The following is a 144,179-nucleotide window of genomic DNA, read 5'->3' on the forward strand; positions in this document are numbered from 1 at the left end:
TTCTCCAGACGTTAAGATATGTGCTACCCGATTTTATATTTTTGTTTAAATGAGACCGAAATCCATTAAGGTTATGGTATTACAAAAAACAACCTGAGAGTGCCATCTCTGTTACTGAAGAGGTTACTATATTTTTAGCTGTTTTCCTTGTGTGAAAATACTCTGAATTACAGCTCATAGACGCTAGAAACAGGAAACTATTTTTATTAAAATAAGAGAGCTGTGAAACTGTATATATTGAAGAAGATAAAAAATGTGGCCTAATCTAAGGTAAAAATAGTCAAATTGCTCTTTTTATACTACTGCTCAGTTAGAATGAAATATGTCTGTATTGCAGCATGGAGTGTTGCAAGATCAAACCAACCATGCTTTGACATCCACACAGTGCCATGGTACGGGAAGTAGTTTTTACAAATTTTCCTTGGGTGTAACACCGTGCTGATACAACTGCTTTGTTTCCATTTCCCAGAACCAGCTCTACTGAAACTCTCTTGAAGTCTCTGGACTGCACACACTTCTGCCATGTCTGCAGCTGAGACTACATGACCAGAGGTGGTCTGGCGGTGACTGCTGAAGTCTGAAGATAACCGTGAAAGCCTGACACACCATTTTTAGATCAGTTGTTTCCCTCCTTTAAAAACTGGGAAGTCTTAAATGATAGATAAAAGTCCATGCTTTTTCCAAGATTTTTCCAAGTAAATTTGGTTGAAATTTAAAGCAGAAGTCCAGAAAAAAAAAAAAAAAAGGTAAACCATTAACTGTTTAATGCTTTTTGTTGCTATTTCTTGGCAAGCCAGACACATGCACTATATTGTACACTTTAATATTCGGGGAAAAGAACCTCAAACAAAAAAGTTACTGTGTACTCTTCTTTAACGGGTCAGTGCTGCCAGACAGGAGTTTATACATACAGTCATTGCCCTTGCAAGTTGTTTGAGCTGAGCTGCCGACAGAGCCCATCCTCTTCTGTTGCAGAAGAGAGAAGGTGGTTCTGTGAAGGAACCTGTACAGCTTGTCTGGCTGGCTTTGGTGGCATGGTGCGACTGCAAAGGAAACCATTTTTGGAAGTACATGAGCCAGCTACTGCCCAAATATCTGGAAGCCTAAACATGTTGTATGTCAGCATGCCCATTACTGCAATCTAAAGCACAGGGCAAACCCTATCCACCCCAACTGAGTCCCTACACCTGATTGCAAAGGTAGGTTTGACTACTGCAGAGATGCCAGCAATATGGGCTATCATCTAAATTTGGCTTTGAGTTTTAATTAAAGGCTGCTTTTCTAAGTGCTTTATACTAAACAAAGTCTTATATTGTCATAAGTCATAAATGTTAAAGCAGACGTGATCTGAAATTTTTGTTCCCATTTTTTGTTCAAAAGTACAATGAGAAATAGCATTTGAGATTGAGATGAAGCTGAAAATGGTGTGAACTGAAGGATGATGAATAGCATATCTGTTTATTGTCTAGGAATAGTTGGTATCAATAACATTTTTTTGTTTTAATTCCAGTAATACAGTAGTGATGTAAACATTGTTCCACATCTGTGGCACCAAGATACTCTACCGTACTTCTGTATATCAAAAGAATTAATGGAGAAACATGTTTGTCTCCAAGTTTTATAAGAGGAAGAGCAGAAGTGAAGTGACTTGGGCATGGCCATATTACATTAGGCCAGACTCAGGATTATTATCTGAGTTTTCAAGTACAAGAGCTGTATAGACACCAGGACAATCTTTTTTTCACAAACCAAATATCGGTGCAATGCTAAAGAACACGAGAGATATCACAGTAACAGTTTTTCCTCTGTTGCTTGAGCACTTGGTATTGAAAAGACAGCAATAATGAAAATCCACAATCCATCACAGGAATGGAATGTTTTCTGAAAAAAATGTAGCTTAACTGGAGTGTGTCAGTATCCCCTCGAGTCAATATAAAACTTCAGTAAAGAAAGACCAAGAAATGTTCAGCAGTTGCACAAGAAGAAAAAGTCCCATTGCTGTGTCTCAACAGCAATCTCAGAAACTCTCCAGTACTGATGATTCTGCCCAAAAGTCAGGTGATGAGTGATAAGAGTAAAGCTGGCTGAGCGAGCAGAGGAGATGGCAGTGTATTAGCAATACAAGAAGTCCAACAAGCACAAAGTCGGATTAAGAGGAAATGCTGAGGCATGCACAAAGAGCAATTCCAAAGTCCCATTAGCAATTAGAAGATCTGGCAAAGCTCCTTACTTCAGCAGGGTGGAAACACAGCCATGCTAGATGTCTGCATAGGGTCCTCTATGTTTTGGTGTTTTCAAAGGCTTAAATTCTGCTACATTTAATTATATTTTATACACATGAACTTTTGGATCCATTTGTTTGAATAATGTGCTGGCATAGATGACAGCCTTTCTTTTTAACGGGAGATGGCATCAGGGTTGTGTTGTTCTGCAAAATGATGGTAATGCAAATAGACTATTCCTCTCCTTTCTTAGTGAAATTTGTTCTTTTAATCAGAGTACAGCGCTGAAAGATGAAGCACGATGTAAAGGTATAGAAGAGACATGAAGTCTGTTTCTATCTCTGTCACAATCTTTCTGCACCACCCAGGGAAGTTTCATATTTAAATTCCCAACAACAAAATATCATGTAATTTATGGTCCTCTTTTCTGTTTCCAGAACTGTAGCAGGGTATCTCAAGATCTGAAGTTAAATTTGTACTTTAAAAACACTCAGGGATTCAGTTTTGCCTGTCTCATTTTACCCATTTGAAAATGGGAGATGTTACCTTTCCAAAGGCAATAACCCATAAAATGCTTAAACATTAAGGAACAGAAATGACAAGTAACAAAATACAATGACTTTTTTTCTAATGTACATGCTTCTATACAATTAATACCGCTGGTGTTCTGTATACCAAATGCAGACTGGTAGATTTCTTCCTTATATTGATTGTTAATTATTATTATCTGGAAAAAAAAAAAAAAGTGTGTCGATGTAAAGATAATTCAAAGATCCCAGCTATGAAAAAGTCTAATTGCTGTCTTGTTAACATTCCCCAGAATTAACATCTCTAAAGTCTATTACTGTATAAGGTAGTAAAGACAGTCTTAACTCTGCCTTATTTAGGATCATGAAAAATGCAATGTAAAAATTCCTGAGTCTCATCCAATGGCTACTTCTCTACAGTCAAATTATTCCCCTTTCAGAGTCTATTTAGGCCTTTTTTCTAGAAAGGGATTTAAACAGGAGCACTTGCAAAACAACACAGGAAAACTTAGTCAACTATATTTAATGAAAAAGGACTTGTTTGTACATCGGAATGAAACACCTGGAACCTAAAATGGGAATTATATGATATATGATATTTAAACACTCTACATATCATAATGATGCCTTCAGCAGTTTTCCTTAGCTAACGTTTCTGTCAAGATGGTCCAATTTTGCTAATCTTTATACTTTCAAGGTACGAGTTTGCAGAAATAATAGTTAACTCTCAACTGGAAAGACTGTGTGTAGCTTTGGTTATGACTTGAACTTGATTTGTTAAGTATGTTACAACTCTGGAGCCTTATAAGTAAGAATAAGAATGGAGGAAGTCTAGAAAATATGTCTGACATCATACCATTTACAAAAGTTTATTTACAATATTTACCAAAATACTGGCTGGTTTTGCTTAGATATTTTAAATATCAAAAGATGTTTAAAATGTACCATGCACTCAAAATAACAATAAGAAAAAAAAAGTGCAGTTCTGCTAATTTAACTTAATTTCAATACTTGTCAGCATAGTTATTTCACAGCTTCTTTGATTTCACATTCTGTTTCATATGAATTTGTCAGGTGAATGTAGTTCTTTTGGCTACCACTTGTGCTGGTTATTAAATTAGCACATACTGTTTCACATGCAGTTTTTCTCAGTGCCAGTACATGTCTTCAATTTTGTGTTTGAGAGTTTTTAACAATGTTGCCAGAGCGCTATATAAAATATTTAATCACTGAAAGTATCAAAATAAAATCAATTCTCCGTTGGGTTGTTATTAACATTAGTGTTCCTGAGCTAAAAGGAGATGCTATGGCACATATTTTCACAGTGAGCTAGATGGCATTTTAATCTTGCAGTCACACTGAGTATAATTGGAGACAGGTGGCTAAAGCTCCACATTCTACTTCAAAAATGTAATGTTCTTTCCATTCAGATAAGCCTAATAAAGTCTTAAATTCATCCTGTTACATTTTGCCAGCTGAACTTTGCAAAACGGAAGGCAACACACAGTGTAAAGCCTGTGCATTCATTTAGCTAAGTCCACATGGATTTCAGGTAGTTTAGGATTATACAATGCACTCTTACGGTATTGTGTGCCATAGATTTTAAGGCAGAAAACACCACAGTGGCCATCTATTCTGATCGGCAGCTTTTCAATGGCCACAGAATTTCAGGCAATCACTTTGCAGTGGAGAGATGACTACTGCATCTTGCAGATGGAAAGCTGATTCTGGGGAGGATGCTATTTTGCTCAGAGACTTTTGGCTTATATTTTATAAAGTGGACAATTAAAAATTAAGCATGTGTAAGACTATGCATAAAAGGAATATGGAACTTCACATCTCAAGGAATTTAAACACCAGTAAGAGTACTATTTTAGACTTATTACTGTATAGCCAAAATCTCCATGGTTTTGCACTGATTTGTCAGATGCAATGTTTTGCATCTAACGCTGCTCACTGGCAGACAGCATGAATTACTGATCTGATTCAAGAACGTAATTTTTTATGTCCTTAACTAAAAAATGCCTTAAGATCAGGCATCTGGTTGAAGAATGCTTCCTGTCCTGTGCAGCAGCATCAAGGAATATTTTCAGGCAACATTTGTCAGTTTTTGGATTCTGTAACTGGAATTTTTTGAAATGACTTAACAAGGGAGACCATGTCCTGTATATTATTGTTAGACTAATGCCATCTGTTTCTCATAGAAGCAATCACAGAGGTATAAAACCAGACTCAAAGAATTTAAACCTCAAACGTGAAAAAATTATTTGCATTTTAAATTCCGGCATATTCGTTTTCAAAGACCTGCTTTCAATAATCCAGCTTCCTGGACCAGACGTGTCTAGTAACTAGGCATTTATTTACCCAAGTCCACTGAGACCTCTTCTAGAAAGACATTGTAGAAAATGTTAGCAAATTCTCATGTGATTAAGCTGGCTGCAAAATGCACTGCAGAGATCTAATTTTAAAGCAACATATACTGCTCCCAACTTTTGTATAATAAACTATAATTTAAATCACTTATTCTGAAGATAAAGAGACAGGTCAAATTCCCTCTTCAGCCTTGAAGGCATTCAAACCAACAATACTTCTGTCACAGGCAACAATCCTAACCTAAAGCCTAGCATTTGGGTCAGGTAAGGACACTGGCAGAACCATTTAGACAGGATTATAGCCCAAACCGTACGAACAAGGTCTGCAACAAGGTGGAAGGTGTGCTTGGAGTCTCCCATTCTGGCTTCAGAAGGTCTGCAGTATGGGTAGGGGGTAAGGCTGTATTCAGGAACAGTTGGTTAGCTCACAGTTGTCCTCTTGCAATCCGAGTGTCCCACTGTGCAGCAACACTTTTTTGTTTTTTTTTTTTTTTTCCTGTGTCACACATATGAGTAATTCTTTTTGCTGTACAACCGACCATTTTTAGAGGGAGGGAGACAGGATAACCCTCTCTGGTTTTTCATTCCAGAATGACTTAGGTAGGGAAGCCTACCTTTTAAAATAAGCAGAGCGGTGTATTTCAGTTTTCTTAATGCTAATGAAGGTATCGCACTCCCCATTTTTTCTTTTTAAGCAAATGTTTTTTGAAGTAATTAGTGTACCTTCAAATAAGATAGCCAACACTTCTTAAAACAGCAAGGACTTTCTAGTCCTTATGCCTCCTTATTATGAGGAGAGAACAGTTTTCAGTTTTGTCGCCATTTAGGCCAAATCCACCACTGGGGACCCGAGGGACCCCAGACAGGACCGACAAATGCTCCCCTCTACCCCTCTACAAAGAGAGAGGCAGAGGAGGAAAAAGAGACTTACGAGTTTAGAAGAAACTAAACTACTTTAATGAAATATTAATAATAAAATAAAAAGAAATAATGAAAAATATATACAAAACCATATCAAGCTCCCGAGATGACAATCACGTCACCGGCTGGCACTGGGGCAGTCCCAGGCTGGACTCAGTGACAGACGGGAACTGGATTCCAGATCTGGAGTCAGGATTGGGATCACAGGCAGACGAACAGAGTCCTCCTCAGACGTCAGCCATTGAAGGAAGAGCCCCTGACCCTTTGACCCCTCAGCTTTTATACTGAGCATGAGGCAGGTGGGATGGAATCCCCCGTTGGTCAGTTTAGGGTCACCTGTCCTGTCCGCTCCTCCCCGCAGGTGGGACCCCACTATGCTTTTCCGCTTCCGACCCTCCAACGTGGCAAATAACAAAGTTGGTTGGCCTTGGCTGTTATGACAATAAGTGTAAGCAGGAGCCTCTCTGCACACCATGCCTGGGCATCAGCTATAAACATTGGTCTGATCGCTCTGAGAGAGTGAACACTGTCTGCACAATATGCAGTTAATGTCAGTAGTTAGAAGAGGCCCAGCTAAGAAGCGAAGTTACTGAACAAAATTGGTTCTGTTTTACCTCAAACCAGGACAAGTTTCTCACCAGTTCCCAGGGTTTTTTAATGGTTGGAATATCTTGGACAGCATTTTTGAGGCACTTCAGCCTTTGTGAACAGGGAGCCTGTGGCCACATCTGTGTAACACCAAACATACTGCTGAGTTGCTAGCAGAGTCCATAACCCAACTGTGGCCTGTCTAAACTCATGTAGCTTCCAGACAATGCTTTTTCACAGCTCAGGAGTGAGGAGGGACCAAGGAGTATCCAAAAAAGGCAGATTGGAAGCAGTCATCCTGTTTTGATAAGGAGGGAGTAAGCACAGCTGCCTGAATGCAAGCTGCGCTGTGCCAGTTAGACAAAGGGATAGAGGTGCTCCCTGCCCTATTTTCTTGCTCTAGAAATGTAGATGGGTGCCTACTTCTGGGCAACAGATTTTTTTCAAGGTGGCCAAGATCCAGAATTCTGGGTGTGTAATTTGAATTAGTCTATGTGTTTTGGTACATCCAGCACAAGTTCAGCCCAGTGAATAGGTAGGTTCCACGAACGAGGATGAGCTTGTGTTGTGCCTGTAAGGCCTTGTGCCTTCGCACATTATGCTGTTGACCAAAATCCTTGCTCAAGTCCTTTTATGCTGAGAAATGGTGATTAGCACCAATTATCTGAAATAGGTGGATTCATGTATTGATTAACGCACTGCTCAGTGTATCTTTAATGGAAGCCTGTTTCAGCAAATTGACTAAAGCAACCTTTGTAAGCTTCCTAAGGATTTACAATGAAAAAACAAACAAACAAACAAAAACCAATTAGTTTTAACTCGCACTGGAAACTCTTTTATCTAAAAACTCAAATACTGGCAGCAAGTAATCTATGCAGTAAACCCCACATAGATAGTTCCTTACTAAATTTGTTTGAAGGTTGTTTGTGTGTATGCAATTTATCAGTCCCATCAGGACTCAACACATTCAGAAGACATGCACACAAATAATTTCTAAGACATATGATTTTTGTCTTCAGAGAGGTCAAAACCAAGCTTAAGTAGCTGCTAATGTGTTTTTAATGAAAAATACCTAATATATATATTTTCTTTTTTGACTTGGAAATCAAAGAGAACAATTAAAACTTGCTTTGATATGGGAAAACTCACATTTTATCTCCTAGACAAACTAAACATGATCTTGGCAGTCTTCAGAGCTCTAGAATAAACAGAGAAGCAATTTGTAGCTAATCTTCCAGCCATCAAGTACTTCACACAGAGTTAGAAGGTCTGCCCACATATTTCTGTACTACCTATGGGGTGGGCACTGGTTCTTGCACTTGGCAAAATCCAGCAGACAATGAGATGGGTCACAGAGTTGAGGAAGACTCTTAAGATTTCTTTTAGAAAAGGAACTCTGCTCCCACTGATTTCTATTGTTTAATTTAGACAGCATATTTTGACTTTACCATTTCGAACTAAAGTTTGCATCACTGAGATATATAAATACTATATTTTATATAAAAAATAAATCAAGATGTCATTTTTCATCTCAAAAAACCAGACATGGGTTTCAAAGCTAAACAAGAGATGAAAATTTACTTTTGTTTTCTTGTCAAATGTAGAAATAAACATATTTCGTCAAAATACATTCCTATTTTAAATTTGACAGGACTGTACTTTGAATAAAGATTTGCTGCACCAAATAAATGCTCATTCAGATCTCAGCATCTAGCTCAGTTAAATTCTCAGATCTAGTTGAAATTGTAGTGGTATTAAACCACTACATTGATTGGTAACAGCCAACATGGCTTCACTAAAGGCAAATAGTGTCTGACACATTTCGTGGCCATCTACAACGGCATTACAAAGTTGGTGGATAAGGGACAGGCAATTGACGTAATCTACCTGGCCTTGTGTCAAAAGCATTTGACACTGTCCCACACGACATCCTTGTCTCTAAATTTGTGAGATGTATTTGATGGATGGACCACTCAGTGGGTAAGGAATTGGCTGTATGGCCGCACTCAAAGAGCTGTGGTCAGTGGCTTGATATCCAAGTGACGACCAGTGATGAGTGGCATTCCTCAGGGGTTAGTAATGGGACCAGCGCTGTTTAACATCTTTGTTGGTGACATGAACAGAGGGATTTAGTGCACCATCAGCAAGTTTGCCAATGCCGCCAAGCTGTGTGGTGCAGTCAACATGCTGTAGGGAAGGGATGCCATCCAGAGGGACTGGGACAGGCTTGAGAGGGGGGCCTGTGCAAACCTCATATAGTTCACAAAGGACAAGTGCAAGGTCCTGCACTGTGTCGGGGCAATCCTATGCACAAATACAGGCTGGGTGGAGAATGGATTGAGAGCAGCCCTGAGGAGAAGGACCTGGGGGTGCTGATTGACGAGAATCTCAACATGAGCCAGCAATGTGCGCTCGCAGCCCAGAAAGCCAACTGTATCCTGGGCTGCATCAAAAGAAACATGGCCAGCAGGTCAAGGGAGGTGATTCTGCTCCTCCACTCTGCTCTGACGAGATCCACCTAGAGCACTGTGTCCATCTCTGGGGGCCTCAACATAAGAAGGACAGGGACATAATATCTATAGAATCATAAAACTGCTGAGGTTGGAAGGGACCTTTAAGACCATCAAGTTCAACCATTAACCTACCCTGACAAAACCACTTCTAAACCATGTCCCTAAGTACCACATCTACCCTTTTCTTAAACACCTCCAGGGATGGTGAATCCACCACCTCCCTGGGCAGCCTATTCCAATGTTTAATAACCCTTTCAGTTAAAAATTTTTTCCTGATATCTAATCTAAACCTCACCTGGCATAACTTGAACCCATTTCCTCTTGTCCTATCACTTGTCACCAGGGAGAAGAGGTCAGTCCCCACCTCTCGACAACCTCCTTTCAGGTAGTTGTAGAGAGTGATAAGGTCTCCCCTCAGCCTCCTCTTCTCCAGGCTAAACAACCCCAGTTCCCTCAGTCACAAACCCATGCTGACTGGGCCTGACCACCCTGTTCTCCTGCATGTGCCGTGTAATGACACTGAGGATGATCTGTTCCGTGACCTTCCCAGGTACTGAGGGCAGACTGACAGGCCTATAGTTCCCTGTATCTTCCTTCCAGCCCTTCTTGTGGATAGGTGTCACATTTGCCAACCCCCAGTCAGCTGGGACCTCCCCGGTTAGCCAGGACTGCTCATAAATGATGCAAAGTGGCCTGGTGAGCACTTCCACCAGCTCCCTCAGTACCCTCGGGTGGATCCCGTCCAGCCCCATATATTTGTGTACCTCCAGGTGCTGAAGCAGGTCCCTCTCCATTTTCCTTTGGATTACAGGGGCTTCATTCTGCTCCCCATCCCTGTCTTCTAGCTCAGAGGTCTGGGTACTCAGGGAACAACTGGTCCTACTGCTGAAGACTGAGGCAAAGACGGCATTAAGTACCTCAGCCTTTTCCTCATCCTTGGTCTCTATGTTACCAGCCCCGTCTGTTAGGGGACAGAGATTATCCTTGGTCCTCTTTTTATTGCTAATATATTTATAGAAACTTTTTTTGTTGTCCTTGACAACAGAAGCCCGGTTTAGTTCTAGCTGGGCTTTGGCCCTCCTAACTTTTTCCCTACATAGCCTCACTACCTCTTTGTAGTCCTCACGAGTGGCCTGCCCTTCCTTCCAAAGGCCATAAATCCACTTTTTCTCCCGAAGTTACAACCCTAGCTCCCTGTTCAGCCAGGCTCATCTTTTTCCCCAACGGCTTGTCTTTCAGCACACGGAGACAGCCTGCTCCTGTGCCTTTAAGACTTCCTTCTTGAAAAACATCCAGGCTTCCTGGACTCCTTTGGCCTTCAGGACTGCCTCCCACGGGACTTTGTCAACCAGGCTCCTGCAAAGCCCAAGGTCTGCCCTCCAGAAGTCCAAGGTAGCAGTTCTGCTCTCCTTGCTTCTCCCAGAATTGAAAACTCTATCATTTCATGATCACTGTTCCCAAGACAGCCTCCAACCGTCACATCCCTCACATGACCTTTCCTGTTTACAAACAGCAGGTCCAGCAGGGCACCTTCCCTAGTCAGCTCCCTCACCAGCTGCATCAGGAAGTTATCCCCAGTACACTCCAGGAACCTTCTAGACTGTTCCCTCCCTGCTGTATTGTATTCCCAGCAGATATCCAGCAAGTTGAAGTCCCCCACAAGGACAAGAGCTCGCAATCTTGAGACTTCTCTCAGCCGTTTGTAGAATATTTCATCTGCCTCCTCATCCTGGTTGGGCAGTCTATAACAGACTCCTACTATGATGTCTGCCTTGTTGGCCTTCCCCCTGATTCTTACCCGTAAACACTCAACCCCAACCTGCTGGAACAGGTCCAGAGGAGGGTGACAAAGATGATCAGAGGGCTGGAGCACCTCTCCTGTGAAGACAGGCTGAGAGAGTTGGGGTTGTGCAGCCTGAAGAGTTCTGGGGAGACCTTATAGCTCCTTTATAAGGTCCCTTCCAACCTAAAACAGCCTATGACTCTATGATTCTATGAAACTGCCACCTACCTTTGATTACATCAATCAAAAAACACAACCAAGTCACTATGTCCCATTAAGTTTATAGAAAGTCAATTTTTCTTCATCTTTTCTATTTTATACCCCTAAAGTCAAGAAGGACATATTCTTTCATTTTGGAGAAATAGAAATAAAGGGAATGTTTCCAGCTCAAATCTTATGTTTAACTTAGGAAAAATTCTTTCACAGCACAGGTGCACAACAGCAAATACAGTGAAAATACCCTCCTTGTTCTTAACTTTATTGAGTTATATTCCAAATTTCTAAACACTGATGTTGTCTTCAATCTAGCTATTCATGTCAGAATATAAATCCAAAACAAAATCCTTTTGTGAACCTAGGTCCTAAATTCCTATTCTCCCCTTAGGATGTACATAAATTCCCACTTATAAAATGCATGCTTAATCTTGACCACTGTCCTTATAATGACCTTAGTAGTTTCCATTTAAGGTTCTTAAGAAATTCAATTATCACTGATTCACGTGTTCAAATTTTGTAGTGCTATAGGATGCATAGGATGCAACAGTTTTAGTACCCCAACACCTGACATTAGGAAAATAAGGTATGGAGAAGATATTATAGGATTGGCTAACAGAACTCAGAGCTAGTGATTTTCAGTTATGGGTTTTAAATCATACGTGAGTTCTTATTCAGTAAGCTTCAAGATCCAGTTCAGTTTTGACAAATAAACCATTACCTCAAATATATTTTCTGATCCTAACAGACTTTATAACAGGCTATGTGAACAATCTTTTCTCCACAAATATTCCTGACATCCATGCTATCCACATGAGACACTTTGGCTAACACTGTTAGGAATGATGCCATCTAAAGAGGCTTTATTATGGTTATACTTATTAGAAATTTGCAGTCAGTGATGCTATCTTAAAAGGCTTAATTCATTAGAATTTCGCAAAACTAGCTCTTCTCCAATTACTAACAATTTAGATTTTTTATTATTATTTTTCATCCAAACGTCTCCCCCATCAAGGTCAAAGCCTTTGCAGAGTCATACTGTTTAGCCAGTGCTCCAGAGCTGTCACTAGATGACTGCTTGGATAAGTCCCTTAGTCCAAAAGGAACCATAGCAAATTTTTTACCCCTGAGATTTTCCCATAAGTGCAAATAATGCTGTTCTGATGCTAACATTGCTTAGACATTAATAGCTTCTACACAAAATATTTTAATCTTTAATGCTGAAAGACAACAAATAAACAGAACATTACACTGTGCACAACGTTGTTACACATTCCTGCAAATTTCTTCATAATTGCTGATTATTTTCATGGTGCTACATAATTGTACTTCCGAACATAACTTTCACTTAAAAGTCTGAAAGCCTCAATTCTGCAACAGCTTCAGAATGTGCCACCTCTTCAGTAATTCCCTGCTCGCGCCCACTTGTGATATTATAGCACCTGTGCCTGTTACAGAAACTGTTCAAGAGGGAACAGCAATAGCAGAGAGATGGTTTCATTTTACTATCTGGAAAAAAAGTAGGGAGTTATGCAGCCCATTAAGTTTCTTCAGGACACCAGTGAGTATTCTGTCCTCATTTTGGGGACAGCTATGCTGACTACAAGGGTAGCAGTGGTAATTATTAACAATGTACTTTAATTTGGAGAGGCTTAGAAAGAAAAGTAGAAAGAAGAAAGATTAAAATAAGAAAGAATTATTTTATGATCTGTCAAAATTTTAACTTTCTACATTCTGACTATCTTCAGCCAGAAGTAGCATTGTCTCAGCTAAATGTTGGGATGAAACTCCAGGATCACTTATTCATTTGTTAGGAGGAGATGCTAGGAAAAGTAGTTATCTTAGACAAAAATCTAGGGATCCAAAATAAAGAATACAGGGTTTTTTCAGTCCTTTGATTTATAGTAAAGCTACCTTCTTTGCCAAGTACCAAAATTCCTGATATCAGAATATTTATCTATCTAATGGATATGAATAACAATTTACATAATATTACTTAAAAAGATCGCATTTGGGGCCTTTCAGGAAAGGAAAACCTCAACCGTTTCCTATGGAACTGCCAAAATCTCCAGTTTCTCTATTGAAATTCCTAAACAGTCCTACAGTACTAGTAATAGAAATTGAGCTTAATATGAAAATAAACATCCAGAGCTAAGGGACTGGGAGCAGTTAGCTGTGATTCCTTGGAGGAGGTAGATTAAGTTTAAAGGTCTATAAAAGACAATACACATTATTACCAACTTTTTCTATATTCAAAATTTCCGAGAAAGTCTGTCTGACCCATGCATTACATTGATACAGAATAATTGTACTGACAAAGATAGAGCCCTCAGTGAATGTAATCAAATTATCTAAAAAAAGGTGGAGTTGCACCTGGCCCTTCAGTCATGACATACACTGGAACTTGTGATGATCTTGTATCACAGGAGGAACATCCCTCCCTCCACACTGGGCAAAGAATTGAACAAAAATTGAAAGTTAAAGCTCTAAATTAATTATTAAAATGTCCAATAATAGAATTATTTGGGGTATGTCTCCTGCAATGGAAGTTCAAAACTCACATTGGGTACTACTTTTGGTAGTACTAAATTATTTTAGTTAAATGCATGGTCAGACAGCCAATTGATGTCAAAGGGTTCACAGACTGTTTAGGCTGAGTTCTCAAAAACTGGGAAATTTACACAAAACTCAAGAAAAATCATAGCCTGTGCTATATACAAGCTATACATTTAGTGTAATAATCTGCCCAGAAAGCCTTTTTCTTTAGGACGTCAGCAATTCTCTTCAGGATGCAACAAATGCAGAAAATAATGCTAGAAAGAGAAATACATTTTGAATATCAAAGAAAGTTAAAGCTCCAGTCAAGGAAACTCAAAGAAAGTAAATTGATCAGAACTTGTTCTACAATGTCTGAGCAAAGTACAACTTACCCTAAATCACCCCAAAATAATTTCATAATGGTAAGAAGCAATTTTGATGTGATTTCAATACAATCTGTACTCCCTAGGCATTTAGTTGTAGTTTTCTCTAATTAAAGCAATGTGTTTTCTTAATCGTATTTTATATAACTATTTTAAAAAGTGTAGCTCTTGCATGGTGATACAGCTTATACATTTGGTGTAAATGTATATAGCCTATGCTAACAAAAAGTTCAAGTGTTAAAACAAAATTTAATTAGTAAAATCTAAAGCCAAGTGAAAAAAAAAATACTGCCTCATTACTGAAAATACTAATAATGTCTATGTAATAATATAATTTACTTCCAAAAAACATAATTCAGCCATATCCACTGCTGTGTTTGAGTTGCATTTTTATATATGAGTAATATATATAAAGGAGTACAGCTAAAAGAAGACACTAACAACAATTAAATCAGATTTTTATTGCCTACATTTATAGACATTTACAGAGATTCCCGCACTGAGTTTTTCGTTTGCACAATTGGAAAAACCTGTCTCAAGTTGAAGAATCATCACCAGAAATTTTAAATCAAATTGGAAAAAATACAGATCACCAGCACCCACTCATTCAGGAATTGTCACTGAAATAGTAACTCCTGTATGAGACAGTTTGCTTGTCAGCCACCCTGGGACCCCCAACCCTGCCACGGCCCAGGATACCATGTCAGCTCCCCAGGGCTCTCACCACCGTGCCCACAGCCATTATCATAGAATCATAGAAACATAGAATGGTTTAGGTTGGAAGTGACCTTGAAAATCATGTAGTTCCAACTACTCTGCCATAGGCAGGGACACCTCCCACAAAACCAGGTTACTCAAAGACCAGCCTGGCCTTAAACACCTCCAGGGACGGAACTTCCACAACTTCTCTGGGCAACCTGTTCCAGTGCCTCACCACACTGATAGTAAAAAAATTATTCCTAATATCTAGTTGAAATCTACCCTCTTCCAGTTTAAAACTCTTACCCCTCATCCTATCACTACATTCCCTGACAAAAAGTCCCTCCCTATCTTTCCTGTAAGCCTCCTTTAGGTACTGGAAGGGCATTACAATGTCTCCCCAGAATTCTTCTGCACAGCCCCAACTCCCTCAACCTGTCTTCATAGGAGAGGTGCTCCAGCTCTCACATCATCTTTGTGGCCCTCCTCTGGACCTGCTCCAACAGGACCATGTCCTTCTTATTTTGAGGTCTCCAGAGCTGTATGCAGTACTCCAGGTGGGGTCTCAACAGAGTGGAGTAGAGGGGCAGAATCACCTCCCTTGACCTGCCAGTCACACTTCTTCTGATGCAGCCCAGGATGCAGTTGGCCTTCTGGGCTGCAAGTGGACATTGCTGGCTTATGTTGAGCTTCTCGTCAATAAGCACCCCCAGGTCCTTCTCCTCAGGGCTGCTCTCAATCCATTTTCTGCCCAGCCTGTATTTGTGCATGGGATTGCCCCGACCCAGATGTAGGACCTTGCACTTGGCCTTGTTGAACTTCATGAGGTTTGCATAGGTCCACCTCTGCAGCCTGTCCAGGTCCCTCTGGATGGCATCCCTTCCCTCTAGCGTGTATACTGCTCCACACAGCTTGGTGTGGTCAGCAAACTTACTGAGAGTGCACTAAATTCCACTGTCCATGTCACCAACAAACAGGACACTGTGTCACCAAGACACCGTGTCAGCTCCCCAGGGCCATCAGTCCCTTCCCCAGCGATGCTGCAGCAGGGCTGGTCTCCAGCTCCCCACAGGCCTGCCCTGCCTGGCCATAGGCCCCATGGAGCCAGGCCCACCTGTGGGCCCATGTCCCAGCCCAGCCTCAGCCGGTCCCCAGGGAGGTGCTCAATGCCTGGGGCCGGGGCTGCCACCAGTGTCCTGCTCCTGGCTCGTGGTGGGATAGGCCCTGGCTGCTAGGCCCTGCTGCCCTGGGGAGCCCCTCATGGCTCCTGGCCCTGGTGAGCCACTCACCCATGGCGTACGCCAATGGCTGTGACTTTCAGCATGATCGCTACTGCGCACAGCATAGACACGGCCTTTAACAGAGGGAAGGGCTACAGCAGCTTCACTTGGGGGTTGCAATATCAAAAAAATACCTCATTATCTTCCCTCTCTGCCCCCCTGCCCCAATTTTGTGCCTACTACTGTTTGCACAGCTGCTGTGCCAAGCGCAGCACCAGTACAGTCTTGTTGACGTGTGTTCAATCTGCTCTTAACGCGTTGCTCTTTTTTAACATAGACTGAGCTCCCGAGCACGATTGCATCACCCTGTCCCAGCAGATCTGCACATGGAAGTCAGAACAGCCTGTTCCAAAGAATGAGAAATATTGAAATCCTGTGTCTCTCGTCACCTGGTGCTGATGCATTCAAATAAAGAAGTTCCTAAGGACAGCTGTGAAAAGGTCTGGGTTTAAAAGATTGACAGACATTGATGCAATAGGTCGAGATGGTAGCCCAGAGTCAATCCCTCCTTAAAAAATAAGACACGATTTTAGAAAATACCTTTTAGCAACTTAAGATGCCATCCTGCCAGCTGTGGCCAGGTATGCATTTATTTCTTTGTGAATCTATATGCATTTTTTAAGATAAAATGCATCTCTTCAGACATCTTCCAAGCATAAAGCAGAAAAATCTGAAAAGCACTGTTGGTCAAAAGTGTTAGGAATATCATGGAGCATTAGCAAACTCAGATTAGTGAAAATTTAAATCTGCTGATGGAATAAAATGCAGTCTGACTAATGATAGAAATAAGAAGAAAGAACATGTGCAATTGTCACTAAATGGTTAGCTCAAATATAGTCTTCATGCAAATGAAATGACATTTGTTCCCACAGACCCATCTGATACCAGCAGAAATCAGATAGTGAAAATGTTCATGGCAGTTTTCTTCACTCATTTGAGCAGAACACAGCAGCTGTGTTATCAAATTTATCATCTGACAACCTATGATATGTTCAGATTTCTGAAGCAAGTGTGCACCTCTCCATTAAATTAAATTAAATTAAATTAAATGTTTTCTTGATCATAACTTCATGAAGATAGCAATTAGAGGTCAGTGGGTGAGATAATTAAAGGTGGTTTTGGTTGCCACATTTATATTTGAGGGAAGGAAGTAGTCTTACAAATCTAGCAACACAGGATATAGTTTTGGACTTCAATTTAATGAAAGAAACAACCTTTAGCTTTACATGCCTCTTGAGTACAAAGTAGATAGTAACTGATTAATTTTCATTTATACAGCTTTGGTTAGCTGCAGAAAACTGCATAGTGCAAGACTACCAATTATATTTATAGTGACACAATGGGGCAGAGGTTAGAGGTAGCTACTCCTCTAAAGAGTAAACTCATAGGGTTGCAAATATGCTGCCATCAGAATTTGCAAACTCCAGCCTTCCCCTGCTAATTGCTGTTGCCCTCTCCTCCTCCTCACTGCCCTTTTTGCCTCCTGTTGCTACCTCTGCTGACCCGAGAGCTGAACTGTTTGTATCAGCATTTCTTTAAGTGCTTCAGTCAGAAAAGGCTTAAAAAATAAACAGATCTTTGCTAGCTCAGCTTATTTTGACTGCAGCAGTGTAGGAACCATTCATAGGATCAGGAGGAGATGAATTCTGCAGGGTCTGGATGAAGGCAGTAATTTGTAAATCTGCTAGGACTAATTGGGGGTCTCCTCTTGGCAGGCACTCTCATGGACTGGCTCCTCTCACCCTGAAGTCTCTTGTATGAAGCTCTGTTCAGACACACAATAGCTTTTATTTCCCTCCTTCCCCCTATTTTATTTTTGCCCCCAAAACACACAGAAAAAAGTATTTGTTCATTGCAGATTAACTGTGTGAAAACATGCAACGTCCATCAACTCTGCTTTGGTAAATCAGGTTTATTTTCTATAAATAATGTGGACATTTCCATAACTAAATCCTGGATAATACGATAAAACTGTCACTAAGTATAATGCTTAGTGTCTCTTACATGAGAGTTCATGTTAGCAATATACTCCATCCTAAAATCCATAGGAGAGAGAGTCTTAATTTTTACTAAAGAATTACATGATTTTAAGAATACACAAGATTTATTTTTCTTCTACATCATTATAGTAGATGCTACAGAATTATCAAGAAGGAATTAGTACAACAATATGCTAGGCACCATTATAGATCAGGGGTGGACCTGCTGGGAAGTAGTTCTGAGGAGAAGGATCTGGGGGTCCTGGTAGACAGTAGATTATCCATGACCCAACAATGTGCCCTTGTCACCAGAAAGGCCAATGGAATCCTGGGCTGCATATGGAAGAGTGTGGCCAGTAGGTCGAGGGAGGTCATCCTCCCCCTCTACTCTGCACTGGTGAGGCCACAACTGGAATACTGTGTCCAGTTCTGGGCTCTCCAGTTCATGAGAGACAGGGAACTGCTGGAGAGAGTCCAGCATAGGGCAACTAAGATGACTGAGGGTTTAGAGCATCTCCCTTATGAGGAAAGGCTGGGACGCCTGGAGAAGAGAAAGCTGAGGGGACACCTTATAATGGCGTACAAGTATCTAAAGAGTGGGTTGAAGGAGGATGGAGCCAGGCTCTTTTCAGCGTTTCCCAGTGACAGGGCGCGGGGCAATGGGCACAAGTTGGAACATAGGAAGTTCCGTTCAAATACACGGAAAAACTTCTTTACAGTGAGGGTGACAGAGCACTGGCACAGGCTGCCCAGGGAGGTTGTGAAGTCCCCTTCTCTGGAGATTTTCAAGACCCGCCTGGATGAAGTCCTGAGTAATGTGCTCTAGGCAATCCTGCTTTAGCAGGGGAGTTGGACTAGATGATCTCTAGAGGTCCCTTCCAACTCTGAAAATTCCATGATTCCATGATATCCAGCCACTTGTTTACTAAAAATTATTAACTTGAGTGATGTGAGTCTTAAGGGTTTCATAGGGCTGCAAGAGAAAAAAAGGTACAGTTATAGAATCATAGAATTACAGAATGATAGAATAGTTTGGGTTAGAAGGGACATTTAACGGTCATCTAGTCCACCCCCCCTGCAATAAGCAGGGAAATCTTCCACTAGATCAGGTTCCTCAGACCCCCATCCAACCTGACCTTGAATGTTTCCAGGCACGGTGCATCTACCACCTCTCTGAGCAACCTGTTCCAGTGTTTCACCATCCTAATAATAAAAAATTTCTTCCTTCTATCTAGTCTAAATCTACCCTCTTTTGGTTTAAAGCCATTACTTCTTGTCCTATCACAACGAGCCCTACTAAAAAGTTTATCCCCATCTTTTGTAAAAGCCCCCTTTAAGTATTGAAAGGATGCTATAAGGTCTCCCCAGAGCCTTCTCTTCTCCAGGCTGAACAACCCCAACTTTCTCAGCCTGTCCTCATAGGTGAGGTGCATCAGCCCTCTGAGCATTTTTGTGGCTCTCCACTGGACCCACTCCAACAGGACCATGTCCTTCCTGTGCTGAGGGCTCCAGAGCTGGATGCAGTACTCCAGGTGGGGTCCCACCAGAGCAGAGTAGAGGGGCAGAATCACCTCCCTCGACCTGCTGGCCACATGGACTTACAGAAAGGCACTTAATTGCACTTATGGAAGTGCAGTTTTTATTTTTTTCACATAAATCAAATGGGAGTGATTTAATCCCTGCCACCTTTTAAATTGTCTGGCTTGGGGGAAACTACACACGATTCAAACAAAAAAATAGGAGAAACATGAACCATGCTAACAGACTTTATGTAATGCAGGCAAAGGGAGAAGCAGGAAAGAAACAGAAAGCACAAAGACAAAGATTTTAGAACTCTTAATTTTTCTTTTCTTTCTTTAATAATATGTGCTATATATAGGATTGAAAAGGAAAACATGGAAGAAAGGAGTTGGTGGAGGAGGATTTCTTACATGGTTGATTGATAGAAGCATCTTTCAGTGTAATCCTCTCACTCTGATCATGCTGGAGATAAAGGTATCCTGAACTCATTCTGTTCTGTAAATAATTTCCACACCGCTTTCAGTCTTTCCGTAAAGTGCACCTAATCTAGAAAAAAATAGTCTTAGACACGCTGGACTTAATTTGATGAACTTGAGCATGTATTCAGGCCTCTGACTCAAACCACGTCTTTCAATGATTTCCTGATTAGGGATATTACCTAGATGGAGCCCTGGTGAGCCTTTCTCTTTCTCAATCATGCATTTGTAGCAGTTGTATGCTGTCCTTATTTCCCCAAGTGGTGCATCAGTACGTCCCTTTGGGCTGTTATGCTGTTGGAAAGCACTCGTGTCTACCTAAGGACCTTCTGCATTAACAAGGTATCAAAGGGAAGCACATAGGAACAAACAGGGTTATTTATGCATGATGTTTTGCAGGGGGTTGTAGGGAGGATAATTATCTATCCAAACTAAGGCTCTATAATGTGGACATCTTCAGTCCGCTGAGAGAGCAAAGATTATTTTCTCAGGGTCAGGAATCACCTTTTAAAGAGGACTTCCTCGCATGTGGTCATTAGTACTATGGTGTCTCAAGTTATGTGGTATGGCTCCAGGTATGAGTTGCCTCTCACCTAACTTCAGACATCTGCTAGATTAAAGGAATCACCATCAGAAAGGTCTGTTTCTTTCCACTGACTTTAAAAGTAAATCTGTTTGGACTTTAATATGCAATAGCAGATGTTTATTTTTTATTTGAATCTTTATTGATTTTTATGGGTTAATTAGTGATTTGAGGACTGCAAATGGTAACTAAAATTGAGTTAAACAGTGTATTGAGTTTGCATGGCAAGGTTTTGGTAATGTGGGAGCTACAATGGTAGCTTCTGTGAGAAGTTGCTAGAAACGTCCCCTGTGTCCAATAGAGCCAATGCCAGCCGGCTCCAAGACGGACCTGTCGCTGACCAAGACCGAGCTCATCAGCGGCGGTGGTAGTGCTTCTGGAATAACATTGTTAAGAAGGGCAAAAAAATCCTGCACAACTGCAGCCAGAGAGAGGTGTGAAAATATGTGAGAGCAACAGCTCTGCAGACACCCAGGTCAGTGAAGAAGGAGGGGGAGGAGATGCTAGAGGCGCTGGAGCAGAGATTCCCCTGCAGCCCATGCTGAAGACCATGGTGAGGCAGGCTGTCCCCCTGCAGCCCATGGAGGATGATGCTGGAGCAGATATCCACCTGCAGCCCATGGAGGACCCCATGCCAAAGCAGGTGGATATGCCTGAAGGAGACTGTGACCCCATGGGAGGCCCACGCTGGAGCAGGTTTTCTGGCAGAACTTATGACCCTGTGGGGGACCCAGGCTGGAGCAGTCTGTTCCTGAAGGAGTGCACCCTGTGGAAGGGTGGAGAAGTTCGTGAAGAACTGCAGCCCATGAGAAGGACCCACATTGGAGAAGTTTGTGGAGGACTCTCTCCCACGGGAGGGACCCTATGCTGGAGCAGAGGAAGAGTGTGAGGAGTCCTCCCGCTGAGAAGGAAAGAGCCACAGAGACAATGAGTGATGAACCGACCACAACCCCCATTCCCCGTCCCCCTGTGCCACTCAGGGGGAGGAGGGAGAGAAAATCGGAAAGAAGGGAGGGGTGAGGGGAAGATGTTGCAAGATTTGGTTTTATTTCTCATTATCCTACTCTGATTTGATTGGCAATAAATTAAATTATGTTACCCCAAGTCGAGTCTGTTTGCCAGTGACAATAATTGGTGAGTGATCTCCCTGTCCTTATCTCGACCCACAAGTCTTTTGTTATATTTTCTCTCCCCGTGCTGTTGAGGAGGGGAGGGACAGAGCGGCTTGGTGGGTACCTGGCATCCAACCAGCTCAACCCACCACAAACTGAAAAAAATAAGCCAGTAATGCTGGACCACTGATTTGCATGATTTATCAGTCAGAACTCTCTCCTTTAACCTTTTCTCTCAAATACGCATAGGCATTTTACTTTAAAAAAAGCCAACAACAACAAAATGGGGGTCCTGCTTTCAAGTGTAGCAGCTGATGGGGCGGGGGAAGAGAAGGGAGATAGACATTTTACGTTGTTCCATTTTCCTCTCTATTTACAGCACTCTCAAATTGAAATGATTAATCTTAAAATTTTCAAAATTTTTATTTTTCCAAAGGCAAAATGGAACATTATAATGTACATTTAGGATAAATGAATCAAATAGCCTGCAGACCTACTGTGGACCTTTTAAGTGATTAGTTTTGCTGGAGTTCAAAACACTGAATTTCATTTTATTGAAATGCTAATGAAATTTTGATTACAATATAAAATATCATTTTTCCCTCTAAAACATTATTAATGCCATATCAGAGATTAATGTTGCAACTAGGATGCTTCATTTTTCATTAATCTACCAGTTCACTGCTGAATTTACTTATAAATCTCCCCCTTCATCCAGTTTATACCTCATTGCTCCACTGAGTTTAAATTCTATCTAAAATTTTATGACAGCAGAAGTATATTACTGCAATTAAAATATCAATAAAATGACCCATAGTGTGATTTTCACTATCGTTTATACTGTGCTGGCGAGATACAAGGATTAAAGTGAGCATGGGCCCTTTTATGATTTAGCTGTGCAGAGGGAGAATCCAGCCACAGTGTTTGAACAGAAAGATTTGATAACATTAATCAACACAACTAGAGCAAAAGCAAAATGGATACTGAATCCCATTAATCATGAAATTAATTTTCAGTAGTACAGTACCCTTTTTTCCCCTTTCCTGTCACTGGTAGGCCACGTACTGAGGATTGGTTTTGTTGCCGTTTCTGTAACAACTCTTGTTCTGCAGTCACCATCATAGCATCTGAGTTCCAGCCAGTAGTTCTTGAAGCAACCTAACTACCATTTGCCACATATTTTTTCTCTTATATTCTCTCTAGGCGGAAGAAATGTAGCTGGCAGTGTACTTTGTTCAAGAAAACTGAACTTTTCAGCAGAGGAGGATGATATTCTTTCCTGTGCTCAGTGCTTTATTCTGCTGCAGATTGCAGCTTTCAGAATTATTGCCTGCTATAAATCCTACCTTAGAGTTGGCAACGTCAGTACAGGATGACAAAGATTTTAGCTGTCTTGCATATCCTCAGAGTGGACTTGGGAAAAACACTTTACATTTTGTTAGATCTGTTGCAGTGTTTGCTTGCCTCTAGAAAGATCTGAATTCTCACTTTCCCTGCCTCTTCCTGTAGTGAAAACTGTTTGAAAACCCAGGTGATCTATGTGGGAGATGAGGAGAAGGACTGTTTAAGAGCCAAGAGTTGGTTACCAAGATTCTAGCATGTCAACACCATGATTCACCAAACTCCTTGACTCCTTGTTCTGTGGGTGAAGTGTCTTTTCAGAGCTATCGGTACTTGATTGTTCCCCACTCCACCTTCTGATCAACAGCTAATTTGAGATATGCGTGCACACAACTAAATATCCTGATGAGTTCAATCTGTTCTAGATTTAATAAAGCTTACTATAATGTCAGTAAAACATGGGTAGTGAAATACAGGGCGTATTTTTATACAATGCAAAGCATTTTTGCAACATGTAGTGTATCCACAGTGTGTGTCAGATTCTGAATTTAATGTTTGCCTACAAGTAATAATGAACAGGTTAACATTACCCTGTTATTACTCAATTTGAAGTCAGTAGATAACTGTCTGTGGGATTCATTGGGAATGTAAAAGATATTTAATGGAGTGATATTCTTCTTCTGTATTCCAAGTCAGAAAATTGAAAGGTTTATCCTAGTTTTAGTTTTTAATAGTAAAGAGTTAAGAGCATATGTTTTCCAATTGCATTAAGTCTAATATTCTACCTTTTAAATTTCTTGTAGAAAGGGCTCTTAATCTACCCCTGGTAATTTACAATTCATGATAATTCAAAATTCTAACAGGATTCATGGTTTAGAAACAGAAAGAGTAATTTTTAATTAACTTTAACCTAATTTATTTTTTGTTCAAAGCTTTTTCTTTGTAACAATCAATAAATGGTCCCATCGATGCACCAAATTCGCCTTTCACGAACTTTCAAGTTTCTGATTTAAGTTTATGCAAAAGTGTTGAAACTCCCACTAATCTGAGAGAATAACAAGTCATTTTGCTGCTCACGACTGTAGGAAATTATTTAAGTTGCTATTATCTGAGAGAGAGCATATTGCCAAGGTTAAATGCTGGGGCATGGAGTTATTGCAGAGAGCATTACCAACTTGCTTTTTAAATATAAATCTTTCACCTGGACAGGGCGAATTACTGTGCCGCTTTTAATTCTTATTTATTTCAAAATACCTTGAATGCATGTAAGCATTCTGTGGTATTTTTCCTTCATCTTTCCTTTCTATTCTTTATTCTTAGGTGCTTGTGCTGTGCTGTGTTTTCAATCATGACTTATTCTTGCTTCCAGAAAACTTTTATTCAGCAACTATTCATTTCGTAGGACTGCTTGGATAGCTGAAACCGGTCACATAGATGTTTGTGTTGGCAGCCCAAATAACCAAGGTCCCTAATATCATGATGGACCTGCTTTATACTTCCAACATAGCACACCTTGCCATTGCTTTGTGCTCCAGGTGCAGGGATTAGGGGCCGGAGGTAATTGCGACCCTACTTGCACTCCCACACTCCATCAACCTTTACGGTCTCTCTATTCCATGACTGTATTCAGACAACAAACCTATAGTCTATCACTAGCATTTCCTGCACATAAACGACATTCCTGATTCTATATAATCCACGTATTACTTTCCCTTCCACCAAACCTTGCTCAGTCCTGTCCCAAAGCATTATCGTAAGGACAAGTAATGTGAACTACTGAGGTTGTCACTGCGCTAATTTGATCCTAGAGAATATGTAACTGTGTCTTTTGAATTAGCCTTTATAATTTTCATATACTAATAGCTACACCAGTTTTGAAACCAGAGAAGAAAACTACAGATAACAACAAATTAGGAAAGAAAGCAGACAAATGGAAAAATTGGGCTGTGTTATTTGAGGTTTAATGTCATGATTTTAAAGAATTTGAAAATCTTAATTTCATGAAGCAGGGAAATGATAATGAACAAATGTGAGGGAGTGTTGAAGTTTGAGAAAAAAAAAATCTGGTAGATGTTTAATAACCCATCCTAAAATCTACTTACTCAGAGTGATCAACAGTGATAGTTTTGCAGGAGATGCATTAAAACTCAGGGTAAAATGTAGAGCAAATGACTTCTGAATAGAAAACCAGAAAATAAGTAACATTTGGCCTTTACTTTTGAGTGATGAAATAGAAGACATTCACACCAAACTCAGCAGCTCCTCCCAAACAACAGAAATGCATGCAAGTAGCTAAGCAGATCAAAGGAACAGAATTGCTTTACATGGGTCCTGGGTCCTTCTAACCTGCCAAGTATGTACACTACAAAGCTATACGGAGTTCTTCTCTCAGTTAAGCACAAGTAGTAGACTGTCAGCAGCGCATCACTTTCTGACATATTGCTGTTACTGTTTTTAATTGATAGATATCTGTCAATAAGTTAGTTCCAAGAGCACTTTCCACAATGTCTCTAGCAAGAGTTAGTTTTCTGTCAACAATGTAACTGCAGAAATGGCACACGTTTGTTAATTCTGTCAGCACTGCACATGTCGGGAATATCTGAAACATATGATCCCATCTGGTCCCTCCAGTTAAGCAGGAATACTTCAATGAGAGAATTTTGTAAAGAATTTAGAGCCTTCAATACAGTGGTGAGAGCTGCTTAGAAGATATTTTTTTGAAGTCAGTAACAGATGTGCAATGAAATAACAGGGTTTACTCTGCTTGGTCAATCTGTGCACAAAAGATCCCTCGGCAATCTTCTTTCAGAGATGCAATGATGGAGACACCCCCACTTTTTTTATCATCACACTCTTTGCAGCATGAAAAAGCACCATGATTTTAAAACTAAAATGGAGAGCCATCACGAGAAATATCCTCAGAGGCACAAGTTCTGTCACACAGGCTTCATCTCAGGTCCTTCACAGCTTGTGCTATTCATCTAAGTAACCAACACTTGGTCACATCCTGGGAGGCGGTTAGAACCAGGAGTCTATCTTCTCATTGCTTCAATGCCTGTTGATTGCTAACATCCTTGGCAATAAAATGCACCGATTTGCTAAGCTTTTAATCATGCTCTTCTCAGAAACAGAAAGGAATAATACTTTCAGTTTGAGGTGAGCTAGCCTTCAGTTGTTACATCTTCCCTGCCTATAACTGCTTAGAATTTCTTTGCTAGGTAGGTTTAAATGTTGTACCTAAGACCGAGATGTTGGAGCTGAGGCTACACAACACCTTGCGGAAGCAGACTAATAATATATGGGATTTAGTCATGTGTTGTAATCATATGGTTATATATATTGTTCCAGGGTCCCTCTCATCTCAGTGTGATAGAAGGGAGGCTGCTGCGGGTCTGTGTTCTCTATGTGCCAGCAGCGAGGTTGAGCATGTATTCCAGCTGGTGCATGTATACACATGCACGTGCACACACACACACGCATACATGGCCAAACACATAGAGCAGCTGAGAGAGAGGTCAGCGCCTTTATCAGCACCCACATAAACACCCACAGCACTCAGACAGACATGAACATCACAGATGGCCTCATCCCTTTCCTCGTCCCAGGGTGGTTGGGATTGGAGTCAGGATATATGCACGCCCTCATTCTTGATTCACAAACACACAGCTGAGGGTTCCTTGAATACTGACACAAATATAAATCCATGGCCCATTCCCACACACAGACTGAGTCTTTGGGTGTTTCCCTATATGGATCTCTTCCTACTCTCCAGCTGGTCCAACTTGAAGTTCATGAGCAGTTTGCACACACAGGCTAAGGGAGGGACCCACATAGAAAATAGTTAAAATGGATTTAACAAGAATTTACGACAGGCTGGTGTAATCAACCACCAGGTTTGCCAGGCTTTTGCCTACTTGCCTTTTTTATTCTCTTTTTTCTTCCTAACCTGACTTGATACCTCCCTTCCCCTACTTTTGATCCTTCCCCTAAATGTTTTGCACATTCCCACAGTTCTCTGAAGACACCCCATAATGTTATGACATCTTCAAATTTTCTCTGCTCCACCTCAAAATTCTCTTCTGCCTGCATCCCAAAGTAAGTCCTGTAGACGTCTAGAAAATAATCCCCCTTACTTTATATTGTGTTTCAGGAAGAGAACTTCTTTCTTGAGCCATCTTGGCAGGTGGGACAAGGGACAATGATCTAATCATTTTACTTCAGTAATCTTAGGTGTAGCTGACTTGGTGTGTTCCATATTCATCGATCAGATTACTCGCTGGGTACCTTGGCCTGTCATAGTTCCTTGGATATTTGCTGAGTCTTCGTTTTCATTGTGATTAACTTTTTAATCACATAATCTAATAAAAACAAGTAGTCTCATCTGTCATCATGCAAATATCATTAAATATACAATATATATATTGTATTCTTACAAGGAATTAAAATAAACTGTTATCAACATGAGGAGTGTTCCATTTACTGTTTTTCATGCATAATTTTCCAAGCACTCTCTGTCTTAAAATGTTGAAGACATTTTGAAAATCTTGTCCATGTAAAAGTCTTTGTCAATGTAGAAAGATATTCTGATGATCACTATTTCTATTCCTGGTCTCTTCAAAATCTTCAGAAATAGCAGCTACAAAATTCATGCATTTTATGTTTTGAGTTTAATTTATATTAGTTTTATTTATCAATACAATCTCCTATAAGAATTAGTTCTTTTTATAATCACAATACACATAAAATGCAGCTATGTCTGTAAAATACATATATCTTCTCTGCATCAAAGAAGATAGAATGATAGAATGAAAAGGAATTGCTTCCCCCCTCAAAAAATAAAAGAATTGTTCTGCCTCTTCCAAATTTTTCATAAGCCTGCTGAAATACAATACAAATACAAGGCTGTGACTGCACAAGTTCAACCTGTAAAGGGTGGAATAATGTATGAATTTAGAAAGTCAAACAGATGATAGCAGCACAAATGACTGCCATATATCAAAACACTTGTCTCATGACTACTGTACATCATCTTGAAGCTCTCCTTCTTTTACACACTAATTATGCAATAACAGCAAACTTTGGTTAGGATGGAAAGGCAATCTTATTTTATCTTGCAAGCCTGACAAATCAGTCAACTTGTTTTTAAGAGAGTGTCTTAATTCAAAAATCCTTCAGCACATGTTTTTTTAATTTATGCAGTGCTTCAGGATTCAGAGACTGAAAAAAGACTGCAGTGCAATCCCTTGTGAATAACTGATATGCTCACATGCATTTAGGTCAATGAAAGCTCTGTAGAATTTATGTTGGCATAAACAAAGTTGACTAAATTTAGCTGAATCATCACTTCATTAGGTATTCCTTCTTATTCCTACATCAGATAGGAATGAACACAGGCATTTTAAAATTGATTTCTTTCTTTTGATAGACACATCTTTTGAATTTCATGCGTAATATTTTTGTCTGATACAAGTGTTCTGGTTTCCACTGGATAGGTACAGTCTTTAGAGGCTTAGGAGAAAAAAAGCTATAGCAACATTTTTCTTAAAAAGAAAAGATTTCACCTACATGGTCATATCTAAGTGATGTCCTTTATGCTTATGTTCAGCATCAGACTTCGAGAGCAGAATTCAGTTCAAAATTAAAATGTCTAAATTTAGTTCTGTATGTATAGGTACATGTAGGTATAGCCACAAACCTAAATCCTCATGGAGTCAATGAATATATAATTACTACAATCACTGTAACTTGGAACTCTGCTAGAAGTTGACCCTAATATAAATACACCTCGGGTTTTGATTCAATTGCTCACCTATAGGCACTTAATTCTATATAACATGCTCTAGAACAACCAAGACATCCTTGTAAGGCTGGTGGATCTAGTACAGGACACTCGTATCCAATCTGGTCTGGTCAAACTGCATCCATTTATTTTTGGTATCTTGGATTGTATGTAGATAATGGAATTCAGTATAGTTAGGGATCACCATCAAATCTACTGTTTGTGAACATAGATTTACAAAGCTATCTTGAGTTTTTCAGCTGCCATTTTAGACTCCTGTATCTATAGAATCACAGAATCATAGAATGGTTTAGGTTGGAAAGGACCTTGAAGATCACAGAGTTCCAACCCCCCTGCCATAAGCAGAGACACCTCCCACTACACCAAGTTGCCCAAGGCCACGTCCAGCCTGGCCTTGAACACCTCCAGGCAAGGGGCCTCAACAACCTTTCTGGGCAACTTGTTCCAGTGACTTACCACCCTTAAAGTGAAAAACTTCTTCCTAATGTTCAATCTGAACCTGCCCTCTTCCAGTTTAAAGCCATTCCCCCTCGTCCTATCGCTACATGCCCTAGTAAAAAGTCCTTCCCCAGCTCTCCTGTAGGCCCCCTTGAGGTACTGGAAGGCCGCAATAAGATCTCCCCAGCGCCTTCTCTTCTCCAGGCTGAACAGCCCCAACTCTTTCAGCCTCTCCTCATAGGAGAGGTGCTCCAGCCCTCACATCATCCTCCTGGCTCACCTCTGGACACGCTCCAGCAGGTCCATGTCCTTCTTCTGTTGGGGATTCCCAAGCTGGATGCAGTACTCCAGGTGGGGTCTCACGAGAGTGGAGTAGAGGGGCAGAATCACCTCCCTTGACCTGCTGGCTACACTTCTTTTGATGCAGCCCAGGATACGGTTGTCCTTCTGGGCTGCGATCACACATTGCTAGCTCATGTTGAGCTTCTTGTCAATCAGCACCCCCAGGTTCTTTTCCTGAGGGCTGCTCTCCAGCCATTCTCCGCCGAGCCTGTATTTGTGCTTGGGTTTGCCCCGACCCAGGTGTAAGACCGTGCACTTGGCCTTGTTGAACTGCATGAGGTTGGCTTGGGCCCACCTCTCCAGCCTGTCCAGGTCCCTCTGGATGGCATCCCTCCCCTCCAGCGTGTCTACCTCACCAAAGAGCTTGGTATCATTGGCAAATTTGCTGAGGGGGCACTCGACCCCACTGTCCATGTCACTGACAAAGACGTTGAACAGTACAGACCCCAGTACCAACCCCTGAGGAACACCACTCGTCACTGCTCTCCACTTGGACATCCAGCCATTGACCACAACTCTTTGAGTGTGACTGTCCAGCCAGTTCTTTATCCACCAAGTGGTCCATTTGTCGAATCCATGTCTCTTTAATTTAGAGACCAGGATATCGTGTGGGACAGTGTCAAATGCTTTGCAGAACTCCAAGTAGATGACATCAGTTGACCTTCCCTTGTTCACTGCCACTGTAACCCCTTTGTAGAAGGCCACAAAATTTGTCAGGCATGAAGGGAGGGACAAGAGAGTTTGAGTGAGTAGCAGTGCCATGCCTCCTCCTCATGCAATGTATATTTGCAAAGAAAGAGGAGTGTCTGAAGAAGGACGTATAGGATGGCTGAAAAGTGAGATGGGGAAGTGCACGCATCTTCCCTCTTTGCATCTGATACTAGTATTTTCCAAGGCTTTCTGGGCACCATTTCACCTGGCTTTTTTGACTCCTCCTTCCCATCAGTCCCTTGGCATGTATCGTGCCTCAAAGCAAAGCATCACCGCTTTACACTGCCAGAGCAAGGCATCATCATGGTGAGGACCCAGGCACAAGTCTGGGCCTTCTGGTCGCTCAACAGCTGAGCACAGGGCCAATGGGAAGGTAGAGGAGAGAAAAAGCATAGCAAGATTGTTGAAATATTGACTAGTGGCCTCCTGTGATGGGCAATAAAGTAGAGATTTTCCTTCCCAGATCAGGGGAAAGAGTAACATTCTGGGTTCTTTCCTTGTCATAGCTTAGATTCATAAAATCTTTTTCAGCTACCATCAATTCCAGAAGCAGCAGAAGGTCTCCAGTTTCCCAACATAACATTAGATAGAAGTCATGTAAACACCTTGCTTTTGATGGTGTACATCACCTACCTCTTCAAAATTATAAACATCAATATTTTTTTGCTCATATCTGCTGACCGACACAGTGCAGAAAGGTTCTTAGAACATTCATGGCTAAGAGACTCCACACGCATGACTGGAGTGAAGGTGACATATTTTGTCCAATATATCCAATGATTAAAATACTCATCAAGAATGCCAGAGATACTGCTTCATTCATGTCTTGAGCCTACTGGGATTTAAACCCCCATCACACATTTCTGAGAGATCACTAACCAATGCTTTCTCTTGCAGCACTAAAGAAGATAATTAAAACCTAGCGCTTACCTTGTTAAATGTCTCCTGAACCCTGTTGAGATGGTTTCGTACTCCCAGTGCTGGATTTGTGGGCTCTGTTCTTAGATGCTTCTCCCCTTACAGATTCTGTAAATTAGTGAGGTTTTGCAGTAGCCATTATTACACAGTATAAATCTCTTTTCTTGTATCTGCCCCAAGTTTTCTTTTGTAGATGGACCAGTCACATAGTTTCATTTGGTTTAGTATTCCTACGTCACAGAAATTAAACACTGGAGAAGCCATTTAGCATCATTTTCCCTCCCCAGATCAGTGCAACATTATTCCCTATTGAGCTCTTCACAGTATGTTTCCAGCTATAAACTGTTCTTTCTTTTGTTATACTTGTAAAATCAATTCATTCTGATATGCCTAACTAGCCTGCTATGAAAATTATTCTGAATAGTATTTACATATCTAGAACTGAAGAATTAAAGATAAACAACTTTTCTAATTTAAATTCTCCTGTTAGGAAAAAAAAAATCCTAAGGAAACTTCTAATGAACTGCATATACTTGTTTGCACATCTTGGAAGTATGCCTGTGATTTTATATAAAGGCTGCACAGAAATTTGAATAGATGAGGTTTTCCTAAGAGTATTAGCTTCTTTCCAAAATGAAACTAGTTTTTAATTCTTCACAGATCAATGATTGATGTAGTTTAAGTTTTATTCTGTAATCCTTTTAGCCTTTTTTCCCCTCTTGCAGCCCAATGTTGGTAGAATTATACTGAAAAAATTATGAATGAACAGTTTCTGTATTCAGAAGCAGTTTCTCAAGCCAAAAAGTTTTTTATCTATGGCATAATGTAGAAAAGAGAGAAAGAGCTTAAATCACTCTGTGCATGAATGATATATTGGTGACCTTTGTAATATACTAATGGTTACACATTTATTAAACTACGACTAAATTACCAAAATACATCTCAAACAAATCTGTAGGGGGTTAGTGTTACATGCGAAGTTTTTCTAATTTTCTTTAATCAGCATGCAAGAAATAAATAAATTGCTCCATTTGAAAAAATATATTCAATGACTTGTAAAACTCATTCTGGAAGAGAGCATGTTGACTGATAGGAGGGAAGGAACACATTGGTTATCTATTTTTTACAATCTTCACTGTTACAGTTCTTCTTAAAATTCAGAAGGGAAGAGAATAATGTCTTTGACTGTTACTGTCACAAATGTACGTAAAAAGAGAATCAAGGGTTCCACATGGCTCCTGACTTGTCATAAGTATATATTGCAATTACAGATATATTTGTAAAGGCACAGAGAGATTGAAAAGATTCCTCTTAGAAGCTTAGCACTTGAGTTATGACAGGTGGAATACTCCAAAGACGAGAGCTCCTTTAGATCCATACAGTTTCAATATGAAGGGCTGGACTGATATCTAAAAAAAACCCAAGAGCTAGCTTGATCCAGCTTCCCCTGAAATATGTCAGAATGCCCAGTATACATTACATCTTAATTGTGGTTGGGTTTGGCTTTGCTAAGGAAAAACAAATATAGACAAGCCATAGACAAAAAAGAAAAAATTAAAAAGTTAGCGCTACGAAATGAAGAGATCATGTTGAGATCCATTTGGCATCATGAGTACTCTACCATCATTATGGTATTCAGTTGTCTGAACATAAGCATTCAGTAGAATTTAATCTCCTAGAGTCCTGAAAGGATTGTCCCAGGCCCCTCCAAGCCTTTCCTAGTCTGACAGAAGTGATGCACATGGCATTAGATGCCTATTTTTACACAAATTAAATCAGCCCCCAAGGGTGAGATTAGTTTAATTTACCTCTGGGCATTTAAACTTTAGATAACCAGTCTGACCTGGTAAATCAGACAGTAATCGGTAGAGAAACAGGAAACAGGTGGGAGACTCATACCATATGAAGATACATATTTGAGAAGGGTGGGAAGAATTCCCTTCCTCTCTGCAGAGACTATTGAGGGAACTCGAATCATAGAATCATAGAATCATGGAATAACAGGTTGGAAGGGACCTCAAAATCCCTAAATTAGACAAATTTTAGATAGGTAAATTTAGGTGAGATCAATCTCTCCCCGAGAGACTGATACAACAGTGTTCTAATCTACTCTAATCTAATCTGTTATAATCTAATCTATTCCAATCAAATATTCATATTCTTTGGTCTAGTGGTTAGGATTTGGCACTCTCACCACCACAGCCTGGGTTCAATTCCTGGTCAGGGAAAGAGTCCTTTGCAGAAACCAGTGTGTGGGTCATGAGGAACGTGCATTACAGCTATTTCTCATAACTGAAGTCCCATTTTACCAACATTTACAATTTATACTACATGCTTAAACCAGCTTTATATCCAACATTCTCATTAACTACTATCCCCTGTCCCTTAACAAATGGATGTTAATCTCCCATTCCATGGGCTTCCACCGCTCCCCTAACTGTTTATAAGAACAACCTATGACTTGGGACCCGTCTGTAAAGGTGGGTGTTCAGCACAGGAGAAGCAGCATGTTCAAATGCTGCGTGCCAACACCAGCTTTGTTTGGGTCATAGTTGCACTTGCACGATTCCTTGTGAAGCTCACTTTGCATCATCAGGTCATTCCTGCTACGTTACTTCCTACAACATACAACTCACATCACAGATTATTTTTGCCCCAAGGTTAAATCTCCTTGAGGCACACACTGGATCTCCCTATCCTTCTGCATTGCCCATCAAGTACATCCAGGTCCTTGAGCAAAGACAATCCCATGAATGTGTTTGACTTTTCTCAAAGGAGGAGCAATCCACACTACCTTCCTCAGCCACTTCCGCATGTGCGCTTGCCATGATTGTGGCTGGGATAGATTCAGTTTTCTTCATAGTAGCTAGTATGGGGCTATGTTCTGGATTTGTGCTGAAAACAGTGTTGATAATACAGGGATGTTTGAGTTACTGCTGAGCAGTGCTTACACAGAGTCAAGGCCTTTTTTGCTCCTCACACTGCCTCACCAGCGAGTAGGCTGGGGGTGCACAAGAAACTGGGAGGGGACACAGCTGGAACAACTAAGAGATATTCCGTACTACATGCTGTCATGCTCAGAAATAAAAGCTGAAGGGGAGACATTCGGAGTTATGGCATTTGTCTTTCCAAGTAATGATTACGCATGATGGATCCCTGCTTTCCTGGAGATGTCTGAGCACCTGCCTGCTTATGAGAAGCAGTGAATGAATTCCATGTTTTGTTTTGCTTGTTCAGGTGGCTTTTGCTTTACCTGTTAAACTGCTTTTATCTCAGCCCATGAGTTTTCTTACTTTTACCCTTCTGATTCTCTCCCCAATCTGACACGGGGGAAACATGCAAGCAGCTGTATGGGGCTGAGCTGTGTACTGGGACTAAACCGTGATGGCACTACGGGGACTGTATCTCCTCCCATGGTGTGTAGGGGTTTTGTTTGGGTAGAACCACCATAGTTAGCAGATCCTCTGGTGTCAACCAACCAAGTGGCTTCTGCTAAATTTATATCCCAGAGCTTCCATGCCCCATTGCCCAATGCTTCCAACATAGTCTTAACTGTCCATTATATCTCTCAGTTTTTCCAGAGGATTGTGGGTGAAAGGGGATGTGATATACCAGACAATGCCATGTTTCTTGGCCCAGGATGTTATAAGGTTATTTTGGAAATGAGTCCCATTGTCTGACTCAATTCTTTCTGGGGGACCACATCACCACAAATTTGCGTTTCAAGGCCTAAGATGGTGTTTCAGGCAATGGCATGATTTATAGGATATGTTTCTAGCCACATGGTAGTTGCTTCCACCATGTTGAGTGTGTAGCGCTTGCTTGGCATGTGGTTAGACACTGGACAGTGGTCCAACATAGTCAATTTGCCAGGCCTCACCATATCAAAAACCTAGCCACCACCCTCTGTTACAGGGAGACTTTATTCATGTGGCTCACTTGATTGCGGCAGTTTTCATATTCATGGGTGACTTGTGTATTGGTGTCCATGGTCAGGTCCACCCCTTGATCACAAGCCTATCTGTATGTTACATCCCTCTCTAGATGCCCTGATGTTTTGTGGGCCCATAGAGCTACAAATAGCTCGGTCTTATGCTCCCAGTCCAGGTCCACATAAGCCACTTCAATTTTGACAGCTTTGGCTACCTGATCATTGTTTTGATGTTCTTCAGCAGTGTGGTTTTTGAGCATGTGAGCATCTACATGATGTACCTTTAGCGGTACATCATGATACATCATGATACATCATGACATTTAACGACAAACCAATATTCTAATGAACTGTTAGATGTACTGCCTATTTTTCATATCGCCCTACTTTTCTTGGTCTTTTTACTTGGTTTGTGAAATTACTGTTTGGAAGACAAACTGATCTTTCTCTCTTTATAGTTTTTATGCTTTATGACTGCTTTCTAGATGGCTTGCAGGCAAGAACCATTTACAATAAACGAATTAAATGTCAGTTTTCACGCTTCAGCTGTTCCTATTCACATTCTGCAGTGAACTATGTCAAGATGAAACCTTGAGCAGGACATAGCCTTAGGTTCTGAGATTAGGGCTTGAACTGTGCCATGACATTGTGAAGGCTGTCTATACAGAGGTGGGCCTCACCTTTCATATTTTTGTTTTGTTCCTGAATCCTGAGGCATAGGATGATTTTCCAAAAATATCATCTCATCCAACATTCTTCTGCTTTTATGAGGTAATCACCCATACTCTTTCATCTTTGCTAAAGAGTTACTGTCATAATTTAATTTGTCTTTATCATAATTTGTTCATGCTTTATCCTGGAATCCTTGGTGGCTTATTTGTGACTGGAATAAACAGGACCAGCTCCCTTTTCATCACTCAGTTCATTGACCAGCAAATTTTATTGGTCAAAATTTTTTGGCCAACACTAGGTAACGTAAGCATCTAGTCTTGCTATTTTTTTGTGCAATTCATGGTGTTGGATGGAGTTACATATTTTTACTTCTGTACTTATTGTCATATTTTAAAAACTTAAGATTTAAACAAAAAAATGTCTATTTTCTATTGTTTTCTTCATTCATGATGTTATTCCATTTCTGCAGTTCTATCACGGCATGATGTTAGAGATAATCTATGTAATTAAATTGACCTGAACAAAGCCTTTTGAGCTAGTAGCTTGTTAACTTTTTTCAGTTATATCAGATATTGTCATTCATACAATCTAATACCTCTTTCTGCAAACTTTTCTTTCTTAAACACCACGGCTACAAACAAATTGTTCAGCATCTGTTTTGGTTTAAGTTTTCTAATATATATGATATTTGGGGGTTGATTTTTTTTTTTTTTCTAGGATCTTTTTAATTTGAAACCTTTCATGGTTGTTCATTTGAGATAACTAGTCTTTCTTTTTAGGGTTTTGTCTATATATTGCATAAAAGAACAGAGGGAGTAGCTACACTGTCCACAAATCTTTGAGCTTTCCATTGTCACTCCAAATTCCATAGTTTCTCCGCTTCTGTGAGTCAATCTCAAGCCAGTCTCAACAGTAAGAATAGCACTTAACATTACTACTGTCTTCTGTTGCTATTTTAAGCCACCATACAAATGATTTGGAAAACTTTTGCATATCATCCATGTAATAACAAATATAACGTGAACATTCTGCTGTCTTCTATATAATTAAAAAATTCTGTATTTTCTTCTGTAGTTCTCCATTATCCTTCCATAAAGTGCTCTGGTGAGGAGCATCAAAACATCAAAATGAGTACAGTTAATGATGACTAGCAATTTATTCTCAACGTTTCTAAAGGATTCAAACTACATAATCTTCCTCCTCTGAAATATCATACTTTAAATTTTCATTTCTTGTTTTGTACAATTTCTTCCACTGTAGACAATAGTCTGTCTAAGAATTCTTTGATACTGTCAATAAAGTTGTACTGTGACAGTGATTGCAGTCTGACAAGTATTTTTTCTTCAGCAGTTAGACAATTAAAGCCACTGTAGTTATTGCTTTCTCTTCTTTTAAAGCACTCTTTCAGAAATGACGTAAACATTCATATTTTAGTCACCTTTAAAAGTTTGTTACACTTTATTAATAGCAGGTTAATTCAGCTTCTTAGTAGCATTTGCAGTTTTCTTTGTAGTGCATAATTCTTTGCAGATCAAAAGATTTGGGGAGCAATGCAATATCTATAAAGATAATCCTGATCTATTCAGAATGTCTTGAAAATTACCCATTTTATGCTTTAATCATTAATGTAAGCATATTCTTATATTCCTTTTGATGGTAGTGATCACTCACTTTGTCACCAATGAAGGTTTTAATGTTTCTGGTACTTTAATATTAACTTTTTAGGCTGCATCTTCTGATTCATTAATTTGGTGACTCCATTGCACCTCAGTCTTATAACTGTGTTTTCTACAATGAGCTTGAGACATTCCATTTTTTGTCTCCTTCATTATTTTTCACATATCTGAATTATGTTTTCCAGAAATCTTATATTAATGGTTGGACCTTAAGGGTCTTTTCCAACCTAAATGTTTCTATGGTTAGATGATTCTATATTTTGTAAGTTTTCAAACTTTTTCCCTCTGTTTAATATTTGTCTAATGAATAGATAAGGTTAAATTTCTTCTTCTTTTCTTGCTAATATCATATTACGATATTCTTTCCTGGAGCACATGATCTTGTTATTATGTCTGCTATTAAAAATGGCCACTGTATGTCACTCATTTCACGTAACTATACATCTTTGGATTGTCATGTCCATCTTCTCCAGTCTCAGCGTGCTCACTCTTCTTTGCTGCCTTTCCCCTGGACTGAGTCTTGCACATTTTTATGAGCACATTTGCGAGAGCCTTCAGTCCCTACAAGAATGGTTACCCTATTTTTATGAAATAAAATAATTATAAAACCTTCATTGTGTAGAGGAGTTAATTATTGCATTTTATGGTATCTACTTATTACCCAAAGCTTATTTGTATGCATTATGTTTGCAAGAAATCAAATATGCTGACTAGGCCTTTTCTCTCATACAACAAAGAAAGCATATAAAATGTTTTTTACAAGCAGCAGTCTATTTTAACTTACTATCTAGAAATTGTTGGGGTTTTGTTTTTTTTTTTAACACTTGGATGTAAAATTTGAAACTACCTAGAGCTTTGTTCCAAGTTTTCCACACTATGATAATAGTGTAATATTTGTGTAATAAGAGCTTACACAGTTCATACAGGAACCACAAAACATTTCATTAAAATAGAATATCAGAAGGTAAACCAGCTGTTAAGAGATGGCCCTGGAGGTGACCCCAAAAAGCAGAATACTGAAAAAGATCAAGGCAATGATGAAACTATGCGGTTCACTAGTCAAGACATTTCACCAACAGCTTGCAAGCCTAATAAAATGCATATGGTGTTACACGGTCAGGTGTAAATTTATCATAGTTCACCTGACATGGCTTTTTTGAGCCACTGTGTGGAACCAAAATATTCAAACCCTGCATATAAACTACATCACAGTAGAAACTTATCCTGAGATCAAATTTATTTCAGCATGTTGTGATTCGGAGATTGTGACTATTTAGAATATTGAAATAATGCAAAAATTTAAGTTTCTGTCTAAGGTTTACATATTTACTCTGATTCCTTTACCATAATACTCCAAATACCTCAATGGTGCATAAAACATCCCTTTTTTTCTGATAAAGATATGTCTTGCCATCTTAAATAGTTTATTGAAGGTCCTGAAAAAGTATGTTGTGCCTCAAATTGAAAGCGTTGCACTTTTCCCAAGTCCTTATACTGTGATTAGATGCCTATCTGAGGTGTAACATTCAGCCAACGTGCCACTGGTGTCATAAGAAATACCAAGGCATTTTCCGTCTGTGCTCCTTTCAACAATAAACACTGAATCAAGAACAGGCCAGTGACAAAGGAGTTTTACGGACCTTCTGCTTGCTCTGAAGGGCAAAATGTGGCATATAAGAGGACAGATCATTGCCTCTATGTTGCACTGGTGTTCTCTGGGAACAATCAGCTATTTTTTTTCCTTACAGTTACCTCTTTCTTCATGCCTATGTGCGTATGGCAAAATACTCAATAGGTAAAGATAGAAGTAGGCATAAGAATTTCTACTAAGAACCACACAAATTTTATGGTTTGCACGTGTCTGTCCCTAGTTTTAGCAAAGAATTTAGGCATATGTGGAATTTTAAGAATTAGCTTGAACATCACTAGAAATTAAGGATATGTGACTAATGCTCAACATGTCCTGAAGTACATTACTATCTGAAGTGGACTGTAAAATCAGTCTTTACGTCTCTGATGTTTTAATTTTCTTATTGAAGAGTAAAAAGGGAAATAGTTGAAAAAGGAAAAAGACAACATTTTGTTAGAGCAATGCTATAGGTTTTCCATGTATAACTTTCCTCTTGGTTTTTTTTTTCAAAATAGTTCGAGTTATATTTTATATGATGCAATGTTATTTCCAAAGAGATTATTATAGCATTAAGTTTAGATTTTCCTCAGATTTTCTAAATGTAGCTCAAAGGGCTTCAAATGACAAACTCAAGGAATATATCTAATAAATGTCTCTAATTGGACGTATCTTAATTTCTCTCCCCTCCCCCTGCCCTGAGTCAGTTTTTTGCTCCTTAAAGGAAAATTAATTTGTGAGTACAAAAAGTATCTAAGTGGGAGAAGGAATTTGTGAAATGTTGCATCTTTGGTACTCTGCTGGGAGCTATGTGTACTGCCCAGTGCAGGTACCAGATCAAGTATTTAAGTTAACCAGAGGACACTTGTGATCTGTTTGACAATATTTAAGCTGTAATCATGTCTTTTAGAATAAAAAACAATGATTGATCAATGATAAACAATCTGTTGGAGTGTTGGAGTTTGTCCAGAGAAGGGCTACAAAGCTGGTGAGGGTTCTGGAGGACAAGTCTTATGAGGAACGACTGAGGGAACTGGGGTTGTTTAGCCTGGAGAAGAGAAGGCTGAGGGGAGACCTTACCATGCTCTACAACTACCTGAAAGGAGGCTGTAGAGAGGTGGGGGCTGACCTCTTCTCCCTGGTGACAAGCGATAGGATGAGAGGAAATGGATTCAAGTTATGTCAGACAAGGTTTAGATTAGATATTAGGAAAAATTTTTTCACTGAAAGTGTTATTAAACATTGGAATAGGCTGCCCAGGGAGGTGGTGGATTCACCATCCCTGGAGGTGTTTAAAAACAGGGTAGATATGGTACCTGGGGACATGGTTTTGAAGTGGTTTTGTCAGCTTAGGTTAATGGCTGGACTTGATGATCTTAAGGGTCCCTTCCAACCTCAGCAATTCTAGGATTCTGTGATTCTATGTTGGTGGCATGAAACTAGGGTCCATCTGGGTATTACTCAGTAAACACAGATCAGTGTACAGTATTTTCCTATTGTGGAATGTCTGAGATCTTTTGCCTTTTATAGAGAATCCTTTGCTGGCTCCCTTTACATAGGTGTGGTGGGTTGACTTTGGCTGGACACCAGGTGCCCATCAAGTTGCTCTATCACTCCCCTCAGCAGGACAGGGGGAGGAGTCATAAGATGGATAACAACCTCATGGGCCAAGATAAAGGCAGTTTAATAAAACAAAAGCAAAGGTGGTGTGCAGAAACAAAGGAAAACAAAAGATTTTATTATCTATTTCCCATTAGCAGGTGATGTCCAGCCACTTCCCGGGAAGCAGGCCTTCAGTACACGTAGGGTTGCTCTGGAGGACAAACGTTGCAATAACAAATGCCCCCCCTTCCTCCTCCTTTCTCTTTTAGCTTTTATTGCTGAGCAGACATCATGTAGTATGGAATATCCCTTTGGTCAGGTGGGGTCAGCTGTCCTGGCTATGTCCCCTCCCAAGATCTTGCCCACCCCTAGACTACTGGTGAGGGAGGAATGTTGGAAAGACAGCCTTGGTGCTGTGTGAGCGCTGTGCAGCAGCAGCCGAAACACTGGTGTGTTGCCAACACCTTTCTAGCTGCCAGCCCACAGCACAGCACTGTGAGGGCTGCTGTGGGGAAAATTAACTCCACCTCCGCCAGATCCAATACCATAGGGCTGGGTGCTTATTTCAACCAGTTGTTGTCTCCTTTCTCATGTATTTGGTACCATATTACATAAAAAAAAAAATTGTGCTTGTAGCACTTTTTCATAAACTAACAGGTTTCTCTGTTATATCTCTTCAACTAAGTGGAAGTCTTGTCCTTTATACAAAACCTTATTCAAGGTATAAACAACTCTAAACTGTTGCAATATATATCTTTGTCAGGTCTCCTTTTCAGATGTCTTCTGTTTTATTGTCTTATCTGTTAACTGGCTGACTGGAAGGTCCCAAAGAGTGGTGCTCAATGGATTTAAATCCAGCTGGCGGCTGGTCACAAGTGGTGTGCCTCAGGGCTCAGTGTTGGGACCATTTCTGTTCAACGTCTTTATTGATGATCTCGATAAGGACATAGGGTGTATCATCAGCAAGTTTGCAGATGACACCAAGTTAAGCAGGAGTGTTGATTCCCAGGAGGATAGGGAAGCTCTACAGAGAGACTTAGATAGATTGGATCATTGGGCCAACATCAATGGCATGAGTTTCAACAAGGGCAAGTGCCAGGTCCTGCACTTTTGCCACAATAACCCATGCAGCGCTACAGGCTTGGGGAGGTGTGGCTGGAAAGCTGCCTGGCAGAAAGAGACCTGCGGGTTCTAATTGACAAGCGGCTGAATATGAGCCGGCAGTGTGCCCAGGTGGCCAAGAAAGCCAACGGCATCCTGGCTTGTATTAGAAATAGTGTGGCCAGCAGAAGTAGGGAGGTGATTGTGCCCCTGTACTCAGCACTGGTGAGGCCACACCTCGAGTATTGTGTCCAGTTTTGGGCACCTCAATACAAGAGAGATATCGAGGTGCTGGAGCGAGTGCAGAGGAGGGCAATGAAGCTGGTGAAGGCCTAGCAAACAAATCATATGAAGAGCGGTTGAAGGAGCTGGGACTGTTTAGTTTGAGGAGGAGGAAGCTGAGGGAAGACCTCATCACCCTCTACAACTATTTGAAAGGACACTGTAGAGAGGTTGGTGCTGGTCTCTTCTCACAGCTAATTAATGACAGAACAAGAGGGAATGGCTTCAAGCTCCAACAGGGTAGGTTTAGACTGAATATTAGGAAAGTATTTTTCACAGAAAGAGTGGTCAGGCATTGGAATAGACTGCCCAGGGAGGTGGTTGAGTCACCATCCCTGGATGTGAGGGACGTTTAGCTGTGGTGTTGGGGGATATGGTGTAGGGGAGAACTTTGTAGCGTAGGGTAGATGGTTGGACTCGATGATCCCAAGGGTCTCTTCCAACCTAGACAATTCTGTGATTCTATGATTCTATGATTTATCTCAATAGTTTCTGTATATTTCTGTGTTCATGTACCCGAGTGTTAGAGAATTCCACAAGTGGGTAGCTAGATCCAAATAAATGGATTCAAATAAATCAAAATAATTACAAATTCTCATTACTTCACAATTCTTGATATAAAAAGAAGCGCTAATAATATTTGTAAATATTAAAATTTCACAACTATATTTTCAATAAAAAATATCTTGATTAAAAACATTTGTAGGCTTCTGGAGTAAAATATGTGATAAAGAAAATGTTAGTCACCTTATCATTGTAAATCTAAAGAAAAGAAACACTTATTAATATTTTTTTTGATAAAATAATTTTACTAAATATGTTACAGTAGCCTTATGTTACACAATGATAGTATATCTAATTCCAGCTTCCTCAGGCAGTACACAGACCAAATGCAGAAACATAATACTACAAGATGACATTTTAAGAGATTTCAAGTATGCCATACAGCTTAGACAAATAAGTTCTCTGGAAAAGTAAGATTTTTCCAAGTTGCTATAAATCAAATAGTCAAACTAGGAAAAAAAAATACAGTTACTATATAAGTTTCCAAAGAAAAATAATTCTGTTACTTTATTAATGTTATTTATAGAATTATACTGTATGAAAAATAACTTTTTTACTATCTTGAAACTTGAAATGAAATATTAATTTTATCTGAAATAGATGTTGGTTTTTTTTTTTTCCTGGAAGATGTACAGAAAAGTACTCATCTGAATTCTTCACAAGTAAAATAAACTCTCAATAAATCAAAAACATTTTTTATTTGTAAGAGAAGCTGAATTTAGCCTGCAATATTCATACTAGAAGCCAAAAGCAATGTTTTCCAATTTATCTTTAACCAAAATTTGGTCTAAAAGCCTATAATATTGAGCTAAGTTGTATAGTTATCTGCCATCATTTGAAAAATTGTTTTAATGTATGCAGATATTGGAAATGTGGTTAATTTATTTAATAAAAGAATAAAAATGCCTTTTTTTAAAAAAAATGTTCCTAGTCATAACTTTCAGTACATATTTCATCACAGTCAATTTTTTAATAACGTCAGAATAAAAGATGACTGCCCTGTGGTCTTGCACTGATAATAAAATCAAGTTGCAAAGTGTGAGTTTTCTAACTCAGCAAAACTAATCTAAGATGAACTGACTAGTGTAATATGAATCAAAACTTAATAAGATTTCATCTCTTCTCAGATTTGACAAATGAAACGTGGCTCAAATTTCTCCATCTTTTCAAGCAGTTTGAGACATACATTTGAATTTTTTCTCCCAGAGATGGGGAATCTAAATTTGGACTTAATTCCACACTCTTTCCTCAGGTAAAAATCTTATTGTTTGACTCATTTGTACCAAGCTTTTAGCATAAATTTACTGAGGCTGATAATTAACTGGAAGTAGATCAGCTGTAAGAGCACTATAAGCCTCTATAGTACTTTGAAAGCTTTGCAATTAGTAGACATTAATTCCCTTGTATGTATGTAAAACTTTATCCAAAGCTTTATCAAATGTACTATAAAAGTTCACTGAAAATTGAGGAACACTCACAAAAAGGTCCAAATGAACAAGTGTACATTGAACATTAGATATGTGAATAGTGCTGTTGAAGGCAGGGGAGATTATTCTCATTCTTAAAACAAGTACATGCTTGAAGAACTGGCATTTACATTTCTTTAATCTTCTCTAGGACTTTGAACAACAAATAATATGAGGTCCTTCTGAAATAAGGCAATGAAGGAATGAACCTGGAGAAACATGCAGATGTACATCAGAACTCAGTAAAGCGTAAGTCATACCTTGCCCAATATACGGAGTAATTCACTGGAATGCAAGATTCTTCCTGAAAGAGACTGAGAACAGCTTTTCAGAGGGGCTCTGCAGCCAGTAAGTGACATCAATCTTTATGTCAGACTTGTTCAGCCAAACTGATCTAATGACATACACAGAAGCAACACCAGAGAACAAGCGGGAGTTCATCCATTCACTGCGTCTTCAGCCCTGACAGTTCATCGCCGTCTGCTGGAGTTGCACTTTTGTGCCGTTATTATTTCTCCATAACAAATGACATGCTGTACATGTACCACAATAGATTTAGCACAACTGCTCCTGCGCCTTTCTGTTGAGATGCCTTTCTTGACAGTACATATTTGTGACAAATGGCACTTGGTGTCTTAGGATGTACTTATAGAGCAAGATAAACTTTTTATTTCTTGAAACAAATGTGCTGTAAATAACATGCACACAAGCAACATCCCAAGTGATTTCCAAGCAAAAGGAGCTTTGCAATACCCTTTAATTAAACAAACAAACAAAAATAATCTTTTAGTTCAGGTATTTTCACAACCTTTGTTATTTGCCTGGAATATGAGTAAACTTATATTACCTGCTGTAGAGTGGGAGGAGAGAAAGAATAAGGCGGCAGCTATAACCAATTACCAGAAACTTCTTCAGATTACTCCTTGCATCTGTTTGTGCAATTCTGCATGTGCTTGGCCTTTTTAGGTGAATATATGTTCTTACAGGTGTCACTACCGTGTGTTTCCAATAACGAGGTACAGGCCCATGATGCCTCAAGTACTCAAATTTATGCTCAAGAAATCAAGAGGCTGAAGCAAACCAAGACTCTTGTCAGTTGGCAAAAAAGCAAAGGCAACTCTAGGGAGCACAGCAGCTCAATAATTGATACCACTGGGGAGAAACCAGTATCTGCTAAGATCACCTACGTCCTTCATAGCTGAGTGTAACTGAATGGGAACAGAAAAAAGAGCTGGCAAAATCCCAAGGACACTTGGCAATATTGGATTTGCCTTTTATGAAGAGCATGCACATGGGTGATCAGCAGAACCAGCAGGAGTCTCAGTAATTAAGAAGAGATGGTGATAATGACCTGAGAAGTAGCATTTATTCATGACATAATAGGTGCTTGTACTCTTGGAAAACAACACTATCTGTTTAAACCAGGCTGTTTTCCAATAAAATCTATAGCATTAATATGCAGTATCACTGACATCTCCGTGATTGACTGAAACAGAAAGGACCAGGATCTGAATCAGAACCAGAAGTTTTTTTATTTTTTAAAAAATACACATAAAATACATACACTATATATGTACACATGCACATATATAATATATATTTACTTATTTGCATTGTTTCCTCCATTTTTTTCTTGTTTCCCAGAACAGTCAGATGTTCTCTCAGTACAGTAAAAGGCCTGTTTAATAGTCTAATTCTCCAGGGGAATACCAAAATAAGGTGATATATTACTTGTAAATTTGCCAATTTTAACCAGAAACTGCAAGAGAGTAATAAATGTTTCATGTTTGTGAATTTGTCTTTTGCCACCTCTAGTCTAGCAGAGGAAGACAGGAAAGAAATCAGAGATGGAAAAGAAGCACCACAATTATGATCTCTTTTCCATATGGAGAATTAACTTAATGCCCTCCCCACCCCCAGCACACACACATCATTAATATAACTACATTGTCTCCCTGGTACTGCACAATTTCATAATCTTATTTGGACAAAGTAGAAATTCCCACATCATTCTGAGACAAGTAAAATGCAAATGAAGGCTTTGTTAATCATCAGAGATCAGACGTAGAAGACCATATGCCTATACAAACCCGCATAAAATCACGCTGGATAGAAAGAGCAGGATTGCCAAAGGGATATCAAGATAAATGTTACTTAGAAATCACAAGAGAACAAACGATCAGCCGAAATACACATTCATCTGAACCAGTCACAGGGGACTCTACTGCCTCAAAATGATGGATTAGTTTGAGCTGCTCAGATACCAAGGTGTGATATGAAATGGCAAGCCCCTGACCGTATGCTTGGGCGTGCAAGGAATGGTGACGGGATGCTTTCTCATTTTAACTCATGCTGCCAGTCCTATTGCTTTTGTGTGGAAAGATCAGAGAAGGTGGCACAGGAAAACTGAAGCAGGAGGGGCGGTCATGGCTCCATCACTGCCCATGAAGCTGACCTCTACGACATCCATGTCGAGCTTTGCTGTTATTCACCCGATGCTCATACTGCGGAAATGTGAGTCTGAGGACTCCTGCCTCCTGTACTCAACTTAATCATCTCTTTTTCCCTGCGCTCTATAGCTGCAATATGGGAGGTGAGTGCATGTGTGTGTGTGTGTGTAGATTTAAAGCCTGTACTTTTTTGGCGATACATAGTCATATCTTTTTGTTTGTTGCTAAATAACGTCACAGATTGGGTCTTGTATCTCCTCACGTGGTCAGAAGCAATCAGTATACTGGTGTCAGTTGCCCTAGAATATACAGCATTGCTTCCTCTCCTGCCCCGCTCGTAGGAATATGCATTGCTCTCAAACCTACCAAAGACATAAGCAATTGCACGGTCTTTGGAGACCTGCACTTAAAGCGTTTTCAGAGGAATTTCAGGCCTCTGAAAGAAGAGTTGTCAGCATTGATTTTCCCCATAGCAAAAGGTGTGAACATACAGCTCCCTTAATGCTGCATTTGTTCAGTACTTTTGGCAGTTCGCTGCAGTGTTAGTCAGAGTGATGCATAATGTTGCTAGAGGGAACCAAAGTTTCCACAGAAATGATGAATTTTTAGCGAAGGAAGCTTAAGGTTTTGAAATGCAATTTAACATTAGCTACCGGTTTCTGCTGACCCCTTGTACTCTCTTGGAAAAGAAATAAAGCTCACAGAAATACTGCTTGTACTACAGGGAACAGTAGTCCCCTGAAACAGGGAGCTAGCCTTGACTCTCAGCGCTCCTATTTTTCTTTCTCTCTTAAGCCAATCACCAAAGAAATTATTCCCCTGTCACTTTCAGAGTCATGTATTTCACATCACTTGAAGTTTGCAGTCATAAGTGAAAAAATAAAAGAACAAACTATAGAAAAGGAAGAGGGCAGAGAGCTCTGAAGCAATTTATTCTCTCAAACTAACAAGATAGCACAGAATTTTTTTAAGGCAATTACAGAAGAGCATATTGGTTTGTAGTTCTATGAAAGAGGAATGAGTAAGGCCCCTTTTTCAATTTTCACGTGTTTTAGGTATGGATAGAAGGGTTTTACTTGTTCAGATCTTGAGGCATGGAACTGGTTTTCCTCTACTTGTGTCTGGCTGTTTCCCACCTTTCATCTCCCACCTTCCTTCTGCTAGCTTTTCACTGCAACCTAACACAAAGAATATGACAGCTGTGACAGAAAAAAATTGCTGGTAGAGCCGCATGAAAATTAAACAGTGACCAGATGTCATGCCCACTGCTCAGTCTTTCCAGTTTGTTCTGGTAATGTCTTTCGTTTTGCTTTATTAAGTGAGACAAGGTTGTAAAATCTTCTTAGGGAAAGGGTAAATAACATATCTGACTGGAAATGGATAGTCGGAAAGGGCTCTAAACACCAAAAAGAGCTGCTCTGTTCTTTTCTTCTGAAGAATCTGAGGAAGAAAATAAAAATGTCAAAAATAGCTATGCGGCAGACGTGTGTTTCTACAGACAACCTCATAGACCAGTATTTTTGAAAAGGACACTATACAGTTTTTAAAATTTTACATATTATATATAAGTACACAAACATACATATAATTATTTATTTACAGTGCCAAAATAATGTTTGGCAATACAATTACATTACTCTGGATGCCTTCACTTCTAATTGTCTAGATCAGATTACAAATAGGTGCCAGATGCTCCAAGTTCTAGTTGTGGTTGGGCAAATGATGGACTACCATTATCTTTCTATAGATAAACAGAATTCTTCTTTTGCAGTTCTAATCTATACTTTCCAATTATGTTTAGTCATATCCTTCCTAAATAAGTATTTGTTTTTGTTGACTTCCTTAACGAAACAAGTCTCGCATGAACAATGTGCCCACCAGGCAAATGGGATGAGGCGCAAGACAAAGCCTGTTGGGCTACTGAGTCATGATGTGAAGAACCACAGACATAAAGACAGGCTTTATCAGTTGTAAGCTAGCCGCAGTTAAATGCCTCAGAATATTTATGTTAAAATAAAGGAACAGATCACAGAACCACAGCGAAGAGGCCATGGTAGATAATCATTAAACTTCAGTGTGAAACAAAGGCCAAGGTATAATGTAAAATAAACAGCTAGTTTACGTATGCTGGTAAATAATGATATGTTATTTCAGGATTGCCTCTGCTACCAAAAGTGAAATATAGTTCCTCCTTGGAAGTGTTGATAATATCCTAGTCGGCACTGGTGTTAATGATGTAAGGAATCCTAGCCAGGCAGCACTGACATCAGTCAATTTCAGCATGCCGGGATCTGTGTTCATTGAAACAAGACTAACTATTAATCATTGCTACGCCTGTGCTTCTGTACATTTTATAATTCACTGAAATGAAGTAGCATATGGTGGATGATATTTTCCAATTACTTTAGTTAAACAGTGTAAAACAAATGTAAGAGATGGTGCTTCCTGTTGTTGGGCAAAACGCATCCTCATTTACAGACAATCTGGAAAGAAACAAATCCTAGGACAGATGTTCTAATAGAATTGATTTAAAAACTCTGTGGCTTAAGATAGCCTGTTCCGCATCCTCTGATAACAGGCTATTATTTGCCTATGGTCCCAAGACTGCATCCTCATAGAGAGATATTTTCCTACCCTCAACTTGTTCGGGTTGTCTCCTTAGTTATTGCACCATTGATTAGGAATGAATTCTTGTTCTGCATCACAAATATTCTCCAACTACTAAGAACTAACTTGTATACCTGCATAATTATTTCAGAATCTTTAGTGCTTTAAGCAGTATTTCTACACTTGTTGCCAGCTGGTGTCAGCAACAGACAGGCTCTTTGATCAGTTACACCTGTACCTGCAATATTTTTCCTCCTTCGCTTTGCCACATTCATGTCTCTGCTTTTGGTTTCCAAGTCTTACAAGTAAGACAAGGAAAAGAAGGTCATTCACATTTTACAAGCCATGCAAACAATTTGTTTGCATTCACCTCGTAGCCTCTCTTTTTTTTTTTCCAGCTGACAGCATCATCCTGAGGAATGTTGTCAGGTGCAGTGAACCACGTCTAAAAAGCCAGCAAGAACGTATGAAATAAAAGAAGGAAGAGAGACAGAGAAAATTGCTGAAGAGAAAAGTAAGGGTTGTCTTCTTCCTCCTCTTTTTCTGAAAATTCTGGACATCAAAGAAAGTAAGTGCCAGAAATTTAAAATTATTAATTGTATGTGAGCTTGATAGTTCCAAAATACAGTGGAAGTGCATGCCTAGAACTTGGCCACTACCAAAATTGAACTTGAATCCTTGTTTCAGAGACTTGTTGTAAATATGGTCTGTTATTAGTATAATGCTACTGTTATGTACGTAGCATGTTATTATGATGTGTTATTATCCTTGTGTGCAGGGCCTGATAAGGCTTTCCATATGCAGAACTTTCTTGGATTGCAGCATCAATTTTGCGTGTTGCAAACTTCCAGTGCAGAAACAGAACTGTACAAGCTGGGGAGGAAGTAGATGTAGTAGAAGATATGCAGATATAGTACAGTCCCTCGAACTGTCTGTGCTAATTAACTCCCCCTACGGGGCTTACAGTGTGGCATTATGCAGCTCAGACCTTAGTCTTAGGAATTGCATTTGCAAATGGGTATAAGAGAAGCTGTTCACTTTGAAGGGAGGAAAGGAGATTTCACCCCTTGTGAGAGATATTGAAAAACTTAAAGGTATTAAACTGTCTGATATAGCCACCAATCAAATTTTAACTATTGAACAACAAGAAGACCTAAATTACACTTCTTAAAGCTGTGCTTTACCTTGTGTGTACATTTATGAAAGGAAAGCAAAGCTTTCCAAATATCTTTCTTACCTACTGCAATATATTTGCTAAGGTATAACGGGTTTTGTCTGGCTCTTTTTTTTTAAACAATTTAAAAACTAGGTGTCAGTGAGGTTTATGAAGTCCACTTCCAAACCTATTTAGTGGACATTTTTACTCAAAGTGTCAATCTATTGTGATTGATGATACTGAGGTGAGATAAAAAATGAAAAAAAAAAAAAAAAGACAATAGATAAAGACATATGCAATAAAACAGAAGTGAACTTTACATTTCTATGCCCAAAGTTGTATACCATGACCTTTTTTAAAAATGTGAATTCCTAAACTTGGATGCATGTGAACTCTCACAGCATCCCACTGTTAAAGTTGGAAACTCACTTTTCATACCTACTTTTACATGTAGCCACGCTCAAAGTCACCCAGCTCTGTAGCAAGGCAGCAAACCAACTGAGATGGACAAATCAGGCAGTGGGATGCCTTTGTCTGCTGAAGGGTCTGTGCTGGACAAGTACTAACGTTCACTGCAGCACAGACACTTCAGCATCATCCACTTTTATCAGAACAATTTGCTTTATGAGCAGAGCTAGTGGTGCCTGACGGCCTATATAAGCGTGGGAACTGTGTCCTATGTACCTTATACTCCTCACTGCCCTAACCCAAACTGCTCTGTAATTCTAATGACAAACTCCTTCCTGTAATTTTTCCACAAAATATACCTGTCTTCCCCTTATCTGCTGCCTACTTTCTCTGGCTTACTGCCTGCTGTTACTTGACATATGCTGTAGCTACTTTGGAACGACAGGGTCCTGACTGATGGGTCAGGTTCTGCCAGTCTTAGTAGCAATTTTTTAAACAAAGACATTAACAAAACTGATTTCCATGCAACCTACAACTTAATAAGGTGTGGATTACTACCCTTTTGTCAACTATGCCAAAAACAGTTTCAAAAATTACTGTAAAAATTTGATGGGTGGGCAGACAGATGGATGACTTGGGCAGACAATGACCCAGGTTGAAGGCCCCTTTTCACAGAGGGTAAGTATTCATCCGGAAGCAAATTTTTTGGAATGCGATCTGGGGCTACAGGCTAGTTAATCTCAAACTGATTCCTGGGAAGATGATGGAGCAGATATACAAGGGACTAGGAGGTGATTGGCAGCATGGATATATGAAAGGGAAATCATGCTTAAGCAAACTGATAGCCCTCTATGACGAAATGACTGTCTTGGTGGAGGAGGGGTACGAAGTAGATGTTTTATCTCGACTGTATTAAGACTTTTGGCATTGTTTCCCATAGCATCCTCACAGACAAACTGATGAAGTGCTGAAGAGGCAAATGGACAGTGAGGTAGACTGAACTGCTGGACCCAAAGGGTTGTGATCAACAGCATAAAGTCCAGCTAGAGTCTAGTCACTAGTGGCACACCTGAGGGATCAATATTAGAACCAGGATTTAACATCTTCATCACTTGGAGAGTGGGACAGAATGTAGGTCAGCAATTTTGCAAACAATACAAAACTTGGAGGAGTTGTTGATACACAAGAGGGTTTTGCTGCCATTCAGAGGGACCTTGACAGGCTGGAGAATTAGACGAACTGGAATCTCGTGAAATAAAGGGAAGTGCAAAATCCTGCACCTAGGAAGGAATAACCCCAGGCACTGGGACGGGCTGGAGGCCAACCAGTTGGAAAGCACCTTTACAGAAAAGGATTTGGGGATTGTGATTGACAAGTTGGTGACTAAGAGCCAGCAGTGTGATCTCGTGACAAAGGTCAACAGCAGAAGAGTGTCATTAGCCAGCAAAGGGAGGTTACCGTTGCGGTACTCAGCTTGGGGAGTCGTTTAAATCCTTCTTTTGAACTGGCTTGTAGCCTGAGGCTGCATCTATACAAGTGAGCTGAGCAGTGCTGGGACCCATTCCCTGGGCCAGCTGGCATAGAGGTGCTAGATCCATGCTACTAAAATCTTTTAGCCTCCAAAACAAGATATGCTGCATGCAGAATTTCTATTAAGGATGGTTCCTGGCCCATCATAGCCCAGAGTCTCTCCAGAGACCATTTGGGAAAGTGTGATTTGCCCAGGGACAATGCTGTGCCAGGGACTGCTGTAATAATTAAACGGTCAAGATGGTTTGCACTGTTTAGTTTATGGATACAGTAGTGGAACAGATGTAGTCTCAAAACAAAATTTATCTTCTGTAATTTAAAGGCCAAGCCTAAACTGACCACATGAGCCTCCTTTAACCTAAACAGGGCAGTGGTAGATTAATCTCATTTATGTGATATCCTGTTCTCACCACTGACTGTGGTGCAATTCAGGGTGATTTAGGGTGACTATCTGAGATCAGAAAACTAGTTGTAATTTGTTAATCAGGGAAGAGTTACATGCTGAGGGGCAGACTGTTGAAAAATATTCAGGTGTCAAAGATGTGACGGATGCTTTGTGTGGGTTCTGAAAGCAGACAGATCCTTAACTTCTACTCAGTCTTTTACAACCATTGCTTAGTAACAGCTTGTAGTGAATTTTATCCAGGGCTGAATATGAATCAGAAGTAAAAATATATCACAGATCACCATTAATCAGTCTTTCTTTGAGAAACTGCACAGCTAGAAAATAATGGGTCTTCAATCAAATTCAGTTAATCGCAAGCCCAGAACCTAAGTTATGTGAATGAGTCTGTTAGTCTTGAATAAGCAGTGCCAGAAAAGGGTATTTATTACATTGGTCTGCCTCCCAGTGAAATTGTGTCCATGAATAATGATTGCCTAAATAAACAGGGGGATTTATGATTGACAGGAGGGTAATTTCAGTTTTCTTGCTGAAAAAAGAACCAAAAACAATAACAAATTAATCTTTGCATGTCACATGTTCCTTTTGTTAAGCAGAAAGGATGATCCCTCAAAATATGAGCATGTCTTATTTACAAATAACTTCCTGTAAAGGCAGCTTGTCCACAGGTGCGGAGGGCTGATCCTATTTTGGTGGGAAATGGTTTTAGAATGTTTCCAGGCACCTCATGGCAAGTCAATAAGTGTGATGATATAGGTAACTATATAGACACAAATAATTCAATTTCTGTTTTAAATCCTTTGGAAAACATTATTATTTCCGGGAGCAGATATAGGCTCTCAGGCCAAGAATTATCTGACAAATAACAGAATTGTTACTGATAGCCAAACTCACTCACAGATGTGAAAGATTTGTCATGTGTGCATTCTTTCCTTTAAACTGTGGTTGCTATCTGATACCAATTCTCTTTTTCTGCCAGGATATCATGTTTGAAAAAATGACTAATTAGTAAAGACTTTTGCAGCTTGTCAGGAAGAGAACTTGGAATAAATTCTTGTCTAGAGTAATTAATTGAAATTGGGAGTGATACCATATGTAAATGCGATTTTCCCCTATTAATTAGAAGCCTTAATTACTTTGATCAGAGACCCTATTATACAACTTCTGGGAAGCAATGGAAGCAGGAAAAAAAATAGAAAGTTCTTGAAAAGACCAGTTATTCGAGTACCAAAAACTTTTCTTTTTTTTTCATGGTGGACCTTATAGTGTTGCATAAAAGCTTTACTAGATTCAGATCTGAACTCCAATGGATGTTTATTTTGTGCCTGAACCCTACCGAACCCAAAATAAATTGTTCAATGTATATTAAGGTTGTTTTGTTATTTCCCATAACAAGAGCAGCACATCAAAGCATCTTAGAACTTATGTGGGCTGGCAAAGAGAACAGTCCAGCAGAGGAGCCAGGGTGACAGGGTCTCGTGATTTGTGTTTGGTTCCTGCCAGCCAAAGTTTTCCCGTGAAATCTTACGTTAGCTATTTAATATTTCTGTATTTCAGTTTGCCTCCTGTGTAGAAGGAAAACTACACCTTTCTCTCTTCTGTTCGTCTGACTTGTCAAGTTAGAATAAAGTGACAAGTACAACACGCTCGCACAGAAGCTTGTACACTGGGTCACGGCAATCTTGTCTGGAGAAGAAGGGCAGGGCAGAGGGCTCTCTGTACAGCATCGCGTGCAAATGGCCAACAGGGAGGGAAGCTAAACAGACAATTACTTCATTAACTGTGCTAATGACATCTTAGTGAAGACTTAAATCACCTTAATTTTTGTATGTACAGTTGTGCAACCCATGTAAAATCCTAGCATAGGTTAGCTATATGTTTATACAAGATAACAGCCTTCCTAAAGCTGTAATTACCTAAATCCATCTTTAGATGCATCTGTGTGGTGAATATTATTTATTAAAACTGGAGGAAGGTATCTGCGTTCTATTTAAAAAAAAAACAACCAAACAAAAAAATTTCTGCTCTTTTGTATTGTCTTTCACAATACTAGAAGCAGTGGCATATATTTATTTCAAATGAGTTCTTGTTCTCTTCTGCTGCTACTATAATATCTGTTACCCATACCATTGATCACTTTAAAAAAAAATAAAAATCTGTGCTTCTCTTTTGTCCATCTTGCAAAGGTCTGTAGTCCAGGTCTGCATTTTAATGAGGTGATCTACAGACACTTTAAAGTTTGCTGAATGCAGTCAGCAATAATGAAAAAGTTTTAATAGTCCCCTACAGCAGCACAGGTGTTTAAACTCTATGGAATTAAATATTTCCTAGTACTATGACATTGGACCAGACTTCAACCTGTTGTTTTTCTACTGTGATAACAGCAGTCGGGTTTCTATTTCCTCTTATTCGAAGGTAGTCCAGAGGCTTACATACATTTGCTAAAGCATATAAACAAGATATTTTTTTCTTAATTTGCCTGTCAAGTGGCAAATGCATGATCATGCTGTGAAGAAGAAAAGATAAATACTCTGCATTTTATTTCTGAGTAAAATTGAATAGCAGGATCAAAAACTATTGGTGTCTACACCAAATAGGAGTAAAATCATAGATTAGTTTGGGTTGGAAGGGACGTTTAAAGGTCATCTAGTCCAAGTCCCCATGCAATGAGCAGTGACATCTTCCACTAGATCAGGTTGCTCAGAGCCCCGTCCAACCTGACCTGGAATGTCTCCAGGGATAGGGCATCTACCACCTCTCTGGGCAACCTGTGCCAGTGTCTCACCACCATCACAGTAAAAGATTTCTTCCTTCTATCATTATCTAAATCTACCCTTTTTTACTTTAAAGCTATTACCCCTTGTCTTATCGCAACAGACCTGGCTAAAAACTGTGTCCCCATCTTTTGTGTAAGCCCCCTTTAAGTACAGAAAAGCCGCAGTAAGGTCTCCCCAGAGCCTTCTCTTCTCCAGGCTGAATAACCTGCCTTATATTAATGTCTTAAAATGTCTTAAAGATGTAAAGTTTGGGACTTTTTTCACATCTGCATACAGTGTGTTATATTATACATGATCAGACAGAACAAAACAACTGTCACTGCCAAACACCAGCTGTGTACCATATTCTTGAATTTCATCAAACATCCTTCAGTCATTAATTCTGTAATGTTTTGATTGTACTTCTAAACTACTAGATAGCAAATATATGTCTAGGTTAAGATGAGAAAATTAGATCATATTTAACCAATAGAAGATTGATCTCATAATTAGAGTTTGAGACCTTGAACAATTTTTTTGCCTTTCATTGTCTTGATTGTCCATTAGTTGGAAGGGATCCTGAAATAGGTACCAAAACAGAGGAGCTTACATTTAAAAAATTCAATTTTCTCTTTCAGTAAGTGGTCTGCAACTTTTTCTAGCTTGCTACCAAGTACTTGGGAAGAAATGTGCTACCAGCAACATCCGACCTTTCTCTGCCTAAGCATATTCCAGCTTTACCAGCAACAGCTTCCTTTGACCTCTGGTCGTGTTGGTGGATCTTGCAGAGAACATATTGCCTATAAACTATATCAAGAACCATTGACAGATGAGCAGAACACAAAATCACATTTAACACAATGCCCTTTACAAACGAGTGCAAAATCCCTCTTTTATTATACATTAAACAAAAAGCACTAAGGAAATCACAGGGGTTTTCTTTAAACATCAAGTTAATGATGAGTAAAATTCAAGCATTCTCTTGGTGGAGCCTGGGAGAGGGGAAGGTGAAAGTATTGAAAGCAAAACTCGAGTGGTTGTAATTAATGTCAAGAGTTGATTCCTTATTGCTATGTAGTCTGCCTGCTTAGAGTTTCCTTCAAATGTTTTACAATATATGCATCTTTTCCCCTAGATTTTTGTTTTCTTTGAAGTCAGTGCAGATTTTATTATTTGCACTTAGTGTGGATGCAATGATTCACCACAATGTGCATTTCTCCTGGTCCGTCTTCTGTTTACAGCTTCAATTCAAATATGTCTCTGAACAGTGTTGTCCTGGTTTGAGCGACACAGGATTAATTTCTCTTTCAGTAATTTTACTTTTCAGTAAGGTCTCTTCTAATGCTTGAGAAAACTGCATTTGTAGAAGACCCCAGTGCCTGAATTTGTGAAAATATTCAGTTTATCACCAGCTGTGGTACGCAGGTTTCAAGGTCTCAGTATTTTTGAGTTATCCCGTTGCAGGGAGGAGGAGGAGCAAGACCCAGGCACTTGACCCAAGCTGGCCAACAGGATTATGTCATACCATGAACGTCACATTCAATAGACATTAGAAAGTCTGCTGAGGAATTTTTCTCTTCCATGACAGCTGCAACCGTGAAAACTTCTTGACCTGTTGCTGGACCCCTGAGTGCTTCCCTTCCTCCCAAAGCCATAGCGCTCACAGTGACCAATATTTGCTGCCCACTGCTGGGAGTGCACAGCTTCCTACGATAGAATGGGCTCAGTATAATCCTCATTAATTTTATATGGGTATGGGGATCAATATTGGTTCTTTAGTATTATTAATATTAATTACTTAGTATTATTCTGTTAAATCCGTTTATATTTCAACCTTCAGATTTCCTTGTTTTTTTCCTGATTCCCCTTTGCGGGTTGGGAGGGGTCATTGGGTGACAGAATAATTGTCTAAATGACAATAAATTGTTGTGGGTTCTTCAAAGCATAACAAGTGTTTAAATGCTTTTAACTATGCTTATGTTAGTTGTACCTTACCACATGCTAAGTATTTTCCTGAAGGGGAAAACGTGTTGAACTGGGGGCCATAAAATAGACTGGAAATTGCTGTTGAATTAAATCATATAATCATTTAAGTTGGAAAGGACCCTTAAGATCATTGAGTCCAACCGTTAAGTCCAACTGCCAAGTCCACTACTAAACTATATCCCTAAGCACTACTTCTACACGTCTTTTAAATATGACCAGGGATGGTGACCCCAGGACTTCCCTGGGCAGCCTGTTCCAATGTTTGAAACCCTTTCAGTGAAGAAATTTTTCCTAATATCCATCCTAAACCTGCATTGGTGCAACTTGAGGCTATTTCCTCTTGTTCTATCACTTGTTACTTGGGAGAAGAGACTGATCCCCACCTTGCTACAACCCCCTTTCAGGTAGTTGTAGGGAGTGATAAGGTCTCCCTTCAGCCTCCATTTCTCCAGGCTAAACAACCCCAGTTCCTTCAGCTGCTCCTCATAAGACTTGTGCTGTAGATCCTTCATCAGCTTCATTGCTTTTCTTTAGACATGCTCCAAGAACCTCAATGTCTTTCCTGTAGTGAGGGGCCCATTAACAGGGAATATTGCCAACATTTTAAATACAGCCTGTGTTTCCCTTGCTAAAAAAATGTATCTATTCTGAAGTTTATGCAAAATACCAGATTTAATAGTTAAAATTTTTTTATCTTTTTATTTTTTTTATACACTGCAGATAAAGATGTTGCTGTACATGGCAGACTGCAGCTACAGAGGAATTTTAAGCAGGCCAAATCTCATTACATGTTTGCAGTTCAGCTGGATGACCAAGCCAAGGCCTCTCAGTGATTGTAAAAATGCCATGGGACATGTAAGGCTTAAAGTAGCCAAGACCTTAATTTTGCAGTTCTTCCAAAGTAGATGCTGTCCTTCTGCTGCAGTAGCTGCCACTTTTGGGATGACAGCACATTTCCATTTAACACTGGTAATTAACAACCACTGGCTCAAAGGGAACAACAGCATCCATTAAAGGAATACTAGCAAATAGTTTATTAGTGGAGGAACCCCAACACTACTCACACTCAGATCAGTCAGCCTGAAAGGTGAAAAGAAGCATAACTAAGCCCCTTGGAGTATTTCAAGTTATTTGATCAATACACTTTCAAGTTTTATTTAATGTCTGACAGCCATGTAGCTAATAAAAAAAATCTGTCATACCCCGTGCACACAAACAATTAATTTAATTTTTGGATCATTCCAAAAGAATAATTTTCTGGCCCGAATGCAGGCCAATATTTCATAACAGCCTCTTATTCCACTTGTAATTATGTAAAGATGGTGCAATACATATGATCACCTCTGAGGATTATTTCATCCTCTGCTTCTTATCCTGCAAGAGGCTTCATCTGACACCCTCAGTTAGTCAGGCCTCGACGCACATAAAATTAAACAATCAGAGTAGTGTGTTGCAGGATTTACAACAAACTCCAATGATGTGATTCTCAAAACCCAGGTCTAGTCTGTTAGCAACCTCATTTTTCACCATTAGGGATACTGCAAATCCAGTCCAGCAACAATATGGCATCACTGGCGTGAGTTTGTGAATTCTGCAATTATAGTTGTGCATGTGTGTGTATAAATATATACATAAACTACAAATAATTTTTTATATACATGTTTATACGTATTAATAGTTTGTATGTATATTTATAACTTTCATCCATATACATAAAAACAGTTCCATGTCTTTATATCCAAATATGTTTGAAGTTTAGGTACTACTTTTTAACTTTAACCAGTGTGTAAGCATTGCAAATCAACAAGCACCCCTGTATTCAAATTTGGCCATGCAAGAAATCTCATTGATTCAGATCACGTTTGCCTTTCCTGGATTTTAATGGCTGTCAGCAGTTTAATTTCATCAGCAGTCTGTGAACATTGTTTATCAGATTTGAAACATAATATAGAATATTGCCATGTCTGTTACGCAACTGGACAGCTTGACTTTGCTTTATACCAAGCTGAAAAGATCCAGTCATCAAGTCTTATTTCCCAGCTACTGAAAAACCCTCCTTTTACTGTCTTTGCCACTTTGTCCAACTCATTGCCTTTCATAAGGTCTTAGAAAACTCTATCTGCATCCCAATAGGACTATAAAGATACGAAAAGATAGCTTGCAAGGATAAAAATTTCAGGACAAGACCTTAATTTATCATTTCTTTATAGGTTTTTTTTTTTTAGTTTGTAAATTGCTTTTTTCTGTTAATAGCACATGAATAAGAGGGGAATGTCAACATCAGAACATATTAACAAAAACAGGCAATCGAATTAGCTTCTTGATTTTTAATATGGGTTATAATAATTAAGAAAAACGCAAAGTTATGAAAACCAGAACATTTCTCCATTTAGATGTTTCTGCGTTCATACCCAGTGGCAAAGGGTAAACCTGACGCATTTCTGATTTTGTCTGGAGATCTATACCTAAAAAGTATGGGGTCACTTGAATTTTTGGGGGAGGCCGTCAGCATGTGTAATCTGTAGAACAAATGTCCACATGTATCTCCAGAGTCCTCAGGGCTTCTGCTTTTTTTCCTGTGGGTATATGGGGACAGAGATGGGTGTTACACCTGAGGGAATCCTCCCACCAAGCAGTTTGTCAGGTACAATCTTCTGTGGAAAATCAACAGAAACATTGCACTAGGAAATAAAGGCTGAAGCAGGACAGCTTAATTACCTTTGGCAAAACATGCAAAGATGCCCTAGAATGATTTTGCTACTGCTGATGCTTTTGACATTTCAGTTTTGTAAAAGAAAGAGGAAAAGTTTTCTTGACACAAGTAGATTAAGGTATGGGCATACAAATGCTGGAAGGCACATTCCTTCCTTAGAGAAAAACTGTGGTGCTTAAGAGAAGAAAGATTGGTTTAGAGAGTTTGGGTCTTTTTCTAGAAATGTTTTTAGTTTTGTAAAACAAGGTCACTTGCAAGGTTGTGTTGCACCTCTAACAGAGCCCTGGTAAGACTCAGTAAGGAAGCAGTAAGTAAATAAATAAGCTGAACTAAAATTGAATCATAGAATCATAGACTGGTTTGGGTGCGAAGTGACCTCTAAAGGTCATCTAGTCCAAGCCCCCAATACGGGATATAAGTATTCAGTGCTCTAGTTACTTAAACAAATATAGACTGGGAAATTTCAAATAAATAAATACATAAAGTAAATAATATAAGATATAAAAGATATATAAGAAGGAGATATGCCTGCTGCGTCCCCTGAGGTAGTGTTATTGATACCAGGACATCCACTTTGCCAGGCTGTGTTATGCATGGAGACAATTAAGAAGTCGCTAACCAGTTTTGTCTATTGTCATGTGTTGTACCTGTTTAATGCACGTATTTTATGTCTCACATTCTGAGAAGCCTGAGACTTCTATGACAAATTCTCCAGTGTTGGTCAGAGATGTACCTACCAATGTATTTAGTCCCATTCAGTCTGAATCTGACTTCATAATAAGTATTATGAAGTTATTCATAGCCTACATACTTCATTCTTATTCACCAGTCATTTTATTGCCAGATCTGAAATTACACTTCCAAATCCTATGACTGGCCTTATCAGTTATAGGTATGTGATACAAAATAATATGTTCAATTCGGTTGGCTTTAACAGCAGGAAATAATTATTAATTTAGTACATTAATCGTAGTCCCTCTTATATCTGCTACATTTTTACTGAAGATGAACCATAGACCTTACCTGTGTGTGCATCTTTGCTGAGATTATAAATTGTACTTTTCCCAATCTGGCAACAACCACAAGAGGCTTATTACATTTCTCTCAGGTTGGCTATTCAATTTACTTTGGCACAGCATCACATTTTTGATTTAAATACAAATGTCAGAACATTGCACTTTTTCAAAACACAAAACCTTTAACGAAGGAAGAAAAAAAAATTATATCTGTTTTATAGGCAGTAAAACCCAACTGAAAGATCTTGTTGTTTTTGTCATCCAGTATAACACTCACCAATTGTACTTTCAGGTATTAAAAGTTTGTAGGATATGTAATAAGTTATTGGGATAGTTACAAGCAGTGTGTTAACAAAGCTATTGTCTTCTACGGGCTTCTACAGTATCAGAAAAGCGTTCTCACTGATTCCCATTTTGTGTTTGAATACATCCTTAGTTCTGTACATACACCTGCAAAATTTTTATATTGTTTCTTTGCATTTACTGCTCATATATCTGTGTACAGAAACAAAAACCCACAAAGCAAAAAGATTCATTTATTTCTGTCCATTCCGAGTCTAAAAGAATTGTATAATCTATGTGTTAACACCAGAGTCAAAGATAACCGAATCCAGTGGGATTTTTTTTCTGCTGATTTTAGTACACTTTAGTCCTATCACATATATGTATCTTTGGATGAAATAAGTTGGCATCTGGGAGTACTTATTTTTCTCCACTGACTATAGAGGAAGCTTAAATAGCCGGTGTAGATTTATACGGCTAACCTTTAGATGTACAAATTACGACAGATAAACCCATTTTCTCCTGGATGCTTTCTTGGTCTGCTGTTTACAACTTTGTGTAGTTTATATAAAGCTAGTGAAAGGTTTAGACTTAAATGGAAATTTTGGACATCTCATTCTGAACCCAGACAGGCAAAGCAATGTTTAGCTCAGCTTAGGGATCATGTTGTACGTGCATTTGCCTGTTTGTTCCTTCACTAGGTGTGCTGAGTTTGGCTGGAATGGAGTCAATTTTCCCAGTAAATCTGTTGCCCTGTGGGCCAAGTTATTCCACACGTGCCACAGGAGTAGGTGTCTCAGGTAAGATTTAGTGAAAAAGGTCAGGGCAAAGAAGGAGCCCTCAAAAAATCCCAGCTGTTTGTGCAGAGTCTCTGGTGTGAACTCATTCCTACACAGACATCAGACAATCCACACAGGTCCTTGAAGAGGTGCTTTCTGAATGCCTCAGATGTTGGAAACTTCAGTGGTAAGCTCACAATTCAACAGCAATCAACTGAGGCACGCATCAAACAGACACGGATTTCTTTGCTCCAGCCACCAACATGGAACCACTTGTTTTGATGATGCCAGGGATATGTAGTTTCTTCAGCTCTGCTATATGAACCATAGGGGATTTTTCCATATGGGGAAGAACATGTTGGTCTTGGCAATTTTCATCATGTTAGATGTCAATTTTCTTTGGGAAAATATATATATGCATGGTCTGCTTCTGTTGTGAAACACAATCACAAAACCTACTTGATGTCACAGAAATCTTATAGATGCCCTAAAAACTTGCCAAACTTTCCTGATAGTTACAGTTTGGTTTAAATGTTGTCAGACACAGATCATTGTTACACTTAACAAAACTGGTGTGCTTTTCACACAGCTGATCTTTTCACCTTTCAAAGAATGATTATATTTTTTAGATTTAAAAACACTTTTTTGTACTTTTAAGTTCCACTTGGCAAGTTAAAATAGTATTTTTAACTGATTATAACAGATACTTGACATAAAAAACAGTTCTTTGTAATGTTAATTTTGTAATATCATTTAAATTGACCTGTTGATATTGATGCTTTGGGAATCAGTTTGCATATTGTCAAACATCACAAATAGTGATAACTTTATATGGAAGTCATTTCTGGATGCATTCATGTATTGTGTTGCTTTATCATTTGTTTCAAAATCTTTATCATATATAATAGTCTTAAACCCTGAGTACAGACGTTTAAGAAGAGAAGTTGACAGTTTGATTATTGTACTGGGCCTGGCTAGGATACAGTTAATTTTCTTCATAGCAGCTCATATGGTGTAGTGTTTTAGATTTTTGACCAGAACAGTACCAATAGCACAGTAATGTTTTAGCTTTTGCCGAACAGTGTTTGCACAGTATCAAATCTTTCTTTGTTTCTCGCTCTGCCCCCCGCAAGTGAATAGTCCGGGGGTTGCACAGTAGCCTGGGAGGAGGCATAACTGGGCAGATGACTCAAACTAATAAAAGGGATATTCCTTACCGTATCACATCATGATCAGCAATAAAATGGACAAGAAGGGGGTCTGGAGGGTTAAACATCTTTTGGTCAGGAACTGGCTGCACATCAGTAGGAGATGGTGAGTGATTGCCTTTGCATCACTTGTTTTGTTTTCTTCTCTCTTATTCCACTTATCCGTCACTTACAAAACTCTTTTTTTCCATGTTGACCCCTAAGCTTTCTTGGTTTTGTTCTTCCTTTTCTCTTCCTCTGTTCCATTGGGGCTGGTGAGGGCAAGTGAGAGAGTGGGGTTAAACCATAATATACTCTCGAACCATCAGTACTATCAACAAAAAGATCACTAAGTATACCAAACATTTGTAAAGACACATGCTTTCAAATAACTCTAAACATTATGTTCATTTTCACTAATTAGAGGTCAGATCTCTTCATAATATACTTACTTATTTGTTCAATCTGATATTGATGTTTCTTGAATGTTGCATAAGCTGAATGGCATTTCTGTGCTGCTTGCAATAATGTGACATTGTGAAAGTTAGCGGGAATCTTATTAAAGATGCAAAAATATGCATTTTTTTCCTGAATGTAATACAGACCAGTTTATGCATAGATTATTTTTAAATATGGGAAAAAATATGATTTCATGAAGAGATCTCTTGCTGTTCAGGATAAATTAAATTTCAGTAAAATTCTCATTTCTTGAATATATTTCACATGCTTCCTATTTGCGTGTTCTTATCTACTGCTTTGAGAGATTAGTTTTTGAATAAATTTGTCCCTCAATAAAATCTGAGATCACATGGAGGAAAACCAGGAGAGTAAGAAATAACTGTTTATTTTTCCAAAGTACTGATGAAACACGAGGTAATTAACCAATTACTTGGGAAAATGTGAAACTGTGGACTTAATCTTCTGGCTATGCATAGGTCTTGCCAGAACAGGGTACATCCTTTACAGCTGTCTTGACAGAGTCATGATAATGGCTTTGTCATTCTTTGTTTAGAGCAGAACGTTGAACACAGGTCTTGCACTCACTGGGGCATTGACAAAACACAAAATATTGTGAGTGGAGGTCAAAAGAGGGTAACTTTTCAGACCCCACTAGTTGCATATTTACCAAAGTTATATCATTTTACTCTTCATTTAATTCCTGAGTTGGGTTGGCAACGCCTGCCTCCCTCTCTGAGAAATCTTATCTTTTGTAGTTAATAGTTTCCACTCTCTGCTTGCATATCGACATGAAAGTGGAGGATTTTATTGTTTTCCAAGACATCTAGGAATTGAAGAAAACACTTAATTTGGTGAGACGTGGCATTAATTATGTTGAACCAAGGTTTGAGTCAATTAATCTATCTGCTAAAAAGCTTCCTTTATAGTCAATGAAGGGGGAAAAATAAATGAAAGACTCTACAGGAAGAATCCTCCCATACTGAGAAAGGTCTGTCCAACAGGTAAGATGAACAGCCCTCCGGGGGTGCCTCATTACCTCCATTGACAACGCAAAGATCTGTCATGGCTTGCTTAAACTAGATGATAACTTTTAGACACTTGACTTTCAGTGAGGTGAAGATCTTGGAGCTTCTGCCTCTCTCAGGCAGCTGACTGGTTGATTAAGTACTTAATTATCTTTGAAGTTCTGCTTCTTGGGTCTTGGAGTTTCTACAGATAAAATGTTTCTGGAAAAAATTGTTTTCCAGTACCGCATAAAGGCAGTAGTGTTTTCCACCAATTTACAAACTTATTAGCATTCATGAATAAACAAGTTTTCACTCTGCTTTCCTTGTCTACGAACTGCTTATGACTTGGAATTGTTGAGTTAAAAACTAAATGAACCGTATACACCTTATGGCTTGATGTGTATGCATAAACATTATATATGTTAGTAGAAACAGAAATCACATTACCCCAGGCAGCTGATTCTAAACCCAGAGTATTTTGTGACTTATTCCAAGAGAACCCTTCAAGCTTTGCCTGATGGCAGATACTGGGGCTTTTTTGGATGGATCAAAAATCTACTGTGGAGAATCAAGGTCCTAATATGGGATATTATGCATTCTGTTTGGAGCATGAGACAAAGAAGATACAGTTGATATCTACCTGGCTTTCTCTACAGCTTTGTACTTTTTGATATTATCAAGACCATGTTCATTTTTACAACCTGCATGGTTTGTATGTATTGATAAAGCACAGTTTCTGTGATGATATAATATGGTCTTTTTCAAGAAAGAGGCAGACAGGCAACGTTAATGTTTCCCTAAAATTACATATCCCACAGCTTCTGTAATTCAGCATGCATCAGAACTGCATGTCTAATGGCATATCTCTGTCCCAAACACTGAAGAAGATTCTCCTTTTCTGGCAATAGTGTATAATTAGAAGTGTCCATGTTCCTAGAAAAGATTTTTACAATCAGCTTTCTTTCTGGCAGAAGCCAATGGGCAAAATGAGTGAACAGAGTACAGTAGACTATTTCAGTTGGAAGGGACCGACAACTATCTTCTAGTCCAACTGCCTGACCAATTCAGGGCTCACCAGAAGTTAAAGCATGTTGTTAAGGGCCTTTTCCAAATACCTCTGAATCACTGACAGGCTTGGGGCATTGACCACCTCTCTAGGAAGCCTGTTCAGTGTTTGACCACCCTCTTGGTAAAGTAATGCTTCCTAACGTCCAGTCTAAACCTCACCTGGTGCAGCTTTGAACTGTTCCCACATGTCCTATCACTGAATACCCAAGAGAAGAGATCAGCACCTCCCTCTGCATTTCTCTCCTCAGGAAGTTGGAGAAAGCAGTGTGGTCACCCCTCAGCCTCCTTTTCTCCAAACTAGACAAGCCCACAGTCCTTAGCTGCTCTTCATGGGACACTCCTTCCAGCCCTTCCACCAGCTTTGTTGCCCTCCTCTGGACACATTCAAGGACCTTCACATCCTTCTTAAGTTCTGGGGCACAGGACTGCACACAGTACTCAAGGTGAGGCCACACCAATGCTGAATACAGCAGAATAATCAACTCTCTTCACCAGCTGGTTATGCTGTGTTTGATGGACACCAGGATGCATCTGCAGACCTCCCCAAACTCCCAAGACCTTTGGTAGATTATTGAGAGCCCTGCTGTAACTTCTGCTAGCTACTTCAGTACTCTGGGATGAATCCCATCAGGCTGCTTGGAGTTAGGGAATTTTAACTTATACAACCGGTCCCTCACAATTCCAGCATCAACAAATGAAAAATCACTGTTCCAATAGTCATGGTCCTCCAACTCAAAGGACTGAGCAGCCGATTAGTATTATTAGTATTATTAAACTGGGGTAAAAAAGCATTGAATGCTTTAAGGACAGCCTGGAAACATATCTTAAAGCTTTATCTTAAAGATCTCTTAGATCAGCCAGGACGGGCAATGGGGAAGTTAAAGAATAATAAAAGAGAATCAGCTTCCTCGTTTTATTCACCGTACAGATGTATGCTACATTTTTTTAACATGAATTTGTATTTATAAGGTTTTTATTTGTCTAATGGATTCGAAGAAGGTATTTATTATAAGGTATTTATAAACTGAATCTAAAAGTATGAACATTGTTTTTAAATGTTGAACTCCTCTGTGCCTCATCAGGAAACCAATGACTATCTTGCAAGGTGCTCAAGAAAGATAAAAATCCTTGAAAAGCATTACATCTAGGAAGTAGAATTAGTACATATTTTTTCCATTTATATAAAGAACAAGTACAATTATATAAAGAACAAGTATTAAAACCCTGTCATAATAATAACTGCAAGGGAGACAATGCTCTAGCATTCACATTTGTAGCAGATTCTGACATTGATTATAGATTACTTAGGCATTACCCTTGCATTACATCCTGCAGCTTATGTTGCCATGTTAACACAGAAAAAAGTAATTACTAGACTTCTGAAACACTTTCCAAAATATATTATCTTAAAATGAGAATTGTTTGCCGAATACTAATGTTTCTTTTTCTGCCTGAGAAGCTGCAGTTTTAGAAGTTTTCTTCATTTAAAAGGCAACATATTTTCATTTAATTTGCCTCCTCTAATCCATTGCTGTCAGAGATTAATTTTTGACTGATTCCTCACACTCACACGTGAGTTATCATGGGACAGAGCTTCCGCAGCAAGTAAAGAACATTTTATGTAGACCTTTTTAATTAAAACAGAACTGTTAATCGGGTATACCAAGTTTGGGAAGTTTTGTGACTATAATAGAAACGATAGGGAGAAATTTATTTCAGCTCATGGGTTTGGAGGTTATAACCATCTTCGTCGGTAGATGATGCAAATCCCCCTGTATTAAAACCAGCAAGGACTTGTTGAATGATTCTTTTTTCCTTTAATACCATACAAGTCCAGCTATAACTACAGGTATTCAAGTACTTGGAGAAGGGAATACAGTTAGGGAATAGTTGTCTGAAAATATAAGAGAAAGCAAAAAGAAAAAAAAAAAAAAGGAAAGATCACTTTCAGATAATTTGCTAACACTTTTTTTTATTTAGATAATTTTGTCTGCAGCAATACAACATAGTTGTTCTAGGGGAAATACCAGGTGCGTAGGAGGAGGGACAGGCCACTGACATTATTTCACAATTGTGTGTAGAGAGACTTAGGTTCTTCAAGCATTCACTATTTGGCTTTTATTAGTTTTATACTTTGGCTACACTCTCCCTCTCCTGCCAGGGGCGTCCAGGCTCTGAATGAGCTGTTTGCGTTCTGCTGTCCTGCACTGGGAGCTTGTCAGAGACCCGATGGATCTGACCCTCTAAAATTAGTTTTTAAACTCAAATCTGGTGCCCTGGGAAAGTGAGCTACAAATTTTTTGGGCAAACTATCACACTAGTGATAGCTGCCACAGCATAAGGTCCCACATTGGTTCTGCGTAGAGTCTCCTCTTCTGTTTAGCTGGTGGCTCTGTGCACCCTCAATCTCTGTAACAAACAGGGGAACACAATGTGGCTCCACATGTCCATTAGGATCTGTCCGTTGGCTCACTAGAAACAATCAGTCAATCCCCTCGGGAAATGCAGAGTTCGTCCGGCCTATTTCAATAGCCTGAGTTATGATCTGCTAGTCTGTATCTCAGCTGAAGCTGTCAGACAAGTAACAACTTTCCAAATAACTTGGAGTGACACCAAGTGTTAGTACCTTTTATTCAATTCTAATAACTAAAAGTCTTTTGGGTCTATAAAAAAATGTTAATAATTCTCAAGTTAAATGTATAAAACTTACACGTAATCCTTTCCAGCCCAGATACTGGGTTGTCCTTTTATTTTTTTTCTTATAGATTGAAGAATTACTACTGTACGACCTAATTCTTTCCAGTCTTTATGCATATTTACAGTGTGTATGGAAGGGAATATATTTTCCACCACCACCCTAGTTCTTCTCCTTTCTTTCTTTTCTATTCCCACACCTTTTGTCAGTGGCATAAAACAGGGACTCAAAAAAATAGCGCTGCTGCAATCTGATACGTACAAGGGCTGTGAAAGGTTTTTTGCATATTCCTCTGGAGTTGGCACTGCAAAAAGGTACGGATGAACAGAGAATACCAGTGTTTCATCTGTGCACCTCAAGAACCATAGGAAGAATACAAGAGCAAACGACCTCACAAAAATATGGTAATGAATGCACTGCCTCCACTTTCGCTGTCAGCTTTCTGATCTTCCAAGGCAGAAACCTCCAAACACTCCTTTCAATAATGCAGAGGGAATGAAAACTCAATACAACCCATACGTAAACAACTTTTCTTACCTCACCTGTCAGATTTGCTCAAATATTTTCAGTAGGTGGGCTCCCCGTAGCTGGGTTACAAGGGTAAGTTTTATTGTTTGTTCTGGGAAAGGAAATATGACAAGGAGTGGATTTTTAAAGTTAGACTTACATGGATCATATTTTCTTGGGACCCTGCCTAAACAATAATGCTTTTGTGGTTAATCTAAATGGGCCTTTAGCCTTCTAGATGGACTTGTAATAGCAGATTTTTGTTGTTGTTTGTTTCACCCATTAAGGACCCACAGACCTGTCTTTTTCCAATGGTAGCTTTAAAATGTAGCTTTAAATTTGAAATTATAAAATTATGTTTTTCCTCTCTGAAGTGTTGCTCATTTTGATGTAGTATTTAATTTTGCAGTGCTTGTCAGAATAACTTGTTTTAAGACATTGATTGCCCTGTCCAAACAACCTGAAAAAACTGACAGATTATAATAATTCTCTTGGTAAAAGATTGATGCACAAACCCTCACGGCAATTAGAATCTCATTTTTGCCAACTTAATATTTATTTTTTTCTCATGTTTTGTTAGTAAACAAGAGCCAGGAATATGAGGAGAGAAACTTCAGCACTTTCCACACTATTCCCCACAGAATCCTTGGTCTAGCAGAAATGACTTACTCACTCTGAAATGTTTAGTGTCAAGCGTTATGTTACGTCTGTCTCTCAGGTACCTCATTTGGGGAAGGAACAGACCCAGCATTTATTCTGCTTCTGATCTTTGGTTTCTGGGTAGTTTTTAACACTTGTGAGTTTGCAGGAAATTACAGTTGGGACCCAGTCACCTTCCAGAGATCCCTAACATTTATGTAAGCTTTTGGTACCTGGTAAAATACTCCTCCTGAAAGAATTGTTTAAAGTCTTTTTACTGTTGGTGGAGAGATTTGTTTGTCTTGAAAAGCTTTCAGACTAACTATTTGCTCAAGTTGAACTTTCTAGGTTAACGAGAAATTTTTACCACTATAAGACTCCAAAGACCTCTCTAAAGACTTGTCCTCATTTATGTTTTTCTGTTACCTGGTCTGGGAGAGGGGAGATTTCCCCTTTCAAGTATCTCCTTTCAATTCTCACATCTCTCATAGCTGTGGCAGAACATAAATGCATTTGTTAGCTCTGCTTGGTGAAGGAAATATTCATGAACCTCTTCACAGACAATCATTCTACAAATATCACAACATGATTTTTATTGTCATTGAATCATTAATTTAAAACTTGATCACACATAAATTTAGAATTCAACAAAATATTTGCTGAAAAGAATACAAATAAGTGGTGTTTAGAAATCCCTTTCAATTGTCCAGAAACTGCCTGCCACTACAACTATATGGACTAAATCTTAGTAATGCCACTAATTTACTTTGGAAAGGAAAAAACACTGTCATCTTTATATCTCATAGCCACCTTTACTCAGTTCTTGTTTAAAAAAACCTCTGAAACAACAAAACACCATAAAAAAAGAAAACAGTAAATAAAATCATTTCAGCTAACCAAGTCTAAGCCACGTCATATGGGAACCTTCTACAAGAGGAGGATGGACACTTCTCCAGGGAGATTAAATAGTAGCTAAGGCAAATGGGATGAATCTTGCTCCAGGGCAACATCCATTTCTCCATGTTATGCAAGAAAGGCCTTATTGTCCTATAAAAATAATTATCAGACAGAGCTAGTAGTTGAGAGGAATCCTTCCCAACCACTCTAGAATCTCAAGGATGTGTTCTTACTCATAATATGAAATCCAAAGCCAGCTTCTTTTCTTTTCTTCTGTGGTATAAGGTGTATAAAATACTACTGTTTCTATATGTTGTAGAACATAAACTAAATTAATGGGTATTGTGTTAAAAGTGCCAAAAGTTTTTGGTTTTGTTTTGGTTGTTTTTTTTTTTTTTTTCAGGAAAATGGTATAGAGATGAGAATGGAAAGGAATTTAGAACTTGAAACATTTAAGTATGATTTGCTGATGTTGTCTTAAAACAAAAAATTACAAAAATGTTTTCTTATTTTATTTTCATTCAACAATTAATTATAATACAGAGTGCTTAAATGTTAAATCAAGTCACTGGATATGAAAATACAGGGAAAACAAGTTAGAACCTGCAGGGCTACAGTTAGAACCTGCAGGTTTAACCGCACAGTCCCAACTAAACCCTGAAAACAGTTGAAGAAATGTATATCATGCACCATTAATGAGAAGAACAGACATACAAGAATATTATTTTCATCAGTACCTTTGAAAAATGTCTTTTAATAATTATACTCTCTTACAATTTGCATATGAAGCTGATACTTCAGTCTGAGAGCTTGCCAATATTTCGATTAGCCCCTGCCACATTTCAGCAAAATCTTCTAATATGAAACAATCATATCTTAAGCGGTAGAGGTCTTCCTTTAGGCCTGTCATTTGCTTTATCTTTTTAATAGCACTTGGAAGGAAAAGGATAGCTGTTGATGTTTTTTCCAGCCTTTCAGTTTCTTTATGTGAGTGTTCTCTCATAAATCTGAAGGTTCACATCCTTTCTTACTATTTTATATTCTAGCATAAAGTATATTGGACCGCAAGACAGGGACTGGGGGATCAAAGTCCCTCCCACTGTAAGAGAAGATCAGGTTCATCACCATCCAAGGAACTTGAACGTAAAGAACTCTATGACACCTGACAAGATGCATCCCAGAGTCCTGAGGGAATTGGCTGATGTAGTTGCCAAGACAGTCTCCATGATATTTGAAAAGTCCTGGCAGTCAGATGAAGTCCCTGGTGACTGGAAGGGGAAACATTGCCCCTTTTTTTGAAAAGGGTAGGAAGGAGGACACTGGGAACTATCGACTTGCCAGCCTCACCTCTGTGCCTGGGAAGAACATGGAACAGATCCTCCTAGAAGCTATGCTAAGGCTCATAGAGGACAGGGACATGATTCAAGACAGCCAGGAAGGCATCACCGAGAGCACGTCCTGCCTGACCAACTTTGTGGCCCTCTATGATGGAGTGACTACATCAGTGGACAAGGGAAGAGCTATGGATGTTGTTTATCTGGACTTCTACAAAGCCTTTGACATGATCCCCCACAACTCCCTTCTCTCTAAAATGGAGTGATATGGATTTCATGGGTGGACTGTTTGGTGGATGAGGAATTGGTTGCATGGTCACATGCAGAGGGTAGTGGTCAATGGCTCAATGTCCAGATGGAGATCAGTGATGAGTGGTGACCCTCAGGAGTCCATATTGGGACCAGTACTGTTTAATATCTTCATCAATGACATAGGCAGTGGAATTGAGTGCACCCTCAGCAAGTTTGCAGACTACACCAAGCTGAGCGGTGCAGTTGACATGCCTGAGGGACAGGATGCCATCCAGAGGGACCTGGACAGGCTCAAGAAGTGGGCCCATGTGAACCTCATGAGGTTCAACAAGGCCAAGTGCAAGGTTCTGCATGTGGGTCAGTGCAATTCCCTGTTATGAATACAGGCTGGGATATGAAGGGATTGAGAGCAGCCCTGCCGAGAAGCTCTTGGGGTACTGGTGGGTGAAAAGCTGGACATGGGTTGACTATGTGTGCTTACAGCCCAGAATGCCAACCATATCGTGGGCTACATCAAAAGAAGTGTGGCCAGCAGGTTAAAAGGGAGGTGATTCTGACCCTATACTCTGCTCTGGTGAGACTCCACCTGGAGTCCTGCATCCAGCTCTGGAGCCCTCAGCACAGGAAAGTCATGGACCTGTTGGAGCAGGTCCAGAAGAGGGTCACAAAGATCATCAGAAGGATGGAACACCTCTCCTATGAAGACAGTCTGAGAGAGTTGGGGTTGTTCAGCCTGGAGAAGAGAAGGCTCTGGGGACACCTTATAGCATCCTTTCAATACTTAAAGGGAGCTTTTACAAAAGATGGGGATAAACTTTTTAGTAGGGCTCGTTGTGATAGGACAAGAAGTAATGTTTTTAAACTAAAAAAGGGTACATTTAGATGAGATAGAAGGAAAACTTTTTTTATGATGATGGTGGTGAAACGCTGCCACAGGTTGCCCAGAGAGGTGGTAGACACCCCATCCCTGGAAACTTTCAAGGTCAGGTTGGACAGGGCTCTGTGCAACCTGATCTAGTGGAAGATGTCCCTGCCCATTAAAAGGGACTTGGACTAGATGACCTTTAAAGGTCCCTTCCAACCCAAACTATTCTACGACTCTATGATAAAATCTTTTTTTTATCACCATTTGTAAAACTTACACTTGCAGAGATATTAACAATATTCCACTAACATCTATTTTTCTCAGCTTTATAGACTTCTTGAAATGAGGCTTATAAATCTTCATTTTGAGAGCAGTATATATATTTTTTTAATAATAATTTCTCATTCTGTTTCTATGTTAGATTTTACATTAGGAATATTTAAATAGTGGTAAGGTCTTACCTATTTCAAGAGAAGTAAGTGATTGTAGAAAAAAGAAAGACATAGTTTGACTGAAAAGTTTTTATTGAAGAAATAATTTTATAAATTAGGTATTCCTCTTTAATAATTTTCAACTTTTTGTCAGTTTTAAAATTATAACAAATACTGCAAAATTTGCTATGGGTTTCTTTTTTTTTTTTTTTAATTCCCATCTCTTGTTTAAGAGAAAATAAAGGTAAGAAAAAAGATACAAAAATAGAATTAGGAAAAGAGGGATCCAAGATGGATCCTCCCAAAGCACAAAACAAACACAATTGTAATTTCTGTTTTAATTTTAAAGCTGATATATGGAAATTAAAACTTCACCTACATTTTTAAAAATATTTTTGAAGTAGTGAAGTTCACAGAGAGAAATAGAACGGTATTCCAGCACTGACTTTTTATAGCTTCTATTACCTTTGTTTAGCTTTCTTGGAAGGTCTTATTGGCATAAAATCCTTTCTAATACAGGTTTAAACCTCTTCTTCTGAAAAAAACAAACAAACAAACAAACAAACAAAAAACCCCAGTTTCTGAAGAAGAACTCTGTCGTGGTTTAGGCCAAAATCCACTACTGGGGACCTGAGGGACCCCAGATGGGACCGACAGATACTCCCCTCTACCCCTCTTCAAAGAGAGAGGCAGAGGAGGAAAAAGAGACTTATGAGTTTAGAAAAAAATAAACTAATGAAATATTAATAATAAAATAAAAAAAAATAATGAAAAATATATACAAAACCGTATCAAGCTCCCGAGATGACAATCACGTCACCGTCTGGCACTGGGGCAGTCCCAGGCTGGACTCAGTGACGGACGGGAACTGGATTCCGGATCTGCATTCAGGATCGGGATCACAGGCAGACGAACAGAGTCCTCCTCAGACGTCGGCCATTGAAGGAAGAGCACTGACCCTTTGATCCCTCAGCTTTTACACTGAGCATGAGGCAGATGGGATGGAATCCCCCGTTGGTCAGGTTTGGGACACCTGTCCTGTCCGCTCCTCCCCGCAGGTGGGACCCCGCTATGCTTTTCCGCTTCCGACCCTCCAACGGGGCAACTAACAAAGTCGGTTGGCCGTGGGGGTTATAGCAGTGAGTATAAGCGAGAGCCTCTCTGCACACCATGCCTGGGCATCAGCTATAAACATTGGTCTGATCGCTCTGAGAGAGTGAACACTGTCTGCACAATATGCAGTTAATGTCAGTAGTTAGAAGAGGCCCAGCTCAGAAGCGAAGTTACTGAACAAAATTGGTTCTGTTTTACCTCAAACCAGGACAAACTTAAAGAAAATATTAGCGGTTTTACATATGTATTCATGTTTCCTTGCAATATCTTTCTAAGGACAAAATGTCTGTGCTAGTGTGCTTTCCTGGAATATATCTATGAGAAATTTTTGCCAAATTTTAAAATATGGGCATCTTTCCACAGTCCCATCACACAGTTAATTTATTTCCAGTTCTTTGACCCAGTGTTAGTCACAAGTAAACTTTAACAAATGAGCAAGAAGCCCTACATGCTCTCTAGCTTCTCACCCATTCATTATGCACTTTTTGGAAAAGGTGGTTGATAAGGTTCAAATTAGAAATGAAATTAGAGATGAGTGAATCTCTCAGGAATAAGCTGTTTAACCTCATCATCACAACAGACCACTGTGACCTTCTTCAGCCACCATAACCCAATTTACCATAAATGAATTTGTTCTCCAACTGTTCATTGTTGTCCTTCTAGAGACCTTGAGGTTATAGCTGCTGGAGTCGTATACATTTCAGATGCTCTCTAAAAAAGACTGGGTATTCTGCAACCTAGGCACTCCATAAACTGTTATGGTAAATATTTAAATATATACAGTACTTGTTTATATAAGACATAATGACTTTAAATTGGGCTGATTAGGTATGCCTGACTGAAAGTACGTTAATAATTTACTTTTCATCAATTTGTTCCAGTGCCTAGAGGGCTCTGAGAACATTAAAAAAAAAAATCCTGAAATGTTAAACAGGAAAACAACTCAATTTATCTGAACAATGCATGCTAGTTCAAAATAAATTAAAAAAAAATCATAGTAGATTCATCTAGACACAGATTCAAAAAGCAAAGAACCAAGTCGTTTGAGATCAGGCCTCCAGGCAAATTGTGGGTGAACTACTGAAGAAAGAGGGAATAAGTGGGTATTACCTTTTTATATAACACTCTGAGTTGTATTTGACCTAGACTTTTTGACCCAAGGCTTTTCTGCTTTCTGGTGAGCTTGACATATACAAAAGGAATAAGTCAAAGATTTTCCTCAAACACTTACTTGAAAAGAAAAATGATTAATCTTCATTTCAATTAAAGATTTTCCATCCTGCAGTATGTATTGCTGATCTCATTAATTTTTCCATTCTGAATAAGCCACACTAGAAACTTTGAAATATATTTTTAGACAGAATCCCTTCATGTTAGTATCAATGGGACTAAAAATTTCAAATGAAACATCACATAATTCCTTAAAAAAATTATTTGTTACTTAGAGATACCCATCTTTTGTACCAAACTATACATCTAAAATAAGGATGTTTCCAGACACTGCTGATCAAAGTTTAATTTTCTAATACGTATGAAAGGACACCAAAAGACATTTGAATAATAACGTAATTGTTTGTTTCCTTGCCAAGTCTTGTGGGGTTTAGCTCCCCATGAAGCCACCTGAAAGCATGACCCAGCAGCACATACACAATTGCATTGTGTCACTTGTTCTTCATCATGCAGCTCACCTAGCTTTCCAGCTGATTTCTCACAACTCCTGTGTGATATATTCCAGTCCCATCCAGACAGCTCTCACATCCTAGGGCATTTCACGTGGGGTTAGAGACGTGTGTGTGTGTACGAGTAGGAAGAGACGTCAGCATTCACAAGTGATCGGTCAATGGTCAATACGGCAAACGGGGTCAGCGAGTATTTAAGCCAACCAGCCGCAAGAGGCTCAATTCAACCGCTGTAACATACTCACCTCCCTGAGGCTGGATGCGTGGAGGGCCTGAGTCCTACTGGGAGGCTGCTGAAGTCCAGGAAAGATGCTGTCAAATATTTACAATGGCAATAAGTGCCTATGTTGAAGTAGAGAGTTTAGTTTAACACGGCTAACCAGAGGTGTCTAAATGTCGGTGTTTACAAATGTGCCGAGTGCCTGGAGAGGAGGCTGGTTCCACACGAAGGCACTGAGGGCCATTTCAGGTGCTCCAAAGACTCTGAGACAGCATATGAGTTAGCAGAGCTCTCTCCTCAGCAATCTTGACTCTAATCTCTTCCATCTTCCATCTAAAAGGAGTAATGAGATTTATTATCCCTGCTTTTAGTCCTCCTTTTTTAGCCACTGGAGGAGTCCCTAAGAGCACTGCACATTTAAGACAAGTGAGAAACTGACTCCCATGTAATGCAGAAGACTTACATCTGTGTATTGCTGATCAGACACCGCACAAAGCTGGTTCCTTGGCTATGAATAACTGCTGAAGAAATTGGGCACTGAGGCAACAGGTTGTTCAAGAAATGTTCTTGTTAGTTTACAATTAACCATTAACCATTATTGGACATTTCCCGGCCCCAGGGTTAGAATACATAACTAGAGTGCAACAAGTAAAAAGTTGAATTTTGACATGTTTGTGAGAAATGTGGAGAGAACTGAATTAACTATGAAAATGTTGTATCCCTGACTACAACTGCTAGTTTTTCTTGTCCGTTTACTACACACCCACTTTGCAGAAGCCCATCCAGCCTTGACTATCCCAATTCCATGTTAAAGTAAGTAAAACCACCTGACAACCCTCCTGGGACTTCTGTCCTTTCTCAGTGCATAATCCTGATGCCTCTTTGCACCTTTAGTCAGCTCAAAGGCTCTCCATCTCTTCGTCACTGGTGTGGAGGGAAAGAATAACAGTGTGAGTCTCCCCTTCATGCATTCCTCAGCTCCCACGTAGGACTGGGATATATCTGCTTTTTCCTGATGCAGCAAGATCAAAAGATTTAAGAGCAAGAGCAAGTCTGGAGCAGATTGGTTGGTGCTGACTGGCCGTTCATACAGTTCTCATGATTAACTTCAGTGGCCCTTGGAGTATCTCTGGGGTTTTTTTTTTGTTTGTTTGTTTTTGTTTGTTTTTTGTTTTTTTCCTCAATGTGTTTTCCTAAAATATATAAAAGGAGCGACCTCTTTCCAGTGTCCATCGAGGGATTCAGTTTAGCTGTCATGCCAAAGACTGACACGCTACACAGCCCACCAGAGTATAAAGCATTATGAACAGCGTGCTTTGCATCACTGCATTTTGTCCCTCTCCATCCTTCCTTCCTACCCCATTGCTCACTGTTCCCTAGAAAGGCGGAAATGTAGCTCTCCAACCAAGGAACATGGAAAGACGATTTTAATAACAATAAAGTTCCTGGTTTTACAGTAGAAAGTAGTTGGCTCAGATTTATTTTCAGAGTTTTTTTCAAAGCAAAGGGGCTTTATTCAGAATTTCATGTGTTTTCAAAAACTGAAATATTTCTTTTTCCCTCCATGATACTTTTCCTTTCATTACATGGTACCATACTATTTTCAGAAACTGTGTACTTTCATAAAATGGTTCCAAAATGGAAAAAAATATGGGAAAATGGGATTTTCCTTACAAAAAAAAAATAATTTATTGGGCCAAGACATGGGAAGTACCTCTTAATATTGCAAAATATAAATGACTGTGCTCTAGAAAGCCAAGTTTCAATGCAGCTATCGACCTCTGCAGGGATATATTACATGGAACTGCATCAGCATTATTAAAGCAATGTGAAGTAACAAAAAATATCTGTTTGTCTGTATTACAATGAGTTGCAGAAGATGGTAATCACAATGGCGGCAGTCTCCGTTGGATTTAGATCTTGGGCTCCATGAAGCGTGCTGACAAATGTCTAAATATTTCTACAGCAACACTACAGAGCCCAGCAGGATTCACAAACTTCACTACAGGGTGATGGAGTGTTTTTAGCAGACAGAATGAAAATTCAATGTGACCATGGGCATCTCTAAGTTATGCAGTCTTCACTTTACCCCTGAAGTTGCTAGAGGAATTTCTCTTTTGTTTAACGTCAACAACCTTTTTCCCTTGACTTCACTCACAGTAGTCACATGTAATCACGCAAACATTAACAGATGCCCAAACTATCTTTTGTATTCATCCATAGTAGCTGAGGTCTAACAAAACGGTATAAAGAAAATAAATGAATAAGACTGCACATTATCTCTATAATAAATCAAACCTTTTGCAGGATATTATTCAATAAATGGCATGAGAATAATCTGTTTAATCTACATTATCCTTCATATCCTTCAAAACCCTATTTTACCTGTACTGGTAACAAGCAAAGAAAATATTAATATATTCCGAACTGCCATTACAGGCTATAGTTGGCCAGAAAGCAGGACTACCTGTCCAGTCCAAGTCAGACTGAAATAAAAATTTATGAAATTTCACAAAAAAGTGATTCCTGCTCTTCTGAAAGTAAATGTAGTCCCAGGGCTCTCTGCAGCTGCTCCATGAAATTTGTATTCTTGGTAATTTCACCACATAGCCGCTTGGAATCCCAGGCTCTATAGCTGTAGGAAAAGCAGAGAGGCTAAACGAGCTGGTCTAGCTCGGAAAGCTGCCCTAACCAATGACACTACCACAAACAAGTTTGCCACGATCTGCAATGTGCCATTGCTGTCCTAATTCAATGCCAAGATGCTGCTTAGCATATAAGCCTGTTTTTTTGCAATAAACTCTTTCTCATGGTTCATTTTGCTAGGAGTAGTAATGTATCACTTTGTATAATACAAATTTATTTACCCTGGGTTTCTACTTATTCCTAAATAATATTTTTTAAATCAGTCATCTATTACATTTGCTTATTTGATTTATTTATCATAAACAGTGGAAGATAGTCAGCTTGTTCATTGTAGCAAAAGAATTATTTTTCATTTTAAACCAGTTGTAATTTCTGCCTAAAATTATATTTTGTGCGTGTGTTCTCATTAATACTCATGAAGTCTGTTCACTGCAGGCAAGGCTTAAAACCTGTATAATTGCAGTTTTTTCTCACAGTATTCTACAGAACAAACAGAATTCCAGAAAAAATCAGGCCTCGACACATTGTCACCATTTATCACTGTTAGATTCCCTTAACTCCCGAAGTGGAGGAAATGTAAATCAGACATAAGGCACAGTGCTGGCAAGTGCTGCCCATCTTCAATTCCTCATAACTCAGCACTGTGTGGTTTGAGAGCACTGAAAAATGGCTTCTGCATACCAAAACTGTCGGGAGGTCCCTACAGCCCTATGCTATTAGCATAATTCTGCATTGCAGAGTCTTATTTTGGGCTCTGGTTTAATTCATTAAATTATGCAAAATTCTGGAGAAAGTTGGAGGAAGCAAAACCCCTTTCCCACTCATCAGTTTTGATCCACTTCTGCAAATGACCTCTGATGGGGTTGCAGTGCAATCACTAAGCTACAGAGTCTCTGGTTTGTAATTCCTCTTCTGGCATCAACCTTTTCCAGGCTTGGCTTTCTGCTGACTCCAAGCCACAAGAAGCTGGAGGAAGCCCCATTTTTCCCCTGCCCTTTCTGCACTCTGATGGATGAGATGTTCTGCCAGGAAGCAGGGGACATGAGCTCAAATCTGCTCAAACTGGGAACACAGACGTGGTCTCTCATCTCTGTGTTGTGGTGACACCATTACCATCTCCTCTAGTGTGGATTTATGCACCTTCATTGGTGTTTGGCGGTTCCTCACACAACCTTTGATATTTCTGAACTGCCCTTCTGAGACATTGTCTCTTTCTGTGTGCCGTGTATGAAGCATAGGTAGCTATGGGACATGTAGGTATGAAATCCATAGTGGGAACAAAAACCTGGATTGATCTACCCAGTGTTACACTCATGTATAAGAAACCTCAATTAGCATCCTAAATTAGGTTGATCCTATGCTATGGTGCGGTCAGAGAAGCGGGTTGGTAATATCCAGAAGGTAGATGAATTGTTTCCCCTTTTCCCACTGAGTTTAGGAATAACCTATAAGAAATTATTATACTTATTTACGCACTATTTTAAAAAGTGTAAAGTTAGACAGGATAGAACCAGGCCCTGGTGCTTGGAAATTAATCATCGAGTCTAATTTTAAGGACCTAAACCATTGGTTTCTGCAGTACACTACTTCCAGACTGCATAGTATCTTTCTCTTACACATTTTCTCAAAATATTAGCAAGCTGAAGAGACTGCCATACTGTTCTGCAAATGTCCTGAAACCACTTTTCCTCCTTGCTACTCCCTGCTGTCACCCCAGGTCCCTACATCTTTACAGATTGATACAGCATTTCATATTCAGAGCTGAATATTCCACATTGAAAAGGCGCCAGTGAATGTGTCCACCATAAGAATGTGTCTGCCATCATCCAGTGCTCTTGAAAACCTGGGCAAGTGAGCATGTTTGACCTCATTAGCAACCTGGAGCCAGTTTGTATAAGAGATTATTCATTGCCTCTTCTGGCTCCTGACTTGCCTCACTGAGGGCAAAATATTGCGTACTGCATTATTTTAGGACATAAACAGTACCCAAAACATTGCATGTTAATTTTGCTCGGTTGGTGCTGTTTTTCTTGGAGACTATATTTCTGTATTGGGTTTCTGTATTTTTTTGGACACTGAATCATACTTAGTCATTCTGGAGCCCAACAGGTGCTCAAATATAGCCAAGAGATTTCAGCCTTCACTCGTCCACTCATGGTATATTTGTAACTATTTCATCTGGAATGATAAATCCTGCAACTGAGGCATTACCAGATTCCCTTGCTCTATCTGGTCCCTTCCACATGTAAAATCTGAGTAATGAGTCTTCAGGTTAGGTTCGGACGTTGGCTTTGGTAATGACTTAAGGATTAGACAGCGCTATGTGAATAGTATGCATTTTCATGTCTTCATGGCTGGTAAAGAATTTCACAGTTTTCATAGTGCAAAAAGGATTGAACCTCTTGCTTCAGAAGTCATAAAGGTCTCCAGCTTTCAAAGATCAAAACTCATTGAACTTTTTCCACTGTAACATAATAATAGTATGATAGAATTAAAGGGTCCTAGAGGGATGCATGTGTATTTCTGAATGTTGATTGTGATCAGGTTAGCTGGCTGGTTGGCCTTCTGCCAGTTTTCCTTGGCCATCATGACAATGACTCTGCACAGCCACCTACCTCACTGACCAGCTTTCCAGCCCTTTGGGAATGAAGCAGTGTGCAGGAACAATCACTCAAGAGTCTCCTGGCACCTCAAACATTCACCTCTCCAGACTGCCTGCCTTTTCAAGTATGCAGAGGTAGAGGATCTGGCAGAAAAATTCAAGCAAAAAAAATTCAATGACATTTTCAGAAATGGAATTCATTTTGTGTATAAAATATATGCTATATAGCATCCTGTGTATGTAGAGTGTCTATAAACACTCATGGCTTGCCTGAAAATACCTAGGGTCCCATACACTAAAAATATTGAAAATTACTGATATGTTTGGATAAAACTGTTGTTCTTTTAGCTTTCAAATATCAGTGAGATATTTGAAATTCCATGAGACTATTTAAAAAGTTACATAAAAAAATAATAAAGGCTATGAGAAATGAACACCAGGGCAAAATATTGAAGTGAGTACTCTGTCCTTACAGAGCATTCTTTGTGCACTGAAAGCATTTCAAGATGTTCAGCCCTTTTTCTTATTTGGCATAAATTCAGTTTCAAAGCAAGTTGAAATACCTAGTTGAAGATATAGTGAAAAACTCTTTCTGTCCACTGTAACTTCTGTCCCTATCTAGCCTGAAGTCATGACATACTTTTCAGAATATACTCTGATGGTAATATAATTGTCTTAATAGACAGACATGCAGAAAGAATTTAGAAAATTATTTCTAGTAAAATTAATCAGTTTGAGAAAGTTCATAGTTTAACTATTGACAAAACAACACTGATGAAAGAGCACCATGAAATCAGTTATTTTTAAAAGGTAGCAGAGATACATGCATATTAAATAAAATAACATTAGAGAGTAAATCACATTGACATCAAAGATGTCATCTGAGACTAAAAGAGCAATGACATGAGAAATACTAACATAACAAATATGTTGTAAGGAATTTCAGACATGTAGTCAAGGATGATAATAGCTTTGCACTTCTGCACTGCCTTTCATCCAAGGATCTTCAGATATTAAAAAAAAAAACCACAATGCTTTATCTAGTTTATATATGAAAGTGGGATTCAAGTTAGGTGCTGGATATCTTTGTGTCTTGGATAAAGACAAGATAAAGATGAAACTGCAAGGGTTGGATTTATTGCATCCAGCTGTAACTGTAAAAATAAGCCTCTACTTTATGTCATTCAGGCACTTCCGAAAGTCAGTCACTCTTTTCAAAACCCTAATTTAAGTTGTGTTTACAATTTCTGAAGAATGACACCTTCAAAATGTTTATTTACTGTATGACAAGAAGCTGAGGTCGTTATCCTGGATGCTGATGTCTACATTGCAGAATCCTCGGAGTCCAAGGTCACCAACCTCCAGTGCAAGAAGGCATCTAACTAGCTCAGACATGAGTCTTGTTTAGGTCGGGGTAGCGAAACTGCACACAGAGGGCATGAAATCCACCAGGAACCTTCTGAGAGACCTACACTGCTTCCTGTATCTGACTGGTTTTACAATTTTATATGGTAAAGCAGTGCAGAGGGAACAATAAAAGTCCATGGTCTGATGGTGTTTAATATTAAACATGGGGAAGCTTTAAGAAATTAATATGCAGTTATTATCTGAGAAAGAACAAAACAAAACCAGAATCTTTTACATTACTGACCAATATTTTGATCTACCAGCTTACTTAACAGTCTTGCTGAGATATCAAAGGCATAAAAGACGGTAACTGTTAAGAGTGTTTTGGATTTTTCATTTCCACCCAGGAGAAAGTAAATGTTAATATTTGGTTTTATGTGTATGTACACCGAGCTCAGGCTGCTTTGTGAAAACGAGATAATCATCTCAAGTCCAAATTGTTTTCCAAATAACTTTCCCTCACACCACATGACATCACCTATTTCTTCCAGGGCATCAAGACTGTCTTTGTGTATCCCCCCACTCCCGCCTTCTATATATATGTATTTATTTAGTAAAGATTTTTGAAATACAGGACCTCAAAGGTCATCTTTTACTCTCTTGTCTTCTTTTCCTGCAGTGACACGTTCAAGTGACATAATGAGGTCGATAATCTATTGTTCTATTTTATTTTTAAAATAAAGTAGTCTTTCCGTGCTCATAATTAGACTTTGGATTGGAGACTTACTGGGTATTTGCCTCTCTAACTAATTTTTTTTTCCCCTCTACCTTATCTTCTTATTGCTACAAAGCAAAACCCTTGGTATGGTCAGAGTTATACCATCTCATGACTTGAACAGTTACACAAACACTTTCTCTACCTTCACTCACACCGGCTGTGCAAATTTAACCTTCTTACCAAAAGACCATCTCTTTCATAAGGTGTTGACTTAAGCATCAGAACTGTGACCAAGACACACTTTGTTAAGTTTTAAGATGGATGTTTTCCTCCATGAATAAAGCACAAGAAAATAAATGTAACTAAAATAAGTTCATTATGAGTGAAAAAAATAAGAAAATAAAGACTAGTTTTCATGCTGGGATGCCTGAAAATGAAGATGAGCCTTCATATTGTACATTGCAGTGATATGAAAGAACAAAAAAGAAAGCTACAGGAACATATAGCATAGAAATACTGTGACAAAGTGGCTATTTTTGTATAGCAACAGGAATACGGAGTAGAGGACCATGACAATTCTTTATACAACAAAAGGTACATAAACTGATTAAATGTCATGAAGATACATAAAATTACTGTCATTGATAAGGTCTTTTCAGGCTCAAACAACATTTTGTCCATACTTATTTGGGAACAATTCTGAGGCTCCCAGAGACAGTGCACACCAATTTCAGTCTTTCCAAAACAGCCTCTTTCCTCCTTGTCAGCAGCTGCTGGATTTATGTGTAGATCAGAACACTCACTGGCTATTTTTTCATTACCCAGGGGAGGAAATTTAAGCAAGATGTTAAGAAAATTAATGAACATTTTCAATAGCGTGGATTTCCTTGTCATAATACTCCTCTGAAAGATCAAACTGAATGCACAGTGTTTGAAGATTTTTAAGCACTTCTTTAATAGGAGGCATACATAAAGACCCAATTTCTTTTTACTAGTTAAATGTTCAGGGATAAAAAGATTCTGGTTGTTTTGTTGCATTTTATTTTCTTATAAATTTCTGTAGCAGAAACAGAAAGCCTGGGAAAAGGGTGAGAGTAGGTACAGTATTCCTTTAGAAGAAGCAAAAATATAGATCAGAAATGGCCATTAGGTAATATAAAAAAAAGTGAGACCTTGAACGAAAAGGAGGGTTTCATTTAAAAGATTCAGGGATATAGTATAATCCCAAGCATATACCTGAGATATAAAGAAATTCCATTAAAGTCCTTTGAAAGTCCACACCCTGGAACACAAATATCCCACATTTGGCATTCTCCTGTATTCTCAAAGAACAGAAATATATACCATCTCCATCTCCTGTCTTTATTTTTAGATAGGATCATGGCATCATAACATATCTCATATTGCAAGGGACCTCTGGAGATGTCTAGTCTAACCTTCTGCTCACAGCATGGTGTCGCAGATGTAAATATTTTCCACAGTTATGATTGAGCAGCGATTCAAAATTTATTATATGATTTGAGGTAGATCAAGAGGTTGAATTTTAACAGCACTTAATCCCTAACTGATTTAAAGATTTACGAAGTGATTTAACAAAATAATTGAACAGCGACTTAATTACAGATTTGAAGATGGCAAGATTCACAGTAACTTACTATAAGGTTTCCCAAATCAGTACATACACATATGAACAAAAGCATATAACTCAAATTAACACATATACATATATAAGAGAAAGCATATAAGCACATGCACACACAGGCACACACATGCTGGGACCAAAGATCCCTTAGTAGCAGGCGGCTCTAACAAGCCTAAAAGGGTAAAAGGGTACCCTAAAAGGGTACCCCTTTTGACTCCTACGCGCGCACAGACAAACAGAAGAACGTCCACATCTGTAAAAGCAATATATATATAGGTGGAGATATGGATGAAAGAGAGGCTAGCCTATGGTTAAAAATTTCCCTTTTCCCAAGTTTAGAGTAAATTCTAATAAACTGGATCTAAGCACCTGCGGTCTAGTCCTGAGCCTGTGAAAGCATGGAAATTCCAGCAGGCTGTGGTAATAGCTGAGCTTTCTTCTAAATCCAGCCAAGAGGTTTGGCTCCTAAAACCTGGATACCCAAGAGCTTTCAAAGAGTCTGCAAAAGCAAAGTGATTGAACAAAAAGTTCCCAAAACTCATCTGACTTATTTGTACAACTGTCAAGATGTACTGACAGTAGAAGGAATATATTTCCTGGATGAAAGAGACGAGCAGGCAGCATTTTAAATAAGTGCAAAAGCTTCGCAGATGGTGGATATAGTATGCCACAGTTCATCAGATTATAATGGGTCAATGAACGTTAGATAATATGAATTGACAATACAACCGGATGCTTGCACTCCCTTTCACATTAAGAAATGCACAGTATTTTCATAGGAGTAGGTAACTACTTATATATTGTGCTTGTTTTACTCCTCAGAACGGGGGAAGGAATGTGCAACTACGGCACAGCTGAAAGTCTATAATTTCAGGATTTGAAAGGGCATTTTGAATTTCTAAAGTAATAGTTAAATTTTGTTCTAAGAAAAAACTCCAGCTATTATGAAAGGCTCATGATGGAAACCTTTTAGCATGTGACATGCCTCAGGCATATTCAAATTTCTGTTTGACATTTTCAAAAGTACCATAATCTAACATGACTGACAAGCTGTACCGCAGAAAATGGAGCTCGAAATAAACCTGTGTTTTATTAAGTGCCGCTATAGATAAAATAGTTGATTGTACTTTACCCTGTATAATTCCTAAAAAATAACTCCGTGAAGGCTGCTCGCTGTCAGGGTACTTAGATGGCTGTTGCACGGTCCCTGAAGACTACAAGGCAACAATGTGTGCCTTTCTGTTAAAATGTGTGCCAAATGTTAACGTTATTTTCATGTGTGGAAGCCCATTTGCTATTTATCTGAATACTGTTGAGTTGTTAATGGTTTTAATTAGCCTGTTCCCTGGTTCACTCTTTTTGGAAGTGTTTTGCTAAAGAATTAGGGGTTTTGCTCAGATAACCCAAGTAAACTCCTTTAGCAAAATTCTGGTGATTAATCAGTATGAACAGGAAAAACCTAATGAAACAAAAGCATTTTCTAAGTTTTATTAAGCTTCATGAGTCCCATTTCTCTTTGGTTCCTGGGAAGAGTATTCATGAATCCAAGCTGCAAGATTAATTTCACTGAATTAATGGCAAAGATAATTCTTTTCAATGCTCCTGAAAAGCAAAGCCTTACTGCCTGTTTGTTTTCTGTTTTACACTCATAAATTCAAGATGGCAAAATAAAATGACTAACAGGTGTTAAATGTAAGTATTGCCAGAAGTATCTGTTAAAAATATCAAAAAACCATTTGTCAAGAATTCCTTTTCATATTACAAGACCTCTAATGCACGCATTTATGCAGTTTGTGCATGTTTGTATGTTATGCAATACAATTTGTCTACCTTTTTGTCTGCGTAAACTACAATTACCTTATATTTTTATGTATTTAAAATGTCAAAAGGGTCACAATGACTTTCCAAATATTTTATCAAAGCCTTGTAGGGTCACAGTGACTTAATTGATCATGATTGGTATCATTACAAATCCTTGCTATATGCTGTATTCAGACATGCTCATCACAGTGTCGAAACATCACCACATTCCTTTGAACAAAGTCAACAGAGCTACAGATTGACACAGCACAGTACGTCATTACCTAATTAATAAAAAAAGGCTTCTCTTGTGTCAAAGGCACATGGTTGCTCCTGCTACTATTCCAAGAAACACAACAGCCACCCAGTTGTGCCAACAGCTTTCTACTAACTTCAGTGCGATGACCAAGAGCTTCCATATTAGCCACACAGTTATTTCTATTGAGCATTTGCAATTTTGCCTGAACTGTAATTTTGAGACATGGTACTCCAATGAAAATAGGGACAATTTTCATGTTTATATGAATCTAAGCGGACTTCTAATATATTCAGACAATAATAACAATTATTACTAATGTTTTTCTAGTAAGCGATGCACATTTCTGTATCACAAAATAAAATTATTATTCAGGAAATTAAAATTACGAAAAAGTGTATTATTAAAAAGATTATAAATCTACAGACTGAATGTTTAGTAAGGCTTCTAGATTTCAAGTTTTAAAACTCCTTTTATCTTTGTAGATTGCATATATCTTAGATGATATAAATAATAAAGCTCTCTTACAAAGAGTGAGCTTCTTCAAGACATTCAATAACCTTTAAGCTGGGATCATATGTCATTTCACCTATGCCTGCAGATGGAACACAGTTACTTCTTTTACTTTGGAGACCAGCTGAAATCCCAGTAAAAGTTAAGTCCTGGTGTCACTGCTTTCACTGAGTGTAGTTCAATCATGAAGATGACCCGTTTATTTTCAGTGGGACATTTTAAGAAACTGTAAATCCTAAAGCATTTTAAACAGTAGGTTTGTAAGGGCTAATAGTTAAATAATTGGGACAAAAGCATGCTGCAAAAATGAATGCTTGACAATTCATAGCAGGGGATTGGAACTAGATGATCTTTAAAGGTATCTTCCAACCTAAAACATTCTATAATTCTATGTAAGCAGATAATGTAAGGTAATATGCACAATATAATAGGTAGCGCATAAGGGTCTTTTAACTTGTTGTGTATATACTTCACTGTAGAAATAGCAACAGTTGTACTGACTAGCCTTTGCTGGGAATCACAGAGTAGTTTGGGTTGGAAGGGACCTTTAAAAGTTTTCTAGTCCAACTCCCCTGCAATAAGTAGGAAAATCTTCCACTAGATCAGGTTGCACAGAGCCCTGTCCAACCTGACCTTGAAAGTTTCCAGGGATGGGGTGTCTACCACCTCTCTGGGCAACCTGTGGCAGCGTTTCACCACCATCATCATAAAAAATGTTTTCCTTCTATCTCATCTAAATGTACCCTTTTTTTAGTTTAAAGACATTATCCCTTGTCCTATCACAACAGGCCCTGCTAAAATGTTTGTCCCCGTCTTTCCTGTAGGACTCCTTTAAGGACAGAAAGGTCTCCCCAGAGCCTTCTCTTCTCCAGGTTGAACAACCCCAACTCTGTCAGACTGTCTTCATAGGAGAGGTGCTCCAGCCCTCTGAGCATTTTTGTGACCCTCCTCTGGACCTGTTCCAACAGGTCCATGACTTTCCTGTTCTGAAGGCTCCAAAGCTGGACACAGGACTTCAGGTGGAGTCTCACCAGAGCAGAGTAGAGGGGCAGAATCACCTCCCTTGACCTTCTTTTGGTGCAGCCCAGGATATGGTTGGCTTTCAGACTGCGAACACACATTGTCAGCTCATGTCCAGCTTTTCTCCCACCAGTATCCCCAAGTCCTTCTCAGTAGGGCTGCTCTCAATCCCTTCATATCCCGGCCTGTATTCATAACAGGGAATTGCACCGACCCACATGCAGAACCTTGCACTTGGCCTTGTTGAACCTCATGAGGTTCACATGGGCCCACTTCTTGAGCTTGTCCAAGTCCCTCTGGCTGGCATCCTGTCCCTCAGGTGTGTCAACTACTCCATTCATCTTGGTGTCATCCACAAACTTGCTGAGGGAAGCTCATGCTCTAAGGACTCCATGCACAGTGCTGTGCTTGTTCTGCAAATACACCAGTTTGTTCTGCAAATCTCTCCTCTCATGTCCACTGAAAGACATAGATGGATCAGTCCTTGGGTGAAGCTTTCTAAGGTGCATTTGCATCCTTAAAATCTGTGTTTCGTATCACTGTTGGCTACCCCTGGGAGCAGGAAAAAACATCTACATCACATCCAGAATGCCAGGAGGGGTGGAATACTCCTAAGTATTAAAGTCTGTTGATTTGGCTGCTCTTAACAGTCCCTACTTCTGAATTTTACAAAAACAATGTACGATCAAGTCAGAAACAAGAAAAATCTTATTGAATTAAGCTACCCGTTAATCATCTCATAAGACAAGTCCTGCCTATACAGACAAACAGTATCTTCTGCCCTCAATATTGAAAACTTGGTCTTTTTCAAAAAAGTAAGAAACGATTTCCAACATTGCTTCCTGGGGGAGCAGATGACACATTGCAGGATGTGGATGCCATCCAGAGGAACCTCAGCAAGCTGAAGGAATGGCCAGCAAGAACCATATAAAGTTCAACAGCACCAGAGGTGAAGTCCTCCCAGAGGTGAAGACCACTCAGAGGTGAAGACCACCCTGTACTTTCATACAGGCTTGGAGCTGACTGGCTCAGTGGCAAATCTTCAGAAAAGGACCTGGGGACCTGGTGAATATGAGTCAGCAGTGGGCCCTGGCAGCAGTAAAGGCTAAACATGTAGTGAGATGAACCAGTAAATGCATAGGCAGACAGATGGCTGAAGGACATGATTTTTCCCCTTTATTTTACGCTCGTCTGGTTGCACCTGGAAAAGTGTCCAGCTTGGTCCTCTCCTCCCTGAGTAAAAAAAAAAGATACTGAGAAATTACAGAGTCCAGCAAAGGGCTGCTAAAATGATTGGGGGGAGAAGCATAGGACATATGAGAAGCTGGTTCTTCTAAGTCTCTTGAGCTTGGTTTAGGAATAAAGGTCCTGTTGCAGAACTCTTGATCATATTAGTGAAGTTTAGTAATATGAATCCTTGTTTTCTATTTCTGATGGCAGAAAGAACTAATTTCAAACATTTGAAGTGCAAAGGTGTGTTGGTGTCTTGAGGAAATGGAGAAAGCTGCAAAAAAAGCTGGAGAGAATTTTTTTTCCCCATTACCTCAAAAACTAGCTTTTCATCAAAAGATACTGAATTTTTAAAGACAGTAAGTGACTAGTAAGAACAAAACTTGACAATTCCCAAAGGAAGTCTGTAATGAGCACTTTTAAACATTTAGGGATATTATGTAGTTGTCAAAGCTGTTATGCTTTATGACCAAAAAAAAAAAAAGAGAAAAAAAGAAAAAAAAAGAGAAAAAAAGAATAAAAGAGAAAAAAGAAAAAAAAAGAGAAAAGTGGTGTGCATTGAATAAAAGAACTATTAGACTCAGTTGGGGTGTAGGGGGGAAGTGCTCACCAGCACCTCAGCACTGCAGACCAAGCTGAATTTTGCCATTCTAAGGGTCAAGAACAAAAGCTTAGACTGGACTGAGCTGTCTGTGTGGAGGAAAGAGGCAAAGCTAAAGGAATGAACAGGGCTTAATGTTGTTACAGAAAAGAGGGATGGAAACAGAATTCTGTTTATGGACAGATCAAAGCTCAGACGTAACCAGAGGTCTATATTGTCCCTTTACAGTGGCTGAAACCCTGCTTTCCAGGATGCTGGAATTGGCAGAAGAGATCCTGGAAAACGGGTTACTCTGCATCTCTGGAAGTCTGCTGCTACTTTGGTTCCTGTGGCTACACAATTACCTGTGAGTAGATATACTCCTATGACTCACTAAGGGTATTTCAGATATTGAAACATCTACACCTTATATAATAACTAACTAAAGAGGCTATTGCTGAGGTCTCTGCACTCATTTCCAGTTTATATCTGCAAGAATCAATACACTCAGGTGCTTTAGGATAGGATAGGATAGGATAGGATAGGATAGGATAGGATAGGATAGGATAGGAAAGGATAGGATAGGATAGGATAGGATAGGATAGGATAGGATAGGATAGGATAGGATAGGATAGGATAGGATAGGATAGGATAGGATAGGATGGGATGGGACGGGACGGGACGGGATAGGATAGGATAGGATAGGATAGGATAGGAGAGGACAGGATAGGATAGGATAGGATAGGACAGGACAGGACAGAATAGACTAGACTATTTCAGTTGGAAGAGACCTACAAGAATCATCTAGTCCAACTGTCTGACCAATTCAGGACTGACCAAAAGTTAAAGCATGTTATCAAGGACATTATCCAAATGCATCTTAAACACTGAGAGGCTTGAGACACTGACCATCTCTCTAGGAAGCCTGTTCCAGTATCTGACCACCCTCTCAGTAAAGAAATGCTTCCTAATGTCCGATCTAAACCTCCCCTGGTGCAGCTTTGAACCATTTCCACTGAGCTTTTGATGTTCCCCCTGCCTTGTATCCTGAAAAGGTAACATTATTCAGGAGGCTTTTTTCCCACTGCCCATAGCCGCAAGAAGATAATGATGATGGCCAGAGATCTGGCAAGTTGTTTGCCCTGTGAAATACATATTGTACACAAGGTCACTAGAGGATACAGGGCTTTGGCCAAGTATGAGCAACTGTCTGTGATGCTGGAATTCATTTATCTTCCACTCTTGTAATATGCTGTGTGCAGCCTAGTGGGATTTTAGACTGATACTTTCTCTGATTACCCAGTTTACTTCATCTTGGGTTGCTGCCATGAATTCTCATTGGAGCTGTACCTTGGAATAGATAAACATCAACATATCCATTCTTTGGGAAATCCCCATACTACAGAGATTTCAGCCAGAAGCGGGACAAAAATTTGTAAATTTATTTCATCCATTTAGTTCGGTCAATTTTAATTGGACAACCATGGGCATTGTTTCTGGATCTACTACAGCTACCCAGATTCTGTGTCCTTCCTTCACCACGTATTCTGCACCGGGCAAACTCTGTAAGGCCACTTGAAAACAATGGCTGGCATGAGAGACAGCTGGTCATTTTGTGATTATTTTGTAGTATGGTACATGGGAACAAAGCATACATTTAAGCTTACCTGACTTCAAACCATGGAAACTAATTAACTTTCACACCTCTATGCCATGGGCACTGTATTTGGCTAAAAGAATGGATGACAGATCTTCATTTCTTAAAACCATAAAAGAAAAAAAAACAAAAGCATTCACCTTGCTCTCACCTGAATTAAACACAAACCTGAAATACAAAGGGAGTTAATAAGGAAGTTTACTGTTTGTGAATCATTCAAATCTGAAAACATTTGCTTCTGAGGATTTTTTATTTGTTTTCTGTAAGTCTCATCTCCTCAGTTGAAAAGCAGCCCCTAAGTCCGATCTTTCTTTTATGAGGAAAGGGGAAACAAATATTTTGTCACTTTTGAGCAGGTGTAATTTCCAGGAACTGAGCTAAGATCATAATCTCATATCACTCATGAGAAAGTTTCCACGTATAGTAAAAGTTTTCCAGTTCAGATTTTCACCCATTGAGTATTACCACAGCTGAAAATGAAACATCTGGCTTTTGGACTGATATTAAAAATTTTGTGTCAGATTTTCAGGTCTTCCATAGTCAGTTGGTAAAGTTAAACATATATTGAAGAGGATAAATGAGTTCTATATATTAAGCAGGTAGATGTGGAATAAGACTAGATGGGAGGGAGGATTGTATCTGGAAATCCACCACTTGCTTAGATTTAGGTGTTTACCTGAGATGCAGTGAAATACATCTGTGAAATAAGTCAGTTTGAAATCACCTTAGAACCTAGTTGTGTATGTAATTTCAACAGCAGACCCTATCTTTTATGTAAAAATCCTCTGATTAGCCAAACAAGTGAGATCTAGACTCACCTTAGCCTGGGATTTTGTGAAGCTACAGCTTCACCATACAGAGGTGGAGTTCATTGTAGTGTCAACTACCAGCGTTTCAGAAAAGCTAGGATTACAACATTTTCTGTCTGATCTTTAGAGGCTACCACTTAGCACAAACCGTGAGATTACCCTCCTTGAAGAAAAGGGAAAAGTCTGGTGTTAAGTTAGGTGCAGTTACTAAAGGGTTGTTGGTGGCGAGAGTCTCAGGTTGTCTTCCTTAAAAAGAGATTGTAACCCAAGGTTGCAAGACAAGATGTACTGCCACCATTACCCGTAGATCTAGGCTAACCCTTGCCCAGTCTTTCCCAGTCTCCAGATGTCTTTCATTCCTTTCTGCAAGGGCATCCCAATGGGGCTGTAAACGTCCCGTACAAGACTAATGGGTGAGTTTGGACAGTATCCTGGCTCCTAGGGGCAGTGGGTATGAAAAGTCCAAGAGTACAAAAGAAGTTTAAAATCCACATTTCCTGCTCCACAGGTTCCTCTACTCAATCATGATCTAAAATCCCAAGAACCATCTCTTTTGGTACCATCTTTGAATCAGGCTTTTTTTCCCTTATTAACCTCTTTCTAGTCATAGCCCTGGTGAAATTTCCCAGGGAGGAGAAGATCAGGGTTCAAAGCCCCTCTGAGTCTAAAATTTAGGTCTTTTGCTCCTTGGTTCACGTTTCACTCACCAAACTGAGGTCTCTGCATTGACAGCAAGCACAGGAGTAGTCTAAATGGGGAATTTTGATACAAACACTCAGGTTTTTAAACCTTGAACAAATTGAGGTGTTGGCATTTCTCAGAAGGTAAGGTGTAGTAGAAATTCAGTCTCTTAAGTCTTCTAGGGTAAATAGAGTATCTTTGGCGTTGGGGCATTTAAACAGATAGACAAGGATTTCACCTTCTGACTCTCCATGTTATGAACCTACACACAGGTTCCCAAACTCACTTGGGCTCCTACCTCCAATTTAGGTTTAATTTAAACTGGGTGCAAGCTCCTCAGTGCCACTAAGAATCTGAATCCATAATTTCATTTAAAGTGAAACTTAGGCACTTTTAGATTCAGAGAATTAATCACTATAAATCTGTGCTGAGTTCCAAGCTCCAGCAAGCTTGAAAATTTGATAGTTACATACTATTCCCTTTAGATTTCCATTCCCCAAAAGATATTTTAGCCTATTTTATTGAAACTGAATATTAAAGCTGCTATTAAAGTTCATACTATCAGTGAGTAAAAATTTGATGAAATAAAACCAGATTTTTATATCTTTATATAAGAACTGGCACTTTGAAACCGGTAAGAGTATACCAAACAATACTATCTTTCAAGAAGAGAAAAATACTGCACATTATTTCATATAAGATTTCAAATTTTTTTCTTTCTTTTTTTTTTCTTTCTATCAAGATCAGGATAAATCCAGACAGACAAATGTATGTATATTTTTACATGACCCAGTAATATGCCCTTGCAGTAAAAAAGGTAAATGTTAGCATGTGAGCATGTGTACACACACATTTAACATAAATGAGCATGTACATAATTGAAAATGTACACCTATAAACCTGTATCCCAGATATATCCATATCTTAGATATAGACTTATACATGTACATACATATATACATATTGTATTCATTATTCCATATGTGTATGAACTTCACTCTTTTATCCCATGTCCATTTTGGACTGGATAGTAGTTTTCTAGGGGAATTATAACACAAAGATGTAAATTGTATACAGTTGGTTGAGTTTTATTTGTACTCTAATATCCAGATACTTAAAATTGAGCAATTACAAACTATGTTCACAATTTCCAGCAGGAAAACATATTTCAGCCAAGCAAATGAATTAAGGAACGGAGTATTGTCAGTATGTCATATACAGCATCATCATCTTGTATTTGTTGTAGTTTCTGTCTAAGGAGTCGTTTGCCTGGGAAATGCTACTCTGACAATGTAAGCCCTTTCACTTTTTCATGCACAAATGTCTGCAAATCACCTCTTGAGTTTGTATTATCCTTCCTTTTCCATCTGCTGCATGTTGGCTTGGACTCTTGCACGTGATGGTATATGATTCTACTTGATTGTGCAGGGTTTGATCTGCTTTCATATGCACTACCCAGAAAAACTGTTTTTCCAGTTAATCACATAGAACTTCACTAAATTTGAATTGATTTTTTGTTCTTCTATTTAAAAAAATGCCTTTATGTGAATTTGAAAACTTTTTTCTTTATGGGGATAAAATTAGCGACTTGTGACGATATTAGCAAAATATACTTGTAGTATTTCTAATTGTTCTTTTCAAAATTAACAGAACTATGGTCTTTGGTAGCTAGAAAATAATCATTTTTACTGGACTTTCTGTCCTTCTCTAAAGAAAGGAAAAGGAGGAAATATAAATGAGAAAGTTTACTTTTGATGGATTCCATCTACATTATGACCAGATAACTTCAGTCAACTCTTTTTGAAGTAAGCAATTTACCTGTTCCACCATTATTTATCACCTTGTGATGAGATATCTATTTTGCTATGTCCGTCATTTGACATACCTTTCTCATATCTCATCTCTTACACGTATTCTTCATAACTACTCAGAAAAATGCTCCATAGAAAGGAAGAATGGCTTTGACTTAAATAAAAACTTTTGTCCATTTTCTAAGAGAAAGTGTATATTTGTAGCATAAGGACTAGAAGAGACAGACAACAAGGATAGTTTAATGTAGTCACTTGTGTGAAAAGAGCCATTCATTCATTAGACTTTACTAAGTACATCTGCACTTAATTCAGTGGTTAAACTGAAGGTTTAACTGATATCTATTTTTCAGAAAGACGCCTACTTCTGCAAAGATTATGGATTGTTAATGAGTTTTCTCTTTGGAGATTTTCCCTCCAATCTTTAGCCATACATCATTGTCATACTTTGATTTGCAAGTTTATATAGCTTCCTTTTATCACCTTCTTCTTGCCTAAAATAGTTCAAACTGAAGCAGCAAGGGAAACAAAGCTAATGTAACAAAACCTATCCTTATTCTGATCAGAAAAGTCAATAATGGCAAGCCTATGGATAGCTATTTTGTATGGAAGAAAACAATTAGAAAAAATGTTGGGTATTTAGTTCTTAACATTCTTTCATGTGTAATTTTGAATGAAAATTAAAAAAATATTCAGGTTTATGTAATGTCTGATTCAGGATCACCACCAGCATCCTCCCCTGCCTCAAGACTGTGTGAGGTTTACTGTAAGAAATATTATTGCTTTTGTACTCAGGGTTATGGGTGATATGTATTAGCAATACTATTTAAAATGCACCTTCTCCTTGCCAGAATCTACAACATACAGAACTATAAAATGCTGACCTTTAAGGACTGTTTTAATCATTTTTTACCTGCTGAATAGTGCATTTTCCTATACATCTTCATTTCAGATTGTTTACAAAGGAAAAAAAGTGTTTGGAAGTGTTGATGACTTTAGCAGAGATGGTGTTCACCTGTTACTTTCTTATATACTTTATTTGATTTTTTTTAATTACATTTTTTCAGGCTGCTTCTGTCTGTTATGATAATTTACTTCTAATAAAGGTCAGGCTAGCTAATAGCTTGTCAGATAGAGAAATTACACCTACTTATTTTGTTTAGTGAGATTTTTTTGGGTGGCCTTTTGTACTGATATTCTGGGGTTTTATGAAAGATTACTTGATTCTTTGATTGATTGTTGCAGAGTAAATATACATGCAGACAGAGAGATGAAAGAGATAGCGTGCCTAGGGCTGGGAAACAGCAAATATAGGAGTGCAGGAAGGAACGTTATATTTTATGAAGGACTCTTATGCCACATTATTTCTAAGCTTTTATAATTAAAAGATTAAATCTCCAGAATTCTCATGACATCTCCCCAAAGAATTTAACTAGGGAACAAATCAGTTATTTAGTCTTACTATTTAATTAACCTTCAGGATTTAGCTCAAAATTTCAGGTGTGACCAATCAAGGGATCAAGTCTGCTCAAATTAGGCATCTCATAAATCAGTTTGCTGTATACTCTTCTCTTTCTTGAGTCTCTCAGCAGCAACAAAGGCAGAAAGGCATGGAAGTAGGAGGTAGGTACTGTGTATTCACAAATAGACAAGCAATTTCTATCATCCATAAAGGAGGATGCTGCTTTATCTGTTATCTTGAGCCCATTGTGCTTCACTTTGCTGGCTCTGTATTAGCTACAGGCTACTTCCTGCAAAGGTAAGGCAGTTACTTTTGTTTTGAAAGCAGCAGGACTAACATTTAGTATTGTTTGTACAATTTTCAGATGGCCAGTTTCCATAATGTCTACATTTCCTATTTAACTGTAAGTAATGCATAGAAAATTGTATGGTTTTGTTTTTTGCAGGAAACTGATGAATTTCTAAGCTGCTAAACTTCAGATTTTTTTTTTTTTTATCACATTGTCAATCATCTCAAAATTCCAGTTGTCTTCCAGCTGAAGCACTGACAGTTCTATCAAAAAGCACACATGGGTCAGATGCACAAAAACCTTTCGGTGCTGAACTGTATCCTGGCCAGAATATGGGTATCTAAGCTAAAGTCAGGAGGTCATGAGATCCTCTTCCAGACTTCATGTACGTTTTGGTGCCTCAAATCTAAAGTAATTATCTTAAGTCAACAGAGGTTCACTTGCTCTTGAATGGTAATGCTATGGAGCTTGGAGAAGGCATGTGAAGGGAAAGAGGCAGGTGAAAATTCACCAAGTCAGTCCTCTTCATGTATCTCATTCTCTCCTGCAAAAAGCTGAAGGTTGAGAAGTACAAAATGCCTTTACATGGAATGCATCCACCCATCTCAACACCAGAAACTTTGGCAAATATATTTACTTTCACTAGGGCACAGTACAAGTTTTGCTAAATGAGTCAGTTTGCTAATGTTTGTAACCCCTTTGAACTTAACCCTCTGCAAAGTTGTCTGTGAAGGTAACAAGGAAGAACTGTACTGTTTTAAAGAACCTATGAAGCTTCAGAGGTCTTTAATTTATTTACATGTGATGAGCGGACCCAACCCTGTGATCTCAGGCTGGTACAATGGAAAAGAAAGCTAGATACTGTATTGCAGAAGAGCTAAACCCCTTGGCCCTCATTGGGTGAGGCAGAGGGACAGAATTCTGCTAATAAACCAAGCTTAAATCTCTAGTTAGTGTGATGCGTGCACAGATTTACTTTCCATTGGAGAAAATAGTTGGTGGGAGTTGATTCTTTTTATGTAACAACTCAGACTTCAGTAATGTGCTCTCTTGGAACATAATGCGTGACATCAGTTATGGCATTATATGAGCTGTTTTTTCTGAAGGTCTTTCTTGAATGAATTCTGTTCAATTCATTGCTCATTCCTACATTAGACAGTGTTGTGTTTTCCTTTAGCTGTGCTTTCTTTTCAGTGAGTCGCTATCCATGGGTAAGGCACTTGCTCAAAACAAAACATCAGAATAACTATAGTGTCAATATGTGTTGTGAAATAATGTGCAACAATTACTTCTGGTTAATTGTGTCATAAGACATAACAGTATCCTTCAATGGCATGGTGGAAGATGTAAAGAAGAAAGCATACAAAATAGCCTGAACCAAAAAAAAAAATCTATTTCAATTTCTTTTTTTTTTTTTGTTAGGAACAATCAAACCATCAGTTTTTAAAGTGAGAATTTTCTTTTTTTTCCTGTTGGGTAGAACATAAATGAAAACTTGATCAGGAAAGAAAAGCATCTTTACTTAGCAAAAGTTTAATTAAGGTATTCACACGGTTCAAGTGCAAATAGCAGGAGAAAATCATGTTTGGTCAACAGAATAAAATAATTTGATAGTGAATCAGAAGGAAGCTGATCAGAAGTGTATCAGGAAGAAAGCTAAAAAGCAACATAATACAAAATTAAATACTTAACAAGGCACAGCAGACATTCAAGATGAATTAATTCATTCTGCATTTCAGACTGCTCTCTGGGACACTTAGTGTCATGACTTTGTTTTCCATAGAATCATAGAATGGTTTAGGTTGGAAGGGACCTTGAAGATCATCGAGTTCCAACCCCCCTGCCATAGGCAGGGACACCTCCCACTACACCAGGTTGCCCAAGGCCATGTCCAGCCTGGCCTTGAACACCTCCAGGGATGGGGCATCAACTACTTCTCTGGGCAACCTGTTCCAGTGCCTTACCACCCTCAAAGTGAAAAACTTCTTCCTAATGTTTACTCTGAACCTGCCCTCTTCCAGTTTAAAGCCATTCCCCCTCATCCTATTGCTACATGCCCTTGTAAAAAGTCCTTCCCCAGCTCTACTGTAGGCCCCCTTTAGGTACTGGAAGGCTGCAATAAGATCTCCCCGGAGCCTTCTCTTCTCCAGGCTGAACAGCCCCAACCCTTTCACCAATCACCTCCTTGTTTTCTATGTGCCTCAGCAGAGTTTGCAGGAGGATCTGCTCCATGATCTTGCCAGGCACAGAGGTGAGACTGACTGGCCTGTAGTTCCCTGGCTCTTCCTTATTTCCCTTTTTGAAAACAGGGGTTATGTTTCCCGTTTTCCAGTCGGCAGGAACCTCGACAGACTGCCATGACTTCTCAAATATGATGGCTAGTGGTTTAGTGACCTCATCTGCTAGCTCCCTCAGGACCCGCAGATGTATCTCATCAGGTCCCATCGACTTGTTGTAGAAAACCAATACCAGATGCGATTTTGTCTCAACATTGCCGCCATGCCGCCATCTTCTGGAAGGACCATCTTCTTCTCGATTTTGGAAGTGGAAGACTCCGTACACCTGCGCAGGGACTAAAGGTGTGAAAAGAGCAGGAAGAGGCTTGTAAAGGACCAGCACTTCCAGTGGATAGCAAGCCATATATAAGGCTTTTGGCGGGCTTCTTCGCTCTCTTTGTTCTCCTCGGTCCCTGCTGCGTGCATCTCCGGACCCCAGACTCAGCCGAAAAAAGTTGGACTCTGTATGGCAGTAGCGAACTTTCTCCCTCTTCTTTGTTTCCTTCCTTACCCCCCTTTTCTTTCCCCTTTGCCTTCCCTTCCCTTCCCTTTTTACCATACTTTCTCGGTTTTGTTAAGAGAATTAAGTAAAAGGTTGTAAGACATTTGATGGACTTCAGCGTCTTAATCTCATCCTTGGGATTATAACAAAACCTGGATCATAGAATCATAGAATTAGTGAGGTTGGAAGAGACCTTTAAGATCATCAAGTCCAACCATTAACCTACCCTGATAAAAACACCACCACTTCTAAACCATGTCCCTAAGCACCTCATCTACCCTTTTCTTAAACACCTCCAGGGATGGTGAATCCACCACCTCTCTGGGCAGCTTATTCCAATGTTTAATAGCCCTTTCCGTGAAAAAATGCTTCCTAATATCCAATCTAAACCTGCCCTGACATAACTTGAACCCGTTTCCTCTTGTCCTATCACTTGTCACCAGGGAGAAGAGGTCAGCTCCCATCTCTCTAAAACCTCCTTTCAGGTAGTTGTAGAGGGTGATAAGATCTCCCCTCAGCCTCCTCTTCTCCAGGCTAAACAACCCCAGATCCCTCAGTCGTTCCTCATAAGGTTTGTCCTCCAGACCCTTCACCAGCTTTGTAGCCCTTCTCTGGACACGCTCCAACACCTCAATGTCCTTCTTGTAGTGAGGGGCCCAAAACTGAACACAGTACTCGAGGTGAGGCCTCACCAGTGCCGAGTACAGGGGGATGATTAGAACACTTGTGTCCCGACACTGGATCAGAACACTTGTGCACCTTCAGATTCCTCAGGTGGTCTCGTACTTGATCTTCACCTACAGCAGGAGGTTCTCCATTTTCCCAATCCTCATCTTTGCATTCTGCATCATGGGCAGTGTGGTTGCAGTCATTGCCAGTGAAGACTGAGGCAAAAAAGTAATTGAGTACCTCAGCTCTGTCTCTGTCCCGCATAACCAGTTCTTGCGTTTCCTTCTGGAGAGGGCCCACAGTTTCCCTAGTCTTTCTTTTCTCGCTGACATACTTAAAGAAGGATTTTTTGTTTGTCTTGATGTCCCTGGCCAGATTTAGTTCTGTCTGGGCTTTAGCTCATCTAACCCAATCTCTGGCTGCTCGAACGGTTCCTCTGTATACCTCCCAGGCTACCCACCCCTGTTTCCACTCCCTATAGGCCTCTTTTTCCTTTTGGTCATGTCCAGGAGCTCCTTGTTCATCCATGCAGGCCTCCTGGCTTTTCTGCTTTTCTTACTTTATGGATTTGGTTACATCCATGTTCACTTTATTATCATGACCTCTGCTGAAAGTTTTGCAGTATTTGATGGAACTGTTGTGGAACACTTGCTATTACTTATTTTCTCAGGTAATGGAAACAGGTATGGAAATGAGTCATTAAAACCTGTAATACAGCTCATAACTATTTAAAGAGATCTATCTGTATAAAATAAGCAATGATAATAAAATGGAAATGTTAGACATAGGAGGAAGTGTAAGAACAGTAACACTTCTAAAGAATGATGAGACTTTTATTGGTCTTTATTCTATAATCCTTTGAAATATTTTTCATACTGCATGACAAAGAGATGACAGCAAATTTCTGGTGAATTTTTGTACATACAGATAACAACTTTCTGAAGTATTTAGGTACTAAATCTCCACTTATATTTGTAGTTGTTTCAGATATGGTGTATATATATCTTGAATCGGCACTGGATGAGCATTTCATTCTAGTAGAAAAGTACTCGTGAAGTGTTTTGGTTATACTGCTCGCATTCTGGTACTGATGGCACTGTTGTTCCCATCTGTTCGGTTTTATTCTCTTTCTGTTTACCCTTTTGCCTCTACAAGGAACTGCTGCTTGTAGACCTGTTTATTGTTCTTTGATCAATTAAAGATTTTGAGATGTTCTTCTCTCCCTTTTTAATTACTTTTAATAGATAGAGAAGTCAGACGGTGTTGACATTAATGGTCCGTCCTTCAAGTTTGACCACCTCCATTGGAAACGAGTGTTAAAGGTCCTCGAATGAGATTTCATGAGGTACAGTTCTGCAGAGAACGTGTGCCCAGGTGATACAGCAATAGGTAATCCACACCCTGCATAGGTCACTGTCTTGTTGTTTATTTCTGATTAATTTTGTTCAGTGTTTCATTGGGCTCATTCATCTTTCTGCTTATGCTTACTCTTTGTTTTTCAGCTAAATTTTTTTTGTAAGCACTCAGAGATATGGAACATGTTTTTATTCTCTTTCTATATGGTTTAACACAATGATGTCTTGTACATTGTAGTGTCCCTGTAAAACAACAGAAAATACAAAGAATAGTAGAGAATATCAACCAGATATTCCTTTTGGCCATCTTTTCCAGGAAATCACTCAAAAATTCATCTCTATTCCCTGATCTGTATTCTGCTAAATTAGGACTTTTTTTTTTTTTTTTTTTCCTCCCATATTCCTGTATTTTTGATTCTATCAGTCTTATGGTACTGAGAAATTCATGGTGATCAAGTTGCTTCCTCCTTTTCCCTGCAGTTACAGGAATGAGATTATATTGTTGGACTCTATTTTACAGGATTTCTGTAAGTCTTCCACTAATCCTATTGCTTGCCATACTTACAATGACGGAGATACTGGTTTTCCATATCTATGGCTAGATATCTTTTCTCCCCATTCGTGTCCTTTCTGTCTTTTTCAGCCTTTCCTTATGTTATGCCAACTTGCAGCACAGGCATCAAATACAAAATTAATACTATTGGAAGACAGGAGTTTTTAATTTTCAAATTCAGAGCTACAGGAAGGCAGTCACATTCCTTTTTTGGGTAAAAATAAAGAAAAAGTTATTTTTCTTTAATTTTAACTGCAGAAAAAGAATGAAATTCTTGTAGTTAAGGAAGGATACCATACATTACCCCATCAGTGCCTCTCAGGTCCTTCTTGGTGGAACAATCTTTTTCCTAGTTTTAATTATGTTTACTCGGAAAGACAAATATGAAAGGTTTTCATGAAGTAATAATTTGTTCCAAGGAAATCAACAGTGAACAGGGGAAGCTTTTGCAAGGTAAATAGCCCTTAGTCACTATCCAATGACAACAGTGACACAACAAGCCATTCACAGCTAAAAGTTAAGGAAGACCTAATGACAATTATTCTCTTAGGCAATATCTCCCTAAATATTGAGATTGTTCTGTAAGACACAGGAGCAGCTGGACTGTATGAAGAAATTAATCTATTAAATAATTAATACCTGTGTCTCCATCAACATAGTATTTTCTGTATATTATTTATGCAGAGGTAAATGCCATTTCATTATTTCTGCCTGTGAAAACATAACAGCTTGCTGTAAAGACAATCCTGACATCTCATTTTAAAAATTTAAATTTTTTAATTTCCTTTTGTGTAAGTCTAGTATTATAGCCCATTTCCTTCAAGAAGTTATATTTATGCCTGTATAAGCAAAGTCTGGGTAATAAGGAATAACAAAGTCTGTGGAATTTTAATTTAAAAATCCTGTAAGGCATATAAACAAAGAGTAAAGATATATGAAATGCTGAAATATGGTTATAGATTAGCAACTGTGTCTCATTGTTTTCTTTCCCTGAATGTTTCTCAGAACTGAAGATGCCAGGGTGCTTTTCTGGACGTGTGGAATGACAAATATTCACAGATCCACAGGTCTTCCTGAAGGTGGCTCCATTTGATAAAGGTTAAGTTAGACAATCCAGGATCAGCTGAACTGCAAATTCTTATCCGAGCAATTGGTCAGAAGAGGAAAAAACAGCAATAACTGCTCAGGTAACAGGTATGGATAATGTCATGAAAGAATTTCCATAAAATAGTTCTGGGATTTAACCAATGGATTCTTGAAATTAATCAACAGAGTAAAGACTCTGAAAAATGGCAGAACAGTCTTTGCTTATTTACAGTGTATGTGTCAAATCTCAATTCTGAACTGAAGAATGTCTTAACTAGTATTTTTTTTCCTTTCTTTTTAATTCTGAGTACTAAAAAGTACAAATTCATTAGATTGTGTCTCATTCACACATGCTTGTTTTTAGATTCAGTGAAAAGAAGAGACAGAGAGCAAAAGAGACCTTAAGAAGAACACTTGTTTATTTTAGGGTAGTTCTCAATTCTGCCTCAAATTACTGCAGCTCAGGATGTAGATGAAAAGATAAAATGTACCAAGCTTCATTTCAAAAGAAATTCTAAAATAGGAAATGGAAGAGGAAATTAAATTTCAGTGTAATTCAGAAGTGAAGAACTATAGATTCAAAAAGTTTGAAAACCAGGGATTATAATTATATTTGGTTTCTTGATTTAAAAAAAAAAAAAAAGGTCATGAAATATTCAAAGTTACTAACAGATAAAACCTTCCATCTTTGCTAGCAAATATTTTTTGAACACTGAGGTTTTCCATGATGTTTTAATGGCTCAATGGCAATGGATGAATAATGAAAAGATGGTATTTCTCCACTCTCAAAGATAAACATTTAAAACCCTACAGAACCCAAAGATATGCAGTCAGGTTTTTCTGGAAGTCAACAGAAGTCTACCAGGTTACTTGAATCTAGACTAGCCTTTGTTTCCAAGCTCAGGTACAGCATCTTTGAAACATATTGCATCAATTAATAATTTTCTGTTTGATACATTTTTAGAGAAAGGCTTTAAACCTATTTCAGGTACTTCAACACTGTCCAAAGTAGCATATGCAATATTTATATATATTCTAGCTTCCCATCGGCCAGTAATGCCTTTACATCTTCTCCAAATCTTCTTTCTCACAGTTCTGTCACAATCCCCCATAAATTGATGATGATGATACAATCAACCCCTTAAACCTGCGTGTGCAGAATGCTTGCATATGAAAAAGTGCTTGTCATTAAGAGTTAAGGCAAGTCCAAAATTAACAGCAGTGTTTGTGGTAGGTGGCTGAACAGATTTACGAGACAATAAAATCTTATCTTCATCTACAGCAAGGGGCCAGAAAAGAGCTTTCTCTGCAGTGCTGAGGACTTTTAAATCTTTGATGTCTGCTCCTTTCAGATAAATATAAGATGATGTCTATTTATATTTATTGTGTGTACATGTCTATTGGAATCCAATAAATCTTTACTGCGTTGTACTTGTAGTGGAATTTTTGCTTTCTGATCAATACCACATATAATTCTTAGGGAAATATCACAGCATTTCCCCAGAAGCTGAATCACTTCAGTATGAAATCATTTTAAGAAAAATATTCAATGGATTCCGCCTTTAAACATTTTTCTGTCTTAAGCTGAAATAGAGTATGAATGCTACAGACTTGTGAGTAGTTATCTAAGTTAAGTAAAAACGCATTTGATAGAGTGAGAATAATTTTTTGGTTTCTGTTTTTTCAATAACTTGGGAATAGGCTCCCAAATTGAAGAATCTTATTCTGCACTCAGGAAAGCCCCAAAGAATTCAATCAGGAAGTAAATGACACAATTGAGGTGAAGAGATGAGTACATAGATGAACACTGGCAATCACTGGCAATTAGATTGCATAACTATAGAAATACTACTTGTTCTAGCTGTTGGCAAAGCAAGATAAGAAATGAGGGAAATTAAAAAAAAAAAAAATAATAAAAAAAGTAGTAGCTTTTCCGCAACAGAGGGAGAAATCTATGTTTAGCATTTTTTTATGGTTTATTTTATTTTTAAGAAATTTTAGAAAATTAATATCCCATGATTCTTGCTTCTGTAAGGATTTAGGAAGCCTTGGAAAACAACACACTTTTTAATTTTGTGAAACAGCCTGAACCTAAAGACAGTTTTTTTCTTCCTTCTGTTTGAAAGTTAAAATATGAACCTTAAAAAAAATTATTGTGTCCTGGTGGAAGTTCAAGTCTGTGCTTCTTAGTGTTTGACCTGTAACACAACAGAAGCTTTTCATATGTGCATTAAGGTTAATTTAAAGTTTTGGGTTTTTTTAATAAGAAGTAGCAGTTTAAATATTTAAGTAGCTTAGTGTATTTTGGTGATTGTTTTTGTTTAGAAGAACAACATTTAAAATCTTTCCTGTTCTCTAAATGACTACATGACTTTCAAGCTGACTGCATACTTTTAAGTTTAAATGAATAATGACAATTTAAAAAAATATGGTCAGCAAAGAACAATGAGTTAACTTCATGGATATTCTAACTAATGAACACCTTCTATGGTCTATAGAAAGGACATTTCTACTTTAGTAGTTTAATCTCTGTTTAGGGGAAAAATATTCTAAACAATCTTTTTATTAAAAAAATGGACACTCAATGGTTCTTAATTCTACTTTTTTTTTTTTTTTTTTCTCTTTGTAACAGAATGTGGTAAAGTCCAGAAGAACTAGAATTTGTCAAAAAACTTTGATTTTAAAAAATGTCTATAAAAAGGCTTTTCTGTCAAAATCAAAGTGTTTGGAAAGAAAATATTGAACTTAATTTTGTCAAACTACTTTCATTGGCATAACAAAATTCAGTAGCGTATAGATGTTTCAAATGAACATACTTAAATTTTCTGTCATTTTTATTTAGAATTCCACTTTGCTTTCAAGTTTTACTCCCCTCCCTTCTCTTGCTAGTTTTTTCCATTCTACTGGAAAAAAATAATCAAAATGGAAATGCAAAAGGACATATATCCTTTTTTTTTTTTTTTTAACCAAAAGATAAATCACATCTAATTTTTTCAAAATATTACTGCTCATTGAAATGGAAACTCAATTTTTCGAAATAAAAGTCTTCCTGTGTCTGTGATAAACTATCTAGAATATTAGTAAGAAATTAATTTTCAAATTTCAATACGAAAATTGGAATAGTAAAGAAATTCACATTTATATTTCTCTTTTTCCTTTGTGCATATTTGCAAGTATATTCCCCTTTTGATAGTGTTTTAAATGTCTTGAAGTTTCCTATTCAGAAATAAAGGTAAACATCTTTGAGTGTTCCAAAAGTTGGAGCAGGGGAGTCCTTTTTTCCTCACCTTCTCTCCATTGAATTGCAGCAAAATTAGAGATCTAAAATTATCGATATAGTGATAAAAACAGGCATAGCATTTTTCAGAATTAAACTCAATTTGGGGGAAGATAACAAAGGAACAAATAGTTGGCAACTATTGTGTAGGCACAAAAAGAAAAATTCATGCGATATTAATGAAAATAGTTATCCTACTCTTAGGAAAAAAGTATTATATTCCGCAGTCATTGTTTGCAAGATTGCTTTAAGCAGCAGGTTTTCATATTCATTCCTGTCTTTCATGGTCTGTAGAAGGTAGAAACTAAGGACCATTCTGTTTGGTCAAGGGAGTTAATGCAATGCATTTTCCAGGTCATGAAGGCAGCAACAAATCCACCATGAAGTCAGGAAGCACAACGAAGTCATTCTTGAAGGAAATTCCTTCCTAACAGAGATATAGTCAAACACAGCTGGAAGTTTTTTATGAAAAAATTGCATCTTTTTGCATTAAAAAGCTGAATATGGCCACTATTTCTTCTTAATAGCCAAATGTGAGCATCCCCACTCTGTTCTGGCACTGGCCAAATCTCATTTTCATCATGATTTCGGGTAAGGTGAGGCGTACTAAGAAAACATTCTTTGGATTTGAATTTTAAAGGATTTCCTTTTCCTGCTTGGGCCTGTGAAGCAGCTGGCTGTGTTCTTGTACACAGCTCCATCGACATGCTCTTCTGCAAGCAGATGCTCACAAATCTGTGCTGTCTGAAATGACCAGACATAGAACATAGGTTTGGTGCAAAGTCATAGCATCTGTGGCATTAAGTTGCAGCTGAGAAGCCTTCAGTGGAACTTGGCAGTTGAAGCTGTACCACCACCGGTGCAGCTCCGAGATGGCTCCTGCCTGCCCAGGAGGTAGCACAGGCAAAACCAGCTTTTATTATCACACATCCATTATAATCATTTAGTTGGGGAAGTCTGAAATTGTTCTGGTCTCCTAAGAAAACAAGGGTTCTCAGAAAGAATATCAGCACCATGGTTTTACATTTGTTGATGAGAACTATCTAACATCAGCTACAATCTACATCAGCTTTTGCTCTAAATCATTTGAGCAGAGAACTTTAAATAAAACCTCTATTATAATTAGACGAAACTGTAATCATCATAAATTGCTAAAATACCAATGTTATGATAAACAAAGCCAACAATATCAGTGTGATAATTGTTTTAAAAAATAAATAAAACATGTTCTGTCATGCTTGACAAATTTAATTGCAGGATGTTTTTTATATGCAGAGGTTGCACACTGTTAGTGGTAATCAAACTAATGATTTGTCCTTGCCCCTTAGCAAGGTTTATTTTGTCTTAGTGAAAACATAAAGGTAGCACAGCAGGCATACTACTGGCATCTATATCAAGATACACATGATATTGATATCCTTCCTATACAGAAGGATAGGAGCACTGTGGAAATTTTTATTTTGTCATTATTTCCCAATTCAAAAGGTGCTCAGAAACTGTAGAGAAGGCAGAGATATTTGCCCCTGTCTTATCAGTGTAAATTTTGAATTCCTCTTCTGATTACATATGCTCTTCATCTGTGAGTAGAAGATACAGGAAAATGGAAAATTAATGCTCCATCCCATGTGACCAGCACAAGGCTTTGAGAGGAATGTGAAGAAAATCCCAGTTATCAATTAGTTTCATCTCATTCAAACTTGCAAGTCCCTAAAGGAGTCGTCCCAAAGGCTAAGCTAAGTATGCTTAAAGTCTGACTCCTTTGTTTTGTAACTTGGAACTAAAGACAAGATTATTTCAGCTGACCTCTTTCTTCCTGTATTTTTCCTGATCTGATATGTATTTTTTTCCTAGTCTTCTAAGCAGCTCTACACTGTCTCAAACTGAACACACTATTCCAAAACACTAACCAGTCCTGTCACTTTAATGTTGGAAAAAGACTTTTCCTTGGCTGTACAATTATTCAGCTCAAAGTAGCTGAAATGAAAGTGGTTACTGTCCTTCCATATAGTGATATATTCACTATTTTTACTTCTTTCTTTTACAATCTTAATTTCAGCAAGCACACTGTTGTAATTTAAAACACATTCTCTGAACTCTGAGTGGCTGACTTGAGGGTTTCTCTTTGTTTCTCTGTGACTCTGAATTAGACTTCAAGGTTTTGCATCCTGCTGTACATATATACTTTTTGTTGAAAAACTATCCATCCCCTTTCTTCCCCAATTGCTGCTTGTTTTTCAGGGGAGGGAAAAAGAAAAGAAAGACCTGATGCCTCTGGCCTGCCATGGCTTACACATCCAGGGTCAAGGAAAGATGCTGTATTCACTGCAGCTTACATTTTGCCTCTTCCGCAATAGAAGATCTTTGTTCGGTTGCCAGTAGGTACCGCGTCTGCTGAAATGTTTCCATGGAGACGGGGCATCGCCGAGCGCAGCAGCTGCGGCCGAGATGCGTGTTACAGCCCTTCCACGGGTACCGTGTTTACTTCTGCAGCTGATGGAGCTCACAACGTAGGCATCTCCCTTCTTTAGGAGTCTTGTTTTGCTAGAAATTAAATGCTTATTTCCTAAAGAAAACTTAAAGCTCTTTAAACTACACAAGGGGGAAACAGCCAAACAAATAAATGTATAACCGTTTCACATAAATTTCACAATATTCCAGGGACACTTGAGGAAACTTCAAAGCCCTGTATAGCTGAGATCCTGTTTTCTGGGCTTTATTTGCATTTCAGAGTCATTTATTTCTAGATCTAAAATCAAACAAATACTGTCTTCTTTAACATGAGATGGCTTTAACTCATTCACTCCTTTGCATTCAAATAAAAAAGATGCTTTGTGGAATATCAGAATGTGAAGGGTTTATGTAAACACTTTTACTTCTGAACTAGTTTCTCGATCACAGAATGGTGTTTGAAATGTATAATTACGATTGAAATTTTTTGTATGTTTTATTTGGATTGGATCTTCCAGTAATTATTTTTTTTCATTAGAATGTACATATTAGCTTCATCAAGGCTAATGAGCTGAGATGAGGAAAAGCTAAAAGAAATGTATTTCCTTTCAAGATGCAAGTATTCAGTTTTCTGTTTGGTTGTAGTATCCAAACCACGTTTCATTCCACAACACTTGTTGGAACAAGATGCTCCTAAGAGAAGGGCTTTGGCATAAACTCTAGGATGTGCTTCTTATATCACAGGTAGGTAAAAAAGAATGGTTTTTAAAAATGTGGGAGTGAAATCATGACCTCATTAAAGTCAGCGTTAAAACTTATCTTGCCTTCTTTAAGGTAATTTTTAGTGAAACTAGAAAATTATTAGTACTGTTATAGAAAATACTGATAAAACTTCATTTTAAATAGTTCAGACTTTTCTAATCACCAACACTGAAATGAACTAAAACTGGAAAAAGATGCCAACAAAGTGCTAAGATGATTTTGGAAATGTATTATGAAACGCTGAGTTAGATTTGTTTAGTTTAGACAAGCAAAGGTTAAGATGAGATATACCGATCCTTTATAAATAAAAACTTTGCCAACATTAAATAACTTCAAAATTATAAGCATTTGTAGGACTTAATTGTGCTTAGTTTCTAGTAACATTAAATACTTACATGTATTCAGCTGCTCACCCAGCTCAACATGTGTTAAATAAACCATCAGATATGGGGTCCAGAGGAATGTTTTTCTCCTAATTAAGAAGAATTTCTGCAGAAGCAGAATTTCCTTGTGGTTTTGGTTTGGGGTTTTTTTTGTGTGTTTGGTTGGTTGTTTTTGGTTTGGTTTTTTTTTTTTTTTGTAGGCTGGAGCACCATCATCTGAGAATTTTATTGACAAAGATCCAGGAATCTGGTATGCAGATGATGCTCTCACTTCCTCCTGCTTTCTTCCTGTGGCCCACCATAGCCTTAAGGTAGGCGTCAGGAAGCATTCCCTGTCCGGCGGTGTTTGCACATATGTGGGACAGTGTTGTGCCTTCCCCCTGACCTGGCTGTTATTTGTTTGTTAGCACAGAGGTTAGGGCCCGCATGCAGTGACTCAGGTGGCCTCTTACAGTGTCCTGTCCCTACGCCCTGCTGGATGGAGGGTCAATACAAGTATGAAAACAAAAGTCACACGCGCAGGAGCCTGTTGGGTCCCATCTAACTGCAAACATTACTTCCCATCAGAGCTGCTCATGCCACAGGTTACAGATGTTGTCTTTGCTGGAAGGCCCCTGAGGGAGGCAGGAGAGCTGAATTCAAACTGGTGCAAAAATAAGGGATCCCCAAGGCACTGACTTTTCACAAATGATGCTTTTCCCTTTGTGGTCACACAAGACACCGTGCTTGAATTCAGGGAGCTCCTGCAATGAAGGAATCAAAAGCCTGTGAGAAATTCCAGGTTTGGTGCCTGCCCTAACATTTCTCAACCATCTCCCTTCTCTCCCTCCCCCTCCCCCCCAAAAAAAAATTAAAAAATCACAGTTTGCTGGAATAGTAATTTCACTTGCTGTTGAATACATGAAAATATCTCATCTGTCATGTTCTTGTCTCACATAGTATTTGCAGTAAGCTGTATTGTAGCTACTTATGATTCAGTTCTAATGATCCTCAAACTGTTAACTCGTTTGGCACACCTCACCGTTTTCCAGAAGTGTGAAAGGTTATAATTTATTAAACAAGTCTGTGTTAGATTAGTGGAGAGGGATTCTGCTTCAGAAAAGGCTCTTAAACTGCAGCCTGGCAGATATGTCTAATCCATGCTGCGGTCACGGATGTACTGAGGCTCAGTGTGTCCTGATCCAACGACTGACACAGAATGATTTGATCTTTGTCTTTTCAAGACAAGAGATTTGGGTTTATTCCATCAGACTTGAAGAGCCACTCAGTCTGACCCAAAGATGAGGATGGACAAACAGATTATACAGAAATCATTTTGCCCCAAGATCTATATTCTTACAGTCCTGCTTACTTGTCCTTAGATTGGAGAACCACGTGGGCACCAGTCAGCGTTAGACATACAGGTGAGCAGAGGATGACATTCAGAACTCTCTTCCTCTTCAGCTGAAGACAGTAATAGATAGGACAATATCACAGCAAAGGTTATCTTCGATCACTTGAAAGAGAATGAGCCATCCTATTTTCAGAGCTCCTCTCTCAACAGCAGAAGAAACCAAAGTATTAATCACGAAGCAAAATCTTGTCTTTTGCTTCCCTTTAAGAGGTGATCAGGTGCAGGGAATGCTTCACCCTGAAGTCTGTTTACTGTGGAGGACTGTACCTTCACTGCTCGAACACCGGCGTGGTTTCCGCACAGCTTTGCGGTAGAATTTAACAACCATCTTGAGCTGGAAAATCACACAAGGACTTTCAGGATCAAACTTATTATGCATTCAGTATCCCAATACTCCATCTGCTGTTTCCTTGTTCCATATCCCATTAACAAATGCTAAGCTGCAGATTGTTTTTCACATAGTAATGAGCCGCATAAGTATGCAAACAAAACAAAAGTTATATATTTCTGTTAGAACAAGTGCCAAGAACACCTCCTGTTGCAACACTACTAATGACAGGATAGCAACAGTGGAATAAAGAGAGTAATTTGTAGTATTCCCAGGTCAGCTGCACACATGGTTTCTCCAAAAATAAGTAAGTGAGGCAATTTATTCTATGCTTACAATGCACCAGATTCATTCCTGCTTTAATTGCAGTAGCCTCAGTGGATCTGTATCATAGAAGAATTTGGCCTTGCAGTTGGAATGCTTCCTACAGATGGTAGTAAAAAAAGGTGACCAGCATAAATAATGTCATTATCCCAATTAACTGGAATTGATTAATTCATCCATCCATTTCCCAAGTGATTATCTCCAATTAAAATAATTGCCTGGATAGCATTCCATTGCTAGATCCCTGGGTGGAACAGAGATCTTCTAAATAGCGTTCTACTCGCATGCCAGCACAACCACCGCTACCTGGCAGTGGGGAAATGCACTGCAATCTGCTGCAGTTCAACACGAGGACAGAGGAAGCTTTGGAATGTCTCTAAGACACACGGACTCACGTATTATAATTATTATTTGCCTAAGCATATGGTTACTGTGGAACGGGACTTGATTTGTTGCAGAAGGCAAGGGGATGGTGCCTGCTGTAAAGAGCTTATATGTCTAAGCAAGCACAGACACAGATAAGGCACACGAAGAAATCGCGGGATAACGTCAGTAGGCATAGCCAGCCCTGGCAGCGGAACCACAGCAGCCTCTCACTGCTGCATGTTTTTGTAGGCATCACGCTAATGGATGGGTTTTCGACCACATCTCTGAAGGCAGCTAGCTCTGTTGATGCTTGCAGAGATATCCTCCCAGCTGCGAAAGTGATAAAGTCTGGTGACACCTGTCTGAAAATGTAAAGCATGGGCAGGGGAGCCTGGCACCACAGACCTACCAGCCGCAAGAGTCCACTTTCCGATTGTGATTAGGAGATGACAGGTGTGACAGGGATGCCTTGAAAAGGCATTTGAAGTGTGAGAGAGATATAGAGTAGTCAAACGAGCTGGATATGAGGAGGATGCCTGTAGCCACAGTATAGCATCTGCTAAGTTGAGCGAAAAGGCTGTTCCAATAAAATGTGAGAGTACATATAGATGTATGCATAGATGGAGATGAAAAACTGCATCAAAGAGACATTTTGTATAGAAAATATGCAAAATTCAAGCATAGTTTGCATCTAAAAAACATTAAATTCAGAGCTGAATAGGATGCTCAAATTACTGGGCTGCATTATCACTCAGTGCAGTAACTGGTACACTTTTAAGAAAACAAGGTAGGAGAAAGCTTGGAATAAGAAACAAATTTTTGTTGAATCTGAGCTCCTAGCTACATGATGAGAAAACATCAAAGACATTACAATTTTAGTTTGAGCAGAAAGACAGTTATATAGTTCTGAGAGACAACTGTGAGTTGTTCATGGAAGTAATGGCAAATGATTTTTATTTACCAATGAGATAGTAACAAACATGGTAAGTCATGGAGGAAAAAGATCCCCATCGGCTAAGCACTGGGGAACCCTGCAGAGAACTGGTAGAGGGATAAGAAGGATTGTATGTGGGACATACTAATAAAAAGATAATGGAAACATACAGGGGGCGGGGAAGGGATAGGTTAATGGAAACCGGTGACAGGCAAATCGATCAGGTAGAAAGTGCGCAGCACATAGAAGATGAAGCTGAATTCCAGTTTTAAGCATAAGCAGTGTAGAATCTTTTTGATTGCTTAATTGTAGGCATCTCATGAGAACTGTGCAGGACTCCTGCATGGCCTCCAGATACTGTGTTGTGCCTCAGAGGCACGAGATGTCTATGTTTAGGTAACCAAATACTGTACTATAGGTAGGATTCAGTTCACACTTAAACCTCCTAAAGGTTTCTGTATGAAGGTGTCTGCAAACATGTTGAGACTTTGCGTTCACGTTGCAGTCAATACAGCTGGTGGGGCTTGAGGAGCAATCCACGTTCCCAGCTGAAGTACAGAGCTACTCAACACATAGTGCATAAATGCAGGTATCTAGTGTTACCTGAAACACCCTAGAGTATCTGGCATTGGTATGGTATAAAACAATGAGATTGATGCCATAACATAAAGTGAGTATCACAAGAAATTAAGTCAACAAGCTACTGGGAGAACAAAACCCTTTTTCTTTCACCTTTTCACTCCCCCCTTACCCTCCTTTGGACAGAGAATTTGTTTCAATATATTCTCACCTCCAGCTTAAACTGTCGTGTGAGACTCAACATACCCAGGGGTAGGACAAGCACAAAGACTCGGTTAAAGGCATCAGCTTATTACAGCAGGCAGCTCCCCATAGCTGATGGCCTCTTGAAGAAATCAAGAATTTTAATTAGTAGGACTGCTGCACAAAGCACCTTGAGAAAGGTTTATATGCACAATGCTTATTTCTGGGGTCTGTAGGAAATGGTTGACAATGACTTCAAAGTTACCCTAGGGGATAAAAAAGGAGTTGGGGTTGGGGGGTGGAAGGAAAAGCCAGGCAGAAAAAGCAGTGGTGGGGTCTATGGTCCACAGACATGCATTCTCCTCCGAGTGAGGTGTTTCCACAGCAGCAGGTGAAGAAGAAGAAGATTACTACAATGATAATTTTTGCCATGCTTTCCCCCTAGCAATATATACTTTTTGCTTGAGCTGTTCCAATTCCCTGTTTGTTGTTCCTATTTATGATGTTCTTAATGCTGTTTGGAGTATGCTTAATCAGGGACAGACGTTGAACACTGGCTGGTTGCTAAGCTTTTGTGCATGTATATTTTATTGCATGTATATTTAATAATTGTTTAAATTATACGATCTATTTTGTTATAAACTAAGTTTTAGGCCTTTTTTAACAGCCTAAAGGTTACAAGATGAAGGGGTCATGGAGAAGGAGTGAATTCCATGCTGGTGTTAATTTCTTCTTATGAAAGCCTGTTCGAGCAAAGTTATCTGGTCTTGTAGGTGCAAAGCAATGAGAGATATAAGCATGAGACAAAAAGGGTGAAACAAGGGGAAAATACTGCCCTCGAGGCTTTTGGAAAGCAGTGCTGCAGTGAAAAGCTATGCAGTTGCGAGCAAAAAGCAAACAACAGAACTACATACGAAGGACGGCCCTCTGTGTTGCACAGGTTAAAGCACTATTTGACAGGATGATGCTATTTCAGCTCCACAGTTGCATGGAGGTGATCACAGGAACTGTTTCCTTACTAACACAAGTCACTGCCTTAGAGCAACTTTTAAATATACAGCTACAAAATATATTTCACAACATGTTTGGGTTCTCTTTTTCTCTGTTTGCTGTGGTTACTCTGAGAATATGCACTTATTTCTAAACCCTCTCATTTGCAGTACAATGTACATGACTGCTAGCAGGGATTTTTAAAATTATATTCTTTGTAATGCCAGGTCCCACAATCATTAGTAGAAAGACTTTTATTATTTTATATTAATTTATTATCTTATATTAATTTATTATTTTATATTAATTTTAATTATTTTAATCTAAAATATATGGGCACAAGTTAGAACACAGGAAGTTCCATTCAAATACACGGAAACACTTCTTTACGGTGAGGGTGACAGAGCACTGGCACAGGCTGCCCAGGGAGGTGGTGGAGTCCCCTTCCCTGGAGATTTTCAAGACCCGCCTGGATGCAGTCCTGAGTAATGTGCTCTGGGCAATCCTGCTTTAGCAGGGGAGTTGGACTAGATGATCTCTAGAGGTCCCTTCCAACTCTGATAATTCTGTGATTCTGCGATATTTTTATATTATATATTTATATATTATACATGCACAACACATAATATAAAATTTATAATTATGAAATAATTGATTATCTTATATTAATGTTCCTCAGGCAATAACAGTTATTAGTATAGGGAGATATGCTGGGATGAAGCCACAGGATACCCCAAGCTGCAACGAGTGAGAGGTCAAATCACCTTCTAATGCTACCATGAGCTACCTAAATATGAGCAAATTAATCCATTCATTGGCTAATGTTTTCTAGATTTTTATCTGTTATGGTCACAGCTACATCATCTTGGAGGACTCAGCCGGGATATGATGTGTACAGACCTGAGGATGTACTGTGACTAAAGTAAAATGGTTATGACACAGATTGCAGGAACAATGTTATTTGTTTTGGGGGTTGGTTGGTTAGGAGCCATCAGGCAGCCAAGAACTGAAATGAAACATGCAAACAAAAAAAAAGTCCTTTCGTTTAGCTAGAGTTTTTTGTTGCTTATAAAGTTAAATTCAAAAATAACATTTTGTGAATGGAAGGTGTCAATTGACTCATAGCTAAACAGAAGACAGGAAGGAAGGGGTTGGTTAGCTTCACCAAGGATGGAGCTGGCAAAGCTTAGGGGCTAAAACAGTTGTATCGGGAGTCCTGGCTCCCTGGGGAAAATGAACCAAGGTCTCCTACCAAGCACCTAATGGTCTAGCACCTTATTCTTGGTGTTATTCTGGTTTACCTAAAGACCACTCACTGTCCAGAGCAGGGGCTGAAAAAGTTTAAGCTGCAAGTTTTGAATCTTAACTGCTCAGAGAGAAGAATAGCACGCAGCGAGAAAAATATTCAAGGAGCTTGAAGGAACTGCCGCCAAGGACACAAACCTCAATATAGTGCCTTCTGTGGTGCCTAGAGCATTTGCTCAATGGGTAGGAGGCTCCAATTCAGATCTTTGCCCATAAACCAATTCAAAAAAATGATTAAACTACCAGAATAGCTGTAGAAAGTGTCAGAAGTGAATTCGTGTCTCTTTAGATGGAGCAAAGCAGGACACAGCGGAGGTGTTCAAAAGCAGTGGTATTCAAAAGGCAGACTCTTGCTTTCATCTATAGTTTCAGTAATACAGTCACAAAAGCAGCCTGACATAAAGCCTCTATCCATTTCAGGGCAGCTGATACTATGTTTTTGTGCTATTGTTATTACTACATTTTCGTATGAAGCACCCAGTTCTAAATCAAATAATTTTTCAGACAGGAAAAATGTCATTAGTGCTCTTGGCTACCTAGAAACTTGTTAGCAGTTAAAGACGTGAGTAAAGATGCAGCATTTTTATGAAATTTTGCACACCAGCACCGTGGCCGAAGGAAATAAGAAAATGCCTATTGAATTGCTGCAGTTTAACCTGATGCCAGTCAAATCTTTGTAACGCTTTTCTTTTGTATTGGTTTTGTCACAAACAGCTGTTGTATGTGCCCAGTCACATTGTTTGAAACAATCTCACTAAGCGTTCTGAAAGCTTGATCAATTCTATCAGTGCTTAATCAGTTTTGGAGGGTTGACTGTTAGATCAATGGTCCTCCTCCAAGCCTAACTCCATCAGATTTTAAGACAATTGACCAAAACTGCTCAGTTCAGAGGAAATGAAGACACAGAATGATCATCACCTATTTAAAGACTCTCGGTATGGCTGTGAGCCTGGCAAATCAGTAATCCAAATAAGGTTTTTCCCAAAGAAATTGAATTTCGCACCATGAAAGTGAAGATGTTTGTTTTTATGAGAACCAAATAACATCGATTAAATTAAAAAAGCCTGTCTCATGTTAAACTGAGGAAGATTAATTGAGGGGTTTAGCTTTTTATTTTCCTTACATAAGGATATAACAGAAATAAGCCTTCATTAGATATCAAAAGCTCTAAGATCATAGCCACCCATTTGAATAAAAAAGCTGAATAAATAATAGCAAGTACTTTTATGTAAGAAAGAGAAAACATGTCACACAGGTAGTTTGCCTACCTGAAAAAAACTTTGGGATAAATTTTGAAAAAGGAATCAAAGGATGGAGATAAACGGAATAAGATATTTTATTGCATTAGCAAGTGTATACCATGCTAAATTAATCCAATATTGTTCCTTGAGAACTGTTTTTTAATGATTGGATACACCTGTATTTTAATTTACCAGGACCCTACAAAGAGACCTAAGATGATGTAAATGGGAGAAGACAGAGTTCAATTCAAGAACGCCTGAAGCAGAGAATAGTTTGGGTTGGAAAGGACCATAAAAGGTCATCTAGTCCTCCGCTGCAATGAACAAGGATATCTTCAACAAGATCAGGCTGCTCAGAGCCCCGTCCAACCTGACCATGAATGTTTTTGGGTATGCATCTACCACCTCTATGGGGAACCTGTTCCAGTGTTTCATCACCATCATCATAAAAAATGTCTTCTTTATATCTAGTCTAAATCTTCCCTCTTTTGGTTTAAAGCTATTACCCCTTGTCCTATCACAATAGGCCTGCCTAAAAAGTTTGTCCCTGTCTTTCCTGGAGGCCCTCTTTAAGGACAGAAAAGCCACAATAAGGTCTCCCCAGAGCCTTCTCTTCTCCAGGCTGAACAACCCCAACTCTCTCAGCCTGTCCTCATAGGAGAGGTGCTCCAGCCCTCTGAGCATCTTTGTGGCCCTCCTCTGGACCCATTCCAACAGGTACCATGTCTTTCCTGTGCTGAGGGCTCCAAAGCTGGATGCAGTACTCCAGGTGGCATCTCACCAGAGTGGAGTAGAGGAGCAGAATCACCTCCCTCAACCCGCTCACCATGCTTCTTTTGATGTAGCCCAGGATACAGTTGGCTTTCTGGGTTGTCCGTTCATGTCTAGCTTTTCAACCAGGATCCCCAAGTCCTTCTCGGCAGGGCTGCTCTCAATCCCTTCATCCCCCATCCTGTATTGATACTGGGGGTTGCCCTGACCCAGGTGCAGAACCCTGCACTTGGCGTTGTTGAACTTCATGAGGTTCACATAGGCCTGCTTCTTGAGGTTGTCCAGGTCCCTAGGCTGGCATCCCGTCCCTCAGGCATGTCAACCACACTACTCATCTTGGTGTCACCCACAAATTTGCTGAGGGTGTATTCAATCCCACTGTCCATGTCTTTGATAAAGATATCGAACAATACTGGTCCCAAGACCGACCCCTGAGGGTCACCGCTCATCACTGATCTCCATCTGGACATTGAGCCATTGACCACTACCTTCTGGATGTGTCATGCAACTAATTCCTCATCCACCAAACAGTTCACCCATCAATTCCAACTCTCTCCAGAGAGAAGGATGTTGTGGGGGACCATGTCAAAGACCTTACAGAAGTCCAGATAAATGACATCCATAGCTCTTCCCTTGTCCACTGATGTAGTCACTCCATCATAGAGGGCTATGAGGATGGCCAAGCAGGACCTGCCCTTGGTGATGCCATGCTGGCTGTCTTGAATGACCTCCCTGTCCTCCCTGTGCCTTAGCATAGTTTCTAGGAGGATCTGTTCAATGAACTTCCCAGGCACAGAGGTGAGGCTGAAAGGTCAGTAGAAAAAAAAAAATTAAAATTTGGAAGCAGCCCGAAGCGGCAGCTCATTACTTTAATAATGCCATTTGCATATGTACCCTTCCACCACCCAAAAAGGTGACTCGACTAGGAAAATAAAGGGGGCCAGGGGGGAGAGTATGCCAGAGGATGGTGCCATATCTCTTGCTTGGGTTCTGCTCTGCAATGTTCCTCCTCCTTTTTCATGCTGGGATGGGCTCCCCAGGGCAATGCATGTCTCCAGCCCCTGTTGGCCTCAGACTCTCCCACCAGACAGCCCTCTCTGCCGCACCTGCAGGGCACCCACTGAAGACAGAGCCAGGAGTCTCCAGGCAGAGGGCTGGCCCCTTACCCTCGGGGTGCTTAACAACCATCAGGCAAACCTGGGCTGGGGAGATCTATTGAGCATCATGAGGTGCATACAACAAGACAGCAAAAACACATCAGGGATCACTGTCCCTAGTTACAAGGTTGCTAATGCTTCTTTGGAAAACCTTGTACTTCCAGACCGCTATGGATCCTTTCCATCTGTCTTCCACTTTCATGGCAGAAGAAAGGGTGACCATGGAGAAATGGTGGCAATTCACATTCTAAGCAGGAAGTGGCATCCACCGTGCAGTTACTACCAGTAACCAACCGTGGGTTATTACCAGTGTGGAGGGAGATTAGTAGTGAGCATATGTGAAGGAGGGTTTCAGTAATGAACATGGAACTGGATCCAGAAAGATCCTTACGGTCCTGGGTTGAAGGTCAATCTCAGTAGTTATTTCCTGAATGTAAACGATACAGTGAGAAGTTACACTGCCTCTTCTAAAGTTGTACCATTCTTCCTTAAGAAAGCGAACAGTATGACTTTTCTAACATATATGAAAGCATATCCCTAACTACATATTTTTGTTTGTAGCTCCCATTTTAGAAGAATATGGATTGTTTCTTAAATAAACTGTTCTCTCTTAAGCTTTTTTTTCCTATTTCATTGATAAAGAATTGGATGTCTTTTTCTTCTCAATAAATTTACATTATAATTTTTCATGTATATATGTAATGTGTATTTTGTGTAATAATAAGCAGCACAGATTAGCTTTTTAGGAACAGCAGGTTTCATGCTTTTTAAATAACTAGCCATTTCTAAGGGTATTGTCAAGTGCTGATATTTGGATAAGGCAAAAGAAAATCTTTGGCACCCTTATAATATTGCTTCCTGAGGGAAAGAGGATAATGTCTGTGACAAAAACATGAAGAGACCTCTGAAAGATCCAGGATTGCGCCAAAAGGCCTGTCTGAAATGGTTCCTTCCTGACAATTTAGTTCTCTTGCAGTCCTGAAAGTAGGAGTTTCTTTATTTTTGCAATTCTTCATTCTAATTTACAACACATTTTTACAACATATTACTAAGGAATCATTTGGAAAATGTGTTTGGAAACATATGGTGACATTGGGTAGCTGTCAGGCATTTAAATAGAGAAAACGAGTGTGTTTCACATATACTTGCAAGGGCGGGAAGGAATCCCAGTTTGTCTGATTTACTATTGCATTCTGCACTTGTCATCATGAACTCCAGTTAAGCATTTGGTGACCACCTATGTTTGCAAAATTTGTTGTCTTTGTTTTCATAAAGTGGCATCCAGTCCCAAAGTGCCTTTATGGTAGTAAGACCAAGACTGTACACCCACTTCCCCGTTCCTTGTTACCTCACTCAGAAAAGAGGGGTGTTTGGATGGTTTTGTTCAGAAAAGACATTGGATACTCCTACTCCTTCCTTCCACGGTATTTCTCCCCCTTGAAGAAAACAGGAGCCACCACAGTTTTCTCCATCCTTTTGCCTGATCCAGGGCTCCTCTGATTCTATTATGAGCATTTTCCTCTTAAAAAACAACCTGTCTTCTTGCCTTCCCCACAAGACCCCATTTCCTTTCTTAATGGAGAATAATATAGCTAATTTTCAAGAGTTACCAATTTCTATTTGAAGTCTTAACTTTGCTGTCACTGCTGTGCCGCCACAAAAGACATGCAGGTGGTCCAATCCCACTCTGCCTTAACAGGTTTTTATTATTGGCTACCAGGTCCACTTATGTCCGTAGGAGGGCTGCAAGAATTAGTTCCGTAATGCCTTGTCAATAGGCACTATCTTGCAGTGCCCTCTCCACCCAGCTCTGCAGTTCCTCCCATTTCTGTTTCGTACTGCTCACCACTCTCGTACTCCTGCTGCCCATGCATACTTTAATGACATAAAAATCTGTCTATGAGCATAAGCCATTTCTCAGTTAAGTCAGCTTTGAAGTTTGTTGTCCTGTTTTAAGCAGTTACCTCTGTCAGAAAATTCAGGATTATAATTTTGCTCAAACCAGGACAGTAGTATAGTGTTATTACTGGGAACAAGTGCCTGGAATGGGAAAGCATCATCATGTCCACATCACTGAAGTTTAAACCAAATTTAAGACAGGTGAGGAGGTGGAAAAGAGCAGCAATAAGAAATTCCACCTTCCTCTAAAACCTGGGAAAGGAGATTGTCTTAAAAGAGCTTATCTCATGGTCACAGTCCTTTCCTGGAAAGAAAGTTACTCAGACCATATGTTGTTCGAAAAGGCTAATGATGCTGAGTTACTCCATGCTCAGCTTATTCCCTTTGTTGGCACTATACACCCATCCATTTTCACTCTTCTGCCACTCATGGAAGGCAGAGAACTAAAGAGCATACAGCATCTATAATCTTGCATGCAGAGTTTAGATGGTGACTGAACAAACTAAAAAGAATTTTCTCCTCCTCATCTAAGCAGCTGGAGAAAGTCAAAATCCAGTCCCGTTCAGATTTAGTGAATTGGAGACAAATGACAGCTATTGCTGTGGAGAAGAAGGCACAAGTGGTCTCTGAACCTGGGACGTGATTGCCTGTGCTTTGCACAGCTGCAAGCAGCAACAGACAGAACGGGGTGTCTCTCCTGATCTCTAGATGCTTTCAACCATTTTCAGAGCACCTGAAGCACTAGAATAAACTCAAACAAGTAAAAGATCAAACAGCAGCAAATTTTCTATCTCTGAGTAATAACCAATTAGAATGACAACAAAATAATTGGGAGTAGCGAGGCAGAGAGCGTAGAAGATATCTCCTCCTTCAAAATGACCCTTTTATATAACAGCAGCCCATTTTAAACACCCCTGAAAATAATGAGCTGCAAGCTACAATTAGCATGAAAGGTAGAGTTAATTCAGATAAAAGTTTGAAACAAATGCTAAAGCAAGGCGAACTTTGTGGAGAGGGTCCTGCCAGAAGCTCTTATTTTTCCTAGGCTGAAGTGTTCCTGGCTAAAATTCCTTGCTCTCCATCTCAAGGAGACTGAACAGAGGAGTTATGGCAAGCTTATTATTTAGTCAATTCTTAATAGGAGATGACAACAAAATGAATACAAACCATGTGTTTGCAGCACAGTATGCTACATATTGCTTAGTTGTTTGGATTGTGAACAACACCTCGGTTGATGTGTTCTGGACTTGCTCTGTTGGGAGTCAGTGGCGTGAGCCCCTGGGGTGCTGCTCTGAGCTGCAGTGCAACTGTGCCCATTACTGGGCTGTCGATAAATAAATGTAAGAATGCCTTTGAGAGGCATTGCTAGAAACCAAAGTATATTTTCATACTAGAATGATATTCTAAGTAAAAACAAAGACTTTAACTGCAAAGTCCCAATTTTGAGGTTGTAACACAAAAGAATGGAAAACTTAAGTATTGGGCTGTACTGGTTTCAGCTGGGTTAGAGTTAATTTTCTTTCTAGTAGCTGCTGTGTTTTGGGTTTGGCGTGAAAATGATGCTCATAATGCATATAGTTGTTGCCGAGTGGTGTTTTACATTAGTCAAAGAATTTTTCAGCTTCCCATAGAAGCTGAGAAAGAGCATAGAGAGGAGAAGCTGGCCAATGGAATAGTCCGTATCAGAGATGTCATGCTCAGTATATAAATGAGGGTTGGCTGGGGGACAGGGATCCGTGATCACTGCTTGGGACAGGCTGGGCAACCAATCATCAGGTGGCAAGAGTGACTTGTGTTGTATTACTTTATTTTATATATTCTTTTACCATTATTGTTATTATTATTATTGTTATTTGTCTTTTCTGTTATTGTTCTATTAGACAGTCTTTATCTCAACCCACAAGTTTTTTTTCCCCCCTTTCTCCTCCTTTTCTCCCTCTTCTTCCTACCGTGCTCAGGGGCAGGAGGAGAAGTGAGCAAGCAGGTACATGGTCCTAGTTGCCATCTGGGGTTGAACCACAACGTGGGCTAAAAACACTATCTTAGCACGATTTGACATGTCATGCTGATGTGTAGGCAGAAGCTGCTTGATCAATCTCACAAAAATTTCTGTACAGTATTGAAGCCTTAGCACACAATAGTATTCTTATCCTAAGCTTAAGACAAAAAATGTTCTGTAACGTTATATTATTGGTGGAAATCTGACTCTGCCTTATCTTTCACAGTGTTTTGCCAAATAGAGAAACAATCTATATTTATCCCTGAATCTTTGGTGCTTCAAGGGGGCTGCAAGTAGTCAAAAGGGGTCAGTTAGAGGAGTAAAATGAGCTAAAGTTTCAGAATTTGGACCTAAATTTATTGCCAGAATAGGAGAAAATTCTCAAAATTTTGGCAACTCATACCATCAAGCCTTGTTAAATTGAGTCTTACAAAATGCATCATTATTCAGACAAGAATATAAGCAAGCAATTAAAACTATAAGAAGAACAGAAGTTATGACCCTAGGTGATTCTCTGCAAAACTGAAATTTGAATTTACATTTGCAATAAAGTTTATATACTATAAAAGTGACTGTGCAAACTCAACATGCAGAAAAAGGAATGTCTGCCACAATGAAACTGTGAAATGCCCAACATATATTAAAGGGAGAAACCTGAATCTCTCTAGGATGTGTTGATTCAAATCATAGAATCCTTCAAATTATTCGTATTCATGAAGGCTCAATTTGTTTGAAAATTGTTGTGAATTGTTTTGGGTTTGTTTATTTGTTTTCCATCAGGAAGATTCTTTTTGTTTCAATTTCTTGTAATTTGTTTCACAGTCCAGAAAACAAAGAACCTTTTTTGGAGCTCTTCAATATCTATCGTTCTCTTACACTCTGAATCCAGTTAAATTAGGTCTTCAGGCAAAAGTGGTAACTTGCTGTTGTTATTAAAAAAGTACTTTGCTATTCAACATAGGTTTTTTTTTTAATTATTTTGTTTTCTTAGTTGAACACAAGGAGCTCCCGTTGCAGTCCTGAAATTAGCTAAAATAAAGGAAAACTTGTCAGTCTGCACTTTTAGGAATAAAGAGCATTGCTCAAGCTCTAGGCAACAGATAGAAAGACTTTGTTAATATCTGCCTAGAGTTCAACACCTCTTTCGGTGTCCCTGTGGTTAACCTAACATAATCATGAGTGTCTTCTTGCAGGTGTGGGTTTTTCTATCAGCATATGCTTGACTGAAAGCATCTGATTCACAGCCTGTGCCAGGACAGCAGATGCTGTGCGAGTCATTTCAGAGTGATACAGTGTGTGGAACTCATGACTGTAAAAGTAACAACTTTCTTCTGAGATCTTGTTCCAGGATATTTCTGAAATATTTTCGTTTTGAAACCTTTTACTTTGGAAAGTTTTAGAAAGAGAAAACTAAGTATTTTTCTTATCCGTAGGTTCAGTTCTGTGATGTTTTCTCATATTCATGGATGTTGAATCCTGTAGAATTAGTGGGTTAGCGAACGTCTTGTCCATGGTTTATTTGTGGGCTTTGTGCAGGAATAAACTCACATAAAACCCACTGATCGAGCCAGTTCTGTTGATCTGTAATTCAAGGTCAGCCTCTGAGAAAATGGCTACAGACTTCTGACAAACAGACTGGGAGAAAGATACAGCGCAAAGGCAAAAAGCAGAAAGTGCTATTACATACTATGGAAAAGAAATAATCAAAATGGAGGGTTCCAGGTTAGAATCACATCATGAACCTAAGATTTCCTCTAATTCCTACGGAAATTAAATATTGGAACAAGCATTTAAGTAACTGAAGGAAAACTGCTCTGATTGTAAGGCAGTTGTCATCACTGAAATAATTTCCAGCTCTGTTCAGTTCCTCCCAGTTATGTCTGCAACTGGCGTGGAGTGCAGAGTTTCAGACAGGTCTTTGAAATAAGTGCTGAAAATGTCAGCTCCATCCATTTATACAAGACAGTCCAAAAAAGCCTTTTTTTTTTTTTTTTTAACTTACACTTCAGGAGCTTGGGGTCAAAACTGTTACCCTTGTAAAATCTGATCAGCTGTTCCCTATTCTGGAGAAGGTAAAATTTCTGGGAATCCAGGATATGCTTAAATTTTAGACTTCTAATGTATGAAAAATGCCTGTGTAATCTACAATGAAAAGCAGGTGCTTTTGAAAATCTCTTGTCTATTTAAACATTGACAACTAAGCTGAAGAGAGAGACCTGATGATCGATGGCTTTTGAGCATAGCTGAAAATAGCAAACAGAACGTCCACAATTTCTCAGCTGTACCCACCAGATATTGTGGTATTAATTTTATATTCTAATATGTACTTTAACCCTTCTAATATGTACTTTAACCCTGTGCACCTTTTAACTCCTGAACCACTAGATAAAGTGACAATCATCATTACCTCCTCTTCCCACAAACTGGAAATGCAGGGTTTTGAAAGGCAGGACCACAGCACCTAAAAAAGAGGGAAAAAAGCCTGTTTGAAAACGGCTCATGACCTTTTACCATCGTTTCTGCCTCTTAGGAGACTTCTGACACTAACCCCTTGTGTTGGCTGTCATTATGACATTTTCAGGTCATTATCTACTCCCATACAGGTTATAGAGAGTTTAGACTCACATTCAGGACTCTATTGAAGATGTTTACATCCTGTCATATTTTAGCTGACAACTGCTGTTTGCAAATTCCATGCTCAGTGAATAAAAAATCAAAATTGGCCAAGAACCAAAAGCTGAGACATCTTCAGTTTTAATCCTCATGCTAAAACGCTGTGCTGCTATGTCTTAGTTATTCACTGCTGTCTGTTTCTTTTTCTGAACTTTAATCTGCCACCAGTACTTACACACTACATAGGAGAGGAACTGAGAGGATTGATAGTGCCTTAATGGAGTTGTTAAACATAAATCTATTCATAATTATTATTATCCATCAACTGATTTCCATCTCCAGAAAAAAAATAGTCATGCTCTGCTGTAATTGACTGATCTGCACTTAACTTGACTGAGACTTGATCCTCTCTGTTCGCAAATGAACTACAAAAAAAACCCCTCATTTACTTCAGAGGGATTTTTCCTCAGTAGCATGTATTATATATTCTTTAGAGAAAGTATGTTTTCCTTGCAATGAAATACTCAACAAGGAAGCTCAATTTCTAGGGGCTTTTAGAGCTTAAATATAAAAAAATCCACAGCTAAAAGAGATCGTTCTACAGTTAACTCTTCAGCAACTTGAATTTATTTACACATATATATGTGAATAAATATGTATATATGCGTATCTATCTATCTATCTATCTATCTATCTATCTATCTATTTTAGTTAGGGTTTATTTTTTTTTCCAGGGCTAGACACAATCCCTGCATGCCTGCAGGAGGCTTCCCCACCACCTCACCAGAAGAGGAGGGCACATCAGGCAGTCCTAATGAAGGCACCGCAGTCCCCGTATTTTCAGTTGTAACATCTGGCATGCACTGCCTGCGATAGAAAACAGATAGTAGGAATAAATGAAGCACACAGTTCTGATTAAAAAAAAACACCGACACTCATGAAAAAAAAAAATCCCGCGGGATCAATTTAGTTCAATTATGTTTGTTTCCTGGCTACAGAAGAAAATGACACCCATTCTTCCTTTTGTATCTGATCTGGCTGGGAAGTTCCATCATTGTATTTCTTTGCTGATTCTTTCTCCTGCTAGTATTCACCGCTTTTCATTCTGTCTTAATCTGCAATTTATCTGGTAAGCATCCGTATCATTTAGGCTAATGGAACTGTTCAGAAGCAATTCTTTTTTGAAGAAACTGAAATTTAGGAAGAAAAGAAGTAGAGATCAGAGCACACAGCTTGAACTCTCTTTGAGTTACTTGATTTTGAAAGTGCCTGGAACATCTAGTCATCCAAGCTCATTGCAGCAACAATGCCAAGAGAGTTATGACACATTTTTATTGCAAAAAAAAATCTGTTTTAAATGTCAACAACTTGTTAAGTCAGTGCTTTCACATTACCTCAAGTTTCGGGCTTAATCTCAGACCCATATGAACAATTTCAACCTCTTTAGCAGACTTCAGAAGAGACAACAGGAGCCTATTTCAGCGATGAGTCTCTGGAGCGCAGGTCACAGACTCCTGAGCTGGCTGTCCCTTTCCCACACTAGAAACAAGCACAGCACTACAGTTGGGTACCAGTTCTTGGGCTAATATTGCTGCCCAGAGCTGTATTGCAACAAAAAATTAATAACGGGGCCCATTGCACATCCAAGGTGCTGCACTATTCACACTGACCAAAACTCAGACTCACAAAAGCCTTTGTCAGTGCAGGTCACACTCACACAACCTAAATTACACGTCAATTTTTCCTCTTCCTCTCCTGTTCGCCATCATCCCCCAATTTCAGAAGGAGTTTCACTGATTTCAGAGGCAGTCAGAGGTTTATAGGTCTGGATCTTTGTCCTGACTGGAGAACCCCAGTGAACGCCAGCAGGGTGGCTCCAGTGCTTTGTTAGTCACACCTCCGTATGCCAAAGAACTGAGCTCCTGCTCTTTGGACTACCCTACTATGCCATTCACGTCTCCAGGAGTTCAACATAATCACAGACAACTCCGTGAATTAACAGTATACTAGTAGCTCCTGACATTCACAAGAGTTTTCAGGAAACGATTTGACATGATTAATGTGTAATAATTCCCCTTTGCTTTGAATAAGCTCGGCTTTTGTCAATGAACCTTTACACCAGGCAAGGATACCTATGACTCTCTTAATCCTCTGTTAAAGATGAACCGATTCTAACAAATTGTCTTACAATGACTGCTTCTCAGCTACAGAAGAACATGCTAGGGAGGTGGAAAACTTTAAAAATAACTGTAATTAGAAATGTCGCTTTACAAACACCCACCGCAGAGGAAAATCACGTGTACGTATCTACACAGATTATGGACTATGAGCAATTTGCCCACTATCCTCTAAATGCAATGCATATTTAAAACCTGCATACATTGTGCACCAATCAACAATACAGAGGCCAACTGATGGACCTGGTTGGCAGCATCTCCCATCCTGCAATCAATAATGTTAAGTTGGTCTTGGTCCTTGATGCTCCCCCAATTTACCTTCAAAATGTCACTTGTGTTCTGGTACTTTATTTTTTTACCCTTTTTGACCAGTAGTGACTTTGAAACAATCTGATACAAATATTTTATTACTTTAGCTGGAGTGACATCCTAGTTTGACTGGAGTTTCAGTCACTTTTGCCAAATCAATTTTTGAGGTGGAACTTAAGAAGAAATTTTTAGTGAATATTGGTACTTGTATCATCTTCTTTAGGACACTATTTTTTTATAGTTCTTATGAAATCAAAGATTTCAATCTTTAACATAATACGCAACAAAACTTGAAATACTGACTAAGTTTCTTCCTTATCAATTTTTTAATGTCACTATCACAAATCATTGTTGCTTGCTTATTTTCCTTGTTTTTCTCCTGTTACACAGTTTTTTTCTCTGAACTTCATTTGCGCCAGTCAAATACTAGCAAATAACTTGCAAATTTTAATACAATTTCATTTTTAACATCATTATTGTATTTTTCCTCAAATTGGCCAACTCCTTTTCTGGGCCTCCTGGTCAGCTCTTTTAAGGGCCGGCTCATTGTTTTGGGCTCCGGATTGGCTTTTCCAAAGGTCAGCTTCTCCTTCAGGGCTCCAGGACAGATTTTTTGGAGGTTGGCTGTTCCTTTGGGGCTCTGGGTCAGCTTTTAAAAATCCTAGCTTGTACTCTGGGGCTCTGGGTCGCCTTTTTGAAGGGCAGGCTCTTCCTTTGAGGCTCTGCTGCTGGGTCTTCCTTGGGAGCTTTTTGTCGGCTTTTCCAGGGGCTGGTTCTTTCACTGGGGTTTCAGGTCATGTTTTCCTGGGGCTAGATCATTCTGTGGGGCTCCGGGTCAGCTTTCTCAAAGGCTGTCTTATCCATCAGAGCTCCAGGTTGGCTTTTCAGTGGCGCCAGCTCCTCCTTTGGGGCTCTGGGTCAGCTTTTCCAGGGGCCAGCTCATCCTCTGAGTTTCCGGGACGGCTCTTCTGGGTTCATCATTTTGGGCTCTGGGTCAGTTTTAGAGTGGGCTCGTCCTTTGGGGCTCTGGGTCAGCTCTTCCCGGGCTCATCTGTTCTTTTGGGACTCCAGGTATTTTATTATAAAGAATGGACAGCATATTTTAATTCTATTTTTCAACTCCAGATCAACAAACTTTAAAAATAAGCAAGCAGTTCAGCCTAAAACAGTATGGCTTAAATAAATCCTGCTTCCCCTCCTTTGAAAGGCCACCTCCAAGCTTATAATGAAATATTGCTATTCTAGTCAGATAAATAAGGTAAAAATATACAGACTAGCTACTTTCCTCATGGATTGTGGTCTGCCTACTATATGCTACTCAGATATTAATTTTGGAAGTTGTCTAGAATCTTGGGTTAGTTTAGAGAGAAAATGGGTGGCTCTGAACAAAAATGAGTTTGGGTTCCTGTTTATAAAGAAAGGGCAAACCAGAACTTCTGTGATGTCAAAATGGCCATAGTTATTCATGCCTTTATCTCCAGAGTGAGTCAGAGGAATGGATTTTACCCTAGCTCTGTGCAATTACTAAAATTGCAACAGGAAAACAGGTCATCCATCATCCTCACAATACTATGAGAAATATTGAAAGTGTACCTTACCTTCAGCCACATAAATCAGAGGGTATTTGCTATATTGCTAGCAAGTTGCTCATAATTAGTATGAACCTCTCTTTTATGCTCTCTTCTCTCCCTTAATATGCTTTTTTATTGCTGTATTTTTTCCTTATTTTTTGTGCTAGGAATGAAATAGAAAAATTATATGAACTAAATATTCATCTTGGCAGAAAACATTGTAAACAGATTGTCAATTGATGATTAGTTGGCATACAAAACTGTGGAGAAGAATATTCCATTGCTTTGAAATATCTAAGGGACAAAACCACAAATTTATTTTTTATATTATATATAATATTATATTAAAATATAAAATCATCAAGAAAAAAAAAACTATTTCTCCAGTTTGCTGTTTTATCTACTGGATAGTAATTCTGTTCAGGAAAATTTCCTACACTTCTCCCCCCAAGAAAACCTTTACTATGTCATTTTAAAATAACATTTTCTAATTAGATGTGAAATCATAGCTCTGCTGAAATCTGTAAAAGCTTTTTCCACAGGTTTCAATGGAACCAAGATTTTACCTTAGAGGACGTAAACCTCTTTTTTATCCTGACCAAATGTCTTTAATTAGGTAAGTGAATTAATCTCAAGGATAAGAACTTGTCAGTTCAATAGCATTACACCTGGACTCTTAATGTATACAAATTCAAATACTTAGGAAGAAATAGCTATCCGTGTACGTATAAAAACTAAAGAAAACAGTGGCCATACTCTGTCTACCTTAAGTAAATATCTCAAGCTGTGAAGTCTGCGCTTCCGTATACTAGACTTCCAGAATACCAAGTAAGAAGGGAAAGAAGGGATGGGACACTTAAAAACATCCAAGACAAAAGGGGATCTTCCCTGGGAGCTGGCCCATACCTGTGATTCTGCTGTGGGGATGTGTGCATTTTCCATTTAGAAATCACTGGATAAAATGGGAGAATGGAATTAGGTTAGCAAAGTACTCTAATTTCTGAGCTACATAGAAAGAACATTATCTAATTCCATGGCAGGGAAAAACTAAGGGTGTTCAGAAAAAAAAAGGAAACAAACCCCAAAAGAACAAACCCAGGCATTGGGCCACCACAAAGTAACCATTAATCTGCTGTTGGTTTCAGATAATGTATTTGACCATCAACCACTGAACGTTGTGGGTAATGATCCCACTCACTGACCTACAGGATACTTACTCATTTTGACCTGAAAAAATAAAGTGTCCCCAAAAACCTGGTCTTAATGGAAATGAAATTAAAAATATTTCAGGGAAAAAAAAAAAAAGAAATCAGTCTGAAGTGTGTTGTCAACTGATCTTTGCCAATGAATAATGTTTTTTTTTTTTTTCAAAAAGGTCCCAGGCAACCATAAATAATCCAGAATGAGAAACATAACAATTCTATTGTCTGTCCTGGGAATAAAGACACAAAAATATCAAAATAAAGTTGAGTTTAAGGGCTACTCCAAGTAAAATAGAACAGGATAATCATTCAGTGAGTAGAGAATATCTTTAATGATGACAAGACAGATGTCTTATGAGTCGTAATATTTTAATAACACTGTGCAGCTTCACTGACTTTGAGCCCGGGTTCCCAAGTACAGATTTAATCTTTCTCTTTAACTGTGAAAAACCTCTTGCAGTTTTACAGGTCTTGAAGGCTTTACATAGTTTTGTACTCTCTATGAAACTTGAATTATAATCTCCTGTTAGCTGGAGTTCTTTCCCTTCTATCTGATTTTTCTTCAAAGCAAGAAGTACAGTTTAGTGCAATTGTTTCTTTAAGTATCTCACCAGGGGTGGCTGTTAGTCACTTACATGAAGTGCCTCCACTTAAAGTGCCAATTTGCACAGCAGGACCCTGCAGAGCCGTAGTAGCAAGACAGGGGATATTTAAAAAAGTATTAAATACAGTAAGAAAACAAGTAGGAAAACTGAACAAAAAAAGTGGAAAAGGAAAAAAAAAATAATTATTGGCATTAGGAACGTGGAACTAAGAGAAAGTACTGAAGAGAAATGCTGTGAAAAGAGGGGGTTAGAAATTAAACTGTAAATATTGCTGATAAGGTGCAAATCACAGTGCCCTCTGAAAGGCAGATGTCATGCCAGTCAGTGAAACTTTTGGTAGAGGAGAGTACTCCAATTTTGAACGTTCAATGCAATTTTAACACTAGTATCTTTGTGTGGGAGTAAGGATTGATTTTAAGAAAAATGGCTCCTTGTGGAATCATTGGCTGTTCCCAGGAGCGTGGGAAACCGAGGTTTAAACCCCCAGTCTGAACCAAGTGAAGAAATGAGTTTAACCTAGCTCAATCCTCTACAATCTTCTTACTAGAAGTGTAGTGGGGAGGAACCCCTAAAAATCCCAGTCATTTCCTAATATGACATGAAAAAAGTGTCTTTCTCAGATCAAAACCCAGAGCTCTTCCTGGCAGGCACATATGAACACTAAAAGGTGACCGCTACTCTAACACATACTCCATTCATTTATGGTTATCTGCAGATTACAAACCATCCGTGAAGTACAACTTCTTCCAGAGCCACTCCTTCCTATCAGGGAATTCTTCCTTTCGGAGGAGCTAATATAGCAATGTAGAATACATTAGCACATAGCTTACTATGCTCCCAAATTATTCCTTCGACTGTTTCTTTCTCCTCTCAGTTATGCGGTCTCTTCATCTTTCTGAAAAGAAAAATCAAGATATATATATAGCTAAACCATGTATTCATGAAAGGAAATGGTAGAGGAAATGCTGATAAACCTACTGAGGTAAACCTTGTTCAAAAACTTAGACAAAATGGGTAAAGATAATATTTTTTTATTGTTCTGTTCTCTACAGTCATCACTTTTTTGAATCTGTTAACTTTGCTTGACATTCATTTTCATATTTAAGAACCTTGAAACAACAGGTGATAATAGACTTCATGTATTATTACACACTCAGATTTCTTTGATCCTTTGAACTTACCTATTGGGAAAAAAAAAGATTAATTTCTCATTGTTTAACTTCATAGCGTAAAAGTGATTAAGTTTTCCGTCATAATATGTGTATTTATCGGACTGCACTATGGAGATGAGCCTTATGTTTGGTCATACATAGGTACTGCTAGAAAACCTTTAACCACTATAATAGATGAGGTTAAAGGGGTCCACTAACTGAACAGCTGTACAAGGTCTTATGACCAACAGGTGCATGAAATGTAGATTGGGATTCATCTTCCTACACATGTCCAAGAAAACAAGCCTTTTTTTTTTTTTTTTTTTTTAAAAATATTTTACAGAAAACACTACGTGTAGCTCTCCCAGCCAAAAAACTTAGGAAAGAAGCCCTATCAGAGCCTGTGAACTGGCAGCTCCTGCCAGAGAGCATCCTACGTCTGGTAGGCTGAAAGTTCTCTGCTTGCCAGAAACAAAGCCAAAACATCGGGGCCCCATTTTTAAGAACAAATGAGCTCCTTTTCCACGTGAAAAAAACCCACAGAAATGGTACTTATGCTTCTGTCCTGGTCTTTTAAAGGCAATAAATGGGGTAATAAAAGGGTTCCTTGCTGCACTCAGTTCAGCTCTAGATCTCTGTCTTTAAACAAAACAAACACTTGAGTGGACCGCTTCCAAGGCAGGCAGCGTGCGATCTGACTGTGTGTAAATGAGGATCACAGCAGCAGCTTTCATAACAGGAGGAGCTAATGCTCTGCTATCCACACTCCCATCGAGGTGCTGTTTACATGCAGTACGTAATCTCACTCATACCCTGTTCTCTGAGTGCTGTCACGCATCACGAAAAGCGGTCCCTGACCCCAAGGCCTGACACTCAGCATACAAAAGCAGTAAATAGATATCAGATGAGGAGCAGAACGTGAGGGATATTCATAAATAGCATAAAAAGCAATGGTCAGGACCTGTCAGCGGCTTACCTAGTCTTCTTAGCACTATTTATTCCTAGCTACGGGGGTGGAGCTATTTTGCAGGGTGCTTTTTCCAATTCACTGCAGTCCCTAGGATGGAAGCTTAAAGTAGAAAGCGAGCGTTAGTAACAAAAGAGATGAAGCAGACCGAGATGGGCACAAAAGCTAGCAGCCTTACAGAGAGCATGCTGAAATACAAAGAGTCAAGAGCATCAAATGGGAATGTTAAATGCTTTTACGCAGACGTTTTGAGTGAAGTATATTTGCAGTAGCAAATTCTCATAGCTGAAGAATTTTAATAGAATGCCAGGTGGGTTATGGCAATAACTACATATTCCATAGCAGAAGCACTATCATGTTTCTTTCGTAGCTGAAGTATATTTGAATAGAAAAAGATTTGAGTAGTGAAGTCTAACAAAGCACAAAAGAAGGCACGTATTTCAGAGTGACTTTTTATTTTCTTCCATTGACATAGTAGTTCATTATGATCTGAAGATATGAAAACTCAAGAAACAATTAAATAATGTGGAAAATAGTCTATAAAGGGATGGGTAAGGAATAAAATCATAGGATGGACATTTTCCTCGCTACAAAGGAGACTTTAGGAAATACATTAAGTAAAAAGACATCAGTTTATTTGAACATCATATTTTTTATGGAGAAGTGGCACAGCCTTTTGTCCCTGTCTCCATTCCCTAGAGAAGGAAGGAACATAATGCTGAAAGCAATTGGGGAAGAACTGGTCTGACCTCTACTTGTTTTGCTACTGTTAAGTTAGGTTAGACCAGCTGAAGGCAGGTTCAGGGCAGGGAAAGTGAGTTGGAGACTGGAGAAAAATGGTTATTTTGTTAACAAACTCTCCAGTAAAGAGGACTATTGGGAAAAACATACCTTACTTTAGCTTTGTGGGTAATGCTTCATTGATGATATGCCACCTAAAGTTGCCTCTGAGATTGAAATCAGAGGCTCCCATCTGCTGGCTGAATGGCCCAACCATGGAGAAGGCGGACAGATTAACAGCAAAAATCCTCTATTTGAGGTTCCCGTGTAAACAGATTATGAGGGAAAAAAGAAATAAATATCCCTGCAAACCATCCTTACATCTGTTTGAATCTAAATTTCCTTTTCTGTGCATGAACAATTGGAACTGTATACCCTACTGAAGTGTCAATAAGATCAGAGGTGAAGAGAGCAAGATAGTACCAATCCTACAAGAAAGCAAGAGTCAGAGCAGAAACATGAAGGGAAACTTGCCAGAAGCAAGAAGGGACCTGAACTGAAGAGTGTGCTATTATTTTTATTATTGTTCAAGAAATAGTAAGTTAATGCACTATCGACTAAGCTAAAATTCTGTGATTCTGTGATTCTGTAAAAGCTTTCAGTAAGATGATTCCCCTGGTAACATCCAGTGTTTGAACACTTGTTCCTCAGCAACTCTTAAATAACGTCTCTTTTCACTAAAGAATGAGTTGCCATGCACTTAGTGAAGTGCTGGAGTACATTCACAGGTAGGTAACAGAAAGGGTCTGAGCTTCATCTACACTTACTTAATGGTAACTACTATTAATTTGTTCACAAGCTTGTTCCCAAGCAGAGGTTAAGATAAGAGATGGGGGACCTGGTTGGGTAGGAAAGCTTGCCTTTTTCGAATTTCTAGGCTTGACACTAGGTCATGGCTAGAAATAAATAGCAATATCAGCCTTGGGGATGCTCATCCAATGTTGTTGTTTTAATGTATCACTGATTTGGTAGACTGTAGCAGATAATACAGAATAGCTATCACGATCAATCATTTCACCAACTGCATGCAACCTCTGCAAAGATGGATGGTGCCATGGGACAAAAAGGTTCCTATGAAAAGGATATTTGAAAGTAATGGGCATTTTTTTCTTAGATCAAACTCAAAAGTGAGCTCTCAATTTAGCTAGTATTGGAAATTTCTTCATACGGGTGCATCCCTGTTGAGTTATGCCTGTTTGTAGAAGTTGGCCAGAACAGAAACAAAATTAACTTAAAAATTTCCTGCCTCCTCTGCACTCGGTGCTGGTTTCGGTACATTACTTCTTTAATTTTGTCATCGGGGCAACATTTTTAACCAGGGAATGAGATCACTTGCCAAGTAAATGAATTAGTGCATCTGACATTTGAAGATAGTGCATGTAGGTCCACTCAATTTTGACTCAAACGAAGCTGAGAAAATAAAGCTGCTGTAGTCAAAACAGGTCTTTAAAGGTCTTTTGTCATCTCAGTCATAGGTTTGCTGATCATGTCAGTGGAGGATTTATTCATAGTGTTACCAATTTTCGCATTCATGACACGTGGACTGGGATTGGACCAACCACATCATGTATATTTGTAATTAATTTTATGCTTCAGTAGCATAGGGACGCTGTAACTATGAATAATTGCCTTATGCTTTCATGGAAGGGATTCAGTTACCTTTTAGCGAGTGTTAAAGACGACATCACAGAAAAATGTGCCATGCAGACCTGGTAAAGCACTGGGTTTTGAGCATCATGTTTACCACTCAATAACTTAAATACCAAAAGACAGATGCTGCAATCCACAGCACAGCAGAAGTCTATGATAGGCACCTCAGCTCCCTACGAGGCGTATGGGAAGGACTAGAAAAGCAAGCAAAATAAGAGACCAGAGAGATGACGTAAGAGCCCACAAAGATGTTCTGTATGCAGTTGGTTTAACCACTGAAGACGAATCTGTGGCTGAAATATTTGTCTTAGACCTCACACCTCCACCTGTTATAGTCGAAGAAGAAGAATTCACATCACTTAAAGGATGATATACCTTCTTGGAACTTTATTTTAGGAAAAGATAAATCATCCCACGGGGCAAACTTTCTCTCTCCGTTCCCTGGAGAAGGAAACCAGACAATTAGTTTGGCTTAAATGAGAAATTTTTGTACAACAAAAGTTTGGGGGCAGGAGTCTAACATAAAGTATTCTTTTACCACTGAGAAATAGGATATCCTCTCAACAAGTTAATTATATTAGTGGCAATTATTAATTGTTGATGGAATGCAGCCATAGAAATCACTCTCTATAATTCTTTTAGGCATCTTCTAATGCTTGAATTTAAAAACAGGATCCATCTTCTGTAGACTATGAATTCTCTAATTTCATTTAACTGACTCCTGCAAAAGTTTTTGCATCATATTTATAGTAATTTATTAAAAATAATCTTGGAGTCACCCCAAATAAACCCTACTATCAGAATCCGTCCTATCTGGGACTAAAATTCTCAGTCACCAAAATCTTTTTGTGAGATTTAGATTTTTTTTGTTAGAATTTGCAAACTCCAATGAAGCTTTTAAATTATTAATCTATTGAATAATTGATTGTTGAAGGAGGATGGAGCCAGGCTCTTTTCAATGGTTCCCAGTGACAGGATGAGGGGCAATGGGCACAAGTTAGAACACAGGAAGTTCTGTTCAAATACACGGAAACACTTCTTTACGGTGAGGGTGACAGAGCACTGGCACAGGCTGCCCAGGGAGGTTGTGGAGTCCCCTTCCCTAGAGATTTTCAAGACCCGCCTGGATGCAGTCCTGAGTAATGTGCTCTGGGCAATCCTGCTTTGGCAGGGGAGTTGGACTAGATGATCTCTAGAGGTCCCTTCCAACTCTGAAACTCTGTGATTCTATGATTCCGTGAATACTTGCTACTCAGATTCTCATTTTTGCCCATTTCTTCCCCACTAAGAATTTGCAAAACGTGATCCCTGCGGTTTAGTCTGATGTCTAAGGCTGTGCTTTGAACTCTGAGAGAAAACCAGCCCACTTTCTCCAGCTTCCCACCCATCTCAATTATGTTTCAAACAGCTTCACCTGTCACTCTTAAGAGAGCTTGAGGCAAGATCCATAGAAGGACAAAGCTACCTTAATCTCTCACAGGTGCAGAATTTTTAGGTAGCTTTTTGCTTGATGAAAACATTAGGCCTCATTAGGTGCCTACATTCTGTGGATGATATATAGGGTGATTTAGGGTAGTTTTTCCCTTGCAGTGCAATGCTGTTCAAGCTCTAACACTAAAGGCGTTGTACATACGGTTAGTTTGCCTGAATGCAACACCATATGGAATGGCTGCACCGCTATAGGGCAGCCTGAATTAGTACCTCTCTTAGATCTTGTACAGACATACTTTCTCATAGAGAGGTACTTAAATACTCCTAAAATCATGCTGCTTTTCATTTTGTAGGCAGTGTTTGTGGGCAATAAGTCATTGGAACAACTAGAGGAGCGTATAAGTTATCTGATAGAAAATGCTGAAGCAAAACTGGATAAAATGTGCCCATTGCTGTGACTTCAGTGTCTGACTCTGGAGAAAAAAAAAGGAAGTACCTTATTTCCAATCTGTATTCATCACCCTGGATATACCTCTGCAGCAAAATGTCCAAGTCGTGTTTTTTTGGGGGAAAAAAAAAAAAAAAAAAAAAGATAAGAATAACATATTTTTCTTAACCCATGGCACAGCACACCATTCATTTAGGCGCTCCAGATATAAATCTTTGTTGGCAAGAGAAAATAGATGTGGATATTGCAAGTGTAATACCAGAGAGGTTATAGACTCATCTCCCTCTTCCCCTGGCTCAAGAATATACAAATGTTTTTCATAAAGGGGAGCAGCGTTAAAAGCAAGTTAACTAATGCCAAATCTAGAGAACCCCAAAATAGTTGTCCCTAAGTTAAGTAACATCCATGTGAGAAACGGGAGGTGGAGCTTGTCTTTTTTTAAAAGCAGGAGAAAAGTGTGGGACTTTATATTCCAGGCGAATGCTCAAACATGGTGTTTCTGGATATCATGGTGTGTGGATATATCTCTGCTCTGCACAGGGGCTGATCAGGTGTCTGTGCCCCAGGACTGCAGTCAGGTAAGGACCTATGCAGGTGAACACTTGGCGTATCTTGCTGCTCAGTATTGTCCAGATTGGAGTGGTTCTCAGCATGCCAAAAAGCAAATATTGGAAATTTATAGACCTTTGCTACTAATTTGGGGGGAATATAGTTACATGTTATATCACTACTGAATTAGAGGTTTGAAGATATGGACTTTGACACCTATAGGAAGAGGCTGACAAACTCATGGGAAAGTGTGAAAGTTTGTGAGGATAAAGCATTTATGTCCTGTTTTCTACTGGGGAAAAGGCACTTATTCAGAAATAATACTTTGAAGTACAACTGAAAATCAACGTGGTGCTAGAATTAAGACTTTAGAGGGCTTGATAGTGGAAAGGATTTGTACATTGGAAATTTGCTTTCTACTATAACATAGGAAGAGCAATGGTAGCACATTTATAATTCTGGAGTAAAGATGAAAGCCACTGATTTGACTTAGCCCAGGGATTGCCATATCATTTATTAATCAGGAAGTGTGATATTTAGGTTTAGATATCAGCCATAATTTGGCAGGCTCTCTCAAAGTACTGTTATGTTAGGGACATTTCCTACTTTGGAAATGGGGAGGCTATACTCCACTTGAAAAAAATATCATAGCTTGTTTTCTGAGTTATTGCCGTTTCAGAAAGCTAGATCTTGGAATGTTTAGGGATTCATTTTCTGACTGACGAGTTACAGCACAGGTGACTAGAATGGACCAGTCACAAGGAAAGAACAGGAGCAGCACTTTCCAAAGCATAAAATGAAAAATTTATTCTGAAGTCCCGTGTCATCACTACTAAAACATCCCTGACAAAAAAAAAAAAAAAAGATAAAAAGCACAAAACAGATAGTAGCATTCAAACAGAAAGATTTGACATCTTAGAAGTATGTTACTTATTAAATATGCATTTCAAAGAGATAAAACCAACAGGTCATTCTAATAACAATAATTCTGTGACTGTATGTGATCATGATAAATTTGCATTTATTATGTGCAAAAATAAGGTTTGTAAATCAAAATATGTGTTTTCAGTACTTCAGAAAAACAAATTCCACAAAGCTGGAAACGTGAGTGAAAGAGAGTAGGAGGAAAAAATTAAATGACAAAGATAATACCAAATTGCTTAAATAATGCTTCAATGCATACTTAATATCTGTAATTATTTAATAAAGAAAAAAAGTATTTTAATGATGGGTATTTATAAGAAGTAAACAGAAAAATAAGTTTGATAACACAGAACTTAAGGTATGAGGATGAGTGATACAGAAGTGAAAAAGTACTCATGAAAAGTTTACTGACAAAGGATAGGGCCCATAAGAGGGAAAGTTTTGCCTATACCCAGGCCAAGAGCAACATGATCCATGATTGGATCAAATACATTCTATACTACAAAAAGGAAGGAAGTTAGAGGTGTATCAGGAATTGCTTGTAATGCACAGAGTTCCAAAAATCATATCCAGCTGCATCAGTGCAAAGCTCTGATACAGAACTTACAGTGTGATCTTGATCACTGGAATCAGGGATATATTTTCTGTGTGACCAGCCTAAGAAGATGTATCTGAAAATAATAGAATCATGCGGTCTAATAAAATCACCAAAGCTGCCTGGTCTGAAAGCACTCCTTTCAGGCAACCCAATGCCTCCAAATGTCCAGCTCAGACACCTCTGGACTAAAACCAGACACAGATCTGCCTCTTATAGGGCTCCAAAGATGCCCACCCGAATCTTCAGTTCTTAATCTCACATAATTTACACTGAAACTTCACTCAGAACTAACATTACTTCTCGTAGAGCAGGATCATGCCTGAGCGGTCACCAGAAGTGAGACAAGAACAATTTCCCTTACATCTAAGATTGTTTCCTTACACACAGAATCAGGTTTAACGAGTTTCTCTGGAGAACATTTTTTTTCCATGAATGGGCTGCTCTATCAGCATGGTTTGTTTATTGCAGGTGTAGTGACGGACCACTTTTTTGTGCCTTCCAGAGGCGTATGGCTTCCCAGCAAACCATGAAACAGTATTTATCTTTCTCCCTTCTCAGCATGGCTTGGATCCATAATTGAGCCCTTAATTTCTTTTCTCAAAGAACTAAAATCTGCCTGTTAAACTGCCAGGTGCAATGTGATGTTAATGACTGAGTAGTGCATAATTCTGTGGTATTAATAGCTATTTCTTGGCATGTATGTACCTGTCCTAATCATTAATTCCTTTCTGATTGTTACATTATTCTTTCTCAAACAATATTTTTCCTTCTATCTATTAAGAAGCTCTTTGTGTCCCTCTTGATTTTTCTATTCACTATAATTAGTTTTAAATCTCATTTCCTTAAATTAGAGAGTTTTCAACCTTCTATACTGAATGAAATTTCATGGCTTTGAGTTGGATATCCCTTTAGAAATTTGATAAAAAAAAAATTAAAAAGCCTTGCTAACTACTTATTACACACATCAGAAACTTTAAAATTATATGTTCAAAATTAATCTATAGTTAGTTATATTATTAATGCACACTGTTTCATCAGTAAGGTGGTAACTTCTGAGCACTCAGAGTTGCTAGAGAAGCTCTCAGGTGTGAGGATTTGTAAACAAGAGCATTTTATACACTCGTTAAATGTGATTTTTCTTTTTAAAAGAAAGACAGATAGAATCCAGATTTCTTTTTTTTTTTTTTTCTCATGATTAATCAGGATAATATAGTGCATCTTTTGTATTCTGTAGTCAGGCTGCAGTGACGTTTTCCATTGTTACAGTCTTTCTGTCTGAGAAATAAGTGGTTTGCACCACAGTAAAAAGTTAAAAAGATATTAAAATGAATACTTCTTCAGTCACATTTGCATCTCTCAAGTTGGTCTGAACATGGTTTCAGTGACCACCTCTGTCCTGCTCTGTGGGGGAGGACTGGAGCACCCTTTCTGCATTCCTAGTGTTGGCATCAAAGGTATCTCTAAGGGTCCCCAATTCCATTCAACTCCAAACCAGATTTGTCCCCTTTCCAAATTCCCGTTTCCCAGTAATCATTCCTTCTAGCAGCCGGTGCCACACCCCACCTGTCTGCACCATCCATGACCTGTTGAAGGTCCATTTGCTGTGTTCCCCTTAGATCTCCAGGCATGGCACAGATCAGCTGCTAGTAACTGAGGTGCAAGGGAAGGATGGAGGAGGCTTTGCCCATGAGGTGTGTAGAGACACTTTCAGAAGGGAGCTCCACAGAGTAGCAACATGGAGGATATATTTATTGAGCAAAGTTATCTTGTGGGCTTTGTCTTTTGCATCACCCAATGGAACCCATCAGCAGCTCAGTGCTGTGCTTGGAGTGTGGCAATCTCTTCTGCTGCAGGGCCCATGCAGACAGATGCATACCATGTTGTGATGTGCGTACTTCGCATCATCCACATGGTCAGCCATTTGAATGCCTACATGAATCAGACTTCATCTCTTTTCTTTCCCAATACCTGAAGTCTTGGGACGCAGAGTCTCAGAGCCCAGGAGAGAAAGCTGTTTGAGTCACCCATGTCTCTCTTGGATGTAGGTGTCATACAAAGCACAGTACCCATACTGAGCTCGTCTGGTGGGTTGTGTGAGAAACACTCAAAGCTTAATTTCAGGGCTTAGGTCTTGTCCTCTTACGTCTTTGTTTGGATTGTAATTTATTTCAGTTAAATAACTTCTGATTCAATGGTAACTGTGCTTAAAATCAATCCTGTAGAATTCCGCCCTGTAATTAAATTACTTATTTCTGGACTAATATTGTATTTCTCGCACACTCACCTCTCTCAGAATTGCAGAGGTGGGCTGACTGCCAGCAAACATTGGGTGGGCCCTCAGCTGTCATAACAACTCAAGAACAGGGCTTGTTTTGATCAATGATAATAAAAGTCACGACATTTACGCCGGTAAAACCCCAGTTGACATCTGTTAGTGATGGTGGCTAGACTTGTAGACGACACCTGTTTTACTTGTGAGGACAGACTATATGTGGCGCTATGACCGTGTTCAGTGTCACTGAAATGCATAGCGCTGCATCTGTTTACTGGCAGCTCTCCAGCAGAGCAGGTGTGCCGCTTCTCAGGCTGCTGGTTAAGGGGATACTGTTGTAAATCACTTTGGACCATGAGATATGTGGATATGTAGGCCCCCAACAGTGAGATAGCAGGACCCCGGCAGTGAGGTACGAGGAAGAGTTTGTGACTACACGATTTGGTAAAATCCTGAATTAAGATGTATAGAT

Source organism: Vanellus vanellus (genome assembly GCF_965231255.1).
Source record: "Vanellus vanellus genome assembly, chromosome: 3".
NCBI lineage: Eukaryota > Metazoa > Chordata > Aves > Charadriiformes > Charadriidae > Vanellus > Vanellus vanellus.